The sequence below is a fragment of the Podarcis raffonei genome, chromosome 9 (assembly GCF_027172205.1).
Source record: "Podarcis raffonei isolate rPodRaf1 chromosome 9, rPodRaf1.pri, whole genome shotgun sequence".
NCBI classification, from domain to species: domain Eukaryota; kingdom Metazoa; phylum Chordata; class Lepidosauria; order Squamata; family Lacertidae; genus Podarcis; species Podarcis raffonei.
Genome location: NC_070610.1, coordinates 9,618,114 through 9,762,292, shown reverse-complemented (window position 1 = coordinate 9,762,292; position 144,179 = coordinate 9,618,114).

Sequence of the window (144,179 nt, the reverse complement as noted above, 5' to 3'; positions counted from 1 at the left end):
AAAATCCTAAGCCCCGGGGTCACAATTTCATAAAAAATCTGACTTTTGGCAATTCACGCAAAAATTGTGCCAAAAGGTTCCACATTCTCCCCTGAAAGGTTTGGCGGTCGAAACATATGGCTTTTTATCACAGGATACGAAATCAGCCCTCGACAACTTAACCGGCAGAAAAAGATTTTTTTAAAAAAATCCCTTAGCCCCGGGGTCACAATTTCATAAAAAATCAGACTTTCGGCAATTCACTCAAAAATGGTGCCAGACGGTTGCAAATGATCCTCTGAAAGGTTTGGGAATGGAAATAGAAGAAATCAGCCCTCGACAACTTAACCGGCAGAAAAAGATTTTTTTTGAAAAAAATCCTAAGCCCCGGGGTCACAATTGCATAAAAAATCTGACTTTTGGCTATTCACTCAAAAATTGTTCCAAAATGTTCCAAATTCTCCCCTGAAAGGTTTGGCGGTTGAAACAGAAGGCTTTTTATCACAGGAAAAGAAATCAACCCTCGACAACTTAACCGGCAGAAAAAGATTTTTTTGAAAAAATCCTAAGCCCCGGTGTCACAATTTCATAAAAAATCTGACTTTCGGCAATTCACTCAAAAATGGTGCCAGACGGTTGCAAATGATCCTCTGAAATGTTTGGGAATGGAAATAGAAGAAATCAGCCCTCGACAACTTAACAGGCAGAAAAAGATTTTTTTGAAAAAATCCTAAGCCCCGGGGTCACAATTTCATAAAAAATCTGACTTTTGGCAATTCACTCAAAAATTGTGCGAAAAGGTTCCAAATTCTCCCCTGAAAGGTTTGGCGCTCGAAACATATGGTTTTTTATCACAGGACACGAAATCAGCCCTCGACAACTTAACCGGCAGAGAAAGATTTTTTTGAAAAAATCCTAAACCCCGGGGTCACAATTTCATAAAAAAACCTGACTTTTGGCAATTCACTCAAAAATTGTGCCAAAAGGTTCCACATTCTCCCCTGAAAGGTTTGGCGGTCGAAACATATGGCTTTTTATCACAGGATACGAAATCAGCCCTCGACAACTTAACCGGCAGAAAAAGATTTTTTTAAAAAAATCCCTTAGCCCCGGGGTCACAATTTCATAAAAAATCAGACTTTCGGCAATTCACTCAAAAATGGTGCCAGACGGTTGCAAATGATCCTCTGAAAGGTTTGGGAATGGAAATAGAAGAAATCAGCCCTCGACAACTTAACCGGCAGAAAAAGATTTTTTTTGAAAAAAATCCTAAGCCCCGGGGTCACAATTGCATAAAAAATCTGACTTTTGGCTATTCACTCAAAAATTGTTCCAAAATGTTCCAAATTCTCCCCTGAAAGGTTTGGCGGTTGAAACAGAAGGCTTTTTATCACAGGAAAAGAAATCAACCCTCGACAACTTAACCGGCAGAAAAAGATTTTTTTGAAAAAATCCTAAGCCCCGGTGTCACAATTTCATAAAAAATCTGACTTTCGGCAATTCACTCAAAAATGGTGCCAGACGGTTGCAAATGATCCTCTGAAATGTTTGGGAATGGAAATAGAAGAAATCAGCCCTCGACAACTTAACAGGCAGAAAAAGATTTTTTTGAAAAAATCCTAAGCCCCGGGGTCACAATTTCATAAAAAATCTGACTTTTGGCAATTCACTCAAAAATTGTGCGAAAAGGTTCCAAATTCTCCCCTGAAAGGTTTGGCGCTCGAAACATATGGTTTTTTATCACAGGACACGAAATCAGCCCTCGACAACTTAACCGGCAGAGAAAGATTTTTTTGAAAAAATCCTAAACCCCGGGGTCACAATTTCATAAAAAAACCTGACTTTTGGCAATTCACTCAAAAATTGTGCCAGACGGTTGCAAATGATCCTCTGAAAGGTTTGGGAATGGAAATAGAAGAAATCAGCCCTCAAAAACTTAACCGGCAGAAAAAGATTTTTTTGAAAAAATCCTAAGCCCCGGGTTCACAATTTCATAAAAAATCTGACTTTTGGCCATTCACTCAAAAATTGTGCCAAAAGGTTCCAAATTCTCCCCTGAAAGGTTTGGCGGTCGAAAGAGATGCCTTTGTATCACAGGAAACGAAATCAGCCCTCAACAACTTAACCGGCAGAAAAAGATTTTTTTGAAAAAATCCTAATCCCCGGGTTCACAATTTCATAAAAAATCTGACTTTTGGCAATTCACTCAAAAATTGTGCGAAACGGTTCCAAATAATCCCCTGAAAGGTGTGGCGGTTGAAACAGAAGGCTTTTTATCACAGGAAAAGAAATCAACCCTCAACAACTTAACCGGCAGAAAAAGATTTTTTTGAAAAAATCCTAAGCCCCGGGGTCACAATTTCATAAAAAATCTGACTTTCGGCAATTCACTCAAAAATGGTGCCAGACGGTTGCAAATGATCCTCTGAAAGGTTTGGGAATGGAAATAGAAGAAATCAGCCCTCGACAACTTAACCGGCAGTAAAAGATTTTTTTGAAAAAATCTTAAGCTCCGGGGTCACAATTTCATAAAAAATCTGACTTTTGGCAATTCCCTCAAAAATTGTGCCAAAAGGTTCCAAATTCTCCCCTGAAAGGTTTGGCGCTCGAAACATATGTCTTTTTATCACAGGACATGAAATCAGCCCTCGACAACTTAACCGGCAGAGAAAGATTTTTTTGAAAAAACCCCTTAGCCCCGGGGTCACAAATTCAAAAAAGGTCTGACTTACGGCAATTCATTCAAAAATGGTGCCAAACGGTTCCAAATTCTCCCCTGAAAGGTTTGGCGGTCGAAACAGATAGCTTTTTATCACAGGACACGAAATCAGCCCTCGACAACTTAACCGGCAGAAAAAGATTTTTTTGAAAAAATCCTAAGCCCCGGGGTCACAATTTTATAAAAATTCTGACTTTCGGCAATTCACTCAAAAATTGTGCCAAAAGGTTCCAAATTCTCCCCTGAAAGGTTTGGCGGTTGAAACAGAAGGCTTTTTATCACAGGAAAAGAAATCAACCCTCAAAAACTTAACCGGCAGAAAAAGATTTTTTTGAAAAAATCCTAAGCCCCGGGGTCACAATTTCATAAAAAATCTGACTTTTGGCAATTCACTCAAAAATTGTACCAAAAGGTTCCAAATTCTCCCCTGAAAGGTTTGGCGGTTCAAACAGAAGGCTTTTTATCACAGGAAAAGAAATCAACCCTCAACAACTTAACCGGCAGAAAAAGATTTTTTTGAAAAAATCCTAAGCCCCGGGGTCACAATTTCATAAAAAAACTGACTTTTGACAATTCACTCAAAAATTGTGCCAAACGGTTCCAAATGATCCCCTGCAAGGTTTGACGGTTGAAACAGAAGGGTTTTTATCACAGGAAAAGAAATCAACCCTCAAAAACTTAACCGGCAAAAAAGATTTTTTTGAAAAAATCCTAAACCCCGGGGTCACAATTTCATGAAAAACCTGACTTTCGGCAATTCACTCAAAAATTGTGCCAGACGGTTGCAAATGATCCTCTGAAAGGTTTGGGAATGGAAATAGAAGAAATCAGCCCTCAAAAACTTAACCGGCAGAAAAATATGTTTTTGAAAAAATCTTAAGCCCCGGGGTCACAATTTCATATAAAATCTGACTTTCGGCAATTCACTCAAAAATGGTTCCAGACAGTTGCAAATGATCCTCTGAAATGTTTGGGAATGGAAATAGAAGAAATCAGCCCTCGACAACTTAACCGGCAGAAAAAGATTTTTTTGAAAAAATCCTAAGCCCCGGGGTCACAATTTCATAAAAAATCTGACTTTTGGCAATTCACTCAAAAATTGTGCGAAAAGGTTCCAAATCCTCCCCTGAAAGGTTTGGCGCTCGAAACATATGGTTTTTTATCACAGGACACGAAATCAGCCCTCGACAACTTAACCGGCAGAAAAAGATTTTTTTGAAAAAATCCCTAAGCCCCAGGGTCACAATTTCATAAAAAATCTGACTTTCGGCAATTCACTCAAAAATGGTGCCAGACGGTTGCAAATGATCCTCTGAAAGGTTTGGGAATGGAAATAGAAGAAATCAGCCCTCGACAACTTAACCGGCAGTAAAAGATTTTTTTGAAAAAATCTTAAGCTCCGGGGTCACAATTTCATAAAAAATCTGACTTTTGGCAATTCCCTCAAAAATTGTGCCAAAAGGTTCCAAATTCTCCCCTGAAAGGTTTGGCGCTCGAAACATATGTCTTTTTATCACAGGACCTGAAATCAGCCCTCGACAACTTAACCGGCAGAGAAAGATTTTTTTGAAAAAACCCCTTAGCCCCGGGGTCACAAATTCAAAAAAGGTCTGACTTACGGCAATTCATTCAAAAATGGTGCCAAACGGTTCCAAATTCTCCCCTGAAAGGTTTGGCGGTCAAAACAGATAGCTTTTTATCACAGGACACGAAATCAGCCCTCGACAACTTAACCGGCAGAAAAAGATTTTTTTGAAAAAATCCTAAGCCCCGGGGTCACAATTTCATAAAAAATCTGACTTTCGGCAATTCACTCAAAAATTGTGCCAAAAGGTTCCAAATTCTCCCCTGAAAGGTTTGGCGGTTGAAACAGAAGGCTTTTTATCACAGGAAAAGAAATCAACCCTCAAAAACTTAACCGGCAGAAAAAGATTTTTTTGAAAAAATCCTAAGCCCCGGGGTCACAATTTCATAAAAAATCTGACTTTTGGCAATTCACTCAAAAATTGTGCCAAAAGGTTCCAAATTCTCCCCTGAAAGGTTTGGCGGTTCAAAAAGAAGGCTTTTTATCACAGGAAAAGAAATCAACCCTCAACAACTTAACCGGCAGAAAAAGATTTTTTTGAAAAAATCCTAAGCCCCGGGGTCACAATTTCATAAAAAATCTGACTTTTGACAATTCACTCAAAAATTGTGCCAAACGGTTCCAAATGATCCCCTGCAAGGTTTGACGGTTGAAACAGAAGGGTTTTTATCACAGGAAAAGAAATCAACCCTCAAAAACTTAACCGGCAGAAAAAGATTTTTTTGAAAAAATCCTAAGCCCCGGGGTCACAATTTCATAAAAAATCTGACTTTCGGCAATTCACTCAAAAATGGTTCCAGACAGTTGCAAATGATCCTCTGAAAGGTTTGGGAATGGAAATAGAAGAAATCAGCCCTCGACAACTTAACCGGCAGAAAAAGATTTTTTTGAAAAAAATCCTAACCCCCGGGGTCACAATTGCATAAAAAATCTGACTTTTGGCTATTCACTCAAAAATTGTTCCAAAAGGTTCCAAATTCTCCCCTGAAAGGTTTGGCGGTTGAAACAGAAGGCTTTTTATCACAGGAAAAGAAATCAACCCTCGACAACTTAACCGGCAGAAAAAGATTTTTTTGAAAAAATCCTAAGCCCCGGGGTCACAATTTCATAAAAAGTCTGACTTTTGGCAATTCACTCAAAAATTGTGCCAAAAGGTTCCAAATTCTCCCCTGAAAGGTTTGGCGGTTGAAACAAAAGGCTTTTTATCACAGGAAAAGAAATCAACCCTCAACAACTTAACCGGCAGAAAAAGATTTTTTTGAAAAAATCCTAAGCCCCGGGGTCACAATTTCATAAAAAATCTGACTTTCGGCAATTCACTCAAAAATGGTGCCAGACGGTTGCAAATGATCCTCTGAAATGTTTGGGAATGGAAATAGAAGAAATCAGCCCTCGACAACTTAACAGGCAGAAAAAGATTTTTTTGAAAAAATCCTAAGCCCCGGGGTCACAATTTCATAAAAAATCTGACTTTTGGCAATTCACTCAAAAATTGTGCGAAAAGGTTCCAAATTCTCCCCTGAAAGGTTTGGCGCTCGAAACATATGGTTTTTTATCACAGGACACGAAATCAGCCCTCGACAACTTAACCGGCAGAGAAAGATTTTTTTGAAAAAATCCTAAACCCCGGGGTCACAATTTCATAAAAAAACCTGACTTTCGGCAATTCACTCAAAAATTGTGCCAGACGGTTGCAAATGATCCTCTGAAAGGTTTGGGAATGGAAATAGAAGAAATCAGCCCTCAAAAACTTAACCGGCAGAAAAATATGTTTTTGAAAAAATCCAAAGCCCCGGGGTCACAATTTCATATAAAATCTGACTTTCGGCAATTCACTCAAAAATGGTTCCAGACAGTTGCAAATGATCCTCTGAAATGTTTGGGAATGGAAATAGAAGAAATCAGCCCTCGACAACTTAACCGGCAGAAAAAGATTTTTTTGAAAAAATCCTAAGCCCCGGGGTCACAATTTCATAAAAAATCTGACTTTTGGCAATTCACTCAAAAATTGTGCGAAAAGGTTCCAAATTCTCCCCTGAAAGGTTTGGCGCTCGAAACATATGGTTTTTTATCACAGGACACGAAATCAGCCCTCGACAACTTAACCGGCAGAAAAAGATTTTTTTGAAAAAATCCCTAAGCCCCAGGGTCACAATTTCATAAAAAATCTGACTTTCGGCAATTCACTCAAAAATGGTGCCAGACGGTTGCAAATGATCCTCTGAAAGGTTTGGGAATGGAAATAGAAGAAATCAGCCCTCGACAACTTAACCGGCAGTAAAAGATTTTTTTGAAAAAATCTTAAGCTCCGGGGTCACAATTTCATAAAAAATCTGACTTTTGGCAATTCCCTCAAAAATTGTGCCAAAAGGTTCCAAATTCTCCCCTGAAAGGTTTGGCGCTCGAAACATATGTCTTTTTATCACAGGACCTGAAATCAGCCCTCGACAACTTAACCGGCAGAGAAAGATTTTTTTGAAAAAACCCCTTAGCCCCGGGGTCACAAATTCAAAAAAGGTCTGACTTACGGCAATTCATTCAAAAATGGTGCCAAACGGTTCCAAATTCTCCCCTGAAAGGTTTGGCGGTCAAAACAGATAGCTTTTTATCACAGGACACGAAATCAGCCCTCGACAACTTAACCGGCAGAAAAAGATTTTTTTGAAAAAATCCTAAGCCCCGGGGTCACAATTTCATAAAAAATCTGACTTTCGGCAATTCACTCAAAAATTGTGCCAAAAGGTTCCAAATTCTCCCCTGAAAGGTTTGGCGGTTGAAACAGAAGGCTTTTTATCACAGGAAAAGAAATCAACCCTCAAAAACTTAACCGGCAGAAAAAGATTTTTTTGAAAAAATCCTAAGCCCCGGGGTCACAATTTCATAAAAAATCTGACTTTTGGCAATTCACTCAAAAATTGTGCCAAAAGGTTCCAAATTCTCCCCTGAAAGGTTTGGCGGTTCAAAAAGAAGGCTTTTTATCACAGGAAAAGAAATCAACCCTCAACAACTTAACCGGCAGAAAAAGATTTTTTTGAAAAAATCCTAAGCCCCGGGGTCACAATTTCATAAAAAATCTGACTTTTGACAATTCACTCAAAAATTGTGCCAAACGGTTCCAAATGATCCCCTGCAAGGTTTGACGGTTGAAACAGAAGGGTTTTTATCACAGGAAAAGAAATCAACCCTCAAAAACTTAACCGGCAGAAAAAGATTTTTTTGAAAAAATCCTAAGCCCCGGGGTCACAATTTCATAAAAAATCTGACTTTCGGCAATTCACTCAAAAATGGTTCCAGACAGTTGCAAATGATCCTCTGAAAGGTTTGGGAATGGAAATAGAAGAAATCAGCCCTCGACAACTTAACCGGCAGAAAAAGATTTTTTTGAAAAAAATCCTAACCCCCGGGGTCACAATTGCATAAAAAATCTGACTTTTGGCTATTCACTCAAAAATTGTTCCAAAATGTTCCAAATTCTCCCCTGAAAGGTTTGGCGGTTGAAACAGAAGGCTTTTTATCACAGGAAAAGAAATCAACCCTCGACAACTTAACTGGCAGAAAAAGATTTTTTTGAAAAAATCCTAAGCCCCGGGGTCACAATTTCATAAAAAGTCTGACTTTTGGCAATTCACTCAAAAATTGTGCCAAAAGGTTCCAAATTCTCCCCTGAAAGGTTTGGCGGTTGAAACAAAAGGCTTTTTATCACAGGAAAAGAAATCAACCCTCAACAACTTAACCGGCAGAAAAAGATTTTTTTGAAAAAATCCTAAGCCCCGGGGTCACAATTTCATAAAAAATCTGACTTTCGGCAATTCACTCAAAAATGGTGCCAGACGGTTGCAAATGATCCTCTGAAATGTTTGGGAATGGAAATAGAAGAAATCAGCCCTCGACAAGTTAACAGGCAGAAAAAGATTTTTTTGAAAAAATCCTAAGCCCCGGGGTCACAATTTCATAAAAAATCTGACTTTTGGCAATTCACTCAAAAATTGTGCGAAAAGGTTCCAAATTCTCCCCTGAAAGGTTTGGCGCTCGAAACATATGGTTTTTTATCACAGGACACGAAATCAGCCCTCGACAACTTAACCGGCAGAGAAAGATTTTTTTGAAAAAATCCTAAACCCCGGGGTCACAATTTCATAAAAAAACCTGACTTTTGGCAATTCACTCAAAAATTGTGCCAGACGGTTGCAAATGATCCTCTGAAAGGTTTGGGAATGGAAATAGAAGAAATCAGCCCTCAAAAACTTAACCGGCAGAAAAAGATTTTTTTGAAAAAATCCTAAGCCCCGGGTTCACAATTTCATAAAAAATCTGACTTTTGGCCATTCACTCAAAAATTGTGCCAAAAGGTTCCAAATTCTCCCCTGAAAGGTTTGGCGGTCGAAAGAGATGCCTTTGTATCACAGGAAACGAAATCAGCCCTCAACAACTTAACCGGCAGAAAAAGATTTTTTTGAAAAAATCCTAATCCCCGGGTTCACAATTTCATAAAAAATCTGACTTTTGGCAATTCACTCAAAAATTGTGCGAAACGGTTCCAAATAATCCCCTGAAAGGTGTGGCGGTTGAAACAGAAGGCTTTTTATCACAGGAAAAGAAATCAACCCTCAACAACTTAACCGGCAGAAAAAGATTTTTTTGAAAAAATCCTAAGCCCCGGGGTCACAATTTCATAAAAAATCTGACTTTCGGCAATTCACTCAAAAATGGTGCCAGACGGTTGCAAATGATCCTCTGAAAGGTTTGGGAATGGAAATAGAAGAAATCAGCCCTCGACAACTTAACCGGCAGTAAAAGATTTTTTTGAAAAAATCTTAAGCTCCGGGGTCACAATTTCATAAAAAATCTGACTTTTGGCAATTCCCTCAAAAATTGTGCCAAAAGGTTCCAAATTCTCCCCTGAAAGGTTTGGCGCTCGAAACATATGTCTTTTTATCACAGGACATGAAATCAGCCCTCGACAACTTAACCGGCAGAGAAAGATTTTTTTGAAAAAACCCCTTAGCCCCGGGGTCACAAATTCAAAAAAGGTCTGACTTACGGCAATTCATTCAAAAATGGTGCCAAACGGTTCCAAATTCTCCCCTGAAAGGTTTGGCGGTCGAAACAGATAGCTTTTTATCACAGGACACGAAATCAGCCCTCGACAACTTAACCGGCAGAAAAAGATTTTTTTGAAAAAATCCTAAGCCCCGGGGTCACAATTTTATAAAAATTCTGACTTTCGGCAATTCACTCAAAAATTGTGCCAAAAGGTTCCAAATTCTCCCCTGAAAGGTTTGGCGGTTGAAACAGAAGGCTTTTTATCACAGGAAAAGAAATCAACCCTCAAAAACTTAACCGGCAGAAAAAGATTTTTTTGAAAAAATCCTAAGCCCCGGGGTCACAATTTCATAAAAAATCTGACTTTTGGCAATTCACTCAAAAATTGTACCAAAAGGTTCCAAATTCTCCCCTGAAAGGTTTGGCGGTTCAAACAGAAGGCTTTTTATCACAGGAAAAGAAATCAACCCTCAACAACTTAACCGGCAGAAAAAGATTTTTTTGAAAAAATCCTAAGCCCCGGGGTCACAATTTCATAAAAAAACTGACTTTTGACAATTCACTCAAAAATTGTGCCAAACGGTTCCAAATGATCCCCTGCAAGGTTTGACGGTTGAAACAGAAGGGTTTTTATCACAGGAAAAGAAATCAACCCTCAAAAACTTAACCGGCAAAAAAGATTTTTTTGAAAAAATCCTAAACCCCGGGGTCACAATTTCATGAAAAACCTGACTTTCGGCAATTCACTCAAAAATTGTGCCAGACGGTTGCAAATGATCCTCTGAAAGGTTTGGGAATGGAAATAGAAGAAATCAGCCCTCAAAAACTTAACCGGCAGAAAAATATGTTTTTGAAAAAATCTTAAGCCCCGGGGTCACAATTTCATATAAAATCTGACTTTCGGCAATTCACTCAAAAATGGTTCCAGACAGTTGCAAATGATCCTCTGAAATGTTTGGGAATGGAAATAGAAGAAATCAGCCCTCGACAACTTAACCGGCAGAAAAAGATTTTTTTGAAAAAATCCTAAGCCCCGGGGTCACAATTTCATAAAAAATCTGACTTTTGGCAATTCACTCAAAAATTGTGCGAAAAGGTTCCAAATCCTCCCCTGAAAGGTTTGGCGCTCGAAACATATGGTTTTTTATCACAGGACACGAAATCAGCCCTCGACAACTTAACCGGCAGAAAAAGATTTTTTTGAAAAAATCCCTAAGCCCCAGGGTCACAATTTCATAAAAAATCTGACTTTCGGCAATTCACTCAAAAATGGTGCCAGACGGTTGCAAATGATCCTCTGAAAGGTTTGGGAATGGAAATAGAAGAAATCAGCCCTCGACAACTTAACCGGCAGTAAAAGATTTTTTTGAAAAAATCTTAAGCTCCGGGGTCACAATTTCATAAAAAATCTGACTTTTGGCAATTCCCTCAAAAATTGTGCCAAAAGGTTCCAAATTCTCCCCTGAAAGGTTTGGCGCTCGAAACATATGTCTTTTTATCACAGGACCTGAAATCAGCCCTCGACAACTTAACCGGCAGAGAAAGATTTTTTTGAAAAAACCCCTTAGCCCCGGGGTCACAAATTCAAAAAAGGTCTGACTTACGGCAATTCATTCAAAAATGGTGCCAAACGGTTCCAAATTCTCCCCTGAAAGGTTTGGCGGTCAAAACAGATAGCTTTTTATCACAGGACACGAAATCAGCCCTCGACAACTTAACCGGCAGAAAAAGATTTTTTTGAAAAAATCCTAAGCCCCGGGGTCACAATTTCATAAAAAATCTGACTTTCGGCAATTCACTCAAAAATTGTGCCAAAAGGTTCCAAATTCTCCCCTGAAAGGTTTGGCGGTTGAAACAGAAGGCTTTTTATCACAGGAAAAGAAATCAACCCTCAAAAACTTAACCGGCAGAAAAAGATTTTTTTGAAAAAATCCTAAGCCCCGGGGTCACAATTTCATAAAAAATCTGACTTTTGGCAATTCACTCAAAAATTGTGCCAAAAGGTTCCAAATTCTCCCCTGAAAGGTTTGGCGGTTCAAAAAGAAGGCTTTTTATCACAGGAAAAGAAATCAACCCTCAACAACTTAACCGGCAGAAAAAGATTTTTTTGAAAAAATCCTAAGCCCCGGGGTCACAATTTCATAAAAAATCTGACTTTTGACAATTCACTCAAAAATTGTGCCAAACGGTTCCAAATGATCCCCTGCAAGGTTTGACGGTTGAAACAGAAGGGTTTTTATCACAGGAAAAGAAATCAACCCTCAAAAACTTAACCGGCAGAAAAAGATTTTTTTGAAAAAATCCTAAGCCCCGGGGTCACAATTTCATAAAAAATCTGACTTTCGGCAATTCACTCAAAAATGGTTCCAGACAGTTGCAAATGATCCTCTGAAAGGTTTGGGAATGGAAATAGAAGAAATCAGCCCTCGACAACTTAACCGGCAGAAAAAGATTTTTTTGAAAAAAATCCTAACCCCCGGGGTCACAATTGCATAAAAAATCTGACTTTTGGCTATTCACTCAAAAATTGTTCCAAAAGGTTCCAAATTCTCCCCTGAAAGGTTTGGCGGTTGAAACAGAAGGCTTTTTATCACAGGAAAAGAAATCAACCCTCGACAACTTAACCGGCAGAAAAAGATTTTTTTGAAAAAATCCTAAGCCCCGGGGTCACAATTTCATAAAAAGTCTGACTTTTGGCAATTCACTCAAAAATTGTGCCAAAAGGTTCCAAATTCTCCCCTGAAAGGTTTGGCGGTTGAAACAAAAGGCTTTTTATCACAGGAAAAGAAATCAACCCTCAACAACTTAACCGGCAGAAAAAGATTTTTTTGAAAAAATCCTAAGCCCCGGGGTCACAATTTCATAAAAAATCTGACTTTCGGCAATTCACTCAAAAATGGTGCCAGACGGTTGCAAATGATCCTCTGAAATGTTTGGGAATGGAAATAGAAGAAATCAGCCCTCGACAACTTAACAGGCAGAAAAAGATTTTTTTGAAAAAATCCTAAGCCCCGGGGTCACAATTTCATAAAAAATCTGACTTTTGGCAATTCACTCAAAAATTGTGCGAAAAGGTTCCAAATTCTCCCCTGAAAGGTTTGGCGCTCGAAACATATGGTTTTTTATCACAGGACACGAAATCAGCCCTCGACAACTTAACCGGCAGAGAAAGATTTTTTTGAAAAAATCCTAAACCCCGGGGTCACAATTTCATAAAAAAACCTGACTTTCGGCAATTCACTCAAAAATTGTGCCAGACGGTTGCAAATGATCCTCTGAAAGGTTTGGGAATGGAAATAGAAGAAATCAGCCCTCAAAAACTTAACCGGCAGAAAAATATGTTTTTGAAAAAATCCAAAGCCCCGGGGTCACAATTTCATATAAAATCTGACTTTCGGCAATTCACTCAAAAATGGTTCCAGACAGTTGCAAATGATCCTCTGAAATGTTTGGGAATGGAAATAGAAGAAATCAGCCCTCGACAACTTAACCGGCAGAAAAAGATTTTTTTGAAAAAATCCTAAGCCCCGGGGTCACAATTTCATAAAAAATCTGACTTTTGGCAATTCACTCAAAAATTGTGCGAAAAGGTTCCAAATTCTCCCCTGAAAGGTTTGGCGCTCGAAACATATGGTTTTTTATCACAGGACACGAAATCAGCCCTCGACAACTTAACCGGCAGAAAAAGATTTTTTTGAAAAAATCCCTAAGCCCCAGGGTCACAATTTCATAAAAAATCTGACTTTCGGCAATTCACTCAAAAATGGTGCCAGACGGTTGCAAATGATCCTCTGAAAGGTTTGGGAATGGAAATAGAAGAAATCAGCCCTCGACAACTTAACCGGCAGTAAAAGATTTTTTTGAAAAAATCTTAAGCTCCGGGGTCACAATTTCATAAAAAATCTGACTTTTGGCAATTCCCTCAAAAATTGTGCCAAAAGGTTCCAAATTCTCCCCTGAAAGGTTTGGCGCTCGAAACATATGTCTTTTTATCACAGGACCTGAAATCAGCCCTCGACAACTTAACCGGCAGAGAAAGATTTTTTTGAAAAAACCCCTTAGCCCCGGGGTCACAAATTCAAAAAAGGTCTGACTTACGGCAATTCATTCAAAAATGGTGCCAAACGGTTCCAAATTCTCCCCTGAAAGGTTTGGCGGTCAAAACAGATAGCTTTTTATCACAGGACACGAAATCAGCCCTCGACAACTTAACCGGCAGAAAAAGATTTTTTTGAAAAAATCCTAAGCCCCGGGGTCACAATTTCATAAAAAATCTGACTTTCGGCAATTCACTCAAAAATTGTGCCAAAAGGTTCCAAATTCTCCCCTGAAAGGTTTGGCGGTTGAAACAGAAGGCTTTTTATCACAGGAAAAGAAATCAACCCTCAAAAACTTAACCGGCAGAAAAAGATTTTTTTGAAAAAATCCTAAGCCCCGGGGTCACAATTTCATAAAAAATCTGACTTTTGGCAATTCACTCAAAAATTGTGCCAAAAGGTTCCAAATTCTCCCCTGAAAGGTTTGGCGGTTCAAAAAGAAGGCTTTTTATCACAGGAAAAGAAATCAACCCTCAACAACTTAACCGGCAGAAAAAGATTTTTTTGAAAAAATCCTAAGCCCCGGGGTCACAATTTCATAAAAAATCTGACTTTTGACAATTCACTCAAAAATTGTGCCAAACGGTTCCAAATGATCCCCTGCAAGGTTTGACGGTTGAAACAGAAGGGTTTTTATCACAGGAAAAGAAATCAACCCTCAAAAACTTAACCGGCAGAAAAAGATTTTTTTGAAAAAATCCTAAGCCCCGGGGTCACAATTTCATAAAAAATCTGACTTTCGGCAATTCACTCAAAAATGGTTCCAGACAGTTGCAAATGATCCTCTGAAAGGTTTGGGAATGGAAATAGAAGAAATCAGCCCTCGACAACTTAACCGGCAGAAAAAGATTTTTTTGAAAAAAATCCTAACCCCCGGGGTCACAATTGCATAAAAAATCTGACTTTTGGCTATTCACTCAAAAATTGTTCCAAAATGTTCCAAATTCTCCCCTGAAAGGTTTGGCGGTTGAAACAGAAGGCTTTTTATCACAGGAAAAGAAATCAACCCTCGACAACTTAACCGGCAGAAAAAGATTTTTTTGAAAAAATCCTAAGCCCCGGGGTCACAATTTCATAAAAAGTCTGACTTTTGGCAATTCACTCAAAAATTGTGCCAAAAGGTTCCAAATTCTCCCCTGAAAGGTTTGGCGGTTGAAACAAAAGGCTTTTTATCACAGGAAAAGAAATCAACCCTCAACAACTTAACCGGCAGAAAAAGATTTTTTTGAAAAAATCCTAAGCCCCGGGGTCACAATTTCATAAAAAATCTGACTTTCGGCAATTCACTCAAAAATGGTGCCAGACGGTTGCAAATGATCCTCTGAAATGTTTGGGAATGGAAATAGAAGAAATCAGCCCTCGACAAGTTAACAGGCAGAAAAAGATTTTTTTGAAAAAATCCTAAGCCCCGGGGTCACAATTTCATAAAAAATCTGACTTTTGGCAATTCACTCAAAAATTGTGCGAAAAGGTTCCAAATTCTCCCCTGAAAGGTTTGGCGCTCGAAACATATGGTTTTTTATCACAGGACACGAAATCAGCCCTCGACAACTTAACCGGCAGAGAAAGATTTTTTTGAAAAAATCCCTTAGCCCCGGGGTCACAATTCCATAAAAAGTCTGACTTTCGGCTACTCATTCAAAAATGGTGCCAAACGGTTCCAAATGATCCCCTGAACGGTTTAGCGGTTGAAACAGAAGGCTTTTTATCACAGGAAAAGAAATCAGCCCTCAGCAACTTAACCGGCAGAAAAAGGTTTTTTTTGAAAAAATCCAAAGCCCCGGGGTCACAATTTCATAAAAAATCTGACTTTCGGCTATTCACTCATAAATGGTTCCAGACAGTTGCAAATGATCCTCTGAAAGGTTTGGGAATGGAAATAGAAGAAATCAGCCCTCGACAACTTAACCGGCAGAAAAAGTTTTTTTTGAAAAAATTCTAAGCCCCGGGGTCACAATTTCATAAAAAATCTGACTTTCGGCAATTCACTCAAAAATGGTGCCAGACGGTTGCAAATGATCCTCTGAAAGGTTTGGGAATGGAAATAGAAGAAATCAGCCCTCAACAACTTAACCGGCAGAAAAAGATTTTTTTGAAAAAATCCTAAGGCCCGGGGTCACAATTTCATAAAAAATCTGACTTTTGGCCATTCACTCAAAGATTGTGCCAAAAGGTTCCAAATTCTCCCCTGAAAGGTTTGGCGGTCGAAACAGATGGCTTTTTATCACAGGAAACGAAATAAGCCCTCAACAACTTAACTGGCAGAAAAAGATTTTTTTGAAAAAATCCTATGCCCCGGGGTCACAATTTCATAAAAAGTCTGACTTTCGGCAATTCATTCAAAAATGGTGCTAAAGGGTTCCAAATGCTCCCCTGAAAGGTTTGGCGGTTGAAATAGAAGGCTTTTTATCACAGGAAAACAAATCAGCCCTCAACAACTTAACCGGCAGAAAAAGATTTTTTTGAAAAAATCCTAAGCCCCGGGGTCACAATTTCATAAAAAATCTGACTTTTGGCCATTCACTCAAAAATTGTGCCAAAAGGTTCCAAATTCTCCCCTGAAAGGTTTGGCGGTTGAAACAGAAGGCTTTTTATCACAGGAAAAGAAATCAGCCCTCAACAACCTAACCGGCAGAACAAGATTTTTTTGAAAAAATCCTAAGCCCCGGGGTCACAATTTCATAAAAAATCTGACTTTTGGCAATTCACGCAAAAATTGTGCCAAAAGGTTCCACATTCTCCCCTGAAAGGTTTGGCGGTCGAAACATATGGCTTTTTATCACAGGATACGAAATCAGCCCTCGACAACTTAACCGGCAGAAAAAGATTTTTTTAAAAAAATCCCTAAGCCCCGGGGTCACAGTTTCATAAAAAATCTGACTTTCGGCAATTCACTCAAAAATTGTCCCAAAATGTTCCAAATTCTCCCCTGAAAGGTTTGGCGGTCGAAACAGATGGCTTTTTATCACAGGAAACGAAATCAGCCCTCAACAACTTAACCGGCAGAAAAAGATTTTTTTGAAAAAATCCCTTAGCCCCGGGGTCACAATTTCATAAAAAATCAGACTTTCGGCAATTCACTCAAAAATGGTGCCAGACGGTTGCAAATGATCCTCTGAAAGGTTTGGGAATGGAAATAGAAGAAATCAGCCCTCGACAACTTAACCGGCAGAAAAAGATTTTTTTTGAAAAAAATCCTAAGCCCCGGGGTCACAATTGCATAAAAAATCTGACTTTTGGCTATTCACTCAAAAATTGTTCCAAAATGTTCCAAATTCTCCCCTGAAAGGTTTGGCGGTTGAAACAGAAGGCTTTTTATCACAGGAAAAGAAATCAACCCTCGACAACTTAACCGGCAGAAAAAGATTTTTTTGAAAAAATCCTAAGCCCCGGTGTCACAATTTCATAAAAAATCTGACTTTCGGCAATTCACTCAAAAATGGTGCCAGACGGTTGCAAATGATCCTCTGAAATGTTTGGGAATGGAAATAGAAGAAATCAGCCCTCGACAAGTTAACAGGCAGAAAAAGATTTTTTTGAAAAAATCCTAAGCCCCGGGGTCACAATTTCATAAAAAATCTGACTTTTGGCAATTCACTCAAAAATTGTGCGAAAAGGTTCCAAATTCTCCCCTGAAAGGTTTGGCGCTCGAAACATATGGTTTTTTATCACAGGACACGAAATCAGCCCTCGACAACTTAACCGGCAGAGAAAGATTTTTTTGAAAAAATCCCTTAGCCCCGGGGTCACAATTCCATAAAAAGTCTGACTTTCGGCTACTCATTCAAAAATGGTGCCAAACGGTTCCAAATGATCCCCTGAACGGTTTAGCGGTTGAAACAGAAGGCTTTTTATCACAGGAAAAGAAATCAGCCCTCAGCAACTTAACCGGCAGAAAAAGGTTTTTTTTGAAAAAATCCAAAGCCCCGGGGTCACAATTTCATAAAAAATCTGACTTTCGGCTATTCACTCATAAATGGTTCCAGACAGTTGCAAATGATCCTCTGAAAGGTTTGGGAATGGAAATAGAAGAAATCAGCCCTCGACAACTTAACCGGCAGAAAAAGTTTTTTTTGAAAAAATTCTAAGCCCCGGGGTCACAATTTCATAAAAAATCTGACTTTCGGCAATTCACTCAAAAATGGTGCCAGACGGTTGCAAATGATCCTCTGAAAGGTTTGGGAATGGAAATAGAAGAAATCAGCCCTCAACAACTTAACCGGCAGAAAAAGATTTTTTTGAAAAAATCCTAAGGCCCGGGGTCACAATTTCATAAAAAATCTGACTTTTGGCCATTCACTCAAAGATTGTGCCAAAAGGTTCCAAATTCTCCCCTGAAAGGTTTGGCGGTCGAAACAGATGGCTTTTTATCACAGGAAACGAAATCAGCCCTCAACAACTTAACTGGCAGAAAAAGATTTTTTTGAAAAAATCCTATGCCCCGGGGTCACAATTTCATAAAAAGTCTGACTTTCGGCAATTCATTCAAAAATGGTGCTAAAGGGTTCCAAATGCTCCCCTGAAAGGTTTGGCGGTTGAAACAGAAGGCTTTTTATCACAGGAAAACAAATCAGCCCTCAACAACTTAACCGGCAGAAAAAGATTTTTTTGAAAAAATCCTAAGCCCCGGGGTCACAATTTCATAAAAAATCTGACTTTTGGCCATTCACTCAAAAATTGTGCCAAAAGGTTCCAAATTCTCCCCTGAAAGGTTTGGCGGTTGAAACAGAAGGCTTTTTATCACAGGAAAAGAAATCAGCCCTCAACAACCTAACCGGCAGAACAAGATTTTTTTGAAAAAATCCTAAGCCCCGGGGTCACAATTTCATAAAAAATCTGACTTTTGGCAATTCACGCAAAAATTGTGCCAAAAGGTTCCAAATTCTCCCCTGAAAGGTTTGGCGGTCGAAACATATGGCTTTTTATCACAGGATACGAAATCAGCCCTCGACAACTTAACCGGCAGAAAAAGATTTTTTTAAAAAAATCCCTAAGCCCCGGGGTCACAGTTTCATAAAAAATCTGACTTTCGGCAATTCACTCAAAAATTGTCCCAAAATGTTCCAAATTCTCCCCTGAAAGGTTTGGCGGTCGAAACAGATGGCTTTTTATCACAGGAAACGAAATCAGCCCTCAACAACTTAACTGGCAGAAAAAGATTTTTTTGAAAAAATCCCTTAGCCCCGGGGTCACAATTTCATAAAAAATCTGACTTTCGGCAATTCACTCAAAAATGGTGCCAGACGGTTGCAAATGATCCTCTGAAAGGTTTGGGAATGGAAATAGAAGAAATCAGCCCTCGACAACTTAACCGGCAGAAAAAGATTTTTTTTGAAAAAAATCCTAAGCCCCGGGGTCACAATTGCATAAAAAATCTGACTTTTGGCTATTCACTCAAAAATTGTTCCAAAATGTTCCAAATTCTCCCCTGAAAGGTTTGGCGGTTGAAACAGAAGGCTTTTTATCACAGGAAAAGAAATCAACCCTCGACAACTTAACCGGCAGAAAAAGATTTTTTTGAAAAAATCCTAAGACCCGGGGTCACAATTTCATAAAAAATCTGACTTTCGGCAATTCACTCAAAAATGGTGCCAGACGGTTGCAAATGATCCTCTGAAAGGTTTGGGAATGGAAATAGAAGAAATCAGCCCTCGACAACTTAACCGGCAGTAAAAGATTTTTTTGAAAAAATCTTAAGCTCCGGGGTCACAATTTCATAAAAAATCTGACTTTTGGCAATTCCCTCAAAAATTGTGCCAAAAGGTTCCAAATTCTCCCCTGAAAGGTTTGGCGCTCGAAACATATGTCTTTTTATCACAGGACATGAAATCAGCCCTCGACAACTTAACCGGCAGAGAAAGATTTTTTTGAAAAAACCCCTTAGCCCCGGGGTCACAAATTCAAAAAAGGTCTGACTTACGGCAATTCATTCAAAAATGGTGCCAAACGGTTCCAAATTCTCCCCTGAAAGGTTTGACAGTCGAAACAGATAGCTTTTTATCACAGGACACGAAATCAGCCGTCGACAACTTAACCGGCAGAAAAAGATTTTTTTGAAAAAATCCTAAGCCCCGGGGTCACAATTTCATAAAAAATCTGACTTTCGGCAATTCACTCAAAAATTGTGCCAAAAGGTTCCAAATTCTCCCCTGAAAGGTTTGGCGGTTGAAACAGAAGGCTTTTTATCACAGGAAAAGAAATCAACCCTCAAAAACTTAACCGGCAGAAAAAGATTTTTTTGAAAAAATCCTAAGCCCCGGGGTCACAATTTCAGAAAAAATCTGACTTTTGGCAATTCACTCAAAAATTGTGCCAAAAGGTTCCAAATTCTCCCCTGAAAGGTTTGGCGGTTCAAACAGAAGGCTTTTTATCACAGGAAAAGAAATCAACCCTCAACAACTTAACCGGCAGAAAAAGATTTTTTTGAAAAAATCCTAAGCCCCGGGGTCACAATTTCATAAAAAATCTGACTTTTGACAATTCACTCAAAAATTGTGCCAAACGGTTCCAAATGATCCCCTGCAAGGTTTGACGGTTGAAACAGAAGGGTTTTTATCACAGGAAAAGAAATCAACCCTCAAAAACTTAACCGGCAAAAAAGATTTTTTTGAAAAAATCCTAAACCCCGGGGTCACAATTTCATAAAAAAACCTGACTTTCGGCAATTCACTCAAAAATTGTGCCAGACGGTTGCAAATGATCCTCTGAAAGGTTTGGGAATGGAAATAGAAGAAATTAGCCCTCAAAAACTTAACCGGCAGAAAAATATGTTTTTGAAAAAATCTTAAGCCCCGGGGTCACAATTTCATAAAAAATCTGACTTTCGGCAATTCACTCAAAAATGGTGCCAGACGGTTGCAAATGATCCTCTGAAAGGTTTGGGAATGGAAATAGAAGAAATCAGCCCTCGACAACTTAACCGGCAGAAAAAGATTTTTTTGAAAAAATCCTAAGCCCCCGGGGTCACAATTTCATAAAAAGTCTGACTTTTGGCAATTCACTCAAAAATTGTGCCAAAAGGTTCCAAATTCTCCCCTGAAAGGTTTGGCGGTTGAAACAAAAGGCTTTTTATCACAGGAAAAGAAATCACCCCGCAACAACTTAACCGGCAGAAAAAGATTTTTTTGAAAAAATCCCTAAGCCCCAGGGTCACAATTTCATAAAAAATCTGACTTTCGGCAATTCACTCAAAAATGGTGCCAGACGGTTGCAAATGATCCTCTGAAAGGTTTGGGAATGGAAATAGAAGAAATCAGCCCTCGACAACTTAACCGGCAGAAAAAGATTTTTTTGAAAAAATCCTAAGCCCCGGGGTCACAATTTCATAAAAAATCTGACTTTTGGCCATTCACTCAAAAATTGTGCCAAAAGGTTCCAAATTCTCCCCTGAAAGGTTTGGCGGTCGAAACAAATGGCTTTTTATCACAGGATACGAAATCAGCCCTCGACAACTTAACCGGCAGAAAAAGATTTTTTTGAAAAAAATCCCTTTGCCCCGGGGTCACAATTTCAAAAAAAGTCTGACTTTCGGCAATTCATTCAAAAATGGTGCCAAACGGTTCCAAATGATCCCCTGAACGGTTTGGCGGTTGAAACAGAAGGCTTTTTACCACAGGAAAAGAAATCAGCCCTCAACAACTTAACCGGCAGAAAAAGATTTTTTTGAAAAAATCCTAAGCCCCGGGGTCACAATTTCATAAAAAATCTGACTTTTGGAAATTCACTCAAACATTGTGCCAAAAGGTTTCAAATTCTCCCCTGAAAGGTTTGGCGGTTAAAACACAAGGCTTTTTATCACAGGAAAAGAAATCAATCCTCAACTACTTAACCGACAGAAAAAGGTTTTTTTGAAAAAATCCTAAGCCCCGGGGTCACAATTTCATAAAAAATCTGACTTTCGGCAATTCACTCAAAAATGGTGCCAGACGGTTGCAAATGATCCTCTGAAAGGTTTGGGAATGGAAATAGAAGAAATCAGCCCTCGACAACTTAACCGGCAGTAAAAGATTTTTTTGAAAAAATCTTAAGCTCCGGGGTCACAATTTCATAAAAAATCTGACTTTTGGCAATTCCCTCAAAAATTGTACCAAAAGGTTCCAAATTCTCCCCTGAAAGGTTTGGCGCTCGAAACATATGTCTTTTTATCACAGGACATGAAATCAGCCCTCGACAACTTAACCGGCAGAGAAAGATTTTTTTGAAAAAACCCCTTAGCCCCGGGGTCACAAATTCAAAAAAGGTCTGACTTACGGCAATTCATTCAAAAATGGTGCCAAACGGTTCCAAATTCTCCCCTGAAAGGTTTGGCGGTCAAAACAGATAGCTTTTTATCACAGGACACGAAATCAGCCCTCGACAACTTAACCGGCAGAAAAAGATTTTTTTGAAAAAATCCTAAGCCCCGGGGTCACAATTTCATAAAAAATCTGACTTTCGGCAATTCACTCAAAAATTGTGCCAAAAGGTTCCAAATTCTCCCCTGAAAGGTTTGGCGGTTGAAACAGAAGGCTTTTTATCACAGGAAAAGAAATCAACCCTCAAAAACTTAACCGGCAGAAAAAGATTTTTTTGAAAAAATCCTAAGCCCCGGGGTCACAATTTCATAAAAAATCTGACTTTTGGCAATTCACTCAAAAATTGTGCCAAAAGGTTCCAAATTCTCCCCTGAAAGGTTTGGCGGTTCAAACAGAAGGCTTTTTATCACAGGAAAAGAAATCAACCCTCAACAACTTAACCGGCAGAAAAAGATTTTTTTGAAAAAATCCTAAGCCCCGGGGTCACAATTTCATAAAAAATCTGACTTTTGACAATTCACTCAAAAATTGTGCCAAACGGTTCCAAATGATCCCCTGCAAGGTTTGACGGTTGAAACAGAAGGGTTTTTATCACAGGAAAAGAAATCAACCCTCAAAAACTTAACCGGCAAAAAAGATTTTTTTGAAAAAATCCTAAACCCCGGGGTCACAATTTCATAAAAAAACCTGACTTTCGGCAATTCACTCAAAAATTGTGCCAGACGGTTGCAAATGATCCTCTGAAAGGTTTGGGAATGGAAATAGAAGAAATCAGCCCTCAAAAACTCAACCGGCAGAAAAATATGTTTTTGAAAAAATCTTAAGCCCCGGGGTCACAATTTCATAAAAAATCTGACTTTTGGCAATTCACTCAACAATTGTGCCAAAAGGTTCCAAATTCTCCCCTGAAAGGTTTGGCGGTCGAAACATATGTCTTTTTATCACAGGACATGAAATCAGCCCTCGACAACTTAACCGGTAGAAAAAGATTTTTTTGAAAAAATCCTAAGCCCAGGGGTCACAATTTCATAAAAAATCTGACTTTCGGAAATTCACTCAAAAATGGTGCCAGACGGTTGCAAATGATCCTCTGAAAGGTTTGGTGGTTGAAACAGAAGTCTTTTTATCACAGGAAAAGAAATCAGCCCTCAACAACTTAACCGGTAGAAAAAGATTTTTTTGAAAAAATCCTAAGCCCCCGGGGTCACAATTTCATAAAAAGTCTGACTTTTGGCAATTCACTCAAAAATTGTGCGAAAAGGTTCCAAATTCTCCCCTGAAAGGTTTGGCGGTTGAAACAGAAGGCTTTTTATCACAGGAAAAGAAATCAGCCCGCAACAACTTAACCGGCAGAAAAAGATTTTTTTGAAAAAATCCCTAAGCCCCAGGGTCACAATTTCATAAAAAATCTGACTTTCGGCAATTCACTCAAAAATGGTGCCAGACGGTTGCAAATGATCCTCTGAAAGGTTTGGGAATGGAAATAGAAGAAATCAGCCCTCAAAAACTTAACCGGCAGAAAAAGAATTTTTTGAAAAAATCCTAATCCCCGGGGTCACAATTTCATAAAAAGTCTGACTTTCGGCTATTCACTCAAAAATGGTGCCAAACGGTTCCAAATGATCCCCTGAAAGGTTTGGCGGTTGAAACAAAAGGCTTTTTATCACAGGAAAAGAAATCAGCCCTCAACAACTTAACCGCCAGAAAAAGATTTTTTTGGAAAAATCCCTTTGCCCCGGGGTCACAATTTCATAAAAAAATCTGACTTTTGGCAATTCACTCAAAAATTGTGCCAAAAGGTTCCAAATTCTCCCCTGAAAGGTTTGGCGGCCGAAACATATGGCTTTTTATCACAGGACACGAAATCAGCCCTCCACAACTTAACCGGCAGAGAAAGATTTTTTTTGAAAAAATCCCTTAGCCCCGGGGTCAGAATTTCAAAAAAAGTCTGACTTTCGGCAATTTATTCAAAAATGGTGCCAAACGTTTCCAAATTCTCCCCTGAACGGTTTGGCGGTTGAAACAGAAGGCTTTTTATCACAGGAAAAGAAATCAGCCCTCAACAACTTAACCGGCAGAAAAAGATTTTTTTGAAAAAATCCCTAAGCCCCGGGGTCACAATTTTATAAATAATCTGACTTTCGGCAATTCACTCAAAAATGGTGCCAAACGGTTCCAAATGATCCCCTGAAAGGTTTGGCGGTTGAAACAGAAGGCTTTTATCACAGGAAAAGAAATAAGCCCTCAACAACTTAACCGGAAGAAAAAGATTTTTTTGAAAAAATCCTAAGCCCCGGGGTCACAATTTCATAAAAAATCTGACTTTCGGCAATTCACTCAAAAAGGGTGCCAGACGGTTGCAAATGATCCTCTGAAAGGTTTGGGAATGGAAATAGAAGAAATCAGCCCTCAACAACTTAAATGGCAGAAAAAGATTTTTTGAAAAAATGCTAAGCCCCGGGGTCACGATTTCATAAAAAATCTGATTTTCGGCAATTCACTCAAAAATTGTGCCAAAAGGTTCCGAATTCTCCCCTGAACGGTTTGGCGGTCGAAACAGATGGCTTTTTATCACAGTATACGAAATCAGCCCTCAGTAACTTAACCGGCAGAAAAATATTTTTTTGAAAAAATCCCTAAGCCCCGGGGACACAATTTCATAAAAAATCTGACTTCCAGCAGTTCACTCAAAAATCGTGCCAAAGGTTCCAAATTCTCCCCTGAAAGGTTTGGCGGTTGAAACAGAAGGCTTTTTATCACAGGAAAAGAAATCAGCCCTCGACAACTTAACCGGCAGAAAAAGATTTTTTTGAAAAAATCCCTAAGCCCCGGGGTCACAATTTCATAAAAAATCTGACTTTCGGCAATTCACTCAAAAATTGTGCCAAAAGGTTCCAAATTCTCCCCTGAAAGGTTTGGCGGTCGAAACAGATGGCTTTTTATCACAGGACACGAAATCAGCCCTCAACAACTTAAACGGCAGAAAAAGATTTTTTTGAAAAAATCCTAAACCCCGACGTCACAATTTCATGAAAAAACTGAATTTCGGCAATTCGCTCAAAAATGGTGCCAGACGGTTGCAAATGATCCTCTGAAAGGTTTGGGAATGGAAATAGAAGAAATCTGCCCTCGACAACTTAACCGGCAGAAAATTTTTTTTTTGAAAAAATCCTAAGCCACAATTTCATAAAAAATCTGACTTTTGGCAATTCAGTCAAAAATGCTGCCAAACGGTTGCAAATGATCCCCTGAAAGGTTTGGCGGTCGAAACAGAAGGCTTTTTATCACAGGAAAAGAAATCAGCCCTCAACAACTTAAACGGCAGAAAAAGATTTTTTTGAAAAAATCCTAAGCCCCGGGGTCACAATTTCATAAAAAATCTGACTTTTGGGAATTCACTCAAAAATGGTGCCAAACGGTTCCAAATGATCCCCTTAAAGGTTTGGCGGTTGAAACAGAAGGCTTTTTATCACAGGGAAAAAAATCAGCCCTCAACAACTTAACCGGCAGAAAAATATTTTTTTGAAAAAATCCTAAGCTCCGGGGTCACAATTTCATAAAAAATCTGACTTTTGGCAATTCACTCAAAAATTGTGCCAAACGGTTTAAAATGATCCCCTTAGAGGTTTGGCAGTTGAAACAGAAGGCTTTTATCAAAGGAAAAGAAATCAGCCCTCAACAACTTAACCAAAAAAAAATTTTTTTTGAAAAAATCCTAAGCTCCGGGGTCACAATTTCATAAAAAATCTGACTTTCGGCAATTCACTCAAAAATGGTTCCAGACAGTTGCAAATGATCCCCTGAAAGGTTTGGGAATGGAAATAGAAGAAATCAGCTCTCGACAACTTATTTTTTTGAAAAAATCCCTAAGCTCCGGGGTCAAAATTTCATAAAAAATCTGACTTTTGCCATTTCACTCAAAAATTGTGCCAAAAGGTTCCAAATTCTCCTCTGAAAGGTTTGGCGGTTGAAACAGAAGGCTTTTTATCACAGGACACGAAATCAGCCCTCAACAACTTAACCGGCAGAAAAAGATTTTTTTGAAAAAATCCTAAGCCCCGGGGTCACAATTTCATAAAAAATCTGACTTTTGCCATTTCACTCAAAAATGGTGCCAAAAGGTTCCAAATTCTCCTCTGAAAGGTTTGGCGGTCGAAACAGAAGGCTTTTTATCACAGTACAAGAAATCAGCTCTCAACAACTTAACCGGCAGAATTTTTTTTTTTTTTTTAAAATAATCTCTAAGCCCCGGGGTCACAATTTCATCAAAAATCTGACTTTCAGCAATTCACTCAAAACAAGTGTCAAACGGTTGCAAAAGCCCACCTGAGAGGTTTTTCAGTCAAAACAGAAGGCTTTTTATCACAGGACAAGAAATCAGACCTCCACAACGTAGTCTGTAGAAAAAGTTTTTTTAAAAAAAATTCCTAAGCCGCGAGGTCACAATTTCAGCAAAAATCTGACGTTCTGCAATTCACATAAAAATGGTGCCAAACGGTTGCAAATGCTTCCCTGAGAGGTTTGGCGTTCGAAACAGAAGGCTTTTTATCACAGGAAAAGAAATCAGCCCTCGACAAGTTAACCGGTAGAAATTAAAAAAAAAAAATCGCTAAGCCCCGGGGTCACAAATTCATCAAAAATCTGACTTTTGGCAATTCACTCTAAAAAAGTGCCAAACGGTTGCAAATGCCCGCCTGAGAGATTTGGCTGTCGAAACAGAAGGCTTTTTATCGCAGGACAAGAAATCAGACCTCGACAACTTCACCGGCAGAAAAAGATTTCATCAAAAATCTTACTTTCGGCAATTCACTCAAAAATGGTGCCAAACGCTTGCAAATGCTCCTCTGAGAGGTTTGGCGGTCGAAACAGAAGGCTTTTTATCACAGTACAAGAAATCAGCTCTCAACAACTTAACCGGCAGATTTTTTTTTTTTAAAAAAAATAATCTCTAAGCCCCGGGGTCACAATTTCATCAAAAATCTGACTTTCGGCAATTCACTCAAAAATGGTGCCAAACGGTTGCAAATGCTCCCCTGAGAGTTTTGGCAGTGGAAACAGAAGGGTTTTCATCAGAAGAAATCAGACCTCGACAACTTAACCGGGAGAAAAAGATTTTTTTGAAAAAATCCTAAGCCCCGGGGTCACAATTTCATAAAAAATCTGACTTTTGGCAATTCACTCAAAAATGGTGCCAAACGGTTGCAAATGCTCCCCTGAAAGGTTTGGCGGTCAAAACAGAAGGCTTTTTATCACAGTACAAGAAATCAGCCCTCGACAACGTAACCGGCAGAAAAAGATTTTTTTGAAATATCGCAAAGCAACTAGGAGTAAACTAGGAGTAAACTAGGAGTAAACTAGGAGTAAACCAGGAGTAAACTAGGTGTAAACTAGGAGTAAAGTTGGTGTAAACTAGGTGTAAACTAGGAGTAAAATTTCTGTAAACTAGGTGTAAACAAGGAGTAAACTAGGTGTAAAGTAGGAGTAAGGCAGGAGTAAATTAGCCAATCACATGCAGCCCATTGTGTAAATAATGTATATAAAGGAGATACTTTGAGGGAACATCCATTCCTCCTCACCACTATGAGCTGAATAAAGAGCATGAAATCCACTCTCGAATCAGAGTATATTTCATTCTCAAACCCTCCAACACTTCTCTGATGAAAAAAGGGATGTCCTACTCAATAATAAATAATAATAATAGTTTTATTATTTATACCCCACCCGTCTGACTGGGTCGTGCCAGCCACGCTCAGCAGCTTGCAGGATAAAATAATATACAATAAAACATGAAACTTTTTTTAACTATATGCCTACTATATGGAAGTTAACAACTGGACAACAGAAATGGATTGTACACACTCTAATGGTAGCTGAGAGGCTGATATTGATAAACTGGAAGAGCAAAGAGATGATCTCCTTTAATTGGTGGATTGATAATATGGTAACACTTGCAACCTGTGAACGGACTGCTTACAAACATAGACTGCTTGGATAAATACGACAGTATTTCGAATGAATTTATACAAAATGTAGTTGACTAATTTATATAAGGGCGCGGTCACAATTTCAGCAAAAATCTGATGTTCTGCAATTCACTCACAAATGGTGCCAAACTCTTGCAAATGCTCGCCTGAGAGGTTTTTCAGTCAAAACAGAAGGCTTTTTATCACAGGACAAGAAATCAGCCCTCCACAACTTAACCGGGAGAATTTTTTTAAAAAAAACAAATCGCTAAGCCCCAGGGTCACAATTTCATCAAAAATCTGACTTTCGGCAATTCACTCAAAACAAGTGCCAAACGGTTGCAAATGCCCCCCTGACAGGTTTGGCTGTCAAAACAGAAGGCTTTTTATCGCAGGAAAAGAAATCAGCCCTCGACAACTTCACCGGCAGAAGAAGATTTCATCAAAAATCTGACTTTCGGCAATTCACTCAAAAATGGTGCCAAACGGTTGCAAATGCTCCCCTGAGAGGTTTGGCGGTCGAAAAAGAAGGCTTTTTATAAGAGGACAAGTAATCAGCCCTCAACAACTCAACCGGCAGAATTTTTTCTTTGAAAAAATCGCTAAGCCCCGGGGTCACAATTTCATCAAAAATCTGACTTTCGGCAACTCACTCAAAAATGGTGCCAAACGGTTGCAAATGCTCCCCTGAGAGTTTTGGCAGTGGAAACAGAAGGGTTTTCATCATAGGACAAGAAATCAGCCCTCGACAACTTAACCGGCAGAAAAAGATTTTTTGGAAAAAATCCCTAAGCCCCGGGGTCACAGTTTCAGCAAAAATCTGACTTTTGGCAATTCAGTAAAAAAATGGTGCCAAACGCTGTCAAATGCTCCCCTGAAAGCTTTGGCAGTCGAAACAGAAGGCTTTTTATCACAGGAAAAGAAATCAGACCTAAACAACTTGACCGGCTGAAAACGTTTTTTTTTTTTAAAAATCCCTAAGCCCCGGGGTCGCAATTTCAGCAAAAATCTGACTTTTGGGAATTCACTCAAAAATGGTGCCAACCGGTTGCAAATGCTCCTCTGAAACATTTGGCAGTCGAAATAGAAGGCTTTTTATCACAGGAGAAGAAATCAGCCCTCCACAACTTCACCGGCGGAAAAACTTTTTTTGAAAAAATCCCTAAGCCCCGTGGTCACAATTTCAGCAAAAATCTCACTTTTGGCAATTCACTCAAAAATGGTGCCAAACGCTTGCAAATGCTGCTCTTAAAATTTTGGCAGTCGAAACAGAAGGCTTTTTATCACAGGAGAAGAAATCAGCCGTCCGCAACTTAATCGGCGGAAAAAGTTTTTTTGAAAAAATCCCAAACCCCGGGGTCACAATTTCAGCAAAAATCTGACTTTTGGCAATTCAGTCAAAAATGGTGCCAAACGCTTGCAAATGCTCCCCTGGAACATTTGAAAAACTCCCTAAGCCCCGGGGTCACACTTTCAGCAAAAATCTGACTTTTGGCAATTCACTCAAAAATGGTGCCAAACGCTTGCAAATTCTCCGCTGAAAGCTTTGGCAATCGAAACAGAAGGCATTTTGTCACAGGAAAAGAAATCAGCCCTCAACAACTTGACCGGCGGAAAATGTATTTTTAGAAAAAATCCCTAAGCCCTGGGGTCACAATTTCAGCAAAAATCTGACTTTTGGGCATTCACTCAAAAATGGGGCCAAACGCTGCAATTGCTCCCCTGAAAGGTTTGGCTGTCGAAACAGAAGGCTTTTTGTCACAGGAAAAGAAATCAGCCCTCAACAACTGAACCGGCGGAAAATAATTTTTTGCAAAAATCCCTAAGCCCCGGGGTCACAATTTCAGCAAAAATCTGACTTTTGGCAATTCACTCAAAAATGGTGCCAAACGCTTGCAATTGCTCCACTGAAAGCTTTGGCCGTCGAAACAGAAGGCTTTTTGTCACAGGAGAAGAAATCAGCCCTCAGCAACTTAACCGGCAGAAAAACTTTTTTTAAAAAAATCCCTAAGCCCCGGGGTCACAATTTCAACACAAATCTGACTTTTGGGAATGCACTCAAAAATGGTGCCAAACGCTTGCAATTGCTCCCCTGAAAGTTTTGGCAGTCGAAACAGAAGGCTTTTTATCAGAGGAAAAGAAATCAGCCGTCAACAACTTGAACGGCGGAAAATGATTTTTTAGAAAAAATCCCTAAGCCCCGGGGTCACAATTTCAGCAAAAATCTGACTTTTGGGAATGCACTCAAAAATGGGGCCAAACGCTGCAATTGCTCCCCTGAAAGGTTTGGCAGTCGAAACAGAAGGCTTTTTATCACAGGAAAGGAAATCAGCCCTCAACAACTTGACCGGCGGAAAATGTATTTTTAGAAAAAATCCCTAAGCCCCGGGGTCACAATTTCAGCAAAAATCTGACTTTTGGGCATTCACTCAAAAATGGTGCCAAACGCTTGCAATTGCTCCCCTAAAAGGTTTGGCAGTCGAAACAGAAGGCTTTTTATTACAGGAAAAGAAATCAGCCCTCAACAACTTGACCGGAGGAAAATGTATTTTTAGAAAAAATCCCTAAGCCCTGGGGTCACAATTTCAGCAAAAATCTGACTTTTGGGCATTCACTTAAAAATGGTGCCAAACGCTGCAATTGCTCCCCTGAAAGGTTTGGCAGTCGAAACAGAAGGCTTTTTATCACAGGAAAGGAAATCAGCCCTCAACAACTTGACGGGCGGAAAATGATTTTTTTGAAAAAAATCACTAAACCCCGGGGTCACAATTTCAGCAAAAATCGGACTTTTGGGCATTCACTCAAAAATGGTGCCAAACGCTTCTAAATGCTCCTCTGACAGTTTTGGCAGTCGAAACAGAAGGGTTTTTTATCACAGGAGAAAAAATCCGCACTCCGCAACTTAACCGGCGGAAAAACTTTTTTTGAAAAAATCCCTAAGCCCCGGGGTCAAAATTTCAGCAAAAATCTGACTTTTGGCAATTCACTCAAAAATGGTGCCAAACGCTTGCAAATTCTCCGCTGAAAGCTTTGGCAATCGAAACAGAAGGCATTTTGTCACAGGAAAAGAAATCAGCCCTCAACAACTTGACCGGCGGAAAATGTATTTTTAGAAAAAATCCCTAAGCCCTGGGGTCACAATTTCAGCAAAAATCTGACTTTTGGGCATTCACTCAAAAATGGGGCCAAACGCTGCAATTGCTCCCCTGAAAGGTTTGGCAGTCGAAACAGAAGGCTTTTTATTACAGGAAAAGAAATCAGCCCTCAACAACTTGACCGGCGGAAAATGATTTTTTTGAAAAAATCCCTAAGCCCCGGGGTCACAATTTCAGCAAAAATCTGACTTTTGCCAATTCACTCAAAAATGGTGCCAAACGCTTGCAAAAGCTCCGCTGAAAGCTTTGGCAGTCGAAGCAGAAGGCTTTTTGTCACAGGAAAAGAAATCAGCCCTCAACAACTTGACCGGCAGAAAATGTATTTTTAGAAAAAATCCCTAAGCCCCGGGGTCACAATTTCAGCAAAAATCTGACTTTTGGGCATTCACTCAAAAATGGTGCCAAACGCTTGCAATTGCTCCCCTGAAAGTTTTGGCAGTCGAAACAGAAGGCTTTTTATCAGAGGAAAAGAAATCAGCCGTCAACAACTTGAACGGCGGAAAATGATTTTTTAGAAAAAATCCCTAAGCCCCGGGGTCACAATTTCAACACAAATCTGACTTTTGGGAATGCACTCAAAAATGGTGCCAAACGCTTGCAATTGCTCCCCTGAAAGTTTTGGCAGTCGAAACAGAAGGCTTTTTATCAGAGGAAAAGAAATCAGCCGTCAACAACTTGAACGGCGGAAAATGATTTTTTAGAAAAAATCCCTAAGCCCCGGGGTCACAATTTCAGCAAAAATCTGACTTTTGGGAATGCACTCAAAAATGGGGCCAAACGCTGCAATTGCTCCCCTGAAAGGTTTGGCAGTCGAAACAGAAGGCTTTTTATCACAGGAAAGGAAATCAGCCCTCAACAACTTGACCGGCGGAAAATGTATTTTTAGAAAAAATCCCTAAGCCCCGGGGTCACAATTTCAGCAAAAATCTGACTTTTGGGCATTCACTCAAAAATGGTGCCAAACGCTTGCAATTGCTCCCCTAAAAGGTTTGGCAGTCGAAACAGAAGGCTTTTTATTACAGGAAAAGAAATCAGCCCTCAACAACTTGACCGGAGGAAAATGTATTTTTAGAAAAAATCCCTAAGCCCTGGGGTCACAATTTCAGCAAAAATCTGACTTTTGGGCATTCACTTAAAAATGGTGCCAAACGCTGCAATTGCTCCCCTGAAAGGTTTGGCAGTCGAAACAGAAGGCTTTTTATCACAGGAAAGGAAATCAGCCCTCAACAACTTGACGGGCGGAAAATGATTTTTTTGAAAAAAATCACTAAACCCCGGGGTCACAATTTCAGCAAAAATCGGACTTTTGGGCATTCACTCAAAAATGGTGCCAAACGCTTCTAAATGCTCCTCTGACAGTTTTGGCAGTCGAAACAGAAGGGTTTTTTATCACAGGAGAAAAAATCCGCACTCCGCAACTTAACCGGCGGAAAAACTTTTTTTGAAAAAATCCCTAAGCCCCGGGGTCAAAATTTCAGCAAAAATCTGACTTTTGGCAATTCACTCAAAAATGGTGCCAAACGCTTGCAAATTCTCCGCTGAAAGCTTTGGCAATCGAAACAGAAGGCATTTTGTCACAGGAAAAGAAATCAGCCCTCAACAACTTGACCGGCGGAAAATGTATTTTTAGAAAAAATCCCTAAGCCCTGGGGTCACAATTTCAGCAAAAATCTGACTTTTGGGCATTCACTCAAAAATGGGGCCAAACGCTGCAATTGCTCCCCTGAAAGGTTTGGCAGTCGAAACAGAAGGCTTTTTATTACAGGAAAAGAAATCAGCCCTCAACAACTTGACCGGCGGAAAATGATTTTTTTGAAAAAATCCCTAAGCCCCGGGGTCACAATTTCAGCAAAAATCTGACTTTTGCCAATTCACTCAAAAATGGTGCCAAACGCTTGCAAAAGCTCCGCTGAAAGCTTTGGCAGTCGAAGCAGAAGGCTTTTTGTCACAGGAAAAGAAATCAGCCCTCAACAACTTGACCGGCAGAAAATGTATTTTTAGAAAAAATCCCTAAGCCCCGGGGTCACAATTTCAGCAAAAATCTGACTTTTGGGCATTCACTCAAAAATGGTGCCAAACGCTTGCAATTGCTCCCCTAAAAGGTTTGGCAGTCTAAACTAAAGGCTTTTTCTCACAGGTGAAGAAATCAGCCCTCAGTGCCTTAACCGGCGGAAAAACATTTTTTGAAAAAATCCCTAAGCCCCGGGGTCACAATTTCAGCAAAAATCTGACTTTTGCCAATTCACTCAAAAATGGTGCCAAATGCTTGCAAATGCTCCGCTGAAAGCTTTGGCAGTCGAAACAGAAGGCTTTTTGTCAAAGGACAAGAAATCAGCCCTCAACAACTTAACTGGCGGAAAATAATTTTTTGAAAAAATCCCTAATCCCCGGGGTCACAATTTCAGCAAAAATATGACTTTTGCCAATTCACTCAAAAATGGTGCCAAACGCTTGCAATTGCTCCCCTGAAAGCTTTGGCAGTCGAAACAGAAGGCATTTAATTACAGGAAAAGAAATCAGCCCTCAACAACTTGACCGGCGGAAAATGATTTTTTTGAAAAAATCCCTAAGCCCCGGGGTCACAATTTCATCAAAAATCTGACTTTTGGCAACTCACTCAAAAATGGTTCCAAACGCTTGCAATTGCTCCCCTGAAAGGTTTGGCAGTCGAAACAGAAGGTTTTTTGTCACAGGAAAAGAAATCAGCCCTCAATAACTTAACCGGCGGAAAATAATTTTTTGAAAAAATCCCTAAGCCCCGGGGTCACAATTTCAGCAAAAACCTGACTTTTGCCAATTCACTCAAAAATGGTGCCAAACGCTTGCAAATGCTTCCCTGAAAGCTTTGGCAGTCGAAACAGAAGGCTTTTTATCACAGGAAAAGAAAGCAGCCCTCAACAACTTGAGCGGCGGAAAATGTTTTTTTTCAAAAAAATCCCTAAGCCCCGGGGTCACAATTTCAGCAAAAATCTGACTTTTGGCAATTCACTTAAAAATGGTGCCAGCCGGTTGCAAATGCTCCCCTGAAACTTTTGGCAGTCGAAACAGAAGGCTTCTTATCACAGGAGAAGAAATCAGCCCTCAACAACTTGACTGGCGGAAAATGATTTTTTTGAAAAAATCCCTAAGCCCCGGGGTCACAATTTCAGCAAAAATCTGACTTTAGGCAATTCACTCAAAAATGGTACCAAACGCTTGCAATTGTTCCCTGAAAGCTTTGGCAGTCGAAACAGAAGGCTTTTTGTCACAGGAAAAGAAATCAGCCCTCAACACCTTGACCGGCGGAAAATGATTTTTTTGGAAATCGAAACAGAAGGCTTTTTATCACAGGAGAAGAAACCAGCCCTCAACAACTTGACCGGCGGAAAATGATTTTTTTGAAAAAATCCCTAAGCCGGGCGGGGTCACAATTTCAGCAAAAATCGGACTTTTGGAAATTCACTCAAAAATGGTGCCAAACGCTTGCAAATGCTCCGCTGAAAGCTTTGGCAGTCGAAACAGAAGGCTTTTTGTCACAGGAGAAGAAATCAGCCCTCAGCAACTTAACCGGCAGAAAAACTTTTTTTGAAAAAATCCCTAAGCCCCGGGGTCACAATTTCTGCAAAAATCTGACTTTTGCCAATTCACTTTAAAATGGTGCCAAACGCTTGCAAATGCTTCCCTGAAAGCTTTGGCAGTCGAAACAGAAGGCTTTTTATCATAGGAAAAGAAATCAGCCCTCAACAACTTGACCGGCGGAAAATGATTTTTTTGAAAAAATCCCTAAGCCCTGGAGTCACAATTTCAGCAAAAATCTGACTTTTGGCAACTCACTCAAAAATGGTGCCGAACGCTTGCAATTGCTCCCCTGAAATGTTTGGCAGTCGAAACAGAAGGCTTTTTGTCACAGGAAAAAAAATCAGCCCTCAACAACTTGACCGGCGGAAAATGTTTTTTTTGAAAAAATCCCTAAGCCCCGGGGTCACAATTTCAGCAAAAATCTGACTTTTGGCAATTCACTCAAAAATGGTGCCAGCCGGTTGCTAATGCTCCCCTGAAACTTTTGGCAGTCGAAACAGAAGGCTTTTTATCACAGGAGAAGAAACCAGCCCTCAACAACTTGACCGGCGGAAAATGATTTTTTTGAAAAAATCCCTAAGCCCCGGGGTCACAATTTCAGCAAAAATCGGACTTTTGGAAATTCACTCAAAAATGGTGCCAAACGCTTGCAAATGCTCCGCTGAAAGCTTTGGCAGTCGAAGCAGAAGGCTTTTTGTCACAGGAGAAGAAATCAGCCCTCAGCAACTTAACCGGCGGAAAAACATTTTTTGAAAAAATCCCTAAGCCCCGGGGTCACAATTTCAGCAAAAATCTGACTTTTGCCAATTCACTCAAAAATGGTGCCAAACGCTTGCAATTACTCCCCTGAAAGCTTTGGCAGTCGAAACAGAAGGCATTTAATTACAGGAAAAGAAATCAGCCCTCCGCAACTTAACCGGCGGAAAAACTTTTTTTGAAAAAATCCCTAAGCCCCGGGGTCACAATTTCAGCAAAAATCTGACTTTTGGCAATTCATCAAAAATGGTGCAAAACGCTTGCAAATGCTTCCCTGAAAGCTTTGGCAGTCGAAACAGAAGGCTTTTTATCACAGGAAAAGAAATCAGCCGTTAACAACTTGACCGGCGGAAATTTTTTTTTTTCAAAAAAATCCCTAAGCCCCGGGGTCACAATTTCATCAAAAATCTGACTTTTGGCAACTCACTCAAAAATGGTGCCAGCCGATTGCAAATGCTCCCCTGAAACTTTTGGCAGTCGAAACAGAAGGCTTTTTATCACAGGAGAAGAAATCAGCCCTCAACAACTTGACTGGCGGAAAATGATTTTTTTGAAAAAATCCCTAAGCCCCGGAGTCACAATTTCAGCAAAAATCTTACTTTTGGCAATTCACTCAAAAATGGTGCCAGCCGGTTGCAAATGCTTCCCTGAAACTTTTGGCAGTCGAAACAGAAGGCTTTTTGTCACAGGAAAAGAAATCAGCCCTCAACAACTTGAGCGGCGGAAAATGTTTTTTTTGAAAAAATCCATAATTCCCGGGGTGAAATTTCAGCAAAAACCTGACTTTTGGCAACTCACTCAAAAATGGTGCCAAACGCTTGCAATTGCTCCCCTGAAAGGTTTGGCAGTCGAAACGGAAGGCTTTTTATCACAGGAAAAGAAATCAGCCCTCAACAACTTGACCGGCGGAAAATGGTTTTTTTGAAAAAATACCTAAGCCCCAGGGTCACAATTTTAGGAAAAATCGGACTTTTGCTAATTCACTCAAAAATGGTGCCGAACGCTTGCAATTGCTCCCCTGAAATGTTTGGCAGTCGAAACAGAAGGCTTTTTGTCACAGGAAAAAAAATCAGCCCTCAACAACTTGACCGGCGGAAAATGTTTTTTTTTAAAAAATCCCTAAGCCCCGGGGTCACAATTTCAGCAAAAATCTGACTTTTGGCAATTCACTCAAAAATGGTGCCAGCCGGTTGCAAATGCTCCCCTGAAACTTTTGGCAGTCGAAACAGAAGGCTTTTTATCACAGGAGAAGAAACCAGCCCTCAACAACTTGACCGGCGGAAAATGATTTTTTTGAAAAAATCCCTAAGCCGGGCGGGGTCACAATTTCAGCAAAAATCGGACTTTTGGAAATTCACTCAAAAATGGTGCCAAACGCTTGCAATTGCTCCGCTGAAAGCTTTGGCAGTCGAAACAGAAGGCTTTTTGTCACACGAAAATGAATCAGCCCTCAACAACTTTTGTTGTTGTTGTTTAGTCGTTTAGTCGTGTCCGACTCTTCGTGACCCCATGGACCAGAGCACGCCAGGCACCTCTGTCCTCCACTGCCTCCCGCAGTTTGGTCAAACTCATGCTGGTAACCTCGAAAACACTATCCAACCATCTCGTCTTCTGTCGCCCCCTTCTCCTTGTGCCCTCCATCTTTCCCAGCATCAGTGTCTTCTCCAGGGAGTCTTCTCTTCTCATGAGGTGGCCAAAGTACTGGAGCCTCAGCTTCACGATCTGTCCTTCCAGTGAGCACTCAGGGCTGATTTCATTAAGAATGGATGCGTTTGATCTTCTTGCAGTCCATGGGACTCTCAAGAGTCTTCTCCAGCACCATAATTCAAAAGCATCAATTCTTCGGCGATCAGCCTTCTTTATGCTCCAGCTCTCACTTCCATACATCACTACTGGGAAAACCATGGCTTTAACTATACGGACCTTTGTTGGCAAGGTGACGTCTCTACTTCTCAAGATGCTGTCTAGGCCTGTCATTGCCCTTCTCCCAAGAAGCAGGCGTCTTTTAATTTCGTGGCTGCTGTCACCATCTGCAGTGATCATGGAGCCCAAGAAAGTAAAATCTCTCACTGCCTCCATTTCTTCCCCTTCTATTTGCCAGGAGGTGATGGAACCAGTGGCCATGATCTTGGTTTTTTTGATGTTGAGCCTCAGACCATATTTTACGCTCTCCTCTTTCACCCTCATTAAAAGGTTCTTTAATTCCTCCTCACTTTCTGCCATCAAGGTTGTGACATCTGCATATCTGAGGTTGTTGATAATTCTTCTGGCAATCTTAATAATCCCTAACCCCCGGGGTCACAATTTCAGCAAAAACCTGACTTTTGCCAATTCACTCAAAAATGGTGCCAAACGCTTGCAAATGCTCCGCTGAAAGCTTTGGCAGTCGAAACAGAAGGCTTTTTATCACAGGAAAAGAAATCAGCCCTCAGCAACTTAACCGGCAGAAAAACTTTTTTTGAAAAAATCCCTAACCCCGGGGTCACAATTTCAGCAAAAACCTGACTTTTGCCAATTCACTCAAAAATGGTGCCAAACGCTTGCAAATGCTTCACTGAAAGCTTTGGCAGTCGAAACAGAAGGCTTTTTGTCACAGGAAAAGAAATCAGCCCTCAACAACTTGACTGGCGGAAAATGATTTTTTTGAAAAAATCCCTAAGCCCCGGGGTCACAATTTCAGCAAAAATCTGACTTTAGGCAATTCACTCAAAAATGGTGCCAAACGCTTGCAATTGTTCCCTGAAAGCTTTGGCAGTCGAAACAGAAGGCTTTTTGTCACAGTAAAAGAAATCAGCCCTCAACAACTTGACCGGCGGAAAATAATTTTTTTGAAAAAATCCCTAAGCCCCGGGGTCACAATTTCAGCAAAAATCTGACTTTTGCCAATTCACTCAAAAATGGTGCCAAACGCTTGCAAATGCTCCGCTGAAAGCTTTGGCAGTCGAAACAGAAGGCTTTTTGTCACAGGAGAAGAAATCAGCCCTCAGCAACTTAACCGGCAGAAAAACTTTTTTTGAAAAAATCCCTAAGCCCCGGGGTCACAATTTCAGCAAAAATCTGACTTTTGGCAACTCACTCAAAAATGGTGCCGAACGCTTGCAATTGCTCCCCTGAAAGGTTTGGCAGTTGAAACAGAAGGCTTTTTGTCACAGGAAAAGAAATCAGCCCTCAAAAACTTGACCGGCGGAAAATGTATTTTTAGAAAAAATCCCTAAGCCCCGGGGTCACAATTTCAGCAAAAATCTGACTTTTGGGCATTCACTCAAAAATGGTGCCAAACGCTTGCAATTGCTCCCCTAAAAGGTTTGGCAGTCGAAACTAAAGGCTTTTTGTCACAGGTGAAGAAATCAGCCCTCAGCGCCTTAACCGGCGGAAAAACATTTTTTGAAAAAACCCCTAAGCCCCGGGGTCACAATTTCAGCAAAAATCTGACTTTTGCCAATTCACTCAAAAATGGTGCCAAATGCTTGCAAATGCTCCGCTGAAAGCTTTGGCAGTCGAAACAGAACGCTTTTTGTCAAAGGACAAGAAATCAGCCCTCAACAACTTAACTGGCGGAAAATAATTTTTTGAAAAAATCCCTAAGCCCCGGGGTCACAATTTCAGCAAAAATCTGACTTTTGCCAATTCACTCAAAAATGGTGCCAAACGCTTGCAATTACTCCCCTGAAAGCTTTGGCAGTCGAAACAGAAGGCATTTAATTACAGGAAAAGAAATCAGCCCTCCGCAACTTAACCAGCGGAAAAACTTTTTTTGAAAAAATCCCTAAGCCCCGGGGTCACAATTTCAGGAAAAATCTGACTTTTGAGAATTCACTCAAAAATGGTGCCAAACGCTTGCAGTTGCTCCCCTGAAGGTTTGGCACTCGAAACAGAAGGCTTTTTATCACAGGAAAAGAAATCAGCCGCCAACAACTTGACCGGCGGAAAATTTTTTTTTTCAAAAAAATCCCTAAGCCCTGGGGTCACAATTTCATCAAAAATCTTACTTTTGGCAACTTACTCAAAAATGGTGCCAGCCGATTGCAAATGCTCCCCTGAAACTTTTGGCAGTCGAAACAGAAGGCTTTTTATCACAGGAGAAGAAATCAGCCCTCAACAACTTGACTGGCGGAAAATGATTTTTTTGAAAAAATCCCTAAGCCCCGGGGTCACAATTTCAGCAAAAATCTGACTTTAGGCAATTCACTCAAAAATGGTGCCAAACGCTTGCAATTGTTCCCTGAAAGCTTTGGCATTCGAAACAGAAGGCTTTTTGTCACAGGAAAAGAAATCAGCCCTCAACAACTTGACCGGCGGAAAATAATTTTTTTGAAAAAATCCCTAAGCCCCGGGGTCACAATTTCAGCAAAAATCTGACTTTTGCCAATTCACTCAAAAATGGTGCCAAACACTTGCAAATGCTCCGCTGAAAGCTTTGGCAGTCGAAACAGAAGGCTTTTTGTCACAGGAGAAGAAATCAGCCCTCAGCAACTTAACTGGCAGAAAAACTTTTTTTGAAAAAATCCCTACGCCCCGGGGTCACAATTTCAGCAAAAATCGGACTTTTGCCAATTCACTTAAAAATGGTGCCAAACGCTTGCAAATGCTTCCCTGAAAGCTTTGGCAGTCGAAACAGAAGGCTTTTTATCACAGGAAAAGAAATCAGCCCTCAACAACTTGACCTGCGGAAAATGATTTTTTTGAAAAAATCCCTAAGCCCTGGAGTCACAATTTCAGCAAAAATCTTACTTTTGGCAATTCACTCAAAAATGGTGCCAGCCGGTTGCAAATGCTTCCCTGAAACTTTTGGCAGTCGAAACAGAAGGCTTTTTGTCACAGGAAAAGAAATCAGCCCTCAACAACTTGAGCGGCGGAAAATGATTTTTTTGAAAAAATCCATAAGTCCCGGGGTGAAATTTCAGCAAAAATCTGACTTTTGGCAACTCACTCAAAAATGGTGCCAAACGCTTGCAATTGCTCCCCTGAAAGGTTTGGCAGTCGAAACGGAAGGCTTTTTATCACAGGAAAAGAAATCAGCCCTCAACAACTTGACCGGCGGAAAATGTTTTTTTTGAAAAAATACCTAAGCCCCAGGGTCACAATTTTAGGAAAAATCGGACTTTTGCCAATTCACTCAAAAATGGTGCCGAACGCTTGCAATTGCTCCCCTGAAATGTTTGGCAGTCGAAACAGAAGGCTTTTTGTCACAGGAAAAAAAATCAGCCCTCAACAACTTGACCGGCGGAAAATGTTTTTTTTTTAAAAAATCCCTAAGCCCCGGGGTCACAATTTCAGCAAAAATCTGACTTTTGGCAATTCACTCAAAAATGGTGCCAGCCGGTTGCAAATGCTCCCCTGAAACTTTTGGCAGTCGAAACAGAAGGCTTTTTATCACAGGAGAAGAAACCAGCCCTCAACAACTTGACCGGCGGAAAATGATTTTTTTGAAAAAATCCCTAAGCCGGGCGGGGTCACAATTTCAGCAAAAATCGGACTTTTGGAAATTCACTCAAAAATGGTGCCAAACGCTTGCAATTGCTCCGCTGAAAGCTTTGGCAGTCGAAACAGAAGGCTTTTTGTCACACGAAAATGAATCAGCCCTCAACAACTTTTGTTGTTGTTGTTTAGTCGTTTAGTCGTGTCCGACTCTTCGTGACCCCATGGACCAGAGCACGCCAGGCACCTCTGTCCTCCACTGCCTCCCGCAGTTTGGTCAAACTCATGCTGGTAACCTCGAAAACACTATCCAACCATCTCGTCTTCTGTCGCCCCCTTCTCCTTGTGCCCTCCATCTTTCCCAGCATCAGTGTCTTCTCCAGGGAGTCTTCTCTTCTCATGAGGTGGCCAAAGTACTGGAGCCTCAGCTTCACGATCTGTCCTTCCAGTGAGCACTCAGGGCTGATTTCATTAAGAATGGATGCGTTTGATCTTCTTGCAGTCCATGGGACTCTCAAGAGTCTTCTCCAGCACCATAATTCAAAAGCATCAATTCTTCGGCGATCAGCCTTCTTTATGCTCCAGCTCTCACTTCCATACATCACTACTGGGAAAACCATGGCTTTAACTATACGGACCTTTGTTGGCAAGGTGACGTCTCTACTTCTCAAGATGCTGTCTAGGCCTGTCATTGCCCTTCTCCCAAGAAGCAGGCGTCTTTTAATTTCGTGGCTGCTGTCACCATCTGCAGTGATCATGGAGCCCAAGAAAGTAAAATCTCTCACTGCCTCCATTTCTTCCCCTTCTATTTGCCAGGAGGTGATGGAACCAGTGGCCATGATCTTGGTTTTTTTGATGTTGAGCCTCAGACCATATTTTACGCTCTCCTCTTTCACCCTCATTAAAAGGTTCTTTAATTCCTCCTCACTTTCTGCCATCAAGGTTGTGACATCTGCATATCTGAGGTTGTTGATATTTCTTCTGGCAATCTTAATAATCCCTAACCCCCGGGGTCACAATTTCAGCAAAAACCTGACTTTTGCCAATTCACTCAAAAATGGTGCCAAACGCTTGCAAATGCTCCGCTGAAAGCTTTGGCAGTCGAAACAGAAGGCTTTTTATCACAGGAAAAGAAATCAGCCCTCAGCAACTTAACCGGCAGAAAAACTTTTTTTGAAAAAATCCCTAACCCCGGGGTCACAATTTCAGCAAAAACCTGACTTTTGCCAATTCACTCAAAAATGGTGCCAAACGCTTGCAAATGCTTCACTGAAAGCTTTGGCAGTCGAAACAGAAGGCTTTTTGTCACAGGAAAAGAAATCAGCCCTCAACAACTTGACTGGCGGAAAATGATTTTTTTGAAAAAATCCCTAAGCCCCGGGGTCACAATTTCAGCAAAAATCTGACTTTAGGCAATTCACTCAAAAATGGTGCCAAACGCTTGCAATTGTTCCCTGAAAGCTTTGGCAGTCGAAACAGAAGGCTTTTTGTCACAGTAAAAGAAATCAGCCCTCAACAACTTGACCGGCGGAAAATAATTTTTTTGAAAAAATCCCTAAGCCCCGGGGTCACAATTTCAGCAAAAATCGGACTTTTGGCAAATCACTCAAAAATGGTGCCAAACGCTTGTAAATGCTCCTCTGACAGTTTTGGCAGTCGAAACAGAAGGGTTTTTTATCACAGGAGAAAAAATCCGCCCTCCGCAACTTAACCGGCGGAAAAACTTTTTTTGAAAAAATCCCTAAGCCCCGGGGTCAAAATTTCAGCAAAAATCTGACTTTTGGCAATTCACTGAAAAATGGTGCCAAACGCTTGCAAATGCTCCGCTGAAAGCTTTGGCAGTCGAAACAGAAGGCATTTAATTACAGGAAAAGAAATCAGCCCTCCGCAACTTAACCGGCAGAAAAACTTTTTTTGAAAAAATCCCTAAGCCCCGGGGTCAAAATTTCAGCAAAAATCGGACTTTTGGAAATTCACTCAAAAATGGTGCCAAACGCTTGCAATTGCTCCCCTAAAAGGTTTGGCAGTTGAAACAGAAGGCTTTTTGTCACAGGAAAAGAAATCAGCCCTCAACAACTTGACCGGCGGAAAATGTATTTTTAGAAAAAATCCCTAAGCCCCGGGGTCACAATTTCAGCAAAAATCTGACTTTTGGGCATTCACTCAAAAATGGTGCCAAACGCTTGCAATTGCTCCCCTAAAAGGTTTGGCAGTCGAAACTGAAGGCTTTTTGTTACAGGTGAAGAAATCAGCCCTCAGCGCCTTAACCGGCGGAAAAACATTTTTTGAAAAAATCCCTAAGCCCCGGGGTCACAATTTCAGGAAAAATCTGACTTTTGCCAATTCACTCAAAAATGGTGCCAAATGCTTGCAAATGCTCCCCTGAAAGGTTTGGCAGTCGAAACAGAACGCTTTTTGTCAAAGGACAAGAAATCAGCCCTCAACAACTTAACTGGCGGAAAATAATTTTTTGAAAAAATCCCTAATCCCCGGGGTCACAATTTCAGCAAAAATCTGACTTTTGCCAATTCACTCAAAAATGGTGCCAAACGCTTGCAATTACTCCCCTGAAAGCTTTGGCAGTCGAAACAGAAGGCATTTAATTACAGGAAAAGAAATCAGCCCTCCGCAACTTAACCGGCAGAAAAACTTTTTTTGAAAAAATCCCTAAGCCCCGGGGTCACAATTTCAGCAAAAATCTGACTTTTGGCAATTCATCAAAAATGGTGCAAAACGCTTGCAAATGCTTCACTGAAAGCATTGGCAGTCGAAACAGAAGGCTTTTTATCACAGGAAAAGAAATCAGCCGTCAACAACTTGACCGGCGGAAATTTTTTTTTTTCAAAAAAATCCCTAAGCCCCGGGGTCACAATTTCATCAAAATTCTGACTTTTGGCAACTCACTCAAAAATGGTTCCAAACGCTTGCAATTGCTCCCCTGAAAGGTTTGGCAGTCGAAACAGAAGGCTTTTTGTCACAGGAAAAGAAATCAGCCCTCAATAACTTAACCGGCGGAAAATAATTTTTTGAAAAAATCCCTAAGCCCCGGGGTCACAATTTCAGCAAAAACCTGACTTTTGGCAACTCACTCAAAAATGGTGCCAAACGCTTGCAAATGCTTCCCTGAAAGCTTTAGCAGTCGAAACAGAAGGCTTTTTATCACAGGAAAAGAAATCAGCCCTCAGCAACTTAACCGGCAGAAAAACTTTTTTTGAAAAAATCCCTAAGCCCCGGGGTCACAATTTCAGCAAAAATCTGACTTTTGGCAATTCATCAAAAATGGTGCAAAACTCTTGCAAATGCTTCCCTGAAAGCTTTGGCAGTCGAAACAGAAGGCTTTTTATCACAGGAAAAGAAATCAGCCGTCAACAACTTGACCGGCGGAAATTTTTTTTTTTCAAAAAAATCGCTAAGCCCCGGGGTCACAATTTCAGAAAAATGTGACTTTCGGCAATTCACTCAAAAATGGTGCCCAGCGGGTAGAAATGCTCCAATGAAAAGGTTTGGCGATTGAAACAGAAGGCTTTTTACCGCAGGACAAGAAATCAGCGCTCGAGAAATTAAGCGGCAGAAAAATAGTTTTTTGAAAAAATCTCTAAGCCCCGGGGTCACAATTTCAGAAACAATCTGACTTTCGGCAATTCACTCAAAAATGGTGCCCATGTGTTAAAAATGCTCCCCTGAAAGGTTTGACGGTCGAAACAGAAGGCTTTTTTTCACAGAACTAGAAATCAGACCTGGACAACTTAACCGGCAGGAAAACTTTTTTTGAAAAAATCCCTAAGCCCCGGGGTCACAATTTCAGAAAAAATCTGACTTTCGGCAATTCACTCAAAAATGGTGCCCAGCGGTTGCAAATGCTCCCCTGAAAAGTTTGGCGGTCGAAACAGAAGGCTTTTTTTCACAGTACAAGAAATCAGACCTCGACGACTTAACCGGCGGAAGAACATTTTTTTGAAAAATTCCCTAAGCCCCGGGGTCACAATTTCAGAAAAAATTTGACTTTCGGCAATTCACTCAAAAATGGTGCCCTATGGTTGCAAATGCTCCCCTGAAAGGTTTGGCGGTCGAAATAGAAGGCTTTTTTTCACAGGACTAGAAATCAGACCTCGACAACTTAACAGGTGGAAAAATATTTTTTTGAAAAAATCCCTAAGCCCCGGGGTCACAATTTCAGAAAAAATGTGACTTTCGGCAATTCACTCAAAAATGGTGCCCAACGGTGGCAAATGCACCCCTGAAAGGTTTTGCGGTCGAAATAGTAGGCTTTTTATCACAGGACAAGAAATCAGACCTCGACAACTTAACCAGCAGAAAATTAGTTTTTTGAAAAAATCTCTAAGCCCCGGGGTCACAATTTCAGAAAAAATGTGACTTTCGGCAATTCACTCAAAAATGGTGCCCAACGGTGGCAAATGCACCCCTGAAAGGTTTTTCGGTCGAAACAGAAGGCTTTTTAACACAGGACAAGAAATCAGACCTCGACAACTTAACCGGCGGAAGAAGATTTTTTTGAAAAAATCTCTAAGCACCGGGGTCACAATTTCAGAAACAATATGACTTTCGGCAATTCACTCAAAAATGGCGCCCAGCGGTTACAAATGCTCCCCTGAAAGGTTTGACGGTCGAAACAGAAGGCTTTTTTTCAGAGGACAAGAAATCAGACCTAGACAACTTAAGCGGCAGAAAAATAGTTTCCTGAAAAAATCTCTAAGCCCCGGGGTCACAATTTCAGAAAAAATCTGACTTTCGGCAATTCACTCAAAAATGGTGCCCAGCGGTTACAAATGCTCCCCTGAAAGGTTTGGCGGTCGAAACAGAAGGCTTTTTTTCACAAGACTAGAAATCAGACCTCGACAAGTTAACGGGTGGAGAAATATTTTTTTGAAAAAATCCCTAAGCCCCGGGGTCACAATTTCAGAAAAAATGTGACTTTCGGCAATTCACTCAAAAATGGTGCCCAGTGGTTACAAATGCTCCCCTGAAAGGTTTGGCGGTCGAAACAGAAGGCTTTTTTTCACAAGACTAGAAATCAGACCTCAACAAGTTAACGGGTGGAGAAATATTTTTTTGAAAAAATCCCTAAGCCCCGGGGTCACAATTTCAGAAAAAATGTGACTTTCGGCAATTCACTCAAAAATGGTGCCCAGCGGTTACAAATGCTCCCCTGAAAGGTTTGGCGGTCGAAACAGAAGGCTTTTTTTCACAAGACTAGAAATCAGACCTCGACAACTTAACTGGTGGAAAAATATTTTTTTGAAAAAATTCCTAAGCACCGGGGTCACAATTTCAGAAAAAATGTAACTTTCGGCAATTCACTCAAAAATGGTGGCCAACGGTGGCAAATGCTCCCCTGAAAGGTTTGACGGTCGAAACAGAAGGCTTTTTTTCACAAGACTAGAAATCAGACCTCGACAACTTAACTGGTGGAAAAATATTTTTTTGAAAAAATTCCTAAGCACCGGGGTCACAATTTCAGAAAAAATGTAACTTTCGGCAATTCACTCAAAAATGGTGCCCAACGGTTCCAAATGCTCCCCTGAAAGGTTTAGCGGTTGAAACAGGAGGCTTTTTTTCACAGGACTAGAAATCAGAACTCGACAACTTAACCGGCGGAAAAATAATTTTTGAAAAAATCCGTAAGCCCCGGGGTCTCAATTTCAGAAAAAAATCTGACTTTCAGAAATTCACTCAAAAATGGTGCCTAGGGGTTACAAATGCTCCCCTGAAAGGTTTGGCGGTTGAAACAGAAGGCTTTTTTATCACAGGACAAGAAATCAGACCTCGAGAACTTAACCAGCAGAAAAATAGTTTTTTGAAAAAATCTCTGAGCCCCGGGGGCACAATTTCAGAAAAAATCTGACTTTCGGCAATTCACTCAAAAATGGTGCCCAGCGGTTGCAAATGCTCCCCTGAAAGGTTTGGCGGTTGAAACAGAAGGCTTTTTTATCACAGGACAAGAAATCAGACCTCGAGAACTTAACCGGCAGAAAAATTGTTTTTTGTAAAAATCTCTAAGCCCCGGGGTCACAATTTCAGAAAAAAATCTGACTTTCAGCAATTCACTCAAAAATGGTGCCCAGCGGTTGCAAATGCTCCCCTGAAAGGTTTGGCGGTCGAAACACAAGGCTTTTTTTCACAGGACTAGAAATCAGACCTCGACAACTTAACCGGTGGAAGAAGATTTTTTTGAAAAAATCCCTAAGCCCCGGGGTCACAATTTCAGAAAAAATCTGACTTTCGGCAATTCACTCAAAAATGGTGCCAAGCGGTTGCAAATGCTCCCCTGAAAGGTTTGGCGGTCGAAACAGAAGGCTTTTTATCACAGGACAAGAAATCAGACCTTGACAACTTAACCGGTAGAAAAATAGATTTTTGAAAAACTTCCTAAGCCCCGGGATCACAATTTCAGAAAAAATGTGACTTTTGGCAATTCACTCAAAAATGGTGCCCAACGGTTGCAAATGCTCCCCTGAAAGGTTTGGCGGTCGAAACACAAGGCTTTTTTTTACAGGACTAGAAATCAGACCTCGACAACTTAACCGGCGGAAGAAGATTTTTTTGAAAAAATCCCTAAGCCCCGGGGTCACAATTTCAGAAAAAATGTGACTTTCGGCAATTAACTCATAAATGGTGCCCAACGGTTGCAAATGCTCCCCTGAAAGGTTTAGCGGTGAAACAGAAGGCTTTTTTTCACAGGACAAGAAATCAGACCTGAACAACTTAACCGGCAGAAAAATAGTTTTTTGAAAAAATCCCTAAGCCGGGCCCGGGGTCACAATTTTAGAAAAAATGTGACTTTCAGCAATTCACTCAAAAATGGTGCCCAACGGTTGCAAATGCTCCCCTGAAAGGTTTGGTGGTCGAAACAGAAGGCTTTTTATCACAGGACAAGAAATCAGACCTTGACAACTTAAGCGGCGGAAGAAGATTTTTTTGAAAAAATTCCTAAGCCCCGGGGTCACAATTTCAGAAAAAATGTGACTTTCGGCCATTCACTCAAAAATGGTGCCCAACGGTTGCAAATGCTCCCCTGAAAGGTTTGGCATTTGAAACAGAAGGCTTTTTATCACAGGACAAGAAATCAGACCTTGACAACTTAACCGGCAAAAAAAATAGTTTTTTGAAAAAATCCCTAAGCCCCGGGATGACGATTTCAGAAAAAATGTGACTTTCGGCAATTCACTCAAAATTGGTGCCCAACGCTGGCAAATGCTCCCCTGAAAGGTTTGGCGGTCGAAACAGAAGGCTTTTTATCACAGGACAAGAAATCAGACCTCGACAACTTAACCGGCGGAAGAAGATTTTTTTGAAAAAATTCCTAAGCCCTGGGGTCACAATTTCAGAAAAAATGTGACTTTCGGCAGTTCACTCAAAAATGGTGCCCAACGGTTGCAAATGCTCCCCTGAAAGGTTTGGCGGTGAAACAGAAGGCTTTTTATCACAGGACAAGAAATCACACCTCGACAACTTAACCGGCGCAAGAACATTTTTTTTCAAAAAATCCCTAAGCCCTGGGGTCACAATTTTAGAAAAAGTGTGACTTTCGGCAATTCACTCAAAAGTGGTGCCCAACGGTTGCAAATGCTCCCCTGAAAGGTTTGGCGGTCGAAACAAAAGGCTTTTTATCACAGGACAAGAAATCAGACCTCGACACCTAACCGGCGGAAGAAGATTTTTTTCAAGAAATCCCTAAGATTCGGGGTCACAATTTCAGAAAAAAATCTGACTTTTTGCCATTCACTCAAAAATGGTGCCCAATGGTTGCAAATGCTCCTCTGAAAGGTTTGGCGGTCGAAACAGAAGGCTTTTTATCACAGGACAAGAAATCAGACCTCGACAACTTAACCGTCGGAAGAAGATTTTTTTGAAAAGATTCCTAATCCCCGGGGTCACAATTTAATAAAAAATGTGACTTTCGGCAATTCACTCAAAAATGGTGCCAAACGGTGGTAAATGCTCCCCTGATACGTTTGGTGGCGAAACAGAACGCTTTTTATCACAGGACAATAAATCAGACCTCAACAACTTAACCGGCAGAAAAATAGTTTTTTTGAAAAAATCTCTAAGCCCCGGGGTCACAATTTCAGAAAAAATGTGACTTTCGGCAATTCACTCAAAAATGGTGCCCAACGGTGGCAAATGCACCCCTGAAAGGTTTTGCGGTCGAAACAGAAGGCTTTTTTTCACAGGACAAGAAATCAGACCTCGACAACTTAACCGGTGGAAGAAGATTTTTTTGAAAAATTCCCTAGCCCCGGGGTCACAATTTCAGAAAAAATCAGACTTTCGGCAATTCACTCAAAAATGGTGCCCAACGGTTGCAAATGCTCCCCTGAAAGGTTTGGCGATTGAAAGAGAAGGCTTTTTAACACAGGACAAGAAATCAGACCTCGACAACTTAACCGGCGGAAGAAGATTTTTTTGAAAAAATCTCTAAGCCCCGGGGTCACAATTTCAGAAACAATATGACTTTCGGCAATTCACTCAAAAATGGCGCCCAGCGGTTACAAATGCTCCCCTGAAAGGTTTGACGGTCGAAACAGAAGGCTTTTTTTCAGAGGACAAGAAATCAGACCTAGACAACTTAAGCGGCAGAAAAATAGTTTCCTGAAAAAATCTCTAAGCCCCGGGGTCACAATTTCAGAAAAAATCTGACTTTCGGCAATTCACTCAAAAATGGTGCCCAGCGGTTACAAATGCTCCCCTGAAAGGTTTGGCGGTCGAAACAGAAGGCTTTTTTTCACAAGACTAGAAATCAGACCTCGACAACTTAAGCGGTGGAAAAATATTTTTTTGAAAAAATCCCTAAGCCCCGGGGTCACAATTTCAGAAAAAATGTGACTTTCGGCAATTCACTCAAAAATGGTGCCCAGTGGTTACAAATGCTCCCCTGAAAGGTTTGGCGGTCGAAACAGAAGGCTTTTTTTCACAAGACTCGAAATCAGACCTCGACAACTTAACCGGCGGAAGAAGATTTTTTTGAAAAAATTCCTAAGCCCTGGGGTCACAATTTCAGAAAAAATGTGACTTTCGGCAATTCACTCAAAAATGGTGCCCAACGGTTGCAAATGCTCCCCTGAAAGGTTTGGCGGTGAAACAGAAGGCTTTTTATCACAGGACAAGAAATCACACCTCGACAACTTAACCGGCGCAAGAACATTTTTTTTCAAAAAATCCCTAAGCCCTGGGGTCACAATTTTAGAAAAAATGTGACTTTCGGCAATTCACTCAAAAGTGGTGCCCAACGGTTGCAAATGCTCCCCTGAAAGGTTTGGCGGTCGAAACAAAAGGCTTTTTATCACAGGACAAGAAATCAGACCTCGACAACTTAACCGTCGGAAGAAGATTTTTTTGAAAAGATTCCTAATCCCCGGGGTCACAATTTAATAAAAAATGTGACTTTCGGCAATTCACTCAAAAATGGTGCCAAACGGTGGTAAATGCTCCCCTGATACGTTTGGTGGCGAAACAGAACGCTTTTTATCACAGGACAATAAATCAGACCTCAACAACTTAACCGGCAGAAAAATAGTTTTTTTGAAAAAATCTCTAAGCCCCGGGGTCACAATTTCAGAAAAAATGTGACTTTCAGCAATTCACTCAAAAATGGTGCCCAACGGTGGCAAATGCACCCCTGAAAGGTTTTGCGGTCGAAACAGAAGGCTTTTTTTCACAGGACAAGAAATCAGACCTCGACAACTTAACCGGTGGAAGAAGATTTTTTTGAAAAATTCCCTAGCCCCGGGGTCACAATTTCAGAAAAAATCAGACTTTCGGCAATTCACTCAAAAATGGTGCCCAACGGTTGCAAATGCTCCCCTGAAAGGTTTGGCGATTGAAAGAGAAGGCTTTTTAACACAGGACAAGAAATCAGACCTCGACAACTTAACCGGCGGAAGAAGATTTTTTTGAAAAAATCTCTAAGCCCCGGGGTCACAATTTCAGAAACAATATGACTTTCGGCAATTCACTCAAAAATGGCGCCCAGCGGTTACAAATGCTCCCCTGAAAGGTTTGACGGTCGAAACAGAAGGCTTTTTTTCAGAGGACAAGAAATCAGACCTAGACAACTTAAGCGGCAGAAAAATAGTTTCCGTAAAAAATCTCTAAGCCCCGGGGTCACAATTTCAGAAAAAATGTGACTTTCGGCAATTCACTCAAAAATGGTGCCCAGCGGTTACAAATGCTCCCCTGAAAGGTTTGGCGGTCGAAACAGAAGGCTTTTTTTCACAAGACTAGAAATCAGACCTCGACAAGTTAAGCGGTGGAAAAATATTTTTTTGAAAAAATCCCTAAGCCCCGGGGTCACAATTTCAGAAAAAATGTGACTTTCGGCAATTCACTCAAAAATGGTGCCCAGTGGTTACAAATGCTCCCCTGAAAGGTTTGGCGGTCGAAACAGAAGGCTTTTTTTCACAAGACTAGAAATCAGACCTCAACAAGTTAACGGGTGGAGAAATATTTTTTTGAAAAAATCCCTAAGCCCCGGGGTCACAATTTCAGAAAAAATGTGACTTTCGGCAATTCACTCAAAAATGGAGCCCAGCGGTTACAAATGCTCCCCTGAAAGGTTTGGCGGTCGAAACAGAAGGCTTTTTTTCACAAGACTAGAAATCAGACCTCGACAACTTAACCGGCGGAAGAAGATTTTTTTGAAAAAATTCCTAAGCCCTGGGGTCACAATTTCAGAAAAAATGTGACTTTCGGCAATTCACTCAAAAATGGTGCCCAACGGTTGCAAATGCTCCCCTGAAAGGTTTGGCGGTGAAACAGAAGGCTTTTTATCACAGGACAAGAAATCACACCTCGACAACTTAACCGGCGCAAGAACATTTTTTTTCAAAAAATCCCTAAGCCCTGGGGTCACAATTTTAGAAAAAATGTGACTTTCGGCAATTCACTCAAAAGTGGTGCCCAACGGTTGCAAATGCTCCCCTGAAAGGTTTGGCGGTCGAAACAAAAGGCTTTTTATCACAGGACAAGAAATCAGACCTCGACACCTAACCGGCGGAAGAAGATTTTTTTCAAGAAATCCCTAAGATTCGGGGTCACAATTTCAGAAAAAAATCTGACTTTTTGCCATTCACTCAAAAATGGTGCCCAATGGTTGCAAATGCTCCTCTGAAAGGTTTGGCGGTCGAAACAGAAGGCTTTTTATCACAGGACAAGAAATCAGACCTCGACAACTTAACCGTCGGAAGAAGATTTTTTTGAAAAGATTCCTAATCCCCGGGGTCACAATTTAATAAAAAATGTGACTTTCGGCAATTCACTCAAAAATGGTGCCAAACGGTGGTAAATGCTCCCCTGATACGTTTGGTGGCGAAACAGAACGCTTTTTATCACAGGACAATAAATCAGACCTCAACAACTTAACCGGCAGAAAAATAGTTTTTTTGAAAAAATCTCTAAGCCCCGGGGTCACAATTTCAGAAAAAATGTGACTTTCAGCAATTCACTCAAAAATGGTGCCCAACGGTGGCAAATGCACCCCTGAAAGGTTTTGCGGTCGAAACAGAAGGCTTTTTTTCACAGGACAAGAAATCAGACCTCGACAACTTAACCGGTGGAAGAAGATTTTTTTGAAAAATTCCCTAGCCCCGGGGTCACAATTTCAGAAAAAATCAGACTTTCGGCAATTCACTCAAAAATGGTGCCCAACGGTTGCAAATGCTCCCCTGAAAGGTTTGGCGATTGAAAGAGAAGGCTTTTTAACACAGGACAAGAAATCAGACCTCGACAACTTAACCGGCGGAAGAAGATTTTTTTGAAAAAATCTCTAAGCCCCGGGGTCACAATTTCAGAAAAAATCTGACTTTCGGCAATTCACTCAAAAATGGTGCCCAGCGGTTACAAATGCTCCCCTGAAAGGTTTGGCGGTCGAAACAGAAGGCTTTTTTTCACAAGACTAGAAATCAGACCTCGACAAGTTAACGGGTGGAGAAATATTTTTTTGAAAAAATCCCTAAGCCCCGGGGTCACAATTTCAGAAAAAATGTGACTTTCGGCAATTCACTCAAAAATGGTGCCCAGTGGTTACAAATGCTCCCCTGAAAGGTTTGGCGGTCGAAACAGAAGGCTTTTTTTCACAAGACTAGAAATCAGACCTCAACAAGTTAACGGGTGGAGAAATATTTTTTTGAAAAAATCCCTAAGCCCCGGGGTCACAATTTCAGAAAAAATGTGACTTTCGGCAATTCACTCAAAAATGGTGCCCAGCGGTTACAAATGCTCCCCTGAAAGGTTTGGCGGTCGAAACAGAAGGCTTTTTTTCACAAGACTAGAAATCAGACCTCGACAACTTAACTGGTGGAAAAATATTTTTTTGAAAAAATTCCTAAGCACCGGGGTCACAATTTCAGAAAAAATGTAACTTTCGGCAATTCACTCAAAAATGGTGGCCAACGGTGGCAAATGCTCCCCTGAAAGGTTTGACGGTCGAAACAGAAGGCTTTTTTTCACAAGACTAGAAATCAGACCTCGACAACTTAACTGGTGGAAAAATATTTTTTTGAAAAAATTCCTAAGCACCGGGGTCACAATTTCAGAAAAAATGTAACTTTCGGCAATTCACTCAAAAATGGTGCCCAACGGTTCCAAATGCTCCCCTGAAAGGTTTAGCGGTTGAAACAGGAGGCTTTTTTTCACAGGACTAGAAATCAGAACTCGACAACTTAACCGGCGGAAAAATAATTTTTGAAAAAATCCGTAAGCCCCGGGGTCTCAATTTCAGAAAAAAATCTGACTTTCAGAAATTCACTCAAAAATGGTGCCTAGGGGTTACAAATGCTCCCCTGAAAGGTTTGGCGGTTGAAACAGAAGGCTTTTTTATCACAGGACAAGAAATCAGACCTCGAGAACTTAACCAGCAGAAAAATAGTTTTTTGAAAAAATCTCTGAGCCCCGGGGGCACAATTTCAGAAAAAATCTGACTTTCGGCAATTCACTCAAAAATGGTGCCCAGCGGTTGCAAATGCTCCCCTGAAAGGTTTGGCGGTTGAAACAGAAGGCTTTTTTATCACAGGACAAGAAATCAGACCTCGAGAACTTAACCGGCAGAAAAATTGTTTTTTGTAAAAATCTCTAAGCCCCGGGGTCACAATTTCAGAAAAAAATCTGACTTTCAGCAATTCACTCAAAAATGGTGCCCAGCGGTTGCAAATGCTCCCCTGAAAGGTTTGGCGGTCGAAACACAAGGCTTTTTTTCACAGGACTAGAAATCAGACCTCGACAACTTAACCGGTGGAAGAAGATTTTTTTGAAAAAATCCCTAAGCCCCGGGGTCACAATTTCAGAAAAAATCTGACTTTCGGCAATTCACTCAAAAATGGTGCCAAGCGGTTGCAAATGCTCCCCTGAAAGGTTTGGCGGTCGAAACAGAAGGCTTTTTATCACAGGACAAGAAATCAGACCTTGACAACTTAACCGGTAGAAAAATAGATTTTTGAAAAACTTCCTAAGCCCCGGGATCACAATTTCAGAAAAAATGTGACTTTTGGCAATTCACTCAAAAATGGTGCCCAACGGTTGCAAATGCTCCCCTGAAAGGTTTGGCGGTCGAAACACAAGGCTTTTTTTTACAGGACTAGAAATCAGACCTCGACAACTTAACCGGCGGAAGAAGATTTTTTTGAAAAAATCCCTAAGCCCCGGGGTCACAATTTCAGAAAAAATGTGACTTTCGGCAATTAACTCATAAATGGTGCCCAACGGTTGCAAATGCTCCCCTGAAAGGTTTAGCGGTGAAACAGAAGGCTTTTTTTCACAGGACAAGAAATCAGACCTGAACAACTTAACCGGCAGAAAAATAGTTTTTTGAAAAAATCCCTAAGCCGGGCCCGGGGTCACAATTTTAGAAAAAATGTGACTTTCAGCAATTCACTCAAAAATGGTGCCCAACGGTTGCAAATGCTCCCCTGAAAGGTTTGGTGGTCGAAACAGAAGGCTTTTTATCACAGGACAAGAAATCAGACCTTGACAACTTAAGCGGCGGAAGAAGATTTTTTTGAAAAAATTCCTAAGCCCCGGGGTCACAATTTCAGAAAAAATGTGACTTTCGGCCATTCACTCAAAAATGGTGCCCAACGGTTGCAAATGCTCCCCTGAAAGGTTTGGCATTTGAAACAGAAGGCTTTTTATCACAGGACAAGAAATCAGACCTTGACAACTTAACCGGCAAAAAAAATAGTTTTTTGAAAAAATCCCTAAGCCCCGGGATGACGATTTCAGAAAAAATGTGACTTTCGGCAATTCACTCAAAATTGGTGCCCAACGCTGGCAAATGCTCCCCTGAAAGGTTTGGCGGTCGAAACAGAAGGCTTTTTATCACAGGACAAGAAATCAGACCTCGACAACTTAACCGGCGGAAGAAGATTTTTTTGAAAAAATTCCTAAGCCCTGGGGTCACAATTTCAGAAAAAATGTGACTTTCGGCAGTTCACTCAAAAATGGTGCCCAACGGTTGCAAATGCTCCCCTGAAAGGTTTGGCGGTGAAACAGAAGGCTTTTTATCACAGGACAAGAAATCACACCTCGACAACTTAACCGGCGCAAGAACATTTTTTTTCAAAAAATCCCTAAGCCCTGGGGTCACAATTTTAGAAAAAGTGTGACTTTCGGCAATTCACTCAAAAGTGGTGCCCAACGGTTGCAAATGCTCCCCTGAAAGGTTTGGCGGTCGAAACAAAAGGCTTTTTATCACAGGACAAGAAATCAGACCTCGACACCTAACCGGCGGAAGAAGATTTTTTTCAAGAAATCCCTAAGATTCGGGGTCACAATTTCAGAAAAAAATCTGACTTTTTGCCATTCACTCAAAAATGGTGCCCAATGGTTGCAAATGCTCCTCTGAAAGGTTTGGCGGTCGAAACAGAAGGCTTTTTATCACAGGACAAGAAATCAGACCTCGACAACTTAACCGTCGGAAGAAGATTTTTTTGAAAAGATTCCTAATCCCCGGGGTCACAATTTAATAAAAAATGTGACTTTCGGCAATTCACTCAAAAATGGTGCCAAACGGTGGTAAATGCTCCCCTGATACGTTTGGTGGCGAAACAGAACGCTTTTTATCACAGGACAATAAATCAGACCTCAACAACTTAACCGGCAGAAAAATAGTTTTTTTGAAAAAATCTCTAAGCCCCGGGGTCACAATTTCAGAAAAAATGTGACTTTCGGCAATTCACTCAAAAATGGTGCCCAACGGTGGCAAATGCACCCCTGAAAGGTTTTGCGGTCGAAACAGAAGGCTTTTTTTCACAGGACAAGAAATCAGACCTCGACAACTTAACCGGTGGAAGAAGATTTTTTTGAAAAATTCCCTAGCCCCGGGGTCACAATTTCAGAAAAAATCAGACTTTCGGCAATTCACTCAAAAATGGTGCCCAACGGTTGCAAATGCTCCCCTGAAAGGTTTGGCGATTGAAAGAGAAGGCTTTTTAACACAGGACAAGAAATCAGACCTCGACAACTTAACCGGCGGAAGAAGATTTTTTTGAAAAAATCTCTAAGCCCCGGGGTCACAATTTCAGAAACAATATGACTTTCGGCAATTCACTCAAAAATGGCGCCCAGCGGTTACAAATGCTCCCCTGAAAGGTTTGACGGTCGAAACAGAAGGCTTTTTTTCAGAGGACAAGAAATCAGACCTAGACAACTTAAGCGGCAGAAAAATAGTTTCCTGAAAAAATCTCTAAGCCCCGGGGTCACAATTTCAGAAAAAATCTGACTTTCGGCAATTCACTCAAAAATGGTGCCCAGCGGTTACAAATGCTCCCCTGAAAGGTTTGGCGGTCGAAACAGAAGGCTTTTTTTCACAAGACTAGAAATCAGACCTCGACAACTTAAGCGGTGGAAAAATATTTTTTTGAAAAAATCCCTAAGCCCCGGGGTCACAATTTCAGAAAAAATGTGACTTTCGGCAATTCACTCAAAAATGGTGCCCAGTGGTTACAAATGCTCCCCTGAAAGGTTTGGCGGTCGAAACAGAAGGCTTTTTTTCACAAGACTCGAAATCAGACCTCGACAACTTAACCGGCGGAAGAAGATTTTTTTGAAAAAATTCCTAAGCCCTGGGGTCACAATTTCAGAAAAAATGTGACTTTCGGCAATTCACTCAAAAATGGTGCCCAACGGTTGCAAATGCTCCCCTGAAAGGTTTGGCGGTGAAACAGAAGGCTTTTTATCACAGGACAAGAAATCACACCTCGACAACTTAACCGGCGCAAGAACATTTTTTTTCAAAAAATCCCTAAGCCCTGGGGTCACAATTTTAGAAAAAATGTGACTTTCGGCAATTCACTCAAAAGTGGTGCCCAACGGTTGCAAATGCTCCCCTGAAAGGTTTGGCGGTCGAAACAAAAGGCTTTTTATCACAGGACAAGAAATCAGACCTCGACAACTTAACCGTCGGAAGAAGATTTTTTTGAAAAGATTCCTAATCCCCGGGGTCACAATTTAATAAAAAATGTGACTTTCGGCAATTCACTCAAAAATGGTGCCAAACGGTGGTAAATGCTCCCCTGATACGTTTGGTGGCGAAACAGAACGCTTTTTATCACAGGACAATAAATCAGACCTCAACAACTTAACCGGCAGAAAAATAGTTTTTTTGAAAAAATCTCTAAGCCCCGGGGTCACAATTTCAGAAAAAATGTGACTTTCAGCAATTCACTCAAAAATGGTGCCCAACGGTGGCAAATGCACCCCTGAAAGGTTTTGCGGTCGAAACAGAAGGCTTTTTTTCACAGGACAAGAAATCAGACCTCGACAACTTAACCGGTGGAAGAAGATTTTTTTGAAAAATTCCCTAGCCCCGGGGTCACAATTTCAGAAAAAATCAGACTTTCGGCAATTCACTCAAAAATGGTGCCCAACGGTTGCAAATGCTCCCCTGAAAGGTTTGGCGATTGAAAGAGAAGGCTTTTTAACACAGGACAAGAAATCAGACCTCGACAACTTAACCGGCGGAAGAAGATTTTTTTGAAAAAATCTCTAAGCCCCGGGGTCACAATTTCAGAAACAATATGACTTTCGGCAATTCACTCAAAAATGGCGCCCAGCGGTTACAAATGCTCCCCTGAAAGGTTTGACGGTCGAAACAGAAGGCTTTTTTTCAGAGGACAAGAAATCAGACCTAGACAACTTAAGCGGCAGAAAAATAGTTTCCGTAAAAAATCTCTAAGCCCCGGGGTCACAATTTCAGAAAAAATGTGACTTTCGGCAATTCACTCAAAAATGGTGCCCAGCGGTTACAAATGCTCCCCTGAAAGGTTTGGCGGTCGAAACAGAAGGCTTTTTTTCACAAGACTAGAAATCAGACCTCGACAAGTTAAGCGGTGGAAAAATATTTTTTTGAAAAAATCCCTAAGCCCCGGGGTCACAATTTCAGAAAAAATGTGACTTTCGGCAATTCACTCAAAAATGGTGCCCAGTGGTTACAAATGCTCCCCTGAAAGGTTTGGCGGTCGAAACAGAAGGCTTTTTTTCACAAGACTAGAAATCAGACCTCAACAAGTTAACGGGTGGAGAAATATTTTTTTGAAAAAATCCCTAAGCCCCGGGGTCACAATTTCAGAAAAAATGTGACTTTCGGCAATTCACTCAAAAATGGAGCCCAGCGGTTACAAATGCTCCCCTGAAAGGTTTGGCGGTCGAAACAGAAGGCTTTTTTTCACAAGACTAGAAATCAGACCTCGACAACTTAACCGGCGGAAGAAGATTTTTTTGAAAAAATTCCTAAGCCCTGGGGTCACAATTTCAGAAAAAATGTGACTTTCGGCAATTCACTCAAAAATGGTGCCCAACGGTTGCAAATGCTCCCCTGAAAGGTTTGGCGGTGAAACAGAAGGCTTTTTATCACAGGACAAGAAATCACACCTCGACAACTTAACCGGCGCAAGAACATTTTTTTTCAAAAAATCCCTAAGCCCTGGGGTCACAATTTTAGAAAAAATGTGACTTTCGGCAATTCACTCAAAAGTGGTGCCCAACGGTTGCAAATGCTCCCCTGAAAGGTTTGGCGGTCGAAACAAAAGGCTTTTTATCACAGGACAAGAAATCAGACCTCGACACCTAACCGGCGGAAGAAGATTTTTTTCAAGAAATCCCTAAGATTCGGGGTCACAATTTCAGAAAAAAATCTGACTTTTTGCCATTCACTCAAAAATGGTGCCCAATGGTTGCAAATGCTCCTCTGAAAGGTTTGGCGGTCGAAACAGAAGGCTTTTTATCACAGGACAAGAAATCAGACCTCGACAACTTAACCGTCGGAAGAAGATTTTTTTGAAAAGATTCCTAATCCCCGGGGTCACAATTTAATAAAAAATGTGACTTTCGGCAATTCACTCAAAAATGGTGCCAAACGGTGGTAAATGCTCCCCTGATACGTTTGGTGGCGAAACAGAACGCTTTTTATCACAGGACAATAAATCAGACCTCAACAACTTAACCGGCAGAAAAATAGTTTTTTTGAAAAAATCTCTAAGCCCCGGGGTCACAATTTCAGAAAAAATGTGACTTTCAGCAATTCACTCAAAAATGGTGCCCAACGGTGGCAAATGCACCCCTGAAAGGTTTTGCGGTCGAAACAGAAGGCTTTTTTTCACAGGACAAGAAATCAGACCTCGACAACTTAACCGGTGGAAGAAGATTTTTTTGAAAAATTCCCTAGCCCCGGGGTCACAATTTCAGAAAAAATCAGACTTTCGGCAATTCACTCAAAAATGGTGCCCAACGGTTGCAAATGCTCCCCTGAAAGGTTTGGCGATTGAAAGAGAAGGCTTTTTAACACAGGACAAGAAATCAGACCTCGACAACTTAACCGGCGGAAGAAGATTTTTTTGAAAAAATCTCTAAGCCCCGGGGTCACAATTTCAGAAAAAATGTGACTTTCGGCAATTCACTCAAAAATGGTGCCCAGCGGTTACAAATGCTCCCCTGAAAGGTTTGGCGGTCGAAACAGAAGGCTTTTTTTCACAAGACTAGAAATCAGACCTCGACAACTTAAGCGGTGGAAAAATATTTTTTTGAAAAAATCCCTAAGCCCCGGGGTCACAATTTCAGAAAAAATGTGACTTTCGGCAATTCACTCAAAAATGGTTCCAGACAGTTGCAAATGCTCCCCTGAAAGGTTTGGCGGTCGAAACACAAGGTTTTTTTCACAGGACTCGAAATCAGACCTCGACAACTTAACCGGCGGAAGAAGATTTTTTTGAAAAAATCCCTAAGCCCCGGGGTCACAATTTCAGAAAAAATGTGACTTTCGGCAATTAACTCATAAATGGTGCCCAACGGTTGCAAATGCTCCCCTGAAAGGTTTAGCGGTGAAACAGAAGGCTTTTTTTCACAGGACAAGAAATCAGACCTGAACAACTTAACCGGCAGAAAAATAGTTTTTTGAAAAAATCCCTAAGCCGGGCCCGGGGTCACAATTTTAGAAAAAATGTGACTTTCAGCAATTCACTCAAAAATGGTGCCCAACGGTTGCAAATGCTCCCCTGAAAGGTTTGGTGGTCGAAACAGAAGGCTTTTTATCACAGGACAAGAAATCAGACCTCGACAACTTAAGCGGCGGAAGAAGATTTTTTTGAAAAAATTCCTAAGCCCCGGGGTCACAATTTCAGAAAAAATGTGACTTTCGGCCATTCACTCAAAAATGGTGCCCAACGGTTGCAAATGCTCCCCTGAAAGGTTTGGCGGTGAAACAGAAGGCTTTTTATCACAGGACAAGAAATCACACCTCGACAACTTAACCGGCGCAAGAACATTTTTTTTCAAAAAATCCCTAAGCCCTGGGGTCACAATTTTAGAAAAAATGTGACTTTCGGCAATTCACTCAAAAGTGGTGCCCAACGGTTGCAAATGCTCCCCTGAAAGGTTTGGCGTTCGAAACAGAAGGCTTTTTATCACAGGACAAGCAATCAGACCTCGACAAGTTAACCGCTAGAAAATGTTTTTTTAAAAAAATCGCTAAGCCCCGGGGTCACAATTTCAGAAAAAATCTGACTTTCGGCAATTCACTCAAAAATGGTGCCCAACGGTTGCAAATGCTCCCATGAAAGGTTTGGCGGTTGAAACAGAAGGCTTTTTATCACAGAAAAAGAAATCAGCCCTCGACAACTCAACCGGGATAAATTTTTTTTGTTTTTGAAAAATCGCTAAGCCCCGGGGTCACAATTTCATCAAAAATCTGACTTTCGGCAATTCACTCAAAACGGTGCCAAACGGTTGCAAATGCTCACCTGAGAGGTTTGGCGGGGGAAACAGAAGCCTTTTTATCGCAGGACAGGAAATCAGCCCTCGACAACTTCATCCATAGAAAAAGATTTCATCAAAAATCTGACTTTCGGCAATTCACTCAAAACGGTGCCAAACGGTTGCAAATGGTCCCCTGAGAGGTTTGGTGGTCGAAACAGAAGGCTTTTTATCACAGGACAGGAAATCAGCCCTCGACAACTTAACCGGGAGAAAAAGATTTTTTTTGAAAAAATCGCTAATGCTCCCCTGAGAGGTTGTCCACCGCCTGTGCACCGTCCCTCAGACCATGTGGTCTAAGAAAAAAATGAACAAATTCCTATGCCCCAGAGTACCCCAGAGATGCATTTTAAATAAATGCACACATAAAGTAGGAGTAAAGCAGGTGTAAACTAGGAGTAAACTAGGTGTAAACTAGGAGTAAACTAGGAGTAAACTAGGTGTAAAGTAGGTGTAAAGTAGGTGTAAACTATGAGTAAACTAGGAGTAAACTAGGTGTAAACTAGTAGTAAGCTAGGAGTAAGCTAGGTGTAAAGGAGGAGTAAACTAGGTGTAAACTAGGAGTAAGGCAGGAATAAATTAGCCAATCACATGCAGCCCATTGTGTAAATAATGTATATAAAGCAGATACTTTGAGGGAACATCCATTCCTCCTCACCACTATGAGCTGAATAAAGAGCATGAAATCCACTCTCGACTCTGAGTATATTTCATTCTCAAACCCTCCAACACTTCTCTGATGAAAAAAGGGATGTCCTATTCAATAATAAATAAATAATAATAATAGTTTTATTATTTATACCCCACCCATCTGACTGGGTCGTGCCAGCCACGCTCAGCAGCTTGCAGGATAAAATAATATACAATAAAACATGAAACTTTTTTTTAACTATATGCCTACTATATGGAAGTTAACAACTGGACAACAGAAATGGATTGTACACACTCTAATGGTAGCTGAGAGGCTGATATTGATAAACTGGAAGAGCAAAGAGATGATCTCCTTTAATCGGTGGATTGATAATATGGTAACACTTGCAACCTGTGAACGGACTGCTTACAAACATAGACTGCTTGGATAAATACGACAGTATTTCGAATGAATTTATACAAAATGTAGTTGACTAATTTATATTAGGGCGCGGTCACAATTTCATCAAAAATCTGACTTTTGGCAATTCACTCAGAAATGGTGCCTAACGGTTGCAAATGCTCCCATGAAAGGTTTGGCGGTTGAAACAGAAGGCTTTTTATCACAGGACAAGAAATCAGCCCTCGACAAGTTAACCGCTAGTAATTTTTTTTAAAAAAAAAATCGCTAAGCCCCGGGGTCACAATTTCATCAAAAATCTGACTTTTGGCAATTCACTCAAAAATGGTGCCAAACGGTTGCAAATGCTCCCATGAATGGTTTGGCGGTTGAAACAGAAGGCTTTTTATCACAGGACAAGAACTCAGCCCTCGATAAGTTAACCGCTAGAAAATTTTTTTTTAAAAAAATCGCTAAGCCCCGGGGTCACAATTTCATCAAAGATCTGACTTTCGGCAATTCACTCAAAATGGTGCCAAACGGTTGCAAATGGTCCCCTGAGAGGTTTGGCGGTCGAAACAGAAGCCTTTTTATCACAGGACAGGAAATCAGCCCTCGACAACTTCATCCGTAGAAAAAGATTTCATCAAAAATCTGACTTTCGGCAATTCACTCAAAAATGGTGCCAAAAGGTTGCAAATGGTCCTCTGAGAGGTTTGGCGGTCGAAACAGAAGGCTTTTTATGACAGGACAGGAAATTAGCCCTCGACAACTTAACCGGGAGAAAAAGATTTTTTTGGAAAAAATCGCTAATGCTCCCCTGAGAGGTTGTCCACCGCCTGTGCACCGTCCCTCAGACCATGTGGTGTAAGAAAAAAATGAACAAATTCCTATGCCCCAGAGTACCCCAGAGATGCATTTTAAATAAATGCACACATAAAGTAGGAGTAAAGTAGGTGTAAACTAGGAGTAAACTAGGAGTAAACTAGGTGTAAACTAGGAGTAAACTAGGAGTAAAGTAGGTGTAAACTAGGAGTAAACTAGGTGTAAACTAGGAGTAAACTAGGTGTAAAGTAGGAGTAGACTAGGTGTAAAGTAGGAGTAAAGTAGGTGTAAACTAGGAGTAAAGTAGGAGTAAAGTAGGTGTAAACTAGGAGTAAAGTAGGTGTAAACTAGGAGTAAACTAGGTGTAAAGTAGGAGTAGACTAGGTGTAAACTATGAGTAAAGCAGGTGTAAACTAGGAGTAAAGTAGGTGTAAAGTAGGAGTAAACTAGGAGTAAAGTAGGTGTAAACTAGGTGTAAACTAGGTGTAAACTAGGTGTAAACTAGGAGTAAACTAGGTGCAAAGTAGGAGTAGACTAGGTGTAAAGTAGGAGTAAAGTAGGTGTAAACTATGAGTAAAGTAGGTGTAAAGTAGGAATAAGCAAGGTGTAAAGGAGTAGTAAACTAGGTGTAAACTAGGAGTAAGGCAGGAATAAATTAGCCAATCACATGCAGCCCATTGTGTAAATAATGTATATAAAGCAGATACTTTGAGGGAACATCCATTCCTCCTCACCACTATGAGCTGAATAAAGAGCATGAAATCCACTCTCGACTCTGAGTATATTTCATTCTCAAACCCTCCAACACTTCTCTGATGAAAAAAGGGATGTCCTATTCAATAATAAATAAATAATAATAATAGTTTTATTATTTATACCCCACCCATCTGACTGGGTCGTGCCAGCCACGCTCAGCAGCTTCCCGCCTTCCATTAAGCTTTTAAGTTGTTTTTAGTCACCTTTTGATCCTAAGTTCACATTTTAATTGTTTTATTAGCTGCCTTATAGTTGCCTATCTTTTTGTCTTCCTTTGTTTTTAGTTTATTGGCACTGTTTTATTGTTTTATGGCTCTACTCGACTTAGCGTAACAATGAACGCCCAGTGAAGATTGATTGTAGTCCTTGCGACCAACTTGCAGTTTCGTCCATTGCTTCGTCTACTGGCTAAGAAGAACAGAAAATAATAAAGAGGGGAGAGGTTGTATTGTGCCGGAGCTGCCTAAGAGGCGATGAGTTATGTGGACTGAGAATTGTAAGTAAGCAACGAACTCTACCAACTTTTTCTTACTTACCACTCCCCTGCCTCCTACAATACTCTCTAAGGTGCATTAAGATATTGCCAATTACTGCGGATATTTCTCCTTATCTCCACTATGGGTCATGGCAAGCGGCCAAGGGACCTGGACGAGGCCATGCCTCCCCCGAGGCCCAAACAATCCAAGATTGACTCTTTCTTTTTTAACTGTAGCAGAAATAACGAGGAAGATAGCTACACGGTTGAAACTCACAATCGTTTTAATCCTTTAATTGACCTCGCAGCCGACATAGAAGTGGAGGGGGTGAACTCGAAGGCAACGAATAATGCTAAGGATAATGACAAAGAAGTGAGAGCCACCTCGAAGGGGGAGTCCGAGTCGGCCTTGGGCGACGGCATGGGATTCGATCATTTCCAATTAATAACCAGGACCCTGCGCTGCATCTTTAAGAGCATAAATGGGATCTCCATGCAGGTGAATAACCTTCACCAAAAGCTTGAGGCCCATTTGTTGGAGTTGCAGCTCAACCTCACTCTGCCTCCGAGGGATTTAAAGGGACAGAGGTGTACCTCCCTTGTTAGACATGAAAGTGGTTCTGGTGGTCACTTATTAAAAGCTCAATTGGACTCTCAATCTCTGATCCTACAAGCAAACAAAATATGTCTAACTATACGCAGCAGTGACCCCTGGTCCCCAAGGTGGAATAATTCAAGAGATATCAAAGATCATCTAAGGCAACTCCTTCAGATTTGGCCTCCGCTAATAGATCTTAGTTCAGTGAAACTTTTGAACTACTACCATCGGTTCCAAAAAGTACTGCTCTCCTTCCAGTCACCAAAAATTCCTTCCTTACTGGTTAGGCGTAAAGCGTTTTTGGCCACCTGGGGCATCTTTCCAACGAGAGTCTTTCACGACACCAGGATTAAACCTCTTTTCCGTAATATCATACAAAAAGGTACCCGCTCACCAGACTGGCGCGACATAGTCTTGAAATTCAAGCTGCCCACCCGGGAACCTCACCCTCCCTCTCAGCCCAAGCTACCTGGTTTATCTACTCCAGCAACAGAGAAGCATGACCAAAGCGGGCCCAGCCATCTGGCTGCTTTAGAGGAGAGGGACCTTATCTCATCCTATGGTGAGTTGCCATTAGAAGAACAGCAGGAAGTTATAAATAGGCTTGATATACTCAAGCAGCATCTTACACATGTACTTCAAGAGAAAAAAATCTCCTCAAAATCTGGTCATAGTAACCTACTAAATCAAAGGAATGCAGTCACGAAGGGGCTAACACCCCAGAAATCCCTGCCAAATATTGGGACTCCATTAACGGATGATATGGCAGCCTGCCTGGCGGAAGCTCCTCATACTCCGTCGCAACGCAGTCTCCCTTCACCTCTACTAATAGATCTGCAATCAACTACTTCGCCCTTCGTCTTAAAGAGCAAGGCGCCAAACACCCCCCATCTTGGAAATCTGTCAATGTCCTATTCTTCTATGCCTGACCTGGAGTCTTCAATCAGTGCGGCCCACTCAGATGACTGTACATCCTCGTCCTTTGCCAGTCAACCTCTTTTGGCAGAACCTCATTTACCCACAACCTCTTCAAGCCAATACATAAACGTTAAGGAAGCCACTGTGCAAAGAGACAGCTCAGGTCTTATTGATGACCCTGTTGGACATATCAATCAAATTACCACCCCTTCGTTACCTCCGGCAACTTCACGCCTGGTGCTGTCTCAGACCCTTGGCAATGCCTCTCCCACCAGTAACCAGAATAACTGACTAGCACATAGTCCCTCTTCAAACTGCTTTAATGTGCTATCCTGGAATGTGGCGGGCTGGACGTCCAAACAGGATGGCGGGGATATGAAAGAGTTTTTAGCGAAATTCCAGATTATGGGTATACAAGAGACCTGGTGCCTAGAATCGTCACCCCCCCCCATCCCTACCGGGCTATGACGCCTTTGTGATTCCTGCGTCCAAAACACATTTGTATGGGCGCCCTAGTGGTGGCCTGGTAACATTTGTTTCGCAGGAGCTTCAACTTAATATCTCTCCTCTCTTTTGGTTAGACAGTAATTCCATTCAAACTTTACATATCACTAATAGCTCGGTTGGGGACTTCATATGTGTAAACTTGTACAATCCATCTACCTCCTCCCCTTCTCAATCAAATCAGTTTTGGGAGGATTTAAGATTTATCCTCGATAAATCGGTGGCTGAATTTCCAAAGTCAGAGATCCTTATAATGGGGGACTTTAACGCCAGAATCGGAGCAGATATAGGCTCATTCACCCATAAGTCGCAATTATTCATAGAAGAAGAGTGGTTTCCTACGTGGAACTCACATGATAAGACCATCAATAGGGCTGGCATCATACTACTGGAGCTTACCATAAACTGCAGGCTGCACAGCTTGCATGGCACACCCAAAGACTGGTCCGGGGGATTCTATACTTTTCTAGGTTCGAGAGGGGCAAGTGTTATAGACTACATCTGGTCCTCCTCGGCATTTAATGATAAGGCATATTGTTTCAATGTGTTCAACAGAACCGAAAGTGACCACCTTCCAATCGCCATCTCCTTCCCCCCCACACAGCTGGGGCTTCCCAGCTCATTCCACCTCCAGGACCCACTGACCTTAGCCCCCGGACGTAAGAAGTGGGATATCTATCTGGAGCAAGACATAAAAGTCCTCCTAAATTCCCCTGAGATCCTAGCCTTGAAAGCTCAGCTGTTAACAACGAATGTGAATCATTTCTCAACTTTCCAGCAAATTCTAGCCTACTTGCTTCCCTCACTCACGAAACCTCCCCGTGCGATTCTAACCTGGAAGAATCAAACTTGGTTCGACCAAGAATGCAAACAGTGCAGAAGTTGGCTTAGATTTCTTCAGTCTGATATGAAATCAGACAGCTCCCAGAGCAAAATCAGGGAGTTAGCCCAATTCCGTTCATACTACAAGAAGTTGCTTCAACATAAGAAATTGCTCTTTGCGAAAGAACGCTGGACGGCCCTGTCAGTGGCCATTAAAACCCGTGACGACAAGAAATTCTGGAATTTAATTAATGCAGGTTTAAGACCCCACTCGTTCATCGTTAATAATATCACAGCAGCCAGTTGGCACTCTCACTTTGCTCAGCTGTATTCCGCCCCAGATCCTGAAGTAAACGTAGTCTCTTCTCTTCCAGCATCTGCCTTGCCCACCTGGGAACCAGTTTCCCCAGAGAGATGTTTACAACTAATTAGCATGCTATCAGGGGTTAAATCCCCGGGGGAGGATATGATACCACCTGAGGTATTTTTATCGAACCAGACGTGGTGGGCCCCTATTTTAGCATCTCTCTTTACCACTATTAATGCTACTCTTAAGATTCCACCTAACTGGAAACAGAGCATAGTCATCCCAATACATAAAAAGGGGGACCCACAAGATCCGCGTAACTATCGACCTATTAGCCTGCTGGACATATCATACAAGGTTTACTCTAGATTCTTGTTAGAGAAATTAATCGAGTGGGCAGAAGAAACAAAGCTATTCCATCCGGAACAGGCTGGCTTCCGTAAAGGTCATAGTACATCTGGCCAATGTCTTGTTCTATTTACATTGATTGATAAATACCTAAACAGGTTCAACTGCAAACTACACGCGGCTTTTGTGGACCTGACCTCCGCTTTTGACTCCATCCCTAGAGATAGGCTATGGCAGAAGCTTAGTTACACCAACATAGATAAGAGACTCCTCCACCTTCTTATGGAAATTCATAATGACATATCGGCCAGAGTAAAATTTGGCCCTCTGGGAGCTCTTTCTGATTCTTTCCCTCTGAATAAAGGGGTCAAACAGGGCTGCCTCTTGGCCCCTTTTCTATTTAATTTCTACATTAATGACATCGTTACAACCATGAAGGCCCTAAACCAATCTGCCCCCTGTTTACAACAGCGCAAGATCCCCATATTACTCTATGCGGACGACATGGTGATACTGTCTTTAACCAAGCAGGGCTTAAAAGACATGCTCAGAGGACTCATGACATATTGTGATACCAACTCCCTCAAAATCAATTTCGCCAAAACCAAAATTCTTACTTTTGCCACGAAAACTCGGAAGCCATTCTGGAATTTTGAGGGCCACTCTATTGAATATTGTTCAGCATTCAAGTATTTGGGCATCACTTTTCAGCATGGGCTTAGTTGGTCAGCTCACCTAAATATGACCATCCTGGCTGCCCGTAGAACCATCAAAGCCTTGGAGAAATTCTTCTATGCAAAAGGCGGCCAGTTGGTTCCTCCAATCAGAAAAGCATTTATCAGCAAAGTCCTCCCGATGTTACTGTATGGGGTTGAAATCTGGGGGTGGAATTTAAAAACACTACAACGGCTCGAGATTCTACAAAACTCTTTTGCACGAAAGTTACTGGGCCTCCCCAGGGGCTCGGTTGCTGCACAGTTAAGAACAGAACTGGGCCTCCCCTCTATTGTTGCGAGAGCCCACATTAGAATAATTAGTTTTTATTGTAAATTAATCAAAGCCCCAGGCTCCCTACTAGCCAGGCAAGCCTTTTTAACTTGTGCTTTTAACAACAAATGGTCCAAGGCCATGGAGATTATCACGGCACGCTACTCCCTCCCAGATCTTGACACGCTGTCATCTTGGGACCATCACAATATCCGGGCCTGGATTCTTACAAGAGACGAGGCCATGGACCGGGCACAGTCCGCCACAGCTCGCCTCTCCAAGTGGCTCCCTAAAGTGAAAGTGGTAAGATCACTTGCCAACTACTTGATAGACCTGACGGAGCCCAATTTGAGAAGAGCTTTTACCATGGCCCGTTTCCATTCTATACCCACGGCCTTCTTGCAGGGGATTTACTTTAAGACCCCCATTACTCAGCGTCTATGTCCATGCACAATGAATGAAGTAGAGGACTTCATACACTTCTTTTTCTACTGCCCTATTTATGAGCTAATAAGAACTAAGCTCCTCCTCTTGATCCCGCCCACCATCACATCTAAGGAAGACTGTTTGAAATTCCTTCTTGTGGACGCAAATCCCCAAATTTCACGTGGGGTGGCAATCTTTATAGTGCAGGCTTTGAAACTTAGGGCTACACTGACTGGGTAGTGAGTCCCAGACCTGGACCTGTTTTAATTCTTTGTATTACCTTTTTAACCTAATGTGCCGAGCCTATTTTGGGGCCATTATATGTTTTATATACATCTGCATTTTAGATTCCCGGTGCTGGCAACTAAATTTTTATATTATTGTTTTAGGGTAATTTAAACGTCACAATGCCCGTAATATCGTTTGAATTCTGTTTTATCAGGTTACTTCTCTCTTGCATTTTTTGTCTTATCTTGCTATGGCTGTATGCTAATGCAATAAAGGTTTGATGATGATGATGATGATGATGATGATGATGAAACAGAAGGCTTCTTATCACAGGACAAGAAATCAGACCACTAGAAATTAACCGGCAGAAAAATAGTTTTTTGAAAAAATCTCTAAGCCCCGGGGTCACAATTTCAGAAAAAATCTGACTTTCGGCAATTCAATCAAAAATGGTGCCCAGCGGTTGCAAATGCTCCCCTGAAAGGTTTGGCGGTCGAAACAGAAGGCTTTTTTTCACAGGACTAGAAATCAGACCTCGAGAACTTAACAGGGGGAAAAATATGTTTTTGAAAACATCCCATAGCTCCGGGGTCACAATTTCAGAAAAAATCTGATTTTCGGCAATTCACTCAAAAATGGTGCCCTATGGTTGCGAATGCTCCCCTGAAATGTTTGGCGGTCGAAACAGAAGGCTTTTTTTCACAGGACAAGAAATCAGACCTCGACAACTTAACCAGCGGAAGAATATTTTTTTGAAAAAATGGCTAAGCCCCGGGGTCACAATTTCAGAAAAAATCTGACTTTCGGCAATTCACTCAAAAATGGTGCCCAACGGTGGCAAATGCTCCCCTGAAAGGTTTGGCGATTGAAACAGTAGGCTTTTTATCACAGGACAAGAAATCAGACCTCGAGAAATTAACCGGCAGAAAAATAGTTTTTTGAAAAAATCTCTAAGCCCCGGGGTCACAATTTCAGAAAAAATCTGACGTTCGGCAATTCAATCAAAAATGGTGCCCAGGGGTTACAAATGCTTGCCTGAAAGAATTGGTTGTCGAAACAGAAGGCTTTTTTTCACAGGACTAGAAATCAGACCTCGACAACTTAACCGGTGGAGAAATATTTTTTTGAAAAAATCACTAAGCCCCGGGGTCACAAATTCAGAAAAAATCTGACTTTCGGCAATTCACTCAAAAATGGTGCCCAGCGGTTGCAAATGCTCCCCTGAAAGGTTTGGCGATTGAAGCGGAAGGCTTTTTATCACAGGACAAGAAATCAGACCACTAGAAATTAACCGGCAGAAAAATAGTTTTTTGAAAAAATCTCTGAGCCCCGGGGTCACAATTTCAGAAAAAATGTGACTTTCGGCAATTCACTCATAAATGGTGCCCAACGGTTGCAAATGCTCCCCTGAAAGGTTTAGCGGTGAAACAGAAGGCTTTTTTTCACAGGACAAGAAATCAGACCTGAACAACTTAACCGGCAGAAAAATAGTTTTTTGAAAAAATCCCTAAGCCGGGCCCGGGGTCACAATTTTAGAAAAAATGTGACTTTCAGCAATTCACTCAAAAATGGTGCCCAACGGTTGCAAATGCTCCCCTGAAAGGTTTGGTGGTCGAAACAGAAGGCTTTTTATCACAGGACAAGAAATCAGACCTTGACAACTTAAGCGGCGGAAGAAGATTTTTTTGAAAAAATTCCTAAGCCCCGGGGTCACAATTTCAGAAAAAATGTGACTTTCGGCCATTCACTCAAAAATGGTGCCCAACGGTTGCAAATGCTCCTCTGAAAGGTGTGGTGGTCGAAACAGAAGGCTTTTTATCAAAGGACAAGAAATCAGACCTCGACAACTTAACAGTCGGAAGAAGATTTTTTTGAAAAGATTCCTAATCCCCGGCGTCACAATTTAATAAAAAATGTGACTTTCGGCAATTCACTCAAAAATGGTGCCCAACGGTTGCAAATGCTCCCCTGAAAGGTTTGGCAGTTGAAACAGAAGGGTTTTTATCACAGGACAAGAAATCAGACCTTGACAACTTAACCGGCAGAAAAATAGTTTTTTGAAAAAATCCCTAAGCCCCGGGATCACGATTTCAGAAAAAATGTGACTTTCGGCAATTCACTCAAAATTGGTGCCCAACGCTGGCAAATGCTCCCCTGAAAGGTTTGGCGGTCGAAACAGAAGGCTTTTTATCACAGGACAAGAAATCAGACCTCGACAACTTAACCGGCGGAAGAAGATTTTTTTGAAAAAATTCCTAAGCCCTGGGGTCACAATTTCAGAAAAAATGTGACTTTCGGCAATTCACTCAAAAATGGTGCCCAACGGTTGCAAATGCTCCCCTGAAAGGTTTGGCGGTGAAACAGAAGGCTTTTTATCACAGGACAAGAAATCACACCTCGACAACTTAACCGGCGCAAGAACATTTTTTTCAAAAAATCCCTAAGCCCTGGGGTCACAATTTTAGAAAAAATGTGACTTTCGGCAATTCACTCAAAAGTGGTGCCCAACGGTTGCAAATGCTCCCCTGAAAGGTTTGGCGGTCGAAACAAAAGGCTTTTTATCACAGGACAAGAAATCAGACCTCGACACCTAACCGGCGGAAGAAGATTTTTTTCAAGAAATCCCTAAGATTCGGGGTCACAATTTCAGAAAAAAATCTGATTTTTTACAATTCACTCAAAAATGGTGCCCAATGGTTGCAAATGCTCCTCTGAAAGGTTTGGCGATCGAAACAGAAGGCTTTTTATCACAGGACAAGAAATCAGCCCTCGAAAACTCAACCAGGATAATTTTTTTTTGTTTTTGAAAAATCGCTAAGCCCCGGGGGTCACAATTTCATCAAAAATCTGACTTTTGGCAATTCACTCAAAAATGGTGCCAAATGCTCCCATGAAAGGTTTGCAAATGCTCCCCTGAAAGTTTTGGCGGTTGAAACAGAAGGCTTTTTATCACAGAAAAAGAAATCAGCCCTCGAAAACTCAACCGGGATAATTTTTTTTGTTTTTGAAAAATCGCTAAGCCCCGGGGGTCACAATTTCATCAAAAATCTGACTTTCGGCAATTCACTCAAAACGGTGCCAAACGGTTGCAAATGCTCACCTGAGAGGTTTGGCGGGGGAAACAGAAGCCTTTTTATCGCAGGACAGGAAATCAGCCCTCGACAACTTCATCCGTAGAAAAAGATTTCATCAAAAATCTGACTTTCGGCAATTCACTCAAAAATGGTGCCAAACGGTTGCAAATGGTCCTCTGAGAGGTTTGGCGGTCGAAACAGAAGGCTTTTTATCACAGGACAGGAAATCAGCCCTCGACAACTTAACCGGGAGGAAAAGATTTTTTTTGAAAAAATCGCTAATGCTCCCCTGAGAGGTTGTCCACCGCCTGTGCACCGTCCCTCAGACCATGTGGTGTAAGAAAAAAATGAACAAATTCCTATGCCCCAGAGTACCCCAGAGATGCATTTTAAATAAATGCACACATAAAGTAGGAGTAAAGCAGGTGTAAACTAGGAGTAAACTAGGAGGAAAGTAGGTGTAAACTAGGAGTAAACTAGGTGTAAAGTAGGTGTAAACTAGGTGTAAACTAGGTGTAAACTAGGAGTAAACTAGGTGTAAAGTAGGAGTAGACTAGGTGTAAAGTAGGAGTAAAGTAGGTGTAAACTAGGAGTAAACTAGGTGTAAAGTAGGTGTAAACTAGGAGTAAACTAGGTGCAAAGTAGGAGTAGACTAGGTGTAAAGTAGGTGTAAACTATGAGTAAAGTAGGTGTAAAGTAGGTGTAAACTAGGAATAAGCTAGGTGTAAAGGAGGAGTAAACTAGGTGTAAACTAGGAGAAGGGCAGGAGTAAATTAGCCAATCACATGCAGCCCATTGTGTAAATAATGTATATAAAGCAGATACTTTGAGGGAACATCCATTCCTCCTCACCACTATGAGCTGAATAAAGAGCATGAAATCCACTCTCGACTCAGAGTCTATTTCATTCTCAAACCCTCCAACACTTCTCTGATGAAAAAAGGGACGTCCTATTCAATAATAAATAAATAATAATAATATTTTTATTATTTATACCCCACCCATCTGACTGGGTCGTGCCAGCCACGCTCAGCAGCTTGCAGGATAAAATAATATACAATAAAACATGAAACTTTTTTTTAACTATATGCCTACTATATGGAAGTTAACAACTGGACAACAGAAATGGATTGTACACACTCTAATGGTAGCTGAGAGGCTGATATTGAGAAACTGGAAGAGTAAAGAGATGATCTCCTTTAATCGGTGGATTGATAATATGGTAACACTTGCAACCTGTGAACGGACTGCTTACAAACATAGACTGCTTGGATAAATAGGACAGTATTTCGAATGAATTTATACAAAATGTAGTTGACTAATTTATATTAGGGCGCGGTCACAATTTCATCAAAAAACTGACTTTTGGCAATTCACTCAAAAGTGGTGCCAAACGGTTGCAAATGCTCACCTGAGAGGTTTGGCGGGGGAAACAGAAGCCTTTTTATCGCAGGACAGGAAATCAGCCCTCGACAACTTCATCCGTAGAAAAAGATTTCATCAAAAATCTGACTTTCGGCAATTCACTCAAAAATGGTGCCAAACGGTTGCAAATGTTCCTCTGAGAGGTTTGGCGGTCGAAACAGAAGGCTTTTTATCACAGGACAGGAAATCAGCCCTCGACAACTTAACTGGGAGAAAAAGATTTTTTTTGAAAAAATCGCTAATGCTCCCCTGAGAGGTTGTCCACCGCCTGTGCACCGTCCCTCAGACCGTGTTTTAAATAAATGCACACATAAAGTAGGAGTAAAGTAGGTGTAAACTAGGAGTAAACTAGGAGTAAAGTAGGTGTAAACAAGGAGGAAACTAGGAGTAAAGTAGGTGTAAACTAGGAGTAAACTAGGTGTAAAGTAGGAGTAGACTAGGTGTAAAGTAGGAGTAAAGTAGGTGTAAACTAGGAGTAAAGTAGGTGTAAACTAGGAGTAAACTAGGTGTAAAGTAGGAGTAGACTAGGTGTAAACTATGAGTAAGGAAAGAATAAATTAGCCAATCACATGCAGCCCATTGTGTAAATAATGTATATAAAGCAGATACTTTGAGGGAACATCCATTCCTCCTCACCACTATGAGCTGAATAAAGAGCATGAAATCCACTCTCGACTCTGAGTATATTTCATTCTCAAACCCTCCAACACTTCTCTGATGAAAAAAGGGATGTCCTATTCAATAATAAATAAATAATAACAATAGTTTTATTATTTATACCCCACCCATCTGACTGGGTCGTGCCAGCCACGCTCAGCAGCTTGCAGGATAAAATAATATACAATAAAACATGAAACTTTTTTTTAACTATATGCCTACTATATGGAAGTTAACAACTGGACAACAGAAATGGATTGTACACACTCTAATGGTAGCTGAGAGGCTGATATTGATAAACTGGAAGAGTAAAGAGATGATCTCCTTTAATCGGTGGATTGATAATATGGTAACACTTGCAACCTGTGAACGGACTGCTTACAAACATAGACTGCTTGGATAAATACGACAGCATTTCGAATGAATTTATACAAAATGTAGTTGACTAATTTATATTAGGGCGCGGTCACAATTTCAGCAAAAATCTGACTTTTGGCAATTCACACAAAAATGGTGCCAAACGGTTGCAAATGCTCCCATGAAAGGTTTGGCGGTTGAAACAGAAGGCTTTTTATCAAAGGACAAGAAATCAGCCCTCAACAAGTTAACCGCTAGAAATTATTTTTTTTAAAAAATCGCTAAGCCCCGGGGTCACAATTTCATCAAAAATCTGACTTTCGGCAAGTCACTCAAAAATGGTGCCAAATGCTCCCATGAAAGGTTTGCAAATGCTCCCATGAAAGGTTTGGCGGTTGAAACAGAAGGCTTTTTATCACAGAAAAAGAAATCAGCCCTCGACAACTCAACCGGGATAATTTTTTTTTTGTTTGTTTTTGAAAAATCGCTAAGCCCCGGGGTCACAATTTCATCAAAAATCTGACTTTCGGCAATTCACTCAAAACGGTGCCAAACGGTTGCAAATGCTCACCTGAGAGGTTTGGCGGGGGAAACAGAAGCCTTTTTATCGCAGGACAGGAAATCAGCCCTCGACAACTTCATCCGTAGAAAAATATTTCATCAAAAATCTGACTTTCGGCAATTCACCCAAAAATGGTGCCAAACGGTTGCAAATGTTCCTCTGAGAACATTCGAAACAGAAGGCTTTTTATCACAGGACAGGAAATCAGCCCTCGACAACTTAACCGGGAGAAAAAGATTTTTTTGAAAAAATCCCTAAGCCCCGGGATCACGATTTCACAAAAAATGTGACTATCGGCAATTCACTCAAATTGGTGCCCAATGGTGGCAAATGCATCCCTGAAAGGTTTGGCGGTCGAAATAGAAGGCTTTTTATCACAGGACTAGAAATCAGACCTTGACAACTTAACTGGTGGAAGAAGATTGTTTTGAAAAAATCTCTAAGCCCCGGGGTCACACTTTCAGAAAAAATGTGACTTTCGGCAATTCAATCAAAAATGGTGCCCAACGGTTGCAAATGCTCCCCTGAAAGGTTTGGGGTCGAAACAGAAGGCTTTTTATCACAGGACAAGAAATCAGCCCTCGACAAGTTAACCGCTAGAAATTTTTTTTTTAAAAAAATCGCTAAGCCCCGGGGTCACAATTTCATCAAAAATCTGACTTTCGGCAAGTCACTCAAAAATGGTGCCAAAGGGTTGCAAATGGTCCTCTGAGAGGTTTGGTGGTCGAAACAGAAGGCTGTTTATCACAGGACAGGAAATCAGCCCTCGACAACTTAACCGGGAGAAAAAGATTTTTTTTGAAAAAATCGGTAATGCTCCCCTGAGAGGTTGTCCACCGCCTGTGCACCGTCCCTCGGACCATGTGGTGTAAGAAAAAAATGAACAAATTCCTATGCCCCAGAGTAACCCAGAGATGCATTTTAAATAAATACACACATAAAGTAGGAGTAAAGTAGGTGTAAACTAGGAGTAAACTAGGAGTAAAGTAGGTGTAAACTAGGAGTAAACTAGGTGTAAGGTAGGTGTAAACTAGGAGTAAACTAGGTGCAAAGTAGGAGTAGACTAGGTGTAAAATAGGAGTAAAGTAGGTGTAAACTATGAATAAAGTAGGTGTAAAGTAGGTGTAAACTAGGAATAAGCAAGGTGTAAAGGAGGAGTAAACTAGGAGAAAGGCAGGAGTCAATTAGCCAATCACATGCAGCCCATTGTGTAAATAATGTATATAAAGCAGATATTTTGAGGGAACATCCATTCCTCCTCACCACTATGAGCTGAATAAAGAGCATGAAATCCACTCTCGACTCAGAGTCTATTTCATTCTCAAACCCTCCAACACTTCTCTGATGAAAAAAGGGACGTCCTATTCAATAATAAATAAATAATAATAATATTTTTATTATTTATACCCCACCCATCTGACTGGGTCGTGCCAGCCACGCTCAGCAGCTTGCAGGATAAAATAATATACAATAAAACATGAAACTTTTTTTTAACTATATGCCTACTATATGGAAGTTAACAACGGGACAACAGAAATGGATTGTACACACTCTAATGGTAGCTGAGAGGCTGATATTAATAAGCTGGAAGAGTAAAGAGATGATCTCCTTTAATCGGTGGATTGATAATATGGTAACACTTGCAACCTGTGAACGGACTGCTTACAAACATAGACTGCTTGGATAAATAGGACAGTATTTCGAATGAATTTATACAAAATGTAGTTGACTAATTTATATTAGGGCGCGGTCACAATTTCATCAAAAATCTGACTTTTGGCAATTCACTCAAAAATGGTGCCCAGCTGTTGCAAATGTTCGCCTGAGAGGTTTTTCAGTCAAAACAGAAGGCTTTTTATCACAGGACAAGAAATCAGCCCTTGACAACTTAACCGGCAGAAAAATAGTTTTTTGAAAAAATCCCTAAGCCCCGGGATCACGATTTCACAAAAAATGTGACAATCGGCAATTCACTCAAATTGGTGCCCAATGGTGGCAAATGCACCCCTGAAAGGTTTGGCGGTCGAAATAGAAGGCTTTTTATCACAGGACAAGAAATCAGCCCTCGACAAGTTAACCGCTAGAAAATTTTTTTTTAAAAAAATCGCTAAGCCCCGGGGTCACAATTTCATCAAAAATCTGACTTTTGGCAATTCACTCAAAAATGGTGCCAAAGGGTTGCAAATGCTCCCATGAAAGGTTTGGCGGTTGAAACAGAAGGCTTTTTATCACAGAAAAAGAAATCAGCCCTCAAAAACTCAACTGGTATAATTTTTTTTTGTTTTTGAGAAATCGCTAAGCCCCGGGGTCACAATTTCATCAAAAATCTGACTTTCGGCAATTCACTCAAAAATAGTGCCAAACGGTTGCAAATGCTCACCTGAGAGGTTTGGCGGGGGAAACAGAAGCCTTTTTATCGCAGGACAGGAAATCAGCCCTCGACAACTTCATCCGTAGAAAAAGATTTCATCAAAAATCTGACTTTCGGCAATTCACTCAAAAATGGTGCCAAACGGTTGCAAATGTTCCTCTGAGAGGTTTGGCGGTCGAAACAGAAGGCTTTTTATCACAGGACAGGAAATCAGCCCTCGACAACTTAACCGGGAGAAAAAGATTTTTTTTAAAAAAATCGCTAATGCTCCCCTGAGAGGTTGTCCACCGCCTGTGCAATGTCCCTCAGACCATGTGGTGTAAGGAAAAAAATGAACAAATTCCTATGCCCCAGAGTACCCCAGAGATGCATTTTAAATAAATGCACACATAAAGTAGGAGTAAAGTAGGTGTAAACTAGGAGTAAACTAGGAGTAAAGTAGGTGTAAACTAGGAGTAAAGTAGGTGGAAACTAGGAGTAAACTAGGTGTAAAGTAGGAGTAGACTAGGTGTAAAGTAGGAGTAAAGTAGGTGTAAACTAGGAGTAAACTAGGAATAAGGAGGTGTAAACTAGGAGTAAAGTAGGTGTAAACTAGGAGTAAACTAGGTGTAAAGTAGGAGTAGACTAGGTGTAAAGTAGGAGTAAAGTAGGAGTAAACTAGGAGTAAACTAGGTGTAAAGTAGGAGTAGACTAGGTGTAAAGTAGGAGTAAAGTAGGTGTAAACTAGGAGTAAACTAGTATTAAAGTAGGTGTAAACTATGAGTAAAGTAGGTGTAAACTATGAGTAAACTAGGTGTAAAATAGTTGTAAAGTAGGAGTAAGCTAGGTGTAAAGGAGGAGTAAACTAGGTGTAAACTAGGAGTAAGGCAGGAGTAAATTAGCCAATCACATGCAGCCCATTGTGTAAATAATGTTTATAAAGCAGATATTTTGAGGGAACATCCATTCCTCCTCATCACTATGAGCTGAATAAAGAGCATGAAATCCACTCTCGACTCTGAGTATATTTCATTCTCAAACCCTCCAACACTTCTCTGATGAAAAAAGGGATGTCCTATTCAATAATAAATAAATAATAATAATAGTTTTATTATTTATACCCCACCCATCTGACTGGGTCGTGCCAGCCACGCTCAGCAGCTTGCAGGATAAAATAATATACAATAAAACATGAAACTTTTTTTTAACTATATGCCTACTATATGGAAGTTAACAAGTGGACAACAGAAATGTATTGTACACACTCTAATGGTAGCTGAGAGGCTGATATTGATAAACTGGAAGAGTAAAGAGATGATCTCCTTTAATCGGTGGATTGATAATATGGTAACACTTGCAACCTGTGAACGGACTGCTTACAAACATAGACTGCTTGGATAAAGACGACAGCATTTCGAATGAATTTATACAAAATGTAGTTGACTAATTTATATTAGGGCGCGGTCACAATTTCAGCAAAAATCTGACTTTTGGCAATTCACACAAAAATGGTGCCAAACGGTTGCAAATGCTCCCATGAAAGGTTTGGCGGTTGAAACAGAAGGCTTTTTATCAAAGGACAAGAAATCAGCCCTCGACAAGTTAACCGCTAGGAATTATTTTTTTAAAAAAATCGCTAAGCCCCGGGGTCACAATTTCATCAAAAATCTGACTTTTGGCAATTCACTCAAAAATGGTGCCAAAGGGTTGCAAATGCTCCCATGAAAGGTTTGGCGGTTGAAACAGAAGGCTTTTTATCACAGAAAAAGAAATCAGCTCTCGAAAACTCAACCGGTATAATTTTTTTTTGTTTTTGAGAAATCGCTAAGCCCCGGGGTCACAATTTCATCAAAAATCTGACTTTCGGCAATTCACTCAAAAATAGTGCCAAACGGTTGCAAATGCTCACCTGAGAGGTTTGGCGGGGGAAACAGAAGCCTTTTTATCGCAGGACAGGAAATCAGCCCTCGACAACTTCATCCGTAGAAAAAGATTTCATCAAAAATCTGACTTTCGGCAATTCACTCAAAAATGGTGCCAAACGGTTGCAAATGTTCCTCTGAGAGGTTTGGCGGTCGAAACAGAAGGCTTTTTATCACAGGACAGGAAATCAGCCCTCGACAACTTAACCGGGAGAAAAAAAATTTTTTTAAAAAAATCGCTAATGCTCCCCTGAGAGGTTGTCCACCGCCTGTGCAATGTCCCTCAGACCATGTGGTGTAAGGAAAAAAATGAACAAATTCCTATGCCCCAGAGTACCCCAGAGATGCATTTTAAATAAATGCACACATAAAGTAGGAGTAAAGTAGGTGTAAACTAGGAGTAAACTAGGAGTAAAGTAGGTGTAAACTAGGAGTAAAGTAGGTGTAAACTAGGAGTAAACTAGGAGTAAAGTAGGTGTAAACTAGGAGTAAAGTAGGTGTAAACTAGGAGTAAACTAGGTGTAAAGTAGGAGTAAAGTAGGTGTAAACTAGGAGTAAACTAGGAATAAGGAGGTGTAAACTAGGAGTAAAGTAGGTGTAAACTAGGAGTAAACTAGGTGTAAAGTAGGAGTAGACTAGGTGTAAAGTAGGAGTAAAGTAGGTGTAAACTAGGAGTAGACTAGGTGTAAAGTAGGAGTAGACTAGGTGTAAAGTAGGAGTAAAGTAGGTGTAAACTAGGAGTAAACTAGTAGTAAAGTAGGTGTAAACTAGTAGTAAAGTAGGTGTAAACTAGGAGTTAACTAGGTGTAAACTATGAGTAAAGTAGGTGTAAACTATGAGTAAAGTAGGTGTAAAATAGTTGTAAAGTAGGAGTAAGCTAGGTGTAAAGGAGGAGTAAACTAGGTGTAAACTAGGAGTAAGGCAGGAGTAAATTAGCCAATCACATGCAGCCCATTGTGTAAATAATGTTTATAAAGCAGATATTTTGAGGGAACATCCATTCCTCCTCATCACTATGAGCTGAATAAAGAGCATGAAATCCACTCTCGACTCTGAGTATATTTCATTCTCAAACCCTCCAACACTTCTCTGATGAAAAAAGGGATGTCCTATTCAATAATAAATAAATAATAATAATAGTTTTATTATTTATACCCCACCCATCTGACTGGGTCGTGCCAGCCACGCTCAGCAGCTTGCAGGATAAAATAATATACAATAAAACATGAAACTTTTTTTTAACTATATGCCTACTATATGGAAGTTAACAACTGGACAACAGAAATGGATTGTACACACTCTAATGGTAGCTGAGAGGCTGATATTGATAAACTGGAAGAGTAAAGAGATGATCTCCTTTAATCGGTGGATTGATAATATGGTAACACTTGCAACCTGTGAACGGACTGCTTACAAACAGACTGCTTGGATAAAGACGACAGCATTTTGAATGAATTTATACAAAATGTAGTTGACTAATTTATATTAGGGCGCGGTCACAATTTCAGCAAAAATCTGACTTTTGGCAATTCACACAAAAATGGTGCCAAACGGTTGCAAATGCTCCCATGAAAGGTTTGGCGGTTGAAACAGAAGGCTTTTTATCAAAGGACAAGAAATCAGCCCTCGACAAGTTAACCGCTAGAAATTATTTTTTTAAAAAAATCGCTAAGCCCCGGGGTCACAATTTCATCAAAAATCTGACTTTTGGCAATTCACTCAAAAATGGTGCCAAATGCTCCCATGAAAGGTTTGCAAATGCTCCCATGAAAGGTTTGGCGGTTGAAACAGAAGGCTTTTTATCACAGAAAAAGAAATCAGCCCTCGAAAACTCAACCGGGATATTTTTTTTTTGTTTGTTTTTGAAAAATCGCTAAGCCCCGGGGTCACAATTTCATCAAAAATCTGACTTTCGGCAATTCACTCAAAAATGGTGCCAAACGGTTGCAAATGTTCCTCTGAGAGGTTTGGTGGTCGAAACAGAAGGCTTTTTATCACAGGACAGGAAATCAGCCCTCGACAACTTAACCGGGAGAAAACGATTTTTTTTGAAAAAATCGCTAATGCTCCCCTGAGAGGTTGTCCACCGCCTGTGCACCGTCCCTCAGACCATGTGGTGTAAGAAAAAAATGAACAAATTCCTATGCCCCAGAGTACCCCAGAGATGCATTTTAAATAAATGCACACATAAAGTAGGAGTAAAGTAGGTGTAAACTAGGAGTAAACTAGGTGTAAACTAGGAGTAAACTAGGAGTAAAGTAGGTGTAAACTAGGTGTAAACTAGGAGTAAACTAGGTGTAAAGTAGGAGTAGACTAGGTGTAAAGTAGGAGTAAAGTAGGTGTAAACTAGGAGTAAACTAGGAGTAAAGTAGGTGTAAACTAGGAGTAAAGTAGGTGTAAACTAGGAGTAAACTAGGTGTAAAGTAGGAGTAGACTAGGTGTAAACTATGAGTAAAGCAGGTGTAAACTAGTAGTAAAGTAGGTGTAAAGTAGGAGTAAACTAGGAGTAAAGTAGGTGTAAAGTAGGTGTAAACTAGGTGTAAACTAGGAGTAAACTAGGTGCAAAGTAGGAGTAGACTAGGTGTAAAGTAGGAGTAAAGTAGGTGTAAACTATGAGTAAAGTAGGTGTAAAGTAGGAATAAGCAAGGTGTAAAGGAGGAGTAAACTAGGTGTAAACTAGGAGTAAGGCAGGAATAAATTAGCCAATCACATGCAGCCCATTGTGTAAATAATGTATATAAAGCAGATACTTTGAGGGAACATCCATTCCTCCTCACCACTATGAGCTGAATAAAGAGCATGAAATCCACTCTCGACTCTGAGTATATTTCATTCTCAAACCCTCCAACACTTCTCTGATGAAAAAAGGGATGTCCTATTCAATAATATATAAATAATAATAATAGTTTTATTATTTATACCCCACCCATCTGACTGGGTCGTGCCAGCCACGCTCAGCAGCTTGCAGGATAAAATAATATACAATAAAACATGAAACTTTCTTTTAACTATATGCCTACTATATGGAAGTTAACAACTGGACAACAGAAATGGATTGTACACACTCTAATAGTAGCTGAGAGGCTGATATTGAGAAGCTGGAAGAGTAAAGAGATGATCTCCTTAATCGGTGGATTGATAATATGGTAACATTTGCAACCTGTGAACGGACTGCTTACAAACATAGACTGCTTGGATAAAGACGACAGTATTTCGAATGAATTTATACAAAATGTAGTTGACTAATTTATATTAGGGCGCGGTCACAATTTCAGCAAAAATCTGACTTTTGGCAATTCACTCAAAAATGGTGCCCAGCTGTTGCAAATGTTCGCCTGAGAGGTTTTTCAGTCAAAACAGAAGGCTTTTTATCACAGGACAAGAAATCAGACCTCCACAACGTAGTCTGTAGAAAAAGTTTTTTTTAAAAAAATCCCTAAGCCGCGCGGTCACAATTTCATCGGAAATGCAAATGGTCCCCTGAGAGGTTTGGCGGTCGAAACAGAAGGCTTTTTATCGCAAGACAGGAAATCAGCCCTCGACAACTTCATCCGTAGAAAAAGATTTCATCAAAAATCTGACTTTTGTCAATTCACTCAAAAATGGTGCCAAACGGTTGCAAATGCTCCCCTGAAAGGTTTGGCGGTTGAAAGAGAAGGCTTTTTTTCACAGGACTAGAAATCAGACCTCGACAACTTAACCGGCGGAAGAAGATTTTTTTGAAAAAAAATCCCTAAGCCCCCGGGTCACAATTTCGGAAAAAATGTGACTTTCGACAATTCACTCAAAAATGGTGCCAAACGGTTGCAAATGCTCCCCTGAACGGTTTGGCGGTCGAAAGAGAAGGCTTTTTATCACAGGACAAGAAATCAGACCTCGACAACTTAACCGGCGGAAGAAGATTTTTTGAAAAAAAAATTAAGCCCCGGGGTCACAATTTCAGAAAAAATGTGACTTTTGGCAATTCACTCAAAAATGGTGCCCAACGGTTGCAAATGCTCCCCTGAAAAGTTTGGTGGTCGAAACAGAAGGCTTTTTATCACAGGAAAAGAAAACAGACCTTGACAACTTAACCGGCAGAAAAATAGTTTTTTGAAAAAATCCCTAAGCCCCGGGGTCACAATTTCAGAAAAATGTGACTTTTGGCAATTCACTCAAAAATGGTGCCCAACGGTTGCAAATGCTCCCCTGAAAGGTTTGGCGGTCGAAACAGAAGGCTTTTTATCACAGAAAAAGAAATCAGCCCTCGACAACTCAACCGGGATAATTTTTTTTTGTTTTTGAAAAATCGCTAAGCCCCGGGGTCACAATTTCATCAAAAATCTGACTTTCAGCAATTCACTCAAAAATAGTGCCAAACGGTTGCAAATGGTCCTCTGAGAGGTTTGGCGGGGGAAACAGAAGCCTTTTTATCGCAGGACAGGAAATCAGCCCTCGACAACTTCATCCGTAGAGAAAGATTTCATCAAAAATCTGACTTTCGGCAATTCACTCAAAAATGGTGCCAAACGGTTGCAAATGGTCCTCTGAGAGGTTTGGTGGTCGAAACAGAAGGCTTTTTATCACAGGACAGGAAATCAGCCCTCGACAACTTAACCGGGAGAAAACGATTTTTTTTGAAAAAATCGCTAATGCTCCCCTGAGAGGTTGTCCACCGCCTGTGCACCGTCCCTCAGACCATGTGGTGTAAGAAAAAAATGAACAAATTCCTATGCCCCAGAGTACCCCAGAGATGCATTTTAAATAAATGCACACATAAAGTAGGAGTAAAGTAGGTGTAAACTAGGAGTAAACTAGGTGTAAACTAGGAGTAAACTAGGAGTAAAGTAGGTTTAAACTAGGAGTAAACTAGGTGTAAACTAGGAGTAAACTAGGTGTAAAGTAGGAGTAGACTAGGTGTAAAGTAGGAGTAAAGTAGGTGTAAACTAGGAGTAAACTAGGAGTAAAGTAGGTGTAAACTAGGAGTAAAGTAGGTGTAAACTAGGAGTAAACTAGGTGTAAAGTAGGAGTAGACTAGGTGTAAACTATGAGTAAAGCAGGTGTAAACTAGGAGTAAAGTAGGTGTAAAGTAGGAGTAAACTAGGAGTAAAGTAGGTGTAAAGTAGGTGTAAACTAGGTGTAAACTAGGAGTAAACTAGGTGCAAAGTAGGAGTAGACTAGGTGTAAAGTAGGAGTAAAGTAGGTGTAAACTATGAGTAAAGTAGGTGTAAAGTAGGAATAAGCAAGGTGTAAAGGAGTAGTAAACTAGGTGTAAACTAGGAGTAAGGCAGGAATAAATTAGCCAATCACATGCAGCCCATTGTGTAAATAATGTATATAAAGCAGATACTTTGAGGGAACATCCATTCCTCCTCACCACTATGAGCTGAATAAAGAGCATGAAATCCACTCTCGACTCTGAGTATATTTCATTCTCAAACCCTCCAACACTTCTCTGATGAAAAAAGGGATGTCCTATTCAATAATAAATAAATAATAATAATAGTTTTATTATTTATACCCCACCCATCTGACTGGGTCGTGCCAGCCACGCTCAGCAGCTTGGAGGATAAATTAATATACAAAAAAACATGAAACTTTTTTTTAACTATATGCCTACTATATGGAAGTTAACAACTGGACAACAGAAATGGATTGTACACACTCTAATGGTAGCTGAGAGACTGATATTGATAAGCTGGAAGAGTAAAGAGATGATCTCCTTTAATCGGTGGATTGATAATATGGTAACACTTGCAACCTGTAAACGGACTGCTTACAAACATAGACTGCTTGGATAAATACGACAGTATTTCGAATGAATTTATACAAAATGTAGTTGACTAATTTATATTAGGGCGCGGTCACAATTTCATCAAAAATCTGATTTTTGGCAATTCACTCAAAAATGGTGCCAAACGGTTGCAAATGCTCCCATGAAAGGTTTGGCGGTTGAAACAGAAGGCTTTTTATCACAGAAAAACAAATCAGCCCTCGACAAGTTAACCGCTAGAATTTTTTTTTAAAAAAAATCGCTAAGCCCCGGGGTCACAGTTTCATCAAAAATCTGACTTTTGGCAATTCACTCAAAAATGGTGCCAAATGCTCCCATGAAAGGTTTGCAAATGCTCCCATGAAAGGTTTGGCGGTTGAAACAGAAGGCTTTTTATCACAGAAAAAGAAATCAGCCCTTGAAAACTCAACCGGGACAATTTTTTTTTGTTTTTGAAAAATCGCTAAGCCCCGGGATCACAATTTCATCAAAAATCTGACTTTCGGCAATTCACTCAAAGCGGTGCCAAACGGTTGCAAATGCTCACCTGAGAGGTTTGGCGGGGGAAACAGAAGCCTTTTTATCGCAGGACAGGAAATCAGCCCTCGACAACTTCATCCGTAGAAAAAGGTTTCATCAAAATCTGACTTTCGGCAATTCACTCAAAAATGGTGCTCAACGGTTGCAAATGCTCCCCTGAACGGTTTGGCGGTCGAAACAGAAGGCTTTTTATCACAGGACAAGAAATCGGACCTCGACAACTTAACCGGCAGAAAAATAGTTTTTTGAAAAAATCTCTAAGCCCCGGGGTCACAATTTAAGAAAAAATGTGACTTTTGGCAATTCACTCAAAAATGGTGCCCAACGGTTGCAAATGCTCCCCTGAAAAGTTTGGCGGTCGAAACAGAAGGCTTTTTATCACAGGAAAAGAAATCAGACCTTGACAACTTAACCGGTGGAGAAATTTTTTTTTGAAAAAATCGCTAAGCCCCGAGGTCACAATTTCAGAAAAAATCTGACTTTCGGCAATTCACTCAAAAATGGTGCCCAGCGGTTACAAATGTTCCCCTGAAAGGTTTGGCGGTCGAAACAGAAGGCTTTTTTTCAGAAGACTAGAAATCAGACCTCAACAACTTAACCGGCGGAAGAAGATTTTTTTGAAAAAATCGCTAAGCCCCGGGGTCACAATTTCAGAAAAAATGTGACTTTCGGCAATTCACTCAAAAATGAGGCCAGCGGTTGCAAATGCTCCCCTGAAAGGTTTGGCGGTCGAAACTGAAGGCTTGTTTTCACAAGACTAGAAATCAGACCTCAAGAACTTAAGCGGTGGAAAAATATTTTTTTAAAAAAATCCCTAAGCCCCGGGGTCACAATTTCAGAAAAAATCTGACTTTCGGCAATTCACTCAAAAATGGTGCCCAGCGGTTACAAATGCTGCCCTGAAAGGTTTGGCGGTCGAAACAGAAGGCTTTTTTTCACAAGACTAGAAATCAGACCTCGACAACTTAAGCGGTGGAAAAATATTTTTTTGAAAAAATGGCTAAGCCCCGGGGTCACAATTTCAGAAAAAATCTAACTTTCGGCAATTCACTCAAAAATGGTGCAAGCGGTTACAAATGTTCCCCTGAAAGGTTTGCCGATTGAAACAGAAAGCTTTTTATCACAGGACAAGAAATCAGACCTCGAGAAATTAACTGGCGGAAGAAGATTTTTTTGAAAAATTCCCTAGCCCCGGGGTCACAATTTCAGAAAAAATCTGACTTTCGGCAATTCACTCAAAAATGGTGCCCTATGGTTGCAAAATCTCCCCTGAAAGGTTTGGCAGTCGAAACAGAAGGCTTTTTTTCACAGCACAAGAAATCAGACCTCGACAACTTAACCGGCAGAATTTGATTTTTTTGAAAAAATCGCTAAGCGCCGGGGTCACAATTTCAGAAAAAATGTGACTTTCGGCAATTCGCTCAAAAATGTTGCCCAGCGGTTACAAATGCTCCCCTGAAAGGTTTGGCGGTCGAAACAGAAGGCTTTTTTTCACAAGACTAGAAATCAGACCTCGACAACTTAACCGGTGGAGAAATTTTTTTTTGAAAAAATCGCTAAGCCCCTAAGGTCACAATTTCAGAAAAAATCTGACTTTTGGCAATTCACTCAAAAATGGTGCCCAACGGTTGCAAATGCTCCCCTGAAAGGTTTGCCGATTGAAACAGAAGGCTTTTTATCACAGGACAAGAAATCAGACCTCGAGAAATTAACCGGGAGAAAAATATTTTTTTGAAAAATTCCCTAAGCCCCGGGGTCACAAATTCAGAAAAAATGTGACTTTCGGCAATTCACTCAAAAATGGTGCCCAGTGGTTGCAAATGTTCCCTGAAAGGTTAGACGGTCGAAACAGAAGGCTTTTTTTCACAGGACTAGAAATCAGACCTCGACAACTTAACCGGTGGAAAAATATTTTTTTTTTGAAAAAATCCCTAAGCTCCGGGGTCACAATTTCAGAAAAAATGTGACTTTCGGCAAGTCGCTCAAAAATGGTGCCCAGCGGTTGCAAATGCTCCCCTGTAAGGTTTGGCGGTCGAAACAGAAGGCTTTTTTCCACAGGACTAGAAATCAGACCTCGACAACTTAACTGGTGGAAAAATATTTTTTTGAAAAAATCCCTAAGCTCCGGGGTCACAATTTCAGAAAAAATGTGACTTTCGGCAATTCACTCAAAAATGGTGCGCAACGGTTGAAAATCCTCCCCTGAAAGGTTTGGCGGACGAAACAGAAGGCTTTTTTTCAAAGGACAAGAAATCAGACCCCGAGAAATTAACCGGCAGAAAAATAGTTTTTTGAAAAAATCTCTAAGCCCCCGGGTCACAATTTCAGAAAAAATCTGACTTTCGGCAATTCACTCAAAAATGGTGCCCAGCGGTTGCAAATGTTCCCCTGAAAGGTTTGGCGGTCGAAACAGAAGGCTTTTTTTCACAGGACTAGAAATCAGACCTCGACAACTTAACCGGCGGAAGAAGATTTTTTTGAAAAAATCGCTAAGCCCCGGGGTCACAATTTCAGAAAAAATGTGATTTTCGGCAATTCGCTCAAAAATGGTGCCCAGTGGTTACAAATGCTCCCCTGAAAGGTTAAGCGGTCGAAACAGAAGGCTTTTTTTCACAAGACTAGAAATCAGACCTCGAGAACTTAAGCGGTGGAAAAATATTTTTTTAAAAAAATCCCTAAGCCCCGGGGTCACAATTTCAGAAAAAATCTGACTTTCGGCAATTCACTCAAAAATGGTGCCCTATGGTTGCAAAATCTCCCCTGAAAGGTTTGGCAGTCGAAACAGAAGGCTTTTTTTCACAGCACAAGAAATCAGACCTCGACAACTTCACCGGCAGAATTTGATTTTTTTGAAAAAATCGCTAAGCGCCGGGGTCACAATTTCAGAAAAAATGTGACTTTCGGCAATTCGCTCAAAAATGTTGCCCAGCGGTTACAAATGCTCCCCTGAAAGGTTTGGCGGTCGAAACAGAAGGCTTTTTTTCACAAGACTAGAAATCAGACCTCGACAACTTAACCGGTGGAGAAATTTTTTTTTGAAAAAATCGCTAAGCCCCTAAGGTCACAATTTCAGAAAAAATCTGACTTTTGGCAATTCACTCAAAAATGGTGCCCAACGGTTGCAAATGCTCCCCTGAAAGGTTTGCCGATTGAAACAGAAGGCTTTTTATCACAGGACAAGAAATCAGACCTCGAGAAATTAACCGGGAGAAAAATATTTTTTTGAAAAATTCCCTAAGCCCCGGGGTCACAAATTCAGAAAAAATGTGACTTTCGGCAATTCACTCAAAAATGGTGCCCAGTGGTTGCAAATGTTCCCTGAAAGGTTAGACGGTCGAAACAGAAGGCTTTTTTTCACAGGACTAGAAATCAGACCTCGACAACTTAACCGGTGGAAAAATATTTTTTTTTTGAAAAAATCCCTAAGCTCCGGGGTCACAATTTCAGAAAAAATGTGACTTTCGGCAAGTCGCTCAAAAATGGTGCCCAGCGGTTGCAAATGCTCCCCTGTAAGGTTTGGCGGTCGAAACAGAAGGCTTTTTTCCACAGGACTAGAAATCAGACCTCGACAACTTAACTGGTGGAAAAATATTTTTTTGAAAAAATCCCTAAGCTCCGGGGTCACAATTTCAGAAAAAATGTGACTTTCGGCAATTCACTCAAAAATGGTGCGCAACGGTTGAAAATCCTCCCCTGAAAGGTTTGGCGGACGAAACAGAAGGCTTTTTTTCAAAGGACAAGAAATCAGACCCCGAGAAATTAACCGGCAGAAAAATAGTTTTTTGAAAAAATCTCTAAGCCCCCGGGTCACAATTTCAGAAAAAATCTGACTTTCGGCAATTCACTCAAAAATGGTGCCCAGCGGTTGCAAATGTTCCCCTGAAAGGTTTGGCGGTCGAAACAGAAGGCTTTTTTTCACAGGACTAGAAATCAGACCTCGACAACTTAACCGGCGGAAGAAGATTTTTTTGAAAAAATCGCTAAGCCCCGGGGTCACAATTTCAGAAAAAATGTGATTTTCGGCAATTCGCTCAAAAATGGTGCCCAGTGGTTACAAATGCTCCCCTGAAAGGTTAAGCGGTCGAAACAGAAGGCTTTTTTTCACAAGACTAGAAATCAGACCTCGAGAACTTAAGCGGTGGAAAAATATTTTTTTAAAGAAATCCCTAAGCCCCGGGGTCACAATTTCAGAAAAAATCTGACTTTCGGCAATTCACTCAAAAATGGTGCCCAGCGGTTACAAATGCTGCCCTGAAAGGTTTGGCGGTCGAAACAGAAGGCTTTTTTTCACAAGACTAGAAATCAGACCTCGACAACTTAACCGGTGGAGAAATATTTTTTTGAAAAAATCGCTAAGCCCTGGGGTCACAATTTCAGAAAAAATGTGACTTTGGGCAAGTCGCTCAAAAATGGTGCCCAGCGGTTGCAAATGCTCCCCTGTAAGGTTTGGCGGTCGAAACAGAAGGCTTTTTTTCACAGGACTAGAAATCAGACCTCGACAACTTAAGCGGTGGAAAAATATTTTTTTGAAAAAATCCCTAAGCTCCGGGGTCACAATTTCAGAAAAAATGTGACTTTCGGCAATTCACTCAAAAATGGTGCCCAGCGGTTGAAAATGCTCCCCTGAAAGGTTTGGCGGTCGAAACAGAAGGCTTTTTTTCACAAGACTAGAAACCAGACCTCGACAACCTAACTGGTGGAAAAATATTTTTTTGAAAAAATCCCTAAGCTCCGGGGTCACAATTTCAGAAAAAATGTGACTTTCGGCAATTCACTCAAAAATGGTGCGCAACGGTTGAAAATGCTCCCCTGAAAGGTTTGGCGGACGAAACAGAAGGCTTTTTTTCACAGGACAAGAAATCAGACCCCGAGAAATTAACCGGCAGAAAAATAGTTTTTTGAAAAAATCTCTAAGCCCCGGGGTCACAATTTCAGAAAAAATGTGATTTTCGGCAATTCGCTCAAAAATGGTGCCCAGTGGTTACAAATGCTCCCCTGAAAGGTTTGGAGGTCGAAACAGAAGGCTTTTTTTCACAAGACTAGAAACCAGACCTCGACAACCTAACTGGTGGAAAAATATTTTTTTGAAAAAATCCCTAAGCTCCGGGGTCACAATTTCAGAGAAAATCTGACTTTCGGCAATTCACTCAAAAATGGTGCCCAGCGGTTGCAAATGCTTCCCTGAAAGGTTAAGCGGTCGAAACAGAAGGCTTTTTTTCACAGGACTAGAAATCAGACCTCGACAACTTAACCGGCGGAAGAAGATTTTTTTGAAAAAATCGCTAAGCCCCGGGGTCACAATTTCAGAAAAAATGTGATTTTCGGCAATTCGCTCAAAAATGGTGCCCAGTGGTTACAAATGCTCCCCTGAAAGGTTAAGCGGTCGAAACAGAAGGCTTTTTTTCACAAGACTAGAAATCAGACCTCGACAACTTAACCGGTGGAGAAATATTTTTTTGAAAAAATCCCTAAGCCCCGGGGTCACAATTTCAGAAAAAATCTGACTTTCGGCAATTCACTCAAAAATGGTGCCCAGCGGTTACAAATGCTGCCCTGAAAGGTTTTGCGGTCGAAACAGAAGGCTTTTTTTCACAAGACTATAAATCAGACCTCGACAACTTAACCGGTGGAGAAATATTTTTTTGAAAAAATCGCTAAGCCCTGGGGTCACAATTTCAGAAAAAATGTGACTTTCGGCAAGTCGCTCAAAAATGGTGCCCAGCGGTTGCAAATGCTCCCCTGTAAGGTTTGGCGGTCGAAACAGAAGGCTTTTTTTCACAGGACTAGAAATCAGACCTCAACAACTTAAGCGGTGGAAAAAGATTTTTTTGAAAAAATCCCTAAGCTCCGGGGTCACAATTTCAGAAAAAATGTGACTTTCGGCAATTCACTCAAAAATGGTGCCCAGCGGTTGAAAATGCTCCCCTGAAAGGTTTGGCGGTCGAAACAGAAGGCTTTTTTTCACAAGACTAGAAACCAGACCTCGACAACCTAACTGGTGGAAAAATATTTTTTTGAAAAAATCCCTAAGCTCCGGGGTCACAATTTCAGAAAAAATGTGACTTTCGGCAATTCACTCAAAAATGGTGCGCAATGGTTGAAAATGCTCCCCTGAAAGGTTTGGCGGACGAAACAGAAGGCTTTTTTTCACAGGACAAGAAATCAGACCCCGAGAAATTAACCGGCAGAAAAATAGTTTTTTGAAAAAATCTCTAAGCCCCCGGGTCACAATTTCAGAGAAAATCTGACTTTCGGCAATTCACTCAAAAATGGTGCCCAGCGGTTGCAAATGCTTCCCTGAAAGGTTAAGCGGTCGAAACAGAAGGCTTTTTTTCACAGGACTAGAAATCAGACCTCGACAACTTAACCGGCGGAAGAAGATTTTTTTGAAAAAATCGCTAAGCCCCTGGGTCACAATTTCAGAAAAAATGTGACTTTCAGCAATTCGCTCAAAAATGGTGCCCAGTGGTTACAAATGCTCCCCTGAAAGGTTAAGCGGTCGAAACAGAAGGCTTTTTTTCACAAGACTAGAAATCAGACCTCGACAACTTAACCGGTGGAGAAATATTTTTTTGAAAAAATCCCTAAGCCCCGGGGTCACAATTTCAGAAAAAATCTGACTTTCGGCAATTCACTCAAAAATGGTGCCCAGCGGTTACAAATGCTGCCCTGAAAGGTTTTGCGGTCGAAACAGAAGGCTTTTTTTCACAAGACTATAAATCAGACCTTGACAACTTAACCGGTGGAGAAATATTTTTTTGAAAAAATCGCTAAGCCCTGGGGTCACAATTTCAGAAAAAATGTGACTTTCGGCAAGTCGCTCAAAAATGGTGCCCAGCGGTTGCAAATGCTCCCCTGTAAGGTTTGGCGGTCGAAACAGAAGGCTTTTTTTCACAGGACTAGAAATCAGACCTCGACAACTTAAGCGGTGGAAAAAGATTTTTTTGAAAAAATCCCTAAGCTCCGGAGTCACAATTTCAGAAAAAATGTGACTTTCGGCAATTCACTCAAAAATGGTGCCCAGCGGTTGAAAATGCTCCCCTGAAAGGTTTGGCGGTCGAAACAGAAGGCTTTTTTTCACAAGACTAGAAACCAGACCTCGACAACCTAACTGGTGGAAAAATATTTTTTTGAAAAAATCCCTAAGCTCCGGGGTCACAATTTCAGAAAAAATGTGACTTTCGGCAATTCACTCAAAAATGGTGCGCAATGGTTGAAAATGCTCCCCTGAAAGGTTTGGCGGACGAAACAGAAGGCTTTTTTTCACAGGACAAGAAATCAGACCCCGAGAAATTAACCGGCAGAAAAATAGTTTTTTGAAAAAATCTCTAAGCCCCCGGGTCACAATTTCAGAGAAAATCTGACTTTCGGCAATTCACTCAAAAATGGTGCCCAGCGGTTGCAAATGCTTCCCTGAAAGGTTAAGCGGTCGAAACAGAAGGCTTTTTTTCACAGGACAAGAAATCAGACCTCAACAACTTAACCCGCGGAAGAAGATTTTTTTGAAAAAATCGCTAAGCCCCGGGGTCACAATTTCAGAAAAAAAATGTGACTTTCGGCAATTCACTCAAAAATGAGGCCAGCGGTTGCAAATGCTCCCCTGAAAGGTTTGGCGGTCGAAACTGAAGGCTTGTTTTCACAAGACTAGAAATCAGACCTCGACAACTTAACCGGCAGAATTTGATTTTTTTGAAAAAATCGCTAAGCCCCGGGTCACAATTTCAGAAAAAATGTGACTTTCGGCAATTCAATCAAAAATGGTGCCCAGCGGATGCAAATGCTCCCCTGAAAGGTTTGGCGGTCGAAACTGAAGGCTTGTTTTCACAAGACTAGAAATCAGACCTAGACAACTTAAGCGGTGGAAAAATATTTTTTTGAAAAAATCCCTAAGCCCCGCAGTCACAAATTCAGAGAAAATCTGACTTTCGGCCATTCACTCAAAAATGGTGCCCAGCGGTTGCAAATGCTCCCCTGAAAGGTTTGGCGGTCGAAACAGAAGGCTTTTTTTCACAGGACTAGAAATCAGACATCGACAACTTAACAGGTGCAAAAATATTTTTTTGAAAAAATCCCTAAGCACCGGGGTCACAATTTCAGAAAAAATGTGACTTTCGGCCATTCACTCAAAAATGGTGCCCAGCGGTTGCAAATGCTCCCCTGAAAGGTTTGGCGGTCGAAACAGAAGGCTTTTTTTTACAGGACAAGAAATCAGACCTCGACAACTTAACCGGCAGAAGAAGATTTTTTTGAAAAAATCGCTAAGCCCCGGGTTCACAATTTCAGAAACAATGTGACTTTCGGCAATTCGCTCAAAAATGGTGCCCAGCGGTTACAAATGCTCCCCTGAAAGGTTAAGCGGTCGAAACAGAAGGCTTTTTTTCACAAGACTAGAAATCAGACCTCAACAACTTTACCGGTGGAGAAATATTTTTCTGAAAAAATCCCTAAGCCCCGGGGTCACAATTTCAGAAAAAATGTGACTTTTGGCAATTCACTCAAAAATGGTGCCCAACGGTTGCAAATGCTCCCCTGAAAGGTTTGCCGATTGAAACAGAAGGCTTTTTATGACAGGACAAGAAATCAGACCTCGAGAAATTAACCGGGAGAAAAATATTTTTTTGAAAAATTCCCTAAGCCCCGGGGTCACAAATTCAGAAAAAAATGTGACTTTCGGCAATTCACTCAAAAATGGGGCCCAGTGGTTGCAAATGCTCCCCTGAAAGGTTAGACGGTCGAAACAGAAGGCTTTTTTTCACAGGACTAGAAATCAGACCTCGACAACTTAACCGGTGGTAAAATATTTTTTTTTTGAAAAAAATCCCTAAGCTCCGGGGTCACAATTTCAGAAAAAATGTGACTTTCGGCAAGTCGCTCAAAAATGGTGCCCAGCGGTTGCAAATGCTCCCCTGTAAGGTTTGGCGTTCGAAACAGAAGGCTTGTTTTCACAAGACTAGAAATCAGACCTCGACAACTTAAGCGGTGGAAAAATATTTATTTGAAAAAATCCCTAAGCCCCGCAGTCACAAATTCAGAAAAAATCTGACTTTCGGCAATTCACTCAAAAATGGTGCCCAGCGGTTGCAAATGCTCCCCTGAAAGGTTTGGCCGGCGAAACCGAAGGCTTTTTTTCACAGGACAAGAAATCAGACCTCGACAACTTATCCGGCAGAAGAAGATTTTTTTGAAAAATTCCCTTGCCCCGGGGTAACAATTTCAGAAAAAATCTGACTTTAGGCAATTCACTCAAAAATGGTGCCCTATGGTTGCAAAATCTCCCCTGAAAGGTTTGGCGGTCAAAGCATAAGGCTTTTTTTCACAGGACTAGAAATCAGACCTCGACAACTTAACTGGCGAAAGATGATTTTTCTGAAAAAATCACTAAGCCCCGGGTTCACAATTTCAAAAAAAATGTGACTTTCGGCAATTCACTCAAAAATGGTGCCCAGCGGTTACAAATGCTCCCCTGAAAGGTATGGCGGTCGAAACAGAAGGCTTTTTTTCACAAGACTAGAAATCAGACCTCGACAACTTAACCGGTGGAGAAATATTTTTTTGAAAAAATCCCTAAGCCCCGGGGTCACAATTTCAGAAAAAATCTGACTTTCGGCCATTCACTAAAAAATGGTGCCCAGCGGTTGCAAATGCTCCCCTGAAAGGTTTGGCGGTCGAAACAGAAGGCTTTTTTTCACAGGACAAGAAATCAGACCTCGACAACTTAACCCGCGGAAGAATATTTTTTTGAAAAAATCCTAAGCCCCGGGGTCACAATTTCAGAAAAAATGTGACTTTCGGCAATTCACTCAAAAATGGTGCCCAGCGGTTGCAAATGCTCCCCTGAAAGGTTTGGCGGTCGAAACTGAAGGCTTGTTTTAACAAGACTAGAAATCAGACCTCGAGAACTTAAGCGGTGGAAAAATATTTTTTTGAAAAAAATCCCTAAGCCCCGCAGTCACAAGTTCAGAAAAGATCTGACTTTCGGCAATTCACTCAAAAATGGTGCCCAGCGGTTGCAAATGCTCCCCTGTAAGGTTTGGCGGTCGAAACAGAAGGCTTTTTTTCACAGGACTAGAAATCAGACATCGACAACTTAACAGGTGCAAAAATATTTTTTTGAAAAAATCGCTAAGCCCCGGGGTCACAATTTCAGAAAAAATGTGACTTTCGGCCATTCACTCAAAAATGGTGCCCAGCGGTTGCAAATGCTCCCCTGAAAGGTTTGGCGGTCGAAACAGAAGGCTTTTTTTTACAGGACAAGAAATCAGACCTCGACAACTTTACCGGTGGAGAAATATTTTTCTGAAAAAATCCCTAAGCCCCGGGGTCAAAATTTCAGAAAAAATGTGACTTTCGGCCATTCACTCAAAAATGGTGCCCAGCGGTTGCAAATGCTTCCCTGAAAGGTTTGGCGGTCGAAGGAGAAGGCTTGTTTTCACAAGACTAGAAATCAGACCTCAACAACTTAAGCGGTGGAAAAATATTTATTTGAAAAAATCCCTAAGCCCCGGGGTCACAATTTCAGAAAAAATCTGACTTTCGGCAATTCACTCAAAAATGTTGCCCAGCGCTTGCAAATGCTCCCCTGTAAGGTTTGGCGATCGAAACAGAAGGCTTTTTTTCACAAGACTAGAAATCAGACCTCAACAACTTAACCGGCGAAGAAGATTTTTTTCAAAAAATCCCTAAGACCCGGGGTCACAATTTCAGAAACAATGTGACTTTCGGCAATTCACTCAAAAATGTTGCCCAGCGCTTGCAAATGCTCCCCTGTAAGGTTTGGCGGTCGAAACAGAAGGCTTTTTTTCACAGGACTAGAAATCAGACCTCGAAAACTTAAGAGGTGCAAAAATATTTTTTTTGAAAAAATCCCTAAGCCCAGGGGTCACAATTTCAGAAAAAATGTGACTTTCGGCAATTCGCTCAAAAATGGTGCCCAGCGGTTACAAATGCTCCCCTGAAAGGTTTGGCGGTCGAAACAGAAGGCTTTTTTTCACAAGACTAGAAATCAGACCTCGACAACTTAACCGGTGGAGAAATATTTTTTTGAAAAAATCCCTAAGCCCCGGGGTCACAATTTCAGAAAAAATGTCCCTTTCGGCCATTCACTCAAAAATGGGGCGCAACGGTTGCAAATGCTCCCCTGAAAGGTTTGGCGGTCGAAACAGAAGGCTTTTTTTCACAGGACTAGAAATCAGACCTCGACAACTTAACTGGCGACAGATGATTTTTCTGAAAAAATCCCTAAGCTCCGGGGTCACAATTTCAGAAAAAATGTGACTTTCGGCAAGTCGCTCAAAAATGGTGCCCAGCAAATGCTCCCCTGTAAGGTTTGGTGGTCAAAACAGAAGGCTTTTTTTCACAGGACAAGAAATCAGACCCCGAGAAATTAACCGGCAGAAAAATAGTTTTTTGAAAAAATCTCTAAGCCCCGGGGTCACAATTTCAGAGAAAATCTGACTTTCGGCAATTCACTCAAAAATGGTGCCCAGCGGTTGCAAATGCTCCCCTGAAAGGTTAGACGGTCGAAACAGAAGGCTTTTTTTCACAGGACTAGAAATCAGACCTCGACAACTTAACCGGTGGAAAATTTTTTTTTTTTAAAAAAATCCCTAAGCTCCGGGGTCACAATTTCAGAAAAAATGTGACTTTCGGCAAGTCGCTCAAAAATGGTGCCCAGCGGTTGCAAATGCTCCCCTGTAAGGTTTGGCGGTCGAAACAGAAGGCTTTTTTTCACAGGACTAGAAATCAGACCTCGACAACTTAAGCGGTGGAAAAATATTTATTTGAAAAAATCCCTAAGCCCCGCAGTCACAAATTCAGAAAAAATCTGACTTTCGGCAATTCACTCAAAAATGGTGCCCAGCGGTTGCAAATGCTCCCTTGAAAGGTTTGGCAGGCGAAACTGAAGGCTTTTTTTCACAGGACAAGAAATCAGACCTCGACAACTTAACCGGCAGAAGAAGATTTTTTTGAAAAATTCCCTAGCCCCGGGGTCACAATTTCAGAAAAAATCTGACTTTCGGCAATTCACTCAAAAATGGTGCCCTATGGTTGCAAAATCTCCCCTGAAAGGTTTGGCGGTCAAAACATAAGGCTTTTTTTTTCACAAGACTAGAAATCAGACCTCGACAACTTAACTGGCGAAAGATGATTTTTCTGAAAAAATCGCTAAGCCCCGGGGTCACAATTTCAGAAAAAATGTGACTTTCGGCAATTCACTCAAAAATGGTGCCCAGCGGTTGCAAATGCTCCCCTGAAAGCTTTGGCGGGTGAAACAGAAGGCTTTTTTTCACAGGACTAGAAATCAGACCTCGACAACTTAACCGGCGGAAGAAGATTTTTTTGAAAAAATCGCTAAGCCCCGGGGTCACAATTTCAAAAAAAACGTGACTTTCGGCAATTCACTCAAAAATGGTGCCCAGCGGTTACAAATGCTCCCCTGAAAAGTTAAGCGGTCGAAACAGAAGGCTTTTTTTCACAAGACTAGAAATCAGACCTCGACAACTTAACCGGTGGAGAAATATTTTTTTGAAAAAATCCCTAAGCAATTTCAGAAAAAATGTGACTTTCGGCCATTCACTCAAAAATGGTGCCCAGCGGTTGCAAATGCTCCCCTGAAAGGTTTGGCGGTCGAAACAGAAGGCTTTTTTTCACAGGACTAGAAATCAGACCTCGACAACTTAACCCGCGGAAGAAGATTTTTCTGAAAAAATCGCTAAGCCCCGGGGTCACAATTTCAGAAAAAATGTGACTTTCGGCAATTCACTCAAAAATGGTGCCCAACGGTTGCAAATGCTCCCCTGAAAGGTTTGGCGATTGAAACAGAAGGCTTTTTTTCACAGGACTAGAAATCAGACCTCGATAACTTAACAGGTGCAAAAATATTTTTTTGAAAAAATCCCTAAGCCCCGGGGTCACAATTTCAGAAAAAATCTGACTTTCAGCAATTCACTCAAAAATGGTGCCCAGCGGTTGCAAATGCTCCCCTGTAAGGTTTGGCGGTCGAAACAGAAGGCTTTTTTTCACAGGACAAGAAATCAGACCTCGACAACTTAACAGGTGCATAAATATTTTTTTGAAAAAATCGCTAAGCCCCGGGGTCACAATTTCAGAAAAAATGTGACTTTCGTCAATTCACTCAAAAATGGTGCCCAGCGGTTGCAAATGCTCCCCTGTAAGGTTTGGCGGTCGAAACAGAAGGCTTTTTTTCACAAGACTAGAAATCAGACCTCGACAACTTAACCGGTGGAGAAATATTTTTTTGAAAAAATCCCTAAGCCCCGCGGTCACAATTTCAGAAAAAATGTGCCTTTCGGCCATTCACTCAAAAATGGGGCGCAACGGTTGCAAATGCTCCCCTGAAAGGTTTGGCGGTCGAAACAGAAGGCTTTTTTTCACAGGACTAGAAATCAGACCTCGACAACTTAACTGGCGACAGATGATTTTTCTGAAAAAATCCCTAAGCTCCGGGGTCACAATTTCAGAAAAAATGTGACTTTCGGCAAGTCGCTCAAAAATGGTGCCCAGCAAATGCTCCCCTGTAAGGTTTGGCGGTCGAAACAGAAGGCTTTTTTTCACAGGACAAGAAATCAGACCCCGAGAAATTAACCGGCAGAAAAATAGTTTTTTGAAAAAATCTCTAAGCCCCGGGGTCACAATTTCAGAGAAAATCTGACTTTCGGCAATTCACTCAAAAATGGTGCCCAGCGGTTGCAAATGCTCCCCTGAAAGGTTAGACGGTCGAAACAGAAGGCTTTTTTTCACAGGACTAGAAATCAGACCTCGACAACTTAACCAGTGGAAAATTTTTTTTTTTAAAAAAAATCCCTAAGCTCCGGGGTCACAATTTCAGAAAAAATGTGACTTTCGGCAAGTCGCTCAAAAATGGTGCCCAGCGGTTGCAAATGCTCCCCTGTAAGGTTTGGCGGTCGAAACAGAAGGCTTTTTTTCACAGGACTAGAAATCAGACCTCGACAACTTAAGCGGTGGAAAAATATTTATTTGAAAAAATCCCTAAGCCCCGCAGTCACAAATTCAGAAAAAATCTGACTTTCGGCAATTCACTCAAAAATGGTGCCCAGCGGTTGCAAATGCTCCCTTGAAAGGTTTGGCGGGCGAAACTGAAGGCTTTTTTTCACAGGACAAGAAATCAGACCTCGACAACTTAACCGGCAGAAGAAGATTTTTTTGAAAAATTCCCTAGCCCCGGGGTCACAATTTCAGAAAAAATCTGACTTTCGGCAATTCACTCAAAAATGGTGCCCTATGGTTGCAAAATCTCCCCTGAAAGGTTTGGCGGTCAAAACATAAGGCTTTTTTTCACAAGACTAGAAATCAGACCTCGACAACTTAACTGGCGAAAGATGATTTTTCTGAAAAAATCGCTAAGCCCCGGGGTCACAATTTCAGAAAAAATGTGACTTTCGGCAATTCACTCAAAAATGGTGCCCAGCGGTTGCAAATGCTCCCCTGAAAGCTTTGGCGGGTGAAACAGAAGGCTTGTTTTCACAGGACTAGAAATCAGACCTCGACAACTTAACCGGCGGAAGAAGATTTTTTTGAAAAAATCGCTAAGCCCCGGGGTCACAATTTCAAAAAAAATGTGACTTTCGGCAATTCACTCAAAAATGGTGCCCAGCGGTTACAAATGCTCCCCTGAAAAGTTAAGCGGTCGAAACAGAAGGCTTTTTTTCACAAGACTAGAAATCAGACCTCGACAACTTAACCGGTGGAGAAATATTTTTTTGAAAAAATCCCTAAGCAATTTCAGAAAAAATGTGACTTTCGGCCATTCACTCAAAAATGGTGCCCAGCGGTTGCAAATGCTCCCCTGAAAGGTTTGGCGGTCGAAACAGAAGGCTTTTTTTCACAGGACAAGAAATCAGACCTCGACAACTTAACCCGCGGAAGAAGATTTTTCTGAAAAAATCGCTAAGCCCCGGGGTCACAATTTCAGAAAAAATGTGACTTTCGGCAATTCACTCAAAAATGGTGCCCAACGGTTGCAAATGCTCCCCTGAAAGGTTTGGCGATTGAAATAGAAAGCTTTTTTTCACAGGACTAGAAATCAGACCTCGACAACTTAACAGGTGCAAAAATATTTTTTTGAAAAAATCCCTAAGCCCCGGGGTCACAATTTCAGAAAAAATCTGACTTTCAGCAATTCACTCAAAAATGGTGCCCAGCGGTTGCAAATGCTCCCCTGAAAGGTTAAGCGGTCGAAACAGAAAGCTTTTTTTCACAGGACTAGAAATCAGACCTCGACAACTTAACTGGCGAAAGATGATTTTTCTGAAAAAATCGCTAAGCCCCGGGGTCACAATTTCAGAAAAAATGTGACTTTCGGCCATTCACTCAAAAATGGTGCCCAGCGGTTGCAAATGCTCCCCTGAAAGTTTTGGCGGTCGAAACAGAAGGCTTTTTTTCACAAGACTAGAAATCAGACCTCGACAACTTAACCGGCGCAAGAAGATTTTTTTCAACAAATCCCTAAGACCCGGGGTCACAATTTCAGAAAAAATCTGACTTTTGGCAATTCACTCAAAAATGGTGCCCAACGGTTGCAAATGCTCCCCTGAAAGGTTTGGCGATTGAAGCAGAAGGCTTTTTATCACAGGACAAGAAATCAGACCTCGAGAAATTAACCGGCAGAAAAATATTTTTTTGAAAAAATCCCTAAGCCCCGGGGTCACAATTTCAGAAAAAATCTGACTTTCGGCAATTCACTCAAAAATGGTGCCCAGCGGTTGCAAATGCTCCCCTGAAAGGTTTGACAGTCGAAACAGAAGGCTTTTTTTCACAGGACTAAAAATCAGACCTCGACAACTTAACAGGGGGAAAAATATTTTTTTGAAAAAATCCCTAAGCCCCGGGGTCACAATTTCAGAAAAAATCTGACTTTCGGCAATTCACTCAAAAATGGTGCCCAACGGTTGCAAATGCTCCCCTGAAAGGTTTGGCGATTGAAACAGAAGGCTTTTTTTCACAGGACTAGAAATCAGACCTCGACAACTTAACAGGGGGAAAAATATGTTTTTGAAAAAATCGCTAAGCCCCGGGGTCACAATTTCATAAAAAATCTGACTTTCGGCAATTCACTCAAAAATGGTGCGCAACGATAGAAAATGCTCCCCTTAAAGGTTTGGCGGTTGAAACAGAAGGCTTTTTTTCACAGGACAAGAAATCAGACCCTGAGAAATTAACCGGCAGAAAAATAGTTTTTTTAAAAAATCTCTAAGGCCCGGGGTCACAATTTCAGAAAAAATGTGACTTTCGGCAATTCACTCAAAAATGGTGCCCAGCGGTTGCAAATGCTCCCCTGAAGGGTTTGGCGGTCGAAACAGAAGGCTTTTTTTCACAGGACTAGAAATCAGACCTCGACAACTTAACCGGCGGAAGAAGATTTTTTTGAAAATATCGCTAAGCCCCGGGTTCACAATTTCAGAAAAAATGTGACTTTCGGCCATTCACTCAAAAATGGTGCCCAGCGGTTGCAAATGCTCCCTGAAAGGTTTGGCCGTCGAAACAGAAGGCTTTTTTTGACAAGACTAGAAATCAGACCTCGACAACTTAACTGGCGAAAGATGATTTTTCTGAAAAATCGCTAAGCCACGGGGTCACAATTTCAGAAAAAATGTGACTTTCGGCAATTCACTCAAACACGGTGCCCAGCGGTTGCAAATGCTCCGCTGAAAGGTTTGGCGGTTGAAACAGAAGGCTTTTTTTCACAGGACTAGAAATCAGACCTCGACAACTTAACAGGTGCAAAAAATATTTTTTTGAAAAAATCGCTAAGCCCCGGGGTCACAATTTCAGAAAAAATGTGACTTTCGGCAATTCACTCAAAAATGGTGCCCAGCGGATACAAATGCTCCCCTGAAAGGTTTGGCGGTCGAAACAGAAGGCTTTTTTTCACAGGACTAGAAATCAGACCTCGACAACTTAACAGGTGCAAAAATATTTTTTTGAAAAAATCGCTAAGCCCCAGGGTCAGAATTTCAGAAAAAATGTGACTTTCGGCCATTCACTCAAAAATGGTGCCCAGCGGTTGCAAATGCTCCCCTGAAAGGTTTGGCGGGCGAAACAGAAGGCTTTTTTTCACAGGACAAGAAATCAGACCTCGACAACTTAACCGGAGTAATAAGATTTTTGGAAAAAATGCCTAAGCCCCAGGGTCAGAATTTCAGAAAAAATGTGACTTTCGGCAATTCACTCGAAAATGGTGCCCAACGGTTGCAAATGCTCCCCTGAAAGCTTTGGCGGTCGAAACAGAAGGCTTTTTATCACAGGACAAGAAATCAGACCTCGAGAAATTAACCGGCAGAAAAATAGTTTTCTGAAAAAATCGCTAAGCCGCGGAGGTCACAATTTCAGAAAAAATGTGAATTTTGGCAGTTCACTCAAAAATGGTGCCCAACGGTTGCAAATGCTCCCCTGAAAAGTTTGGCGGTCGAAACAGAAGGCTTTTAATCAAAGGAAAAGAAATCAGACCTTGACAACTTAACCGGCAGAAAAATAGTTTTTTGAAAAAATTCGCTAAGCCCCGGGGTCACAATTTCAGAAAAAATGTGACTTTCGGCAATTCACTCAAAAATGGTGCCCAACGGTTTCAAATGCTCCTCTGAACGGTTTGGTGGTCGAAACAGAAGGCTTTTTATCACAGGACAAGAAATCAGACCTCGACAACTTAACCGTCGGAAGAAGTTTTTTTGAAAAAATCCCTAAGCCCCGGGGTCACAATTTCAGAAAAAATGTGACTTTTGGCAATTCACTCAAAAATGGTGCCCAACGGTTGCAAATGCTCCCCTGAAAAGTTTGGCGGTCGAAACAGAAGGCTTTTTATCACAGGAAAAGAAATCAGACCTTGACAACTTAACCGGCAGAAAAATAGTTTTTTGAAAAAATCCCTAAGCCCCGGGGTCACAATTTCAGAAAAAATGTGACTTTTGGCAATTCACTCAAAAATGGTGCCCAACGGTTGCAAATGCTCCCCTGAAAAGTTTGGCGGTCGAAACAGAAGGCTTTTTATCACAGAAAAAGAAATCAGCCCTCGACAACTCAACCGGGATAAATTTTTTTATTTTTGAAAAATCGCTAAGCCCCGGGGTCACAATTTCATCAAAAATCTGACTTTCAGCAATTCACTCAAAAATAGTGCCAAACGGTTGCAAATGGTACTCTGAGAGGTTTGGCGTGGGAAACAGAAGCCTTTTTATCGCAGGACAGGAAATCAGCCCTCGACAACTTCATCCGTAGAAAAAGATTTCATCAAAAATCTGACTTTCGGCAATTCACTCAAAAATGGTGCCAAACGGTTGCAAATGGTCCTCTGAGAGGTTTGGTGGTCGAAACAGAAGGCTTTTTATCACAGGACAGGAAATCAGCCCTCGACAACTTAACCGGGAGAAAAAGATTTTTTTGGAAAAATTCGCTAATGCTCCCCTGAGAGGTTGTCCACCGCCTGTGCACCGTCCCTCAGACCATGTGGTGTAAGAAAAAAATGAACAAATTCCTATGCCCCAGAGTACCCCAGAGAAGCATTTTAAATAAATGCACACATAAAGTAGGAGTAAAGCAGGTGTAAACTAGGAGTAAACTAGGAGTAAAGTAGGCGTAAACTAGGAGTAAACTAGGTGTAAAGTAGGTGTAAACTAGGTGTAAACTAGGAGTAAAGTAGGTGCAAAGTAGGAGTAAGGTAGGTGTAAACTATGAGTAAAGTAGGTGTAAAATAGTTGTAAAGTAGGAGTAAGCTAGGTGTAAAGGAGGAGTAAACTAGGTGTAAACTAGGAGTAAGGCAGGAAGAAATTAGCCAATCACATGCAGCCCATTGTGTAGATAATGTATATAAAGCAGATACTTTGAGGGAACATCCATTCCTCCTCACCACTATGAGCTGAATAAACAGCATGAAATCCACTCTCGACTCTGAGTATATTTCATTCTCAAACCCTCCAACACTTCTCTGATGAAAAAAGGGATGTCCTATTCAATAATATATAAATAATAATAATAGTTTTATTATTTATACCCCACCCATCTGACTGGGTCGTGCCAGCCACGCTCAGCAGCTTGCAGGATAAAATAATATACAATAAAACATGAAACTTTTTTTTAACTATATGCCTACTATATGGAAGTTAACAATTGGACAACAGAAATGGATTGTACACACTCTAATGGTAGCTGAGAGGCTGATATTGATAAACTGGAAGAGTAAAGAGATGATCTCGTTTAATCGGTGGATTGATAATATGGTAACACTTGCAACCTGTGAACGGACTGCTTACAAACATAGACTGCATGGATAAAGACGACAGTATTTCGAATGAATTTATACAAAATGTAGTTGACTAATTTATATTAGGGCGCGGTCACAATTTCATCAAAAATCTGACTTTTCGCAATTCACTCAAAAATGGTGCCAAACGGTTGCAAATGTTCCCATGAAAGGTTTGGCGGTTGAAACAGAAGGCTTTTTATCACAGAAAAAGAAATCAGCCCTCGACAACTCAACCGGGATAATTTTTTTTGTTTTTGAAAAATCTCTAATCCCCGGGGTCACAATTTCATCAAAAATCTGACTTTCGGCAATTCACTCAAAAATAGTGCCAAACGGTTGCAAATGCTCACCTGAGAGGTTTGGCGGGGGAAACGGAAGGCTTTTTATCGCAGGACAGGAAATCAGCCCTCGACAACTTCATCCGTAGAAAAAGATTTCATCAAAAATCTGACTTTCGGCAATTCACTCAAAAATGGTGCCAAACGGTTGCAAATGGTCCTCTGAGAGGTTTGGCGGTCGAAACAGAAGGCTTTTTATCACAGGACAAGAAATCAGACCTCGACAGCTTAATCGGCGGAAGAAGATTTTTTTCAAGAAATCCCTAAACCCCGGGGTCACAATTTCAAAAAAAATCTAACTTTCGGCAATTCACTCAAAAATGGTACCCAGCGGTTGCAAATGCTCCCCTGAAAGGTTTGGCGGTCGAAACAGAAGGCTTTTTATCACAAGACAAGAAATCAGACCTCGACAACTTAACCGGCAGAAAAATAGTTTTTTGAAAAAATCCTTAAACCCCGGGGTCACAATTTCAGAAAAAATGTGACTTTCGGTAATTCACCCAAAAATGGTGCCCAACAGTTGCAAATGCTCCCCTGAAAGGTTTGGCGGTCGAAACAGAAGGCTTTATATCACAGGACAAGAAATCAGACCTCGACAACTTAACTGGTGGAGAAATATTTTTTTGAAAAAATCCCTAAGCCCCGGGGTCACAATTTCAGAAAAAATCTGACTTTTGGCAATTCACTCAAAAATGGTGCCCAACGGTTGCAAATGCTCCCCTGAAAGGTTTGCCGATTGAAACAGAAGGCTTTTTATCACAGGACAAGAAATCAGACCTCGAGAAATTAACCGGGAGAAAAATATTTTTTTGAAAAATTCCCTAAGCCCCGGGGTCACAAATTCAGAAAAAAATGTGACTTTCGGCAATTCACTCAAAAATGGGGCCCAGTGGTTGCAAATGCTCCCCTGAAAGGTTAGACGGTCGAAACAGAAGGCTTTTTTTCACAAGACTAGAAATCAGACCTCGACAACTTAACCGGTGGAGAAATATTTTTTTGAAAAAATCCCTAAGCCCCGGGGTCACAATTTCAGAAAAAATGTGACTTTCGGCCATTCACTCAAAAATGGTGCCCAGCGGTTGCAAATGCTCCCCTGAAAGGTTTGGCGGTCGAAACAGAAGGCTTTTTTTCACAGGACAAGAAATCAGACCTCGACAACTTAACCCGCGGAAGAAGATTTTTTTGAAAAAATCCTAAGCCCCGGGGTCACAATTTCAGAAAAAATGTGACTTTCGGCAATTCACTCAAAAATGGTGCCCAGCGGTTGCAAATGCTCCCCTGAAAGGTTTGGCGGTCGAAACTGAAGGCTTGTTTTCACAAGACTAGAAATCAGACCTCGAGAACTTAAGCGGTGGAAAAATATTTTTCTGAAAAAAATCCCTAAGCCCCGCAGTCACAAGTTCAGAAAAGATCTGACTTTCGGCAATTCACTCAAAAATGGTGCCCAGCGGTTGCAAATGCTCCCCTGTAAGGTTTGGCGGTCGAAACTGAAGGCTTGTTTTCACAAGACTAGAAATCAGACCTCGACAACTTAACAGGTGCAAAAATATTTTTTTTGAAAAAATCCCTAAGCCCAGGGGTCACAATTTCAGAAACAATGTGACTTTCGGCAATTCGCTCAAAAATGGTGCCCAGCGGTTAAAAATGCTCCCCTGAAAGGTTAAGCGGTCGAAACAGAAGGCTTTTTTTCACAAGACTAGAAATCAGACCTCGACAACTTTACCGGTGGAGAAATATTTTTCTGAAAAAATCCCTAAGCCCCGGGGTCACAATTTCAGAAAAAATGTGACTTTCGGCCATTCACTCAAAAATGGTGCCCAGCGGTTGCAAATGCTCCCCTGTAAGGTTTGGCGGTCGAAACAGAAGGCTTTTTTTCACAGGACTAGAAATCAGACCTCAACAACTTAAGCGGTGGAAAAATATTTATTTGAAAAAATCCCTAAGCCCCGCAGTCACAAATTCATAAAAAATCTGACTTTCGGCAATTCACTCAAAAATGGTGCCCAGCGGTTGCAAATGCTCCCCTGAAAGGTTTGGCGGGCGAAACCGAAGGCTTTTTTTCACAGGACAAGAAATCAGACCTCGACAACTTAACCGGCAGAAGAAGATTTTTTTGAAAAATTCCCTAGCCCCGGGGTAACAATTTCAGAAAAAATCTGACTTTCGGCAATTCACTCAAAAATGGTGCCCTATGGTTGCAAAATCTCACCTGAAAGGTTTGGCGGTCAAAACATAAGGCTTTTTTTCACAAGACTAGAAATCAGACCTCGACAACTGGCGAAAGATGATTTTTCTGAAAAAATCGCTAAGCCCCGGGGTCACAATTTCAGAAAAAATGTGACTTTCGGCCATTCACTCAAAAATGGTGCCCAGCGGTTGCAAATGCTCCCCTGAAAGGTTTGCCGATTGAAACAGAAGGCTTGTTTTCACAAGACTAGAAATCAGACCTCGAGAACTTAAGCGGTGGAAAAATATTTTTCTGAAAAAAATCCCTAAGCCCAGGGGTCACAATTTCAGAAACAATGTGACTTTCGGCAATTCGCTCAAAAATGGTGCCCAGCGGTTAAAAATGCTCCCCTGAAAGGTTAAGCGGTCGAAACAGAAGGCTTTTTTTCACAAGACTATAAATCAGACCTCGACAACTTTACCGGTGGAGAAATATTTTTCTGAAAAAATCCCTAAGCCCCGGGGTCACAATTTCAGAAAAAATGTGACTTTCGGCCATTCACTCAAAAATGGTGCCCAGCGGTTGCAAATGCTCCCCTGAAAGGTTTGGCGGTCGAAATAAAAGGCTTTTTTTCACAGGACAAGAAATCAGACCTCAACAACTTAACCCGCGGAAGAAGATTTTTTTGAAAAAATCGCTAAGCCCCGGGGTCACAATTTCAGATAAAATGTGACTTTCGGCAATTCACTCAAAAATGGTGCCCAGCGGTTGCAAATGCTCCCCTGAAAGGTTTGGCGGTCGAAACTGAAGGCTTGTTTTCACAAGACTAGAAATCAAACCTCGACAACTTAACAGGGGGAAGTAGATTTTTTTGAAAAAATCGCTAAGCCCCAGGATTACAATTTCAGAAAAAATGTGACTTTCGGCAAGTCACTCAAAAATGGTGCCCAGAGGTTCCAAATGCTCCCCTGAAAGGTTTAGCGGTCGAAACAGAAGGCTTTTTTTTCACAGGACTAGAAATCAGACCTTGACAACTTAACCGGTGGAAAAATATGTTTTTTGAAAAAATCCCTAAGCCCCGGGATCACAATTTCAGAAAAAATGTGACTTTCGGCAATTTACTCAAAAATGGTGACCAGCGGTTGCAAATGCTCCCCTGAAAGGTTTGGCGGGCGAAACCGAAGGCTTTTTTTCACAGGACAAGAAATCAGACCTTGACAACTTAACCGGCGGAAGAAGATTTTTTTGAAAAATTCCCTAGCCCCGGGGTCACAATTTCAGAAAAAATCTGACTTTCGGCAATTCACTCAAAAATGGTGCCCTATGGTTGCAAAATCTCCCCTGAAAGGTTTGGCGGTCGAAACAGAAGGCTTTTTTTCACAGGACTAGAAATCAGACCTCAACAACTTAAGCGGTGGAAAAATATTTATTTGAAAAAATCCCTAAGCCCCGCAGTCACAAATTCATAAAAAATCTGACTTTCGGCAATTCACTCAAAAATGGTGCCCAGCGGTTGCAAATGCTCCCCTGAAAGGTTTGGCGGGCGAAACCGAAGGCTTTTTTTCACAGGACAAGAAATCAGACCTCGACAACTTAACCGGCAGAAGAAGATTTTTTTGAAAAATTCCCTAGCCCCGGGGTAACAATTTCAGAAAAAATCTGACTTTCGGCAATTCACTCAAAAATGGTGCCCTATGGTTGCAAAATCTCACCTGAAAGGTTTGGCGGTCAAAACATAAGGCTTTTTTTCACAAGACTAGAAATCAGACCTCGACAACTTAACAGGTGCAAAAATATTTTTTTTGAAAAAATCCCTAAGCCCAGGGGTCACAATTTCAGAAAAAATGTGACTTTCAGCAATTCGCTCAAAAATGGTGCCCAGCGGTTACAAATGCTCCCCTGAAAGGTTTGGCGGTCGAAACAGAAGGCTTTTTTTCACAAGACTAGAAATCAGACCTCGACAACTTAACCGGTGGAGAAATATTTTTTTGAAAAAATCCCTAAGCCCCGGGGTCACAATTTCAGAAAAAATGTGACTTTTGGCCATTCACTCAAAAATGGTGCCCAGCGGTTGCAAATGCTCCCCTGAAAGGTTTGGCGGTCGAAACAGAAGGCTTTTTTTCACAAGACTAGAAATCAGACATCGACAACTTAAGAGGTGCAAAAATATTTTTTTGAAAAAATCGCTAAGCCCCGGGGTCACAATTTCAGAAAAAATGTGACTTTCGGCCATTCACTCAAAAATGGTGCCCAGCGGTTGCAAATGCTCCCCTGAAAGGTTTGGCGGTCGAAACAGAAGGCTTTTTTTTACAGGACAAGAAATCAGACCTCGACAACTTAACCGGCGGAAGAAGATTTTTTTGAAAAAATCGCTAAGCCCCGGGGTCACAATTTCAGAAACAATGTGACTTTCGGCAATTCGCTCAAAAATGGTGCCCAGCGGTTACAAATGCTCCCCTGAAAGGTTAAGCGGTCGAAACAGAAGGCTTTTTTTCACAAGACTAGAAATCAGACCTCGACAACTTTACCGGTGGAGAAATATTTTTCTGAAAAAATCCCTAAGCCCCAGGGTCACAATTTCAGAAAAAATGTGACTTTCGGCCATTCACTCAAAAATGTTGCCCAGCGCTTGCAAATGCTCCCCTGTAAGGTTTGGCGGTCGAAACACAAGGCTTTTTTTCACAGGACTAGAAATCAGACCTCGACAACTTAACAGGTGCAAAAATATTTTTTTTGAAAAAATCCCTAAGCCCAGGGGTCACAATTTCAGAAAAAATGTGACTTTCAGCAATTCGCTCAAAAATGGTGCCCAGCGGTTACAAATGCTCCCCTGAAAGGTTTGGCGGTCGAAACAGAAGGCTTTTTTTCACAAGACTAGAAATCAGACCTCGACAACTTAACCGGTGGAGAAATATTTTTTTGAAAAAATCCCTAAGCCCCGGGGTCACAATTTCAGAAAAAATCTGACTTTTGGCAATTCACTCAAAAATGGTGCCCAACGGTTGCAAATGCTCCCCTGAAAGGTTTGACGATTGAAACAGAAGGCTTTTTTTCACAGGACAAGAAATCAGACCTCGAGAAATTAACCGGGAGAAAAATATTTTTTTGAAAAATTCCCTAAGCCCCGGGGTCACAAATTCAGAAAAAAATGTGACTTTCGGCAATTCACTCAAAAATGGGGCCCAGTGGTTGCAAATGCTCCCCTGAAAGGTTTGGCGGTCGAAACTGAAGGCTTGTTTTCACAAGACTAGAAATCAGACCTCGAGAACTTAAGCGGCGGAAAAATATTTTTTTGAAAAAAATCCCTAAGCCCCGCAGTCACAAGTTCAGAAAAGATCTGACTTTCGGCAATTCACTCAAAAATGGTGCCCTATGGTTGCAAAATCTCCCCTGAAAGGTTTGGCGGTCAAAACATAAGGCTTTTTTTCACAGGACTAGAAATCAGACCTCGACAACTTAACTGGCGAAAGATGATTTTTCTGAAAAAATCGCTAAGCCCCGGGTTCACAATTTCAAAAAAAATGTGACTTTCGGCAATTCACTCAAAAATGGTGCCCAGCGGTTACAAATGCTCCCCTGAAAGGTATGGCGGTCGAAACAGAAGGCTTTTTTTCACAAGATTAGAAATCAGACCTCGACAACTTAACCGGTGGAGAAATATTTTTTTGAAAAAATCCCTAAGCCCCGGGGTCACAATTTCAGAAAAAATGTGACTTTCGGCCATTCACTCAAAAATGGTGCCCAGCGGTTGCAAATGCTCCCCTGAAAGGTTTGGCGGTCGAAACAGAAGGCTTTTTTTCACAGGACAAGAAATCAGACCTCGACAACTTTACCGGTGGAGAAATATTTTTCTGAAAAAATCCCTAAGCCCCGGGGTCACAATTTCAGAAAAAATGTGACTTTCGGCCATTCACTCAAAAATGGTGCCCAGCGGTTGCAAATGCTTCCCTGAAAGGTTTGGCGGTCGAAGGAGAAGGCTTGTTTTCACAAGACTAGAAATCAGACCTCGACAACATAAGCGGTGGAAAAATATTTATTTGAAAAAATCCCTAAGCCCCACAGTCACAATTTCAGAAAAAATCTGACTTTCGGCAATTCACTCAAAAATGGTGCCCAGCGGTTACAAATGCTGCCCTGAAAGGTTTGGCGGTCGAAACAGAAGGCTTTTTTTCACAAGACTAGAAATCAGACCTCAACAACTTAACTGGCGCAAGAAGATTTTTTTCAAAAAATCCCTAAGACCCGGGGTCACAATTTCAGAAAAAATCTGACTTTCGGCAATTCACTCAAAAATGTTGCCCAGCGCTTGCAAATGCTCCCCTGTAAGGTTTGGCGGTCGAAACAGAAGGCTTTTTTTCACAAGACTAGAAATCAGACCTCAACAACTTAACCGGCGAAGAAGATTTTTTTCAAAAAATCCCTAAGACCCGGGGTCACAATTTCAGAAACAATGTGACTTTCGGCAATTCACTCAAAAATGTTGCCCATCGCTTGCAAATGCTCCCCTGTAAGGTTTGGCGGTCGAAACAGAAGGCTTTTTTTCACAGGACTAGAAATCAGACCTCGAAAACTTAACAGGTGCAAAAATATTTTTTTTGAAAAAATCCCTAAGCCCCGGGGTCACAATTTCAGAAAAAATGTGACTTTCGGCAATTCGCTCAAAAATGGTGCCCAGCGGTTACAAATGCTCCCCTGAAAGGTTTGGCGGTCGAAACAGAAGGCTTTTTTTCACAAGACTAGAAATCAGACCTCGACAACTTAACCGGTGGAGAAATATTTTTTTGAAAAAATTCCTAAGCCCCGGGGTCACAATTTCAGAAAAAATCTGACTTTTGGCAATTCACTCAAAAATGGTGCCCAACGGTTGCAAATGCTCCCCTGAAAGGTTTGCCGATTGAAACAGAAGGCTTTTTATCACAGGACAAGAAATCAGACCTCGACAACTTAACCGGTGGAAAAATATTTTTTTTTAAAAAAATCCCTAAGCTCCGGGGTCACAATTTCAGAAAAAATGTGACTTTCGGCAAGTTGCTCAAAAATGGTGCCCAGCGGTTGCAAATGCTCCCCTGTAAGGTTTGTCGGTCGAAACAGAAGGCTTTTTTTCACAGGACTAGAAATCAGACCTCGACAACTTAAGCGGTGGAAAAATATTTATTTGAAAAAATCCCTAAGCCCCACAGTCACAAATTCAGAAAAAATCTGACTTTCGGCATTTCACTCAAAAATGGTGCCCAGCGGTTGCAAATGCTCCCCTGAAAGGTTTGGCGGGCGAAACCGAAGGCTTTTTTTCACAGGACAAGAAATCAGACCTCGACAACTTAACCGGCAGAAGAAGATTTTTTTGAAAAATTCCCTAGCCCCGGGGTAACAATTTCAGAAAAAATCTGACTTTCGGCAATTCACTCAAAAATGGTGCCCTATGCTTGCAAAATCTCCCCTGAAAGGTTTGGCGGTCAAAACATAAGGCTTTTTTTCACAAGACTAGAAATCAGACCTCGACAACTTAACTGGCGAAAGATGAGTTTTCTGAAAAAATCGCTAAGCCCCGGGGTCACAATTTCAAAAAAAATGTGACTTTCGGCAATTCACTCAAAAATGGTTACCAGCGGTTACAAATGCTCCCCTGAAAGGTATGGCGGTCGAAACAGAAGACTTTTTTTCACAAGACTAGAAATCAGACCTCGACAACTTAACCGGTGGAGAAATATTTTTCTGAAAAAATCGCTAAGCCCCGGGGTCGCAAGTTCAGAAAAGATCTGACTTTCGGCAATTCACTCAAAAATGGTGCCCAGCGGTTGCAAATGCTCCCCTGTAAGGTTTGGCGGTCGAAACAGAAGGCTTTTTTTCACAGGACTAGAAATCAGACCTCGACAACTTAACAGGTGCATAAATATTTATTTGAAAAAATCCCTAAGCCCCGCAGTCACAAATTCAGAAAAAATCTGACTTTCGGCAATTCACTCAAAAATGGTGCCCAGCGGTTGCAAATGCTCCCCTGTAAGGTTTGGCGGTCGAAACAGAAGGCTTTTTTTCACAGGACTAGAAATCAGACCTTGACAACTTAACAGGTGCATAAATATTTATTTGAAAAAATCCCTAAGCCCCGCGGTCACAATTTCAGAAAAAATGTCCCTTTCGGCCATTCACTCAAAAATGGGGCGCAACGGTTGCAAATGCTCCCCTGAAAGGTTTGGCGGTCGAAACAGAAGGCTTTTTTTCACAAGACTAGAAATCAGACCTCGACAACTTAATCGGTGGAAAAATATTTTTTTTTTGAAAAAAATCCCTAAGCTCCGGGGTCACAATTTCAGAAAAAATGTGACTTTCGGCAAGTCGCTCAAAAATGGTGCCCAGCAAATGCTCCCCTGTAAGGTTTGGCGGTCGAAACAGAAGGCTTTTTTTCACAGGACAAGAAATCAGACCCCGAGAAATTAACCGGCAGAAAAATAGTTTTTTGAAAAAATCTCTAAGCCCCGGGGTCACAATTTCAGAGAAAATCTGACTTTCGGCAATTCACTCAAAAATGGTGCCCAGCGGTTGCAAATGCTCCCCTGAAAGGTTAGACGGTCGAAACAGAAGGCTTTTTTTCACAGGACTAGAAATCAGACCTCGACAACTTAACCGGTGGAAAAATATTTTTTTTTGAAAAAATCCCTAAGCTCCGGGGTCACAATTTCAGAAAAAATGTGACTTTCGGCAAGTCGCTCAAAAATGGTGCCCAGCGGTTGCAAATGCTCCCCTGTAAGGTTTGGCGGTCGAAACAGAAGGCTTTTTTTCACAGGACTAAAAATCAGACCTCGACAACTTAAGCGGTGGAAAAATATTTATTTGAAAAAATCCCTAAGCCCCGCAGTCACAAATTCAGAAAAAATCTGACTTTCGGCAATTCACTCAAAAATGGTGTCCAGCGGTTGCAAATGCTCCCTTGAAAGGTTTGGCGGGCGAAACTGAAGGCTTTTTTTCACAGGACAAGAAATCAGACCTCGACAACTTAACCGGCAGAAGAAGATTTTTTTGAAAAATTCCCTACCCCGGGGTCACAATTTCAGAAAAAATCTGACTTTCGGCAATTCACTCAAAAATGGTGCCCTATGGTTGCAAAATCTCCCCTGAAAGGTTTGGCGGTCAAAACATAAGGCTTTTTTTCACAAGACTAGAAATCAGACCTCGATAACTTAACTGGCGAAAGATGATTTTTCTGAAAAAATCGCTAAGCCCCGGGGTCACAATTTCAGAAAAAATGTGACTTTCGGCAATTCACTCAAAAATGGTGCCCAGCGGTTGCAAATGCTCCCCTGAAAGCTTTGGCGGGCGAAACAGAAGGCTTTTTTTCACAGGACTAGAAATCAGACCTCGACAACTTAACCCGCGGAAGAAGATTTTTTTGAAAAAATCGCTAAGCCCCGGGGTCACAATTTCAAAAAAAATGTGACTTTCGGCAATTCACTCAAAAATGGTGCCCAGCGGTTACAAATGCTCCCCTGAAAAGTTAAGCGGTCGAAACAGAAGGCTTTTTTTCACAGGACTAGAAATCAGACCTCGACAACTTAACCGGTGGAGAAATATTTTTTTGAAAAAAATCCTAAGCAATTTCAGAAAAAATGTGACTTTCGGCCATTCACTCAAAAATGGTGCCCAGCGGTTGCAAATGCTCCCCTGAAAGGTTTGGCGGTCGAAACAGAAGGCTTTTTTTCACAGGACAAGAAATCAGACCTCGACAACTTAACCCGCGGAAGAAGATTTTTTTGAAAAAATCGCTAAGCCCCGGGGTCACAATTTCAGAAAAAATGTGACTTTCGGCAATTCACTCAAAAATTGTGCCCAGCGGTTACAAATGCTCCCCTGAAAGGTTTGGCGATTGAAACAGAAGGCTTTTTTTCACAAGACTAGAAATCAGACCTCGACAACTTAACTGGCGAAAGATGATTTTTCTGAAAAAATCGCTAAGCCCCGGGGTCACAATTTCAGAAAAAATGTGACTTTCGGCAATTCACTCAAAAATGGTGCCCAACGGTTGCAAATGCTCCCCTGAAAGGTTTGGCGATTGAAACAGAAGGCTTTTTTTCACAGGACTAGAAATCAGACCTTGACAACTTAACAGGTGCAAAAATATTTTTTTGAAAAAATCCCTAAGCCCAGGTGTCACAATTTCAGAAAAAATGTGACTTTCGGCAATTCGCTCAAAAATGGTGCCCAGCGGTTACAAATGCTCCCCTGAAAGGTTTGGCAGTCGAAACAGAAGGCTTTTTTATACAAGACTAGAAAACAGACCTCGACAACTTTACCGGCGGAGAAATATTTTTTAAAAAAAATCCCTAAGCCCCGCGGTCACAATTTAAAAAAATGTGACTTTCGGCAAATCACTCAAAAATGGTGCCCAACGGTGGCAAATGCTCCCCTGAAAGGTTTGGCGATTGAAACAGAAGGCTTTTTTTCACAGGACTAGAAATCAGATCTCGAGAACTTAAGCGGTGGAAAAATATTTTTTTGAAAAAATCCCTAAGCCCCGCAGTCACAAATTCAGAAAAAATCTGACTTTCGGCAATTCACTCAAAAATGGTGCCCAGCAGTTGCAAATGCTCCCCTGTAAGGTTTGGCGGTCGAAACAGAAGGCTTTTTTTCACAGGACTAGAAATCAGACCTCAACAACTTAAGCGGTGGAAAAATATTTATTTGAAAAAATCCCTAAGCCCCGCAGTCACAAATTCAGAAAAAATCTGACTTTCGGCAATTCACTCAAAAATGGTGCCCAGCGGTTACAAATGCTCCCCTGAAAGGTTTGGCAGTCGAAACAGAAGGCTTTTTTATACAAGACTAGAAATCAGACCTCGACAACTTAACCGGTGGAGAAATATTTTTTTAAAAAAAACCCTAAGCCCCGGGGTCACAATTTCAGAAAAAATCTGACTTTCAGCAATTCACTCAAAAATGGTGCCCAGCGGTTGCAAATGCTCCCCTGAAAGGTTAAGCGGTCGAAACAGAAAGCTTTTTTTCACAAGACTAGAAATCAGACCTCGACAACTTAACCGGTGGAGAAATATTTTTTTGAAAAAATCCCTAAGCCCCGGGGTCACAATTTCAGAAAAAATGTGACTTTCGGCCATTCACTCAAAAATGGTGCCCAGCGGTTGCAAATGCTCCCCTGAAAGGTTTGACGATTGAAGCAGAAGGCTTTTTATCACAGGACTAAAAATCAGACCTCGACAACTTAACAGGGGGAAAAATATTTTTTTGAAAAAATCCCTAAGCCCCGGGGTCACAATTTCAGAAAAAATCTGACTTTCGGCAATTCACTCAAAAATGGTGCCCAACGGTTGCAAATGCTCCCCTGAAAGGTTTGGCGATTGAAACAGAAGGCTTTTTTTCACAGGACTAGAAATCAGACCTCGACAACTTAACCGGCAGAAGAAGATTTTTTTGAAAAATTCCCTAGCCCCGGGGTAACAATTTCAGAAAAAATCTGACTTTCGGCAATTCACTCAAAAATGGTGCCCTATGGTTGCAAAATCTCACCTGAAAGGTTTGGCGGTCAAAACATAAGGCTTTTTTTCACAAGACTAGAAATCAGACCTCGACAACTTAACAGGTGCAAAAATATTTTTTTTGAAAAAATCCCTAAGCCCAGGGGTCACAATTTCAGAAAAAATGTGACTTTCAGCAATTCGCTCAAAAATGGTGCCCAGCGGTTACAAATGCTCCCCTGAAAGGTTTGGCGGTCGAAACAGAAGGCTTTTTTTCACAAGACTAGAAATCAGACCTCGACAACTTAACCGGTGGAGAAATATTTTTTTGAAAAAATCCCTAAGCCCCGGGGTCACAATTTCAGAAAAAATGTGACTTTTGGCCATTCACTCAAAAATGGTGCCCAGCGGTTGCAAATGCTCCCCTGAAAGGTTTGGCGGTCGAAACAGAAGGCTTTTTTTCACAAGACTAGAAATCAGACATCGACAACTTAAGAGGTGCAAAAATATTTTTTTGAAAAAATCGCTAAGCCCCGGGGTCACAATTTCAGAAAAAATGTGACTTTCGGCCATTCACTCAAAAATGGTGCCCAGCGGTTGCAAATGCTCCCCTGAAAGGTTTGGCGGTCGAAACAGAAGGCTTTTTTTTACAGGACAAGAAATCAGACCTCGACAACTTAACCGGCGGAAGAAGATTTTTTTGAAAAAATCGCTAAGCCCCGGGGTCACAATTTCAGAAACAATGTGACTTTCGGCAATTCGCTCAAAAATGGTGCCCAGCGGTTACAAATGCTCCCCTGAAAGGTTAAGCGGTCGAAACAGAAGGCTTTTTTTCACAAGACTAGAAATCAGACCTCGACAACTTTACCGGTGGAGAAATATTTTTCTGAAAAAATCCCTAAGCCCCAGGGTCACAATTTCAGAAAAAATGTGACTTTCGGCCATTCACTCAAAAATGTTGCCCAGCGCTTGCAAATGCTCCCCTGTAAGGTTTGGCGGTCGAAACACAAGGCTTTTTTTCACAGGACTAGAAATCAGACCTCGACAACTTAACAGGTGCAAAAATATTTTTTTTGAAAAAATCCCTAAGCCCAGGGGTCACAATTTCAGAAAAAATGTGACTTTCAGCAATTCGCTCAAAAATGGTGCCCAGCGGTTACAAATGCTCCCCTGAAAGGTTTGGCGGTCGAAACAGAAGGCTTTTTTTCACAAGACTAGAAATCAGACCTCGACAACTTAACCGGTGGAGAAATATTTTTTTGAAAAAATCCCTAAGCCCCGGGGTCACAATTTCAGAAAAAATCTGACTTTTGGCAATTCACTCAAAAATGGTGCCCAACGGTTGCAAATGCTCCCCTGAAAGGTTTGACGATTGAAACAGAAGGCTTTTTTTCACAGGACAAGAAATCAGACCTCGAGAAATTAACCGGGAGAAAAATATTTTTTTGAAAAATTCCCTAAGCCCCGGGGTCACAAATTCAGAAAAAAATGTGACTTTCGGCAATTCACTCAAAAATGGGGCCCAGTGGTTGCAAATGCTCCCCTGAAAGGTTTGGCGGTCGAAACTGAAGGCTTGTTTTCACAAGACTAGAAATCAGACCTCGAGAACTTAAGCGGCGGAAAAATATTTTTTTGAAAAAAATCCCTAAGCCCCGCAGTCACAAGTTCAGAAAAGATCTGACTTTCGGCAATTCACTCAAAAATGGTGCCCTATGGTTGCAAAATCTCCCCTGAAAGGTTTGGCGGTCAAAACATAAGGCTTTTTTTCACAGGACTAGAAATCAGACCTCGACAACTTAACTGGCGAAAGATGATTTTTCTGAAAAAATCGCTAAGCCCCGGGTTCACAATTTCAAAAAAAATGTGACTTTCGGCAATTCACTCAAAAATGGTGCCCAGCGGTTACAAATGCTCCCCTGAAAGGTATGGCGGTCGAAACAGAAGGCTTTTTTTCACAAGATTAGAAATCAGACCTCGACAACTTAACCGGTGGAGAAATATTTTTTTGAAAAAATCCCTAAGCCCCGGGGTCACAATTTCAGAAAAAATGTGACTTTCGGCCATTCACTCAAAAATGGTGCCCAGCGGTTGCAAATGCTCCCCTGAAAGGTTTGGCGGTCGAAACAGAAGGCTTTTTTTCACAGGACAAGAAATCAGACCTCGACAACTTTACCGGTGGAGAAATATTTTTCTGAAAAAATCCCTAAGCCCCGGGGTCACAATTTCAGAAAAAATGTGACTTTCGGCCATTCACTCAAAAATGGTGCCCAGCGGTTGCAAATGCTTCCCTGAAAGGTTTGGCGGTCGAAGGAGAAGGCTTGTTTTCACAAGACTAGAAATCAGACCTCGACAACATAAGCGGTGGAAAAATATTTATTTGAAAAAATCCCTAAGCCCCACAGTCACAATTTCAGAAAAAATCTGACTTTCGGCAATTCACTCAAAAATGGTGCCCAGCGGTTACAAATGCTGCCCTGAAAGGTTTGGCGGTCGAAACAGAAGGCTTTTTTTCACAAGACTAGAAATCAGACCTCAACAACTTAACTGGCGCAAGAAGATTTTTTTCAAAAAATCCCTAAGACCCGGGGTCACAATTTCAGAAAAAATCTGACTTTCGGCAATTCACTCAAAAATGTTGCCCAGCGCTTGCAAATGCTCCCCTGTAAGGTTTGGCGGTCGAAACAGAAGGCTTTTTTTCACAAGACTAGAAATCAGACCTCAACAACTTAACCGGCGAAGAAGATTTTTTTCAAAAAATCCCTAAGACCCGGGGTCACAATTTCAGAAACAATGTGACTTTCGGCAATTCACTCAAAAATGTTGCCCATCGCTTGCAAATGCTCCCCTGTAAGGTTTGGCGGTCGAAACAGAAGGCTTTTTTTCACAGGACTAGAAATCAGACCTCGAAAACTTAACAGGTGCAAAAATATTTTTTTTGAAAAAATCCCTAAGCCCCGGGGTCACAATTTCAGAAAAAATGTGACTTTCGGCAATTCGCTCAAAAATGGTGCCCAGCGGTTACAAATGCTCCCCTGAAAGGTTTGGCGGTCGAAACAGAAGGCTTTTTTTCACAAGACTAGAAATCAGACCTCGACAACTTAACCGGTGGAGAAATATTTTTTTGAAAAAATTCCTAAGCCCCGGGGTCACAATTTCAGAAAAAATCTGACTTTTGGCAATTCACTCAAAAATGGTGCCCAACGGTTGCAAATGCTCCCCTGAAAGGTTTGCCGATTGAAACAGAAGGCTTTTTATCACAGGACAAGAAATCAGACCTCGACAACTTAACCGGTGGAAAAATATTTTTTTTTTAAAAAATCCCTAAGCTCCGGGGTCACAATTTCAGAAAAAATGTGACTTTCGGCAAGTTGCTCAAAAATGGTGCCCAGCGGTTGCAAATGCTCCCCTGTAAGGTTTGTCGGTCGAAACAGAAGGCTTTTTTTCACAGGACTAGAAATCAGACCTCGACAACTTAAGCGGTGGAAAAATATTTATTTGAAAAAATCCCTAAGCCCCACAGTCACAAATTCAGAAAAAATCTGACTTTCGGCATTTCACTCAAAAATGGTGCCCAGCGGTTGCAAATGCTCCCCTGAAAGGTTTGGCGGGCGAAACCGAAGGCTTTTTTTCACAGGACAAGAAATCAGACCTCGACAACTTAACCGGCAGAAGAAGATTTTTTTGAAAAATTCCCTAGCCCCGGGGTAACAATTTCAGAAAAAATCTGACTTTCGGCAATTCACTCAAAAATGGTGCCCTATGCTTGCAAAATCTCCCCTGAAAGGTTTGGCGGTCAAAACATAAGGCTTTTTTTCACAAGACTAGAAATCAGACCTCGACAACTTAACTGGCGAAAGATGAGTTTTCTGAAAAAATCGCTAAGCCCCGGGGTCACAATTTCAAAAAAAATGTGACTTTCGGCAATTCACTCAAAAATGGTTACCAGCGGTTACAAATGCTCCCCTGAAAGGTATGGCGGTCGAAACAGAAGACTTTTTTTCACAAGACTAGAAATCAGACCTCGACAACTTAACCGGTGGAGAAATATTTTTCTGAAAAAATCGCTAAGCCCCGGGGTCGCAAGTTCAGAAAAGATCTGACTTTCGGCAATTCACTCAAAAATGGTGCCCAGCGGTTGCAAATGCTCCCCTGTAAGGTTTGGCGGTCGAAACAGAAGGCTTTTTTTCACAGGACTAGAAATCAGACCTCGACAACTTAACAGGTGCATAAATATTTATTTGAAAAAATCCCTAAGCCCCGCAGTCACAAATTCAGAAAAAATCTGACTTTCGGCAATTCACTCAAAAATGGTGCCCAGCGGTTGCAAATGCTCCCCTGTAAGGTTTGGCGGTCGAAACAGAAGGCTTTTTTTCACAGGACTAGAAATCAGACCTTGACAACTTAACAGGTGCATAAATATTTATTTGAAAAAATCCCTAAGCCCCGCGGTCACAATTTCAGAAAAAATGTCCCTTTCGGCCATTCACTCAAAAATGGGGCGCAACGGTTGCAAATGCTCCCCTGAAAGGTTTGGCGGTCGAAACAGAAGGCTTTTTTTCACAAGACTAGAAATCAGACCTCGACAACTTAATCGGTGGAAAAATATTTTTTTTTTGAAAAAAATCCCTAAGCTCCGGGGTCACAATTTCAGAAAAAATGTGACTTTCGGCAAGTCGCTCAAAAATGGTGCCCAGCAAATGCTCCCCTGTAAGGTTTGGCGGTCGAAACAGAAGGCTTTTTTTCACAGGACAAGAAATCAGACCCCGAGAAATTAACCGGCAGAAAAATAGTTTTTTGAAAAAATCTCTAAGCCCCGGGGTCACAATTTCAGAGAAAATCTGACTTTCGGCAATTCACTCAAAAATGGTGCCCAGCGGTTGCAAATGCTCCCCTGAAAGGTTAGACGGTCGAAACAGAAGGCTTTTTTTCACAGGACTAGAAATCAGACCTCGACAACTTAACCGGTGGAAAAATATTTTTTTTTGAAAAAATCCCTAAGCTCCGGGGTCACAATTTCAGAAAAAATGTGACTTTCGGCAAGTCGCTCAAAAATGGTGCCCAGCGGTTGCAAATGCTCCCCTGTAAGGTTTGGCGGTCGAAACAGAAGGCTTTTTTTCACAGGACTAAAAATCAGACCTCGACAACTTAAGCGGTGGAAAAATATTTATTTGAAAAAATCCCTAAGCCCCGCAGTCACAAATTCAGAAAAAATCTGACTTTCGGCAATTCACTCAAAAATGGTGTCCAGCGGTTGCAAATGCTCCCTTGAAAGGTTTGGCGGGCGAAACTGAAGGCTTTTTTTCACAGGACAAGAAATCAGACCTCGACAACTTAACCGGCAGAAGAAGATTTTTTTGAAAAATTCCCTACCCCGGGGTCACAATTTCAGAAAAAATCTGACTTTCGGCAATTCACTCAAAAATGGTGCCCTATGGTTGCAAAATCTCCCCTGAAAGGTTTGGCGGTCAAAACATAAGGCTTTTTTTCACAAGACTAGAAATCAGACCTCGATAACTTAACTGGCGAAAGATGATTTTTCTGAAAAAATCGCTAAGCCCCGGGGTCACAATTTCAGAAAAAATGTGACTTTCGGCAATTCACTCAAAAATGGTGCCCAGCGGTTGCAAATGCTCCCCTGAAAGCTTTGGCGGGCGAAACAGAAGGCTTTTTTTCACAGGACTAGAAATCAGACCTCGACAACTTAACCCGCGGAAGAAGATTTTTTTGAAAAAATCGCTAAGCCCCGGGGTCACAATTTCAAAAAAAATGTGACTTTCGGCAATTCACTCAAAAATGGTGCCCAGCGGTTACAAATGCTCCCCTGAAAAGTTAAGCGGTCGAAACAGAAGGCTTTTTTTCACAGGACTAGAAATCAGACCTCGACAACTTAACCGGTGGAGAAATATTTTTTTGAAAAAAATCCTAAGCAATTTCAGAAAAAATGTGACTTTCGGCCATTCACTCAAAAATGGTGCCCAGCGGTTGCAAATGCTCCCCTGAAAGGTTTGGCGGTCGAAACAGAAGGCTTTTTTTCACAGGACAAGAAATCAGACCTCGACAACTTAACCCGCGGAAGAAGATTTTTTTGAAAAAATCGCTAAGCCCCGGGGTCACAATTTCAGAAAAAATGTGACTTTCGGCAATTCACTCAAAAATTGTGCCCAGCGGTTACAAATGCTCCCCTGAAAGGTTTGGCGGTCGAAACAGAAGGCTTTTTTTCACAAGACTAGAAATCAGACCTCGACAACTTAACTGGCGAAAGATGATTTTTCTGAAAAAATCGCTAAGCCCCGGGGTCACAATTTCAGAAAAAATGTGACTTTCGGCAATTCACTCAAAAATGGTGCCCAACGGTTGCAAATGCTCCCCTGAAAGGTTTGGCGATTGAAACAGAAGGCTTTTTTTCACAGGACTAGAAATCAGACCTTGACAACTTAACAGGTGCAAAAATATTTTTTTGAAAAAATCCCTAAGCCCAGGTGTCACAATTTCAGAAAAAATGTGACTTTCGGCAATTCGCTCAAAAATGGTGCCCAGCGGTTACAAATGCTCCCCTGAAAGGTTTGGCAGTCGAAACAGAAGGCTTTTTTATACAAGACTAGAAAACAGACCTCGACAACTTTACCGGCGGAGAAATATTTTTTAAAAAAAATCCCTAAGCCCCGCGGTCACAATTTAAAAAAATGTGACTTTCGGCAAATCACTCAAAAATGGTGCCCAACGGTGGCAAATGCTCCCCTGAAAGGTTTGGCGATTGAAACAGAAGGCTTTTTTTCACAGGACTAGAAATCAGATCTCGAGAACTTAAGCGGTGGAAAAATATTTTTTTGAAAAAATCCCTAAGCCCCGCAGTCACAAATTCAGAAAAAATCTGACTTTCGGCAATTCACTCAAAAATGGTGCCCAGCAGTTGCAAATGCTCCCCTGTAAGGTTTGGCGGTCGAAACAGAAGGCTTTTTTTCACAGGACTAGAAATCAGACCTCAACAACTTAAGCGGTGGAAAAATATTTATTTGAAAAAATCCCTAAGCCCCGCAGTCACAAATTCAGAAAAAATCTGACTTTCGGCAATTCACTCAAAAATGGTGCCCAGCGGTTACAAATGCTCCCCTGAAAGGTTTGGCAGTCGAAACAGAAGGCTTTTTTATACAAGACTAGAAATCAGACCTCGACAACTTAACCGGTGGAGAAATATTTTTTTAAAAAAAACCCTAAGCCCCGGGGTCACAATTTCAGAAAAAATCTGACTTTCAGCAATTCACTCAAAAATGGTGCCCAGCGGTTGCAAATGCTCCCCTGAAAGGTTAAGCGGTCGAAACAGAAAGCTTTTTTTCACAAGACTAGAAATCAGACCTCGACAACTTAACCGGTGGAGAAATATTTTTTTGAAAAAATCCCTAAGCCCCGGGGTCACAATTTCAGAAAAAATGTGACTTTCGGCCATTCACTCAAAAATGGTGCCCAGCGGTTGCAAATGCTCCCCTGAAAGGTTTGACGATTGAAGCAGAAGGCTTTTTATCACAGGACTAAAAATCAGACCTCGACAACTTAACAGGGGGAAAAATATTTTTTTGAAAAAATCCCTAAGCCCCGGGGTCACAATTTCAGAAAAAATCTGACTTTCGGCAATTCACTCAAAAATGGTGCCCAACGGTTGCAAATGCTCCCCTGAAAGGTTTGGCGATTGAAACAGAAGGCTTTTTTTCACAGGACTAGAAATCAGACCTCGACAACTTAACAGGGGGAAAAATATGTTTTTGAAAAAATCGCTAAGCCCCGGGGTCACAATTTCAAAAAAAATGTGACTTTCGGCAATTCAGTCAAAAATGGTGCGCAACGATAGAAAATGCTCCCCTTAAAGGTTTGGGGGTCGAAACAGAAGGCTTTTTATCACAGGACAAGAAATCAGACCCCGAGAAATTAACCGGCAGAAAAATAGTTTTTTGAAAAAATCTCTAAGGCCCGGGGTCACAATTTCAGAAAAAATGTGACTTTCGGCAATTCACTCAAAAATGGTGCCCAGCGGTTGCAAATGCTCCCCTGAAGGGTTTGGCGGTCGAAACAGAAGGCTTTTTTTCACAGGACTAGAAATCAGACCTCGACAACTTAACCGGCGGAAGAAGATTTTTTTGAAAATATCGCTAAGCCCCGGGTTCACAATTTCAGAAAAAATGTGACTTTCGGCCATTCACTCAAAAATGGTGCCCAGCGGTTGCAAATGCTCCCTGAAAGGTTTGGCCGTCGAAACAGAAGGCTTTTTTTCACAGGACAAGAAATCAGACCTCGACAACTTAACCGGCGGAAGAAGATTTTTTTGAAAAAATCGCTAAGCCCCGGGGACACAATTTCAGAAAAAATGTGACTTTCGGCAATTCACTCAAAAATGGTGCCCAGCGGTTCCAAATGCTCCCCTGAAAGGTTTGGCGGTCGAAACAGAAGGCTTTTTTTCACAGGACTAAAAATCAGACCTCGACAACTTAACAGGGGGAAAAATATTTTTTTGAAAAAATCCCTAAGCCCCGGGGTCACAATTTCAGAAAAAATCTGACTTTCGGCAATTCACTCAAAAATGGTGCCCAACGGTTGCAAATGCTCCCCTGAAAGGTTTGGCGATTGAAACAGAAGGCTTTTTTTCACAGGACTAGAAATCAGACCTCGACAACTTAACAGGGGGAAAAATATGTTTTTGAAAAAATCGCTAAGCCCCGGGGTCACAATTTCAAAAAAAATGTGACTTTCGGCAATTCAGTCAAAAATGGTGCGCAACGATAGAAAATGCTCCCCTTAAAGGTTTGGGGGTCGAAACAGAAGGCTTTTTATCACAGGACAAGAAATCAGACCCCGAGAAATTAACCGGCAGAAAAATAGTTTTTTGAAAAAATCTCTAAGGCCCGGGGTCACAATTTCAGAAAAAATGTGACTTTCGGCAATTCACTCAAAAATGGTGCCCAGCGGTTGCAAATGCTCCCCTGAAGGGTTTGGCGGTCGAAACAGAAGGCTTTTTTTCACAGGACTAGAAATCAGACCTCGACAACTTAACCGGCGGAAGAAGATTTTTTTGAAAATATCGCTAAGCCCCGGGTTCACAATTTCAGAAAAAATGTGACTTTCGGCCATTCACTCAAAAATGGTGCCCAGCGGTTGCAAATGCTCCCTGAAAGGTTTGGCCGTCGAAACAGAAGGCTTTTTTTCACAGGACAAGAAATCAGACCTCGACAACTTAACCGGCGGAAGAAGATTTTTTTGAAAAAATCGCTAAGCCCCGGGGACACAATTTCAGAAAAAATGTGACTTTCGGCAATTCACTCAAAAATGGTGCCCAGCGGTTCCAAATGCTCCCCTGAAAGGTTTGGCGGTCGAAACAGAAGGCTTTTTTTCACAGGACTAGAAATCAGACCTCGACAACTTAACCGGTGGAGAAATATTTTTTTGAAAAAATCCCTAAGCCCTGGGGTCACAATTTCAAAAAAAATCTGACTTTCGGCTATTCACTCAAAAATGGTGCCCAGCGGTTGGAAATGCTCCCCTGAAAGGTTTGGCGGGCGAAACAGAAGGCTTTTTTTCACAGGACTAGAAATCAGACCTCGACAACTTAACAGGTGCAAAAAATATTTTTTTGAAAAAATCGCTAAGCTCCGGGGTCACAATTTCAGAAAAAATGTGACTTTCGGCAATTCACTCAAAAATGGTGCCCAGCGGTTAGAAATGCTCCCCTGAAAGGTTTGGCGGTCGAAACAGAAGGCTTTTTTTCACAGGACTAGAAATCAGACCTCGACAACTTAACAGGTGGAAGAAGATTTTTTTGAAAAAATCGCTAAGCCACGGGGTCACAATTTCAGAAAAAATGTGACTTTCGGCCATTCATTCAAAAATGTTGCCCACCGGTTGCAAATGGTCCCCTGAAAGGTTTGGCGGGCGAAACAGAAGGCTTTTTTTCACAGGACAAGAAATCAGACCTCGACAACTTAACCGGCGTAATAAGATTTTTGGAAAAAATGCCTAAGCCCCGGGGTCACAATTTCAGAAAAAAATGTGACTTTCGGCAATTCACTCAAAAATTGTGCCCAGCGGTTGCAAATGCTCACCTGAAAGGTTTGGCGGTCGAAACAGAAGGCTTTTTATCACAGGACAAGAAATCAGACCTCTACAACTTAACAGGTGGAAAAATAGTTTTTTGAAAAAATCCCTAAGCCCCGGGGTCACAATTTCAGAAAAAATGTGACTTTCGGAAATTCACTCAAACATGGTACCCAGCGGTTGCAAATGCTCCCCTCAAAGGTTTGGCGGGCGAAACAGAAGGCTTTTTATCACAAGACAATAAATCAGACCTCGACAACTTAACCGGCAGAAAAATAGTTTTCCGAAAAAATCGCTAAGCCGCGGAGGTCACAATTTCAGAAAAAATGTGAATTTTGGCAGTTCACTCAAAAATGGTGCCCAACGGTTGCAAATGCTCCCCTGAAAAGTTTGGCGGTCGAAAGAGAAGGCTTTTTATCAAAGGAAAAGAAATCAGACCTTGACAACTTAACCGGCAGAAAAATAGTTTTTTGAAAAAATTCGCTAAGCCCCGGGGTCACAATTTCAGAAAAAATGTGACTTTCGGCAATTCACTCAGAAATGGTGCCCAACAGTTTCAAATGCTCCTCTGAACGGTTTGGTGGTCGAAACAGAAGGCTTTTTTTCACAGGACTAGAAATCAGACCTCGACAACTTAACAGGTGGAGAAATATTTTTTTGAAAAAATCGCTAAGTCCCGGGGTCACAATTTCAGAAAAAATGTGACTTTCGGCAATTCACTCAAAAATGGTGCCCAGTGGTTACAAATGCTCCCCTGAAAGGTTTGGCGGTCGAAACAGAAGGCTTTTTTTCACAAGACTAGAAATCAGACCTCGACAACTTAACTGGCGAAAGATGATTTTTCTGAAAAATCGCTAAGCCACGGGGTCACAATTTCTGAAAAAATGTGACTTTCGGCAATTCACTCAAAAATGGTGCCCAGCGGTTGCAAATGCTCCGCTGAAAGGTTTGGCGTTTGAAACAGAAGGCTTTTTTTCACAGGACTAGAAATCAGACCTCGACAACTTAACAGGTGCAAAAAATATTTTTTTGAAAAAAACGCTAAGCCCCGGGGTCACAATTTTAGAAAAAATGTGACTTTCGGCAATTCACTCAAAAATGGTACCCAGCGGATACAAATGCTCCCCTGAAAGGTTTGGCGGTCGAAACAGAAGGCTTTTTTTCACAGGACAAGAAATCAGACCTCGACAACTTAACCGGCGTAATAAGATTTTTGGAAAAAATGCCTAAGCCCCAGGGTCAGAATTTCAGAAAAAATGTGACTTTCGGCAATTCACTCGAAAATGGTGCCCAGCGGTTGCAAATGCTCCTCTGAAAGGTTTGGCGGTCGAAACAGAAGGCTTTTTATCACAGGACAAGAAATCAGACCTCGAGAAATTAACCGGCAGAAAAATAGTTTTCTGAAAAAATCGCTAAGCCGCGGAGGTCACAATTTCAGAAAAAATGTGAATTTTGGCAGTTCACTCAAAAATGGTGCCCAACGGTTGCAAATGCTCCCCTGAAAAGTTTGGCGGTCGAAACAGAAGGCTTTTTATCAAAGGAAAAGAAATCAGACCTTGACAACTTAACCGGCAGAAAAATAGTTTTTTGAAAAAATTCGCTAAGCCCCGGGGTCACAATTTCAGAAAAAATGTGACTTTCGGCAATTCACTCAAAAATGGTGCCCAACGGTTTCAAATGCTCCTCTGAACGGTTTGGTGGTCGAAACAGAAGGCTTTTTATCACAGGACAAGAAATCAGACCTCGACAACTTAACCGTCGGAAGAAGTTTTTTTGAAAAAATCCCTAAGCCCCGGGGTCACAATTTCAGAAAAAATGTGACTTTTGGCAATTCACTCAAAAATGGTGCCCAACGGTTGCAAATGCTCCCCTGAAAAGTTTGGCGGTCGAAACAGAAGGCTTTTTATCACAGGAAAAGAAATCAGACCTTGACAACTTAACCGGCAGAAAAATAGTTTTTTGAAAAAATCCCTAAGCCCCGGGGTCACAATTTCAGAAAAAATGTGACTTTTGGCAATTCACTCAAAAATGGTGCCCAACGGTTGCAAATGCTCCCCTGAACAGTTTGGCGGTCGAAACAGAAGGCTTTTTATCACAGAAAAAGAAATCAGCCCTCGACAACTCAACCGGGATAAATTTTTTTATTTTTGAAAAATCGCTAAGCCCCGGGGTCACAATTTCATCAAAAATCTGACTTTCAGCAATTCACTCAAAAATGATACCAAACGGTTGCAAATGGTCCTCTGAGAGGTTTGGTGGTCGAAACAGAAGGCTTTTTATCACAGGACAGGAAATCAGCCCTCGACAACTTAACCGGGAGAAAAAGATTTTTTTGGAAAAATTCGCTAATGCTCCCCTGAGAGGTTGTCCACCGCCTGTGCACCGTCCCTCTGACCATGTGGTGTAAGAAAAAAATGAACAAATTCCTATGCCCCAGAGTACCCCAGAGAAGCATTTTAAATAAATGCACACATAAAGTAGGAGTAAAGCAGGTGTAAACTAGGAGTAAACTAGGAGTAAAGTAGGCGTAAACTAGGAGTAAACTAGGTGTAAAGTAGGTGTAAACTAGGTGTAAACTAGGAGTAAAGTAGGTGCAAAGTAGGAGTAAGGTAGGTGTAAACTATGAGTAAAGTAGGTGTAAAATAGTTGTAAAGTAGGAGTAAGCTAGGTGTAAAGGAGGAGTAAACTAGGTGTAAACTAGGAGTAAGGCAGGAAGAAATTAGCCAATCACATGCAGCCCATTGTGTAGATAATGTATATAAAGCAGATACTTTGAGGGAACATCCATTCCTCCTCACCACTATGAGCTGAATAAACAGCATGAAATCCACTCTCGACTGAGTATATTTCATTCTCAAACCCTCCAACACTTCTCTGATGAAAAAAGGGATGTCCTATTCAATAATATATAAATAATAATAATAGTTTTATTATTTATACCCCACCCATCTGACTGGGTCGTGCCAGCCACGCTCAGCAGCTTGCAGGATAAAATAATATACAATAAAACATGAAACTTTTTTTTAACTATATGCCTACTATATGGAAGTTAACAATTGGACAACAGAAATGGATTGTACACACTCTAATGGTAGCTGAGAGGCTGATATTGATAAACTGGAAGAGTAAAGAGATGATCTCGTTTAATCGGTGGATTGATAATATGGTAACACTTGCAACCTGTGAACGGACTGCTTACAAACATAGACTGCATGGATAAAGACGACAGTATTTCGAATGAATTTATACAAAATGTAGTTGACTAATTTATATTAGGGCGCGGTCACAATTTCATCAAAAATCTGACTTTTCGCAATTCACTCAAAAATGGTGCCAAACGGTTGCAAATGTTCCCATGAAAGGTTTGGCGGTTGAAACAGAAGGCTTTTTATCACAGAAAAAGAAATCAGCCCTCGACAACTCAACCGGGATAATTTTTTTTGTTTTTGAAAAATCTCTAATCCCCGGGGTCACAATTTCATCAAAAATCTGACTTTCGGCAATTCACTCAAAAATAGTGCCAAACGGTTGCAAATGCTCACCTGAGAGGTTTGGCGGGGGAAACGGAAGGCTTTTTATCGCAGGACAGGAAATCAGCCCTCGACAACTTCATCCGTAGAAAAAGATTTCATCAAAAATCTGACTTTCGGCAATTCACTCAAAAATGGTGCCAAACGGTTGCAAATGGTCCTCTGAGAGGTTTGGCGGTCGAAACAGAAGGCTTTTTATCACAGGACAAGAAATCAGACCTCGACAGCTTAATCGGCGGAAGAAGATTTTTTTCAAGAAATCCCTAAACCCCGGGGTCACAATTTCAAAAAAAATCTAACTTTCGGCAATTCACTCAAAAATGGTACCCAGCGGTTGCAAATGCTCCCCTGAAAGGTTTGGCGGTCGAAACAGAAGGCTTTTTATCACAAGACAAGAAATCAGACCTCGACAACTTAACCGGCAGAAGAAGATTTTTTTCAAGAAATCCCTAAGTCCCGGGGTCACAATTTCAGAAAAAATGTGACTTTCGGCAATTCACTCAAAAATTGTGCTCAACGGTTGCAAATGCTCCCCTGAAAGTTTTGGCGGTCGAAACAGAAGGCTTTTTATCACAGGACAAGAAATCAGACCTCGACAACTTAACCGGCAGAAAAATAGTTTTTTGAAAAAATCCTTAAACCCCGGGGTCACAATTTCAGAAAAAATGTGACTTTCGGTAATTCACCCAAAAATGGTGCCCAACGGTTGCAAATGCTCCCCTGAAAGGTTTGGCGGTCGAAACAGAAGGCTTTATATCACAGGACAATAAATCAGACCTCGACAACTTAACCGGCAGAAGAAGATTTTTTTCAAAAAATCGCTAAGCCCAGGGGGTCACAATTTCAGAAAAAATATGACTTTTGGCAGTTCACTCAAAAATGGTGCCCAACAGTTGCAAATGCTCCCCTGAGAGGTTTGGCGGTCGAAACATATGTCTTTTTATCAAAGGACAAGAAATCAGACCTCGACAACTTAACCGGCAGAAGAAGATTTTTTTTGAAAAAAAAACCCTAAGCCACGGGGTCACAATTTCAGAAAAAAATTGACTTTCGGCAATTCACTCAAAAATGGTGCCCTATGGTTGCAAAATCTCCCCTGAAAGGTTTGGCGGTCGAAACAGAAGGCTTTTTTTCAAAAGACTAGAAATCAGACCTCGACAACTTAACTGGTGGAAAAATATTTTTTGAAAAAATCCCTAAGACCCGGGGTCACAATTTCAGAAAATATCTGACTTTCGGCAACTCACTCAAAAATGGTGCCCAACGTTGGCAAATGCTCCCCTGAAAGCTTTGGCGATTAAAACAGAAGGCTTTTTATCACAGGACAAGAAATCAGAACTCAAGAAATTAACCGGCAGGAAAATAGTTTGTTGAAAAAATCTCTAAACCACAGGGTCACAATTTCAGAAAAAATCTGACTTTCGGCAATTCACTCAAAAATGGTGCCCAGCGGTTGCAAATGCTCCCCTGAAAGGTTTGGCGGTTGAAACAGGAGGCTTTTTATCACAGGAGTAGAAATCAGACTTCGAGAAATTAACTGGCATTAAAATAGTTTTTTGAAAAAATCTCTAAGCCCCGGGGTCACAATTTCAGAAAAAATCTGACTTTCGGCAATTCACTCAAAAATGGTGCCCAGCGGTTACAAATGCTTCCCTGAAAGGTTTGGCGGTCGAAACAGAAGGCTTTTTTTCACAGGACTAGAAATCAGACCTCGACAACTTAACTGGTGGAAGAAGATTTTTTTTCAAAAAATCGCTAAGCCCCAGGGTCACAATTTCAGAAAAAATGTGACTTTCGGCCATTCACTCAAAAATGGTGCCCAGCGGTTGCAAATGCTCCCCTGAAAGGTTAAGCGGTCGAAACAGAAGGCTTTTTTTCACAAGACTAGAAATCAGACCTCGACAACTTAACCGGTGGAGAAATTTTTTTTTGAAAAAATCCCAAAGCCCCAGTGTCACAATTTCAGAAAAAATGTGACTTTCGGCCATTCACTCAAAAATGGTGCCCAGCGGTTGCAAATGCTCCCCTGAAAGGTTTGGCGGTCGAAATAAAAGGCTTTTTTTCACAGGACAAGAAATCAGACCTCAACAACTTAACCCGCGGAAGAAGATTTTTTTGAAAAAATCGCTAAGCCCCGGGGTCACAATTTCAGATAAAATGTGACTTTCGGCAATTCACTCAAAAATGGTGCCCAGCGGTTGCAAATGCTCCCCTGAAAGGTTTGGCGGTCGAAACTGAAGGCTTGTTTTCACAAGACTAGAAATCAAACCTCGACAACTTAACCGGCGCAAGAAGATTTTTTTCAAAAAATCGCTAAGCCCCGGGGTCACAATTTCAGAAAAAATCTGACTTTTGGCAATTCACTCAAAAATGGAGCCCAACGGTGGCAAATGCTCCCCTGAAAGCTTTGGCGATTGAAACAGAAGGCTTTTTATCACAGGACAAGAAATCAGAACTCAAGAAATTAACCGGCAAAAAAATAGTTTTTTGAAAAAATCTCTAATCCCCAGGGTCACAATTTCAGAAAAAATGTGACTTTCGGCAATTCACTCAAAAATGGTGCCCAGCGGTTGCAAATGCTCCTCTGAAAGGTTTGGCGGTCGAAACAGAAGGCTTTTTATCACAAGACAAGAAATCAGACCTCGACAACTTAACAGGGGGAAGTAGATTTTTTTGAAAAAATCGCTAAGCCCCAGGATTACAATTTCAGAAAAAATGTGACTTTCGGCAAGTCACTCAAAAATGGTGCCCAGAGGTTCCAAATGCTCCCCTGAAAGGTTTAGCGGTCGAAACAGAAGGCTTTTTTTTCACAGGACTAGAAATCAGACCTTGACAACTTAACCGGTGGAAAAATATTTTTTTTGAAAAAATCCCTAAGCCCGGGGATCACAATTTCAGAAAAAATGTGACTTTCGGCAATTTACTCAAAAATGGTGACCAGCGGTTGCAAATGCTCCCCTGAAAGGTTTGGCGGGCGAAACCGAAGGCTTTTTTTCACAGGACAAGAAATCAGACCTTGACAACTTAACCGGCGGAAGAAGATTTTTTTGAAAAATTCCCTAGCCCCGGGGTCACAATTTCAGAAAAAATCTGACTTTCGGCAATTCACTCAAAAATGGTGCCCTATGGTTGCAAAATCTCCCCTGAAAGGTTTGGCAGTCGAAACAGAAGGCTTTTTTTCACAGGACAAGAAATCAGACCTCGACAACTTATCCGGCAGAAGAAGATTTTTTTGAAAAAATTGCTAAGCGCCGGGAACACAATTTCAGAAAAAATGTGACTTTCGGCAATTCAGTCAAAAATGGTGCCCAGCGGATGCAAATGCTCCCCTGAAAGGTTTGGCGGTCGAAACTGAAGGCTTGTTTTCACAAGACTAGAAATCAGACCTAGACAACTTAAGCGGTGGAAAAATATTTTTTTGAAAAAATCCCTAAGCCCCGCAGTTACAAATTCAGAGAAAATCTGACTTTCGGCAATTCACTCAAAAATGGTGCCCAGCGGTTGCAAATGCTCCCCTGAAAGGTTTGGCGGTCGAAACAAAAGGCTTTTTTTCACAAGACTTGAAATCAGACCTCGACAACTTAACTGGTGGAAAAATATTTTTTGAAAAAATCCCTAAGACCCGGGGTCACAATTTCAGAAAATTTCTGACTTTCGGCAATTCACTCAAAAATTGTGCCCAACGGTGGCAAATGCTCCCCTGAAAGGTTTGGCGATTAAAACAGAAGGCTTTTTATCACAGGACAAGAAATCAGAACACAAGAAATTAACCGGCAGAAAAATAGTTTGTTGAAAAAATCTCTAAACCACAGGGTCACAATTTCAGAAAAAATCTGACTTTCGGCAATTCACTCAAAAATGGTGCCCAGCGGTTGCAAATGCTCCGCTGAAAGGTTTGGCGGTTGAAACAGAAGGCTTTTTATCACAGGAGTAGAAATCAGACTTCGAGAAATTAACTGGCATTAAAATAGTTTTTTGAAAAAATCTCTAAGCCCCGGGGTCACAATTTCAGAAAAAATCTGACTTTCGGCAATTCACTCAAAAATGGTGCCCAGCGGTTGCAAATGCTCCCCTGAAAGGTTTGGCGGTCGAAACAGAAGGCTTTTTTTTACAGGACAAGAAATCAGACCTCGACAACTTAACCGGCGGAAGAAGATTTTTTTGAAAAAATCGCTAAGCCCTGGGGTCACAATTTCAGTAAAAATGTGACTTTCGGCAATTCACTCAAAAATGGTGCCCAGCGGTTACAAATGCTCCCCTGAAAGGTTAAGCGGTCGAAACAGAAGGCTTTTTTTCACAAGACTAGAAATCAGACCTCGACAACTTAACCGGTGGAGAAATATTTTTTTTGAAAAAATCCCAAAGCCCCAGTGTCACAATTTCAGAAAAAATGTGACTTTCGGCCATTCACTCAAAAATGGTGCCCAGCGGTTGCAAATGCTCCCCTGAAAGGTTTGGCGGTCGAAACAAAAGGCTTTTTTTCACAGGACAAGAAATCAGACCTCAACAACTTAACCCGCGGAAGAAGATTTTTTTGAAAAAATCGCTAAGCCCCGGGGTCACAATTTCAGAAAAAATCTGACTTTCGGCTATTCACTCAAAACTGTTGCCCAGCGGTTGCAAATGCTCCCCTGTAAGGTTTGGCGGTCGAAACAGAAGGCTTTTTTTCACAGGACTAGAAATCAGACCTCGACAACTTAACAGGGGGAAGAAGATTTTTTTGAAAAAATCGCTAAGCCCCGGGGTCACAATTTCAGAAAAAATGTGACTTACGGCAATTCACTCAAAAATGGTGCCCAGCGGTTGCAAATGCTCCCCTGAAAGGTTTGGCGGTTGAAACAGAAGGCTTTTTATCACAGGACTAGAAATCAGCCATCGACAACTCAACCGGGATAAATTTTTTTATTTTTGAAAAATCGCTAAGCCCCGGGGTCACAATTTCATCAAAAATCTGACTTTCAGCAATTCACTCAAAAATAGTGCCAAACGGTTGCAAATGGTACTTTGAGAGGTTTGGCGTGGGAAACAGAAGCCTTTTTATCGCAGGACAGGAAATCAGCCCTCGACAACTTCATCCGTAGAAAAAGATTTCATCAAAAATCTGACTTTCGGCAATTCACTCAAAAATGGTGCCAAACGGTTGCAAATGGTCCTCTGAGAGGTTTGGTGGTCGAAACAGAAGGCTTTTTATCACAGGACAGGAAATCAGCCCTCGACAACTTAACCGGGAGAAAAAGATTTTTTTGGAAAAATTCGCTAATGCTCCCCTGAGAGGTTGTCCACCGCCTGTGCACCGTCCCTCTGACCATGTGGTGTAAGAAAAAAATGAACAAATTCCTATGCCCCAGAGTACCCCAGAGAAGCATTTTAAATAAATGCACACATAAAGTAGGAGTAAAGCAGGTGTAAACTAGGAGTAAACTAGGAGTAAAGTAGGCGTAAACTAGGAGTAAACTAGGTGTAAAGTAGGTGTAAACTAGGTGTAAACTAGGAGTAAAGTAGGTGCAAAGTAGGAGTAAGGTAGGTGTAAACTATGAGTAAAGTAGGTGTAAAATAGTTGTAAAGTAGGAGTAAGCTAGGTGTAAAGGAGGAGTAAACTAGGTGTAAACTAGGAGTAAGGCAGGAAGAAATTAGCCAATCACATGCAGCCCATTGTGTAGATAATGTATATAAAGCAGATACTTTGAGGGAACATCCATTCCTCCTCACCACTATGAGCTGAATAAACAGCATGAAATCCACTCTCGACTGAGTATATTTCATTCTCAAACCCTCCAACACTTCTCTGATGAAAAAAGGGATGTCCTATTCAATAATATATAAATAATAATAATAGTTTTATTATTTATACCCCACCCATCTGACTGGGTCGTGCCAGCCACGCTCAGCAGCTTGCAGGATAAAATAATATACAATAAAACATGAAACTTTTTTTTAACTATATGCCTACTATATGGAAGTTAACAATTGGACAACAGAAATGGATTGTACACACTCTAATGGTAGCTGAGAGGCTGATATTGATAAACTGGAAGAGTAAAGAGATGATCTCGTTTAATCGGTGGATTGATAATATGGTAACACTTGCAACCTGTGAACGGACTGCTTACAAACATAGACTGCATGGATAAAGACGACAGTATTTCGAATGAATTTATACAAAATGTAGTTGACTAATTTATATTAGGGCGCGGTCACAATTTCATCAAAAATCTGACTTTTCGCAATTCACTCAAAAATGGTGCCAAACGGTTGCAAATGTTCCCATGAAAGGTTTGGCGGTTGAAACAGAAGGCTTTTTATCACAGAAAAAGAAATCAGCCCTCGACAACTCAACCGGGATAATTTTTTTTGTTTTTGAAAAATCTCTAATCCCCGGGGTCACAATTTCATCAAAAATCTGACTTTCGGCAATTCACTCAAAAATAGTGCCAAACGGTTGCAAATGCTCACCTGAGAGGTTTGGCGGGGGAAACGGAAGGCTTTTTATCGCAGGACAGGAAATCAGCCCTCGACAACTTCATCCGTAGAAAAAGATTTCATCAAAAATCTGACTTTCGGCAATTCACTCAAAAATGGTGCCAAACGGTTGCAAATGGTCCTCTGAGAGGTTTGGCGGTCGAAACAGAAGGCTTTTTATCACAGGACAAGAAATCAGACCTCGACAGCTTAATCGGCGGAAGAAGATTTTTTTCAAGAAATCCCTAAACCCCGGGGTCACAATTTCAAAAAAAATCTAACTTTCGGCAATTCACTCAAAAATGGTACCCAGCGGTTGCAAATGCTCCCCTGAAAGGTTTGGCGGTCGAAACAGAAGGCTTTTTATCACAAGACAAGAAATCAGACCTCGACAACTTAACCGGCAGAAAAATAGTTTTTTGAAAAAATCCTTAAACCCCGGGGTCACAATTTCAGAAAAAATGTGACTTTCGGTAATTCACCCAAAAATGGTGCCCAACAGTTGCAAATGCTCCCCTGAAAGGTTTGGCGGTCGAAACAGAAGGCTTTATATCACAGGACAAGAAATCAGACCTCGACAACTTAACCGGCAGAAGAAGATTTTTTTCAAAAAATCGCTAAGCCCAGGGGGTCACAATTTCAGAAAAAATATGACTTTTGGCAGTTCACTCAAAAATGGTGCCCAACAGTTGCAAATGCTCCCCTGAGAGGTTTGGCGGTCGAAACATATGTCTTTTTATCAAAGGACAAGAAATCAGACCTCGACAACTTAACCGGCAGAAAAATAGTTTTTTGAAAAAATCCCAAAGCCCCGGGGTCACAATTTCAGAAAAAATGTGACTTTTGGCAATTCACTGAAAAACGGTACCCAGCGGTTGCAAATGCTCCCCTGAAAGGTTTGGCGGTCGAAACAGAAGGCTTTTTATCACAAGACAAGAAATCACACCTCGACAACGTAACCGGCAGAAAAATAGTTTTTTGAAAAAAAAACCCTAAGCCACGGGGTCACAATTTCAGAAAAAAATTGACTTTCGGCAATTCACTCAAAAATGGTGCCCTATGGTTGCAAAATCTCCCCTGAAAGGTTTGGCGGTCGAAACAGAAGGCTTTTTTTCAAAAGACTAGAAATCAGACCTCGACAACTTAACTGGTGGAAAAATATTTTTTGAAAAAATCCCTAAGACCCGGGGTCACAATTTCAGAAAATATCTGACTTTCGGCAACTCACTCAAAAATGGTGCCCAACGTTGGCAAATGCTCCCCTGAAAGCTTTGGCGATTAAAACAGAAGGCTTTTTATCACAGGACAAGAAATCAGAACTCAAGAAATTAACCGGCAGGAAAATAGTTTGTTGAAAAAATCTCTAAACCACAGGGTCACAATTTCAGAAAAAATCTGACTTTCGGCAATTCACTCAAAAATGGTGCCCAGCGGTTGCAAATGCTCCCCTGAAAGGTTTGGCGGTTGAAACAGGAGGCTTTTTATCACAGGAGTAGAAATCAGACTTCGAGAAATTAACTGGCATTAAAATAGTTTTTTGAAAAAATCTCTAAGCCCCGGGGTCACAATTTCAGAAAAAATCTGACTTTCGGCAATTCACTCAAAAATGGTGCCCAGCGGTTACAAATGCTTCCCTGAAAGGTTTGGCGGTCGAAACAGAAGGCTTTTTTTCACAGGACTAGAAATCAGACCTCGACAACTTAACTGGTGGAAGAAGATTTTTTTTCAAAAAATCGCTAAGCCCCAGGGTCACAATTTCAGAAAAAATGTGACTTTCGGCCATTCACTCAAAAATGGTGCCCAGCGGTTGCAAATGCTCCCCTGAAAGGTTTGGCGGTCGAAACAGAAGGCTTTTTTTTATAGGACAAGAAATCAGACCTCGACAACTTAACCGGCGGAAGAAGATTTTTTTGAAAAAATCGCTAAGCCCTGGGGTCACAATTTCAGTAAAAATGTGACTTTCGGCAATTCACTCAAAAATGGTGCCCAGCGGTTACAAATGCTCCCCTGAAAGGTTAAGCGGTCGAAACAGAAGGCTTTTTTTCACAAGACTAGAAATCAGACCTCGACAACTTAACCGGTGGAGAAATATTTTTTTTGAAAAAATCCCAAAGCCCCAGTGTCACAATTTCAGAAAAAATGTGACTTTCGGCCATTCACTCAAAAATGGTGCCCAGCGGTTGCAAATGCTCCCCTGAAAGGTTTGGCGGTCGAAATAAAAGGCTTTTTTTCACAGGACAAGAAATCAGACCTCAACAACTTAACCCGCGGAAGAAGATTTTTTTGAAAAAATCGCTAAGCCCCGGGGTCACAATTTCAGATAAAATGTGACTTTCGGCAATTCACTCAAAAATGAGGCCAGCGGTTGCAAATGCTCCCCTGAAAGGTTTGGCGGTCGAAACTGAAGGCTTGTTTTCACAAGACTAGAAATCAAACCTCGACAACTTAACCGGCGCAAGAAGATTTTTTTCAAAAAATCGCTAAGCCCCGGGGTCACAATTTCAGAAAAAATCTGACTTTTGGCAATTCACTCAAAAATGGAGCCCAACGGTGGCAAATGCTCCCCTGAAAGCTTTGGCGATTGAAACAGAAGGCTTTTTATCACAGGACAAGAAATCAGAACTCAAGAAATTAACCGGCAAAAAAATAGTTTTTTGAAAAAATCTCTAATCCCCAGGGTCACAATTTCAGAAAAAATGTGACTTTCGGCAATTCACTCAAAAATGGTGCCCAGCGGTTGCAAATGCTCCTCTGAAAGGTTTGGCGGTCGAAACAGAAGGCTTTTTATCACAAGACAAGAAATCAGACCTCGACAACTTAACAGGGGGAAGTAGATTTTTTTGAAAAAATCGCTAAGCCCCAGGATTACAATTTCAGAAAAAATGTGACTTTCGGCAAGTCACTCAAAAATGGTGCCCAGAGGTTCCAAATGCTCCCCTGAAAGGTTTAGCGGTCGAAACAGAAGGCTTTTTTTTCACAGGACTAGAAATCAGACCTTGACAACTTAACCGGTGGAAAAATATTTTTTTTGAAAAAATCCCTAAGCCCCGGGATCACAATTTCAGAAAAAATGTGACTTTCGGCAATTTACTCAAAAATGGTGACCAGCGGTTGCAAATGCTCCCCTGAAAGGTTTGGCGGGCGAAACCGAAGGCTTTTTTTCACAGGACAAGAAATCAGACCTTGACAACTTAACCGGCGGAAGAAGATTTTTTTGAAAAATTCCCTAGCCCCGGGGTCACAATTTCAGAAAAAATCTGACTTTCGGCCATTCACTCAAAAATGGTGCCCAGCGGTTGCAAATGCTCCGCTGAAAGGTTTGGCGGTTGAAACAGAAGGCTTTTTATCACAGGAGTAGAAATCAGACTTCGAGAAATTAACTGGCATTAAAATAGTTTTTTGAAAAAATCTCTAAGCCCCGGGGTCACAATTTCAGAAAAAATCTGACTTTCGGCAATTCACTCAAAAATGGTGCCCAGCGGTTGCAAATGCTCCGCTGAAAGGTTTGGCGGTTGAAACAGAAGGCTTTTTATCACAGGAGTAGAAATCAGACTTCGAGAAATTAACTGGCATTAAAATAGTTTTTTGAAAAAATCTCTAAGCCCCGGGGTCACAATTTCAGAAAAAATCTGACTTTCGGCAATTCACTCAAAAATGGTGCCCAGCGGTTGCAAATGCTCCCCTGAAAGGTTTGGCGGTCGAAACAGAAGGCTTTTTTTTACAGGACAAGAAATCAGACCTCGACAACTTAACCGGCGGAAGAAGATTTTTTTGAAAAAATCGCTAAGCCCTGGGGTCACAATTTCAGTAAAAATGTGACTTTCGGCAATTCACTCAAAAATGGTGCCCAGCGGTTACAAATGCTCCCCTGAAAGGTTAAGCGGTCGAAACAGAAGGCTTTTTTTCACAAGACTAGAAATCAGACCTCGACAACTTAACCGGTGGAGAAATATTTTTTTTGAAAAAATCCCAAAGCCCCAGTGTCACAATTTCAGAAAAAATGTGACTTTCGGCCATTCACTCAAAAATGGTGCCCAGCGGTTGCAAATGCTCCCCTGAAAGGTTTGGCGGTCGAAACAAAAGGCTTTTTTTCACAGGACAAGAAATCAGACCTCAACAACTTAACCCGCGGAAGAAGATTTTTTTGAAAAAATCGCTAAGCCCCGGGGTCACAATTTCAGATAAAATGTGACTTTCGGCAATTCACTCAAAAATGAGGCCAGCGGTTGCAAATGCTCCCCTGAAAGGTTTGGCGGTCGAAACTGAAGGCTTGTTTTCACAAGACTAGAAATCAGACTTCGAGAACTTAAGCGGTGGAAAAATATTTTTTTAAAAAAATCCCTAAGCCCCGCAGTCACAATTTTAGAAAAAATCTGACTTTCGGCTATTCACTCAAAACTGTTGCCCAGCGGTTGCAAATGCTCCCCTGTAAGGTTTGGCGGTTGAAACAGAAGGCTTTTTTTCACAGGACTAGAAATCAGACCTCGACAACTTAACCGGTGGAAGAAGATTTTTTTGAAAAAAATCGCTAAGCCCCTGGGTCACAATTTCAGAAAAAATCTGACTTTCGGCAATTCACTCAAAAATGGTGCCCAGCGGTTACAAATGCTCCCCTGAAAGGTTAAGCGGTCGAAACAGAAGGCTTTTTTTCACAGGACAAGAAATAAGACCCCGAGAAATTAACAGGCAGAAAAATAGATTTTTGAAAAAATCTCTAAGTCCCGGGGTCACAATTTCAGAGAAAATCTGACTTTCGGCAATTCACTCAAAAATGGTGCCCAGCGGTTGCAAATGCTTCCCTGAAAGGTTTGGCGGTCGAAACAGAAGGCTTTTTTTTCTCAGGACTAGAAATCAGACCTCCACAACTTAACCGGTGGAAGAAGATTTTTTTGAAAAAATCGCTAAGCCCCGGGGTCACAATTTCAGAAAAAATGTGACTTTCGGCCATTCACTCAAAAATGGTGCCCAGCGGTTGCAAATGCTCCCCTGAAAGGTTTGGCGGTCGAAACAGAAGGCTTTTTTTTACAGGACAAGAAATCAGACCTCGACAACTTAACCGGCGGAAGAAGATTTTTTTGAAAAAATCGCTAAGCCCTGGGGTCACAATTTCAGTAAAAATGTGACTTTCGGCAATTCACTCAAAAATTGTGCTCAACGGTTGCAAATGCTCCCCTGAAAGTTTTGGCGGTCGAAACAGAAGGCTTTTTATCACAGGACAAGAAATCAGACCTCGACAACTTAACCGGCAGAAAAATAGTTTTTTGAAAAAATCCTTAAACCCCGGGGTCACAATTTCAGAAAAAATGTGACTTTTGGTAATTCACCCAAAAATGGTGCCCAACGGTTGCAAATGCTCCCCTGAAAGGTTTGGCGGTCGAAACAGAAGGCTTTATATCACAGGACAAGAAATCAGACCTCGACAACTTAACCGGCAGAAGAAGATTTTTTTGAAAAAATCGCTAAGCCCAGGGGGTCACAATTTCAGAAAAAATATGACTTTTGGCAGTTCACTCAAAAATGGTGCCCAACAGTTGCAAATGCTCCCCTGAGAGGTTTGGCGGTCGAAACATATGTCTTTTTATCAAAGGACAAGAAATCAGACCTCGACAACTTAACCGGCAGAAGAAGATTTTTTTGAAAAAATCCCAAAGCCCCGGGGTCACAATTTCAGAAAAAATGTGACTTTTGGCAATTCACTGAAAAACGGTACCCAGCGGTTGCAAATGCTCCCCTGAAAGGTTTGGCGGTCGAAACAGAAGGCTTTTTATCACAAGACAAGAAATCACACCTCGACAACGTAACCGGCAGAAAAATAGTTTTTTGAAAAAAAAACCCTAAGCCACGGGGTCACAATTTCAGAAAAAAATTGACTTTCGGCAATTCACTCAAAAATGGTGCAATATGGTTGCAAAATCTCCCCTGAAAGGTTTGGCGGTCGAAACAGAAGGCTTTTTTTCAAAAGACTAGAAATCAGACCTCGACAACTTAACTGGTGGAAAAATATTTTTTGAAAAAATCCCTAAGACCCGGGGTCACAATTTCAGAAAATATCTGACTTTCGGCAACTCACTCAAAAATGGTGCCCAACGGTGGCAAATGCTCCCCTGAAAGCTTTGGCGATTAAAACAGAAGGCTTTTTATCACAGGACAAGAAATCAGAACTCAAGAAATTAACCGGCAGGAAAATAGTTTGTTGAAAAAATCTCTAAACCACAGGGTCACAATTTCAGAAAAAATCTGACTTTCGGCAATTCACTCAAAAATGGTGCCCAGCGGTTGCAAATGCTCCCCTGAAAGGTTTGGCGGTTGAAACAGGAGGCTTTTTATCACAGGAGTAGAAATCAGACTTCGAGAAATTAACTGGCATTAAAATAGTTTTTTGAAAAAATCTCTAAGCCCCGGGGTCACAATTTCAGAAAAAATCTGACTTTCGGCAATTCACTCAAAAATGGTGCCCAGCGGTTACAAATGCTTCCCTGAAAGGTTTGGCGGTCGAAACAGAAGGCTTTTTTTCACAGGACTAGAAATCAGACCTCGACAACTTAACTGGTGGAAGAAGATTTTTTTTCAAAAAATCGCTAAGCCCCAGGGTCACAATTTCAGAAAAAATGTGACTTTCGGCCATTCACTCAAAAATGGTGCCCAGCGGTTACAAATGCTCCCCTGAAAGGTTAAGCGGTCGAAACAGAAGGCTTTTTTTTTACAAGACTAGAAATCAGACCTCGACAACTTAACCGGTGGAGAAATATTTTTTTTGAAAAAATCCCAAAGCCCCAGTGTCACAATTTCAGAAAAAATGTGACTTTCGGCCATTCACTCAAAAATGGTGCCCAGCGGTTGCAAATGCTCCCCTGAAAGGTTTGGCGGTCGAAATAAAAGGCTTTTTTTCACAGGACAAGAAATCAGACCTCAACAACTTAACCCGCGGAAGAAGATTTTTTTGAAAAAATCGCTAAGCCCCGGGGTCACAATTTCAGATAAAATGTGACTTTCGGCAATTCACTCAAAAATGAGGCCAGCGGTTGCAAATCCTCCCCTGAAAGGTTTGGCGGTCGAAACTGAAGGCTTGTTTTCACAAGACTAGAAATCAAACCTCGACAACTTAACCGGCGCAAGAAGATTTTTTTCAAAAAATCGCTAAGCCCCGGGGTCACAATTTCAGAAAAAATCTGACTTTTGGCAATT